Source organism: Geotrypetes seraphini, chromosome 1, assembly GCF_902459505.1.
Source record: "Geotrypetes seraphini chromosome 1, aGeoSer1.1, whole genome shotgun sequence".
Taxonomy (NCBI): Eukaryota; Metazoa; Chordata; class Amphibia; order Gymnophiona; family Dermophiidae; genus Geotrypetes; species Geotrypetes seraphini.
This window is the reverse complement of record NC_047084.1, coordinates 252351948-252496126: the sequence shown is the minus strand read 5'-3', so window position 1 is coordinate 252496126 and position 144179 is coordinate 252351948. Positions and strand designations below refer to the sequence as shown.

At 41.7% G+C, this 144179-nt stretch overlaps 2 protein-coding genes across 4 annotated transcripts; both read left to right on the top strand.

Moving 5' to 3' along the window:
• The first annotated feature begins 7783 nt into the window (after positions 1-7783).
• Positions 7784-51196, top strand: TMEM128 (transmembrane protein 128). Of its 3 annotated transcripts, none has more exons than XM_033949237.1 (5): positions 7784-7936; positions 23588-23729; positions 30794-30955; positions 34257-34373; positions 51067-51196. In XM_033949237.1, exons 1-4 carry the CDS (start codon positions 7831-7833, stop codon positions 34354-34356), a joined length of 510 nt encoding a protein of 169 aa, XP_033805128.1. In that variant the 5' UTR covers positions 7784-7830; the 3' UTR covers positions 34357-34373; positions 51067-51196. The 3 variants fall into 3 exon arrangements, with proteins under 3 accessions (XP_033805128.1, XP_033805138.1, XP_033805118.1); XM_033949247.1 differs by lacking the exon at positions 51067-51196 and adding an exon at positions 48036-48186; XM_033949227.1 differs by lacking the exon at positions 51067-51196 and adding an exon at positions 38394-39008.
• A 21448-nt stretch (positions 51197-72644) lies between these two features.
• On the top strand, positions 72645-132647 carry OTOP1 (otopetrin 1). The gene is made up of 6 exons (XM_033959489.1): positions 72645-73113; positions 80893-81029; positions 94606-94664; positions 104143-104273; positions 119250-120187; positions 132206-132647. The coding sequence occupies exons 1-6, from the start codon at positions 72645-72647 to the stop codon at positions 132374-132376; spliced, it is 1905 nt and encodes a 634-aa protein (XP_033815380.1). The 3' UTR covers positions 132377-132647.
• Positions 132648-144179: the final 11532 nt, after the last annotated feature.

The window sequence follows — 144179 nt, the reverse complement described above, 5'->3', positions numbered from 1 at the left end:
AAAAACCCATAAAAACCAAACATACCCAGTGGGTGGTGCTCAATAAGAGACTCTTCAAAAGACGAGGCTAAAAAATCAAATTAAATCAAATTGAGGGATATAATAGCAAAGGCTGACATAAAAAAGACATCTCTCTAAAAGAATGTAAGTTCAAAAGAAATACCTTAAAGGCTGGAAAATCGGTCATAATGATCATATAGTATGTGGAAACAAGAGACCTGCATATGTTAAAATCCCAAAGAGCTGCAGCTAGAGCTATAAAAACAACATTGGTTGGTTGTTTTAGCCACTCTCCTTTCATCCATTTTTATGTATATCCCCATTTCCATAACGTTTTAGTCTTACAGCATGATGATTGAGCATGCAATCTTAGCGCGGGGACTGGTAGTCTTCATAGCCCCGAATTGGCAATGTCACCTATGCTACATGGCTCTGGTCCACTTGCAACAGGACAGTGGTCTCAGATTACCGCTGCATCACAACATTCTGTCTCAGGGGCTCATAGTATTAGACAATCTGTAACGTTTTAGTCTTAACAGCATGATGATTGAGCATTCAACCTTAGTGCAGAAAGAAAATATGGAGATGGTGATTTCAACTCTCCTCCGTTCTAGAAAGCCAGCAACGACGGTTTATGCTAAAGCGTGGAAAGCGTTTTAGCATTGGTGCAAGGATAAGCAGTTAGATCCTTTCCGGGTCTCAGTTTCCTGAGGTCCTCTCGTTCCTGCAAGGATTGGAGGAGGGTTTGGTAGTTGGATCTCTTAAAGTTCAAGTAGCTAGTCTTTCTTGCTTCCAGGCTACAGTAGATTGAACATCTCTAATTTCTCATCCTGACTGGCTGGGGGTCCCCCAGGACAGGTTTATGAATTACTGGACTAGATAACCCTACATCTCTTAACAGTTTGCTTGCTTTAAGCTGCAGATGTGTCTATAATTTTAATCTGAAAAACGTATAAACTACCAGACAGCTCCGGGTCATATAGGGGCAATGTGAACCAGTTTTGGTTTTACTCCATTGAAGATAAAACCAGGACTGGATCAGCTTGTCTCTGAATGACCTGGATTCATCAGGTAGATTTGTTTTGTATAGCATTAATTCAATCCCAGTTGCACTTCTTGCCAAATGGCACTTCTAGTGATTTTACTTTAGGTGTATATTGGTGCTTCAAGTAATATTCATGTTCTGTATATGTGAACGAGAGGTATTCTGCTGATATTCTCTATAGAACATAAGAATTGCCATCTCCGTATCAGACCCTAGGTCCATCATGTCCGGCGATCCGCACATGCGGAGGCCCCGCCAGGTGTACCCTGGCATAGATTTAGTCCCCATATCACTCTATGCTTCTCATAGGGAGATGTACATCTAGTTTACCCTTAAATCCTAGAACGGTGGATTCTGCAATTACCTCTTCTGGGAGAGCATTCCAGGTGTCCACCACTCGCTGCGTGAAACAGAACCTCCTGATATTTGTCCTGGACCTGTCCCCCCTCAGCTTCAGTCCGTGCCCTCTTGTCCGTGTCACATTGGACATTGTAAATAACTGTTTTTCCTGCTCTATTTTGTCGATTCCTTTCAGTATTTTGAAAGTCTTGATCAGATCTCCTCGCAGTCTCCTCTTCCCAAGGGAGAACAACCTCAGTCTCTTAAGTCGTTCTCCATACCTTTCACTAGCTTTGTTGCTCGTCTCTGCACCCTCTCCAGCAGTTTTATATCCTTCTTTAGGTATGGAGACCAATGTTGAATGCAGTATTCCAAGTGTGGTCTGACCATCGCTCTATAAAGCGGCATTATTACTTTCTCCGATCTACTCGTGATTCCCTTCTTTATCATGCCTAGCATTCTATTTGTGTTCTTCGCTGCCTCCGCGCATTGCACCAACGGTTTCGGGGTCCTATCAATTAGTACACCCAGGTCCTTTTCCTGTTCGTTTTTTCCCAGAGTTGTACCTGACATACTATACTTGTTATTCCTTATTGTTTTTGCCTAAGTGCATCATTTTGCATTTTTCCACATTAAACTTCATCTGCCATTTATCTGCCCATTTCTCCAATCGACTCAAGTCGCTCTGGAGTTCCTCACTGTCCTTCTGCGATTTGATTGCCCGGCATAGCTTTGTGTCATTTGCAAACCTGATGATCTCACTGGATGTTCCATCCTCTAGGTCATTGATGAAAATATTAAATAAGATGGGCCCAAGTTCCAAGCCCTGGGGTACACCATTAGTCACATTCTCCCAGTCTGATAACTTCCCATTTATGCCCACTCTCTGCCTTCTGTTCTCCAGCCATTTGCCTATCCATCTTAGTATATCTCCTTCTATTCCATGGCCTTGCAGTTTCCTGAGAAGTCTTACATGTGGAACCTTGTCGAACGCTTTCTGAAAATCCAAGTATATAATATCCACCGGTTCTCCATTATCAATTTGTCTGTTCACTGTCTCAAAAAATTGAAGTAGGTTCGTCAAACATGACTTCCCTTTCCTGAATCCATGTTGGCTTGCTCTCATCAGATCGTGTGTGATCAGCGCCTCAACCATCTTCACAGGAACTGACGTGAGACTCACAGGTCTACAGTTGCCTAGCACGCCTCGCGATCCTTTTTTAAATATCGGCATGACGTTCGCTATCTTCCAGTCATCCGGTATCTGTCCTGTTTTGATTGACAGGTTGGCAAGTTTTTTGCAATAGTTCTCCGATTTCCACTTTCAGCTCTTTCAAGACTCTCGGATGAATTCCGTCTGGTCCAGGAGATTTGTCACTTTTGAGTTTGTCAATCTGGCGGTTAATCTGGTCCAAGTCCACTTCTACTGTGGGAAGGCTGTCCTCTGTTACTCCTTTGAACACTTTTAGTGCTTCTGGAATTGTTGCGGTGTCCTCCTTCGTAATGACAGACGCAAAGAAGGAATTTAGTCTGTCTGCAATTTGTTTGTCTTCCTTGATGTACCCTTTCCTTCTTTTCTTTTATAGCTTCCTTTACCTCTTTAGTGAGCCACGCCGGCTCTCTTTTGCCTTTAGTTTTCTTTGCTTTGGACATCTGTAGAATGTAGAGGCTTTGTGCTTCCGTGATAGTATTTTTCAGTAGGGACCATGCCTGTTCTACCGTTTTGACTTTGCCCATCTTTTTCTTGATCTGTTGTTTCACCATGGCTCTCATGCTATCGTATCTTCCCCTTTTAAAATTGCTATTCTAAGATTGGTGTAATATTAGCGATATTTTGGATGGCTACTACTACTATTTATCATTTCTATAGTGCTGAAAGGTATATGCAGTGCTGTACATTTAGCATGAAATAGACAGTCCCTGTTCAGAAGAGCTTACAATCTAATTTGGACAGACAGGACATATAGGGGTTGGGGAGTTTCTTGCAAAGAGAATGATAGGATGGACATGGGTAATTTTACGCTAAATGGGAGTTAGGAGTTGAACACAGCCTTGAGAAAGTGGGCTTTTAGCTTGGATTTGAATACTGCTAGAAGAGGAAATGATAACAATGAGGGGTTCGAGGGACTCCCCAAGAACATTAACTTTGCTTTGCAATAGGAATAACAAACAATAGGAACAAAAAACAGTAAACAATCATTGCAAAACTAGATGTGGAACCAACTCACCACCTACCTGTGTGCAAGCAGAACCAACATTTGCATAGCTCTGTGAAAGCAGCATGAAGCGAGCAATGGGACTCAACCCCCTGTCCTACAATAATTTATTTTTCTTCTTCTGACTGTCACGAGTCAAGCCATTGGAAATTCAACCCAGACTATTACACAATGTAAGCTGTATTCATCTCTGACAGAGCTGGGCGTAAGGAATCGTATGCTGTTCTACAGGAAAGATGATTATCGAAAAAGAACCTAATCCTTCGTGTGGAAACAGCATACAATTCCTTACAGATGGGACATACCAGAGCAGTCCCTTGAGTCTAGGGAGAGACAGATGAGTCTACAACAAGCACCGAGGACACAAAAGTCATACCCGCTTTTGTTAACATGTCCATGCTGTAAAACTTCGTAAAGATATGAAGAGTGGACTATGAAGCTGCCCTGCAAATTTCATCAGGCAACACTGCCCTGGACTCTGCCCAAGAAGCCACATTTCTGAAAGAGTGAGCTATCAGGGCGTCTGGCGGTTGTTTACTACAGCCAATGTATGCTGAGGAGATCACCATGCAAATCCATTGGGATATTGAAGCTTTAGAGCAGGGCTGCCCAAGTCCGGTCCTCGAGATCTACTGGCAGGCCAGGTTTTCTGGATATCTGCAATGAATATGCATGAGAGAGATTTGCCTGCACTGCCTTCTTGGTATGCAAATTTTTCTCATGCATGTTCATTGTGGATATCCTGAAAACCTGGACTGCCAGTAGATCTCGAGGACCGGACTTGGGCAGCCCTGCCTTAGAGGCTGGTCTTCCCTGACAATTAGAGCTGGATAAGACAAACAGATGGTTTGAAAGCCTAAAATCATTTGTCACTTCAAGATAGCAGACAAGCACCCTCCGCACAGCCAGCAATCACAAAACCTTGTCCTGTTTCTTTTTGCCCATGAACTGAAACACAAATAGCCTTACTTCTTGATTAACATGGAATGCCAAAACCACCTTCGGTAGAAAGGAAGGTATGGTGTGTACGACACTCTTACTTCCGTGAATCTGAGGAAAGACTCTCTACACCAGGGGTGTCCAACCTGCGACCCAAGGGCCGCATGTGGCCCCATGAAGTATTTTGTGCGGCCCCGGTCAAGGGCGATGCAGTGTTTTCCTCTGCTGCCCCCGGGTGTTTACCGTCTTGCTGGCTCCCTCCTCTGTCTTACTGTAGCGTTTACAAGTCTGTGTGGCCCCAGAAAATTTTTTTTCAGTCAATGCGGCCCAGGGAAGCCAAAAGGTTGGACATCCCTGCTCTATACAATAATGCCTGCAGTTCGGACACCCTCCTAGCTGAAGTAATTGCGTCCAAAAACATCATCTTCATTTATCAGATCCATGAGAGATACGTCCAATAAAGTTTCTTACGGAGCCTTGGTGAGGGCCCATAATACGATACTAAGATTCCATGTTGGAAATGGCTGCCTTACCAGAGGGTGGAGCCTCAGAGTTCCCTTCAGGAACCTGGAAACATTTGGATGAGAGGTTAGAGATGCTTGATCTACTGTAGCCTGGAAGCATGAAAGGCTATCTACTTGAACTTTAAAAGAACTAACTACCAAGCCTTTCTCGAATCCTTCCTGCAGGAACAAGAGGACCTCAGGAAACTGAGGCCCGGAAAGGATCTAACTGCTTATTCTTGCACCAATGCAAAAATGCTTTCCACGCTTTAGCATAAGCCATTATTGTTGCTAGCTTTCTAGAATGGAGGAGAGTTGAAATCACCATCTCTGAATATTCTTTCCGTGCTATGACTGCATGCTCAGTCATCATTCTGTAAAACTAAAATGTTATGGATTGTCTAATACTATGAGCCCCTGAGGCAGAATGTTGTGATGCAGCAGTAATCTGAGACTGTTGTCCCGCTGCAAGTGTACCATAGGCGACATTGCCAATTCGGAGCTAAGAAGACTAGCAGTCCCTGATGGGTCGATATTCTGCGAATGACTCAGCCTATCATCTGCCACAGTGGGAACACATACAGCAGTTCTTTTGCTTGCCACGGCTACACGAGAGTATCCATTTTGACACTTCCTGACTCAAATCTTCAACTGAGAAACCGAGGGGCTTTCTTGCCCACTGACTCTGTGAGGTCGTAAGTTTGTTGTCCCCAGCAGTTGAAAGCTCTTTGGGACAATGACCATTCCCCAGAATCCAGGGTCCACCTGCTAAGGTAGTCAGCTTGGATATTGCCCACTCCAGCTATGTTCAGGACTTAACACAGAGAGCTGGGTTTTCTATCACATTGTACAAACCATAAAATTTACTGTTTTGTCACCCTCTAATCACGCATCTTTCTCTGCTTCTCACTGCTACCTTCTCCATAGGACTCTCATTGGAATGCTTTCTATGTTTCACATATATTACATTACATTACATTAGTGATTTCTATTCCGCCGTTATCTTGCGTTTCAAGGCGGATTACATAAGGATATATCTGGCCATTTCCAGAGGAATTTGAGAATAGTGAGGTTGGTTCAAAGAGATGAGGTGGTTCTTGTGGCGTTAGATTGTTTTTGAGAATAGGTGTTTGGTTGATTTCAAGGAATTGTTGGGTAGGTTTTTTTATTTCTTTTCTGAATGTTCTATAGCCTGGGGTCGTTATCAGCAAAGTGGAGTTGGTGGTCCAATCTCGCTGCTTGCGTGGCCAAGAAGCCATCGTACAGTTTTTTCCCTTTGACTTCTCTGATTGGGGGGAATGTGAATGGAGAGTGGGCTCTCCTTTGTCTGGTTGAGGTGATTTGAATTAGACGGTTGTTCAGGTATGTTGGGCTGTCGCCGTTCATGGTTTTAAATAGTAGACAGTAGACCTTGAATTGTATTCTTGCTTGTATTGGTAACTAGTGTGAGTGAAGGTACGCCTCGGTGATGTGGTAGTGTTTCCTCAGTGAGTAGATGAGCTATGTTTTGGACTGTTTGTAGTTGTTTAATCATGGTTGCGGGGCAGGAGAGATAGAGAATGTTGCAATAGTCTAGAAGACCCAGCACTAGGACTTGGACTATGATCTGGAATTGTGTTTTGTCGAAGAATTTTCGCACTTGTCTTAAGTTTCTCATGATTGCGAAGGATTTCTGTTTTGTTTTATTGATTTGTGGTTGCATGGTACAGCACCTGTCAATCGTCATTCCCAGTAGTTTTAGAGTGGGTTGCATGGGGAATGGGGTTGAGTTAATTACTAGGTTTGTTATGGATGGGGTCTTATCATTTTCGAGGAGAATGAATTTAGTTTTGTCTGGGTTTAGTTTCAGTTTGTGGTCTTTCTGATATAGGTCATTATTTCCTCATTTCTGATCTACTACTATTAATTATTTCTATAGCGCTACCGGTCGTGTGCGGTGCTGTCCAGAGTCAAAAGAGCTTCCAGTCTAAATAGACATGACAGACAAACAGGATGTAATGGATACAATTAAGGGGAATGGTTAATCTGCTGGCTGGGTTGGTGGTTAGAAGGATTATGGATTGAAGGCTATATCAAAAAGATGAGTTTCAGTCTGCTTTTAAACAAGGGAAGGAAAAGAGCTTGGTGGACAAACTTGGGTAATTTATTCTAGGCTTAGGCGGCAGCTAGATGAAAGGAACAAAGGCTGGAATTGGCAGTGGAGAAGGGTGCAGTTAAGGGCAACTTATCTGAGGAATGGATTTCTCTGGGAGGTGTATAAGGAGAGAGAAGAGATATTGAGGAGCAGCAGAATGAACACACTTATAGGTCAACAATAGGAGCTTGAACTGTATGGGAAGGCGGATAGGGAGCCAGTAAAGTGATTTAAGGAGTGGAGTGACATGATCTGAAAAAGGGTTACTGTCCAAAGCTCATCACAAAATGTATTGTTAGTTCAATAAAAAAAAGTTGTCATCTTTCTTTCTTTTATTTCCTAGAACAAACAAAAACTGAGAATTAGTCACTGATGAGATGTCAAAAACTAGTCCATCCAAACTCGCTGCTGTTCCTAATTCATTTAACACAGCTGGCTTACTATACTCCCGCTTTCCTTCCACTCACTTTAGCCAGCCCTCGTTTCTTGAATCGAGGATCCTGGTTCACACTGATAAGAGCGCGCGCATCCCCTTCCCCCTTAAACAGTCAATGGCGGTGGCCGTTTGCGTCATTCACCTGTGATTGGCTGAAAACGGCCCGGAGGGGCGGGAAGAGCAGTTGCATCTTCTGCTTCCGGTTTTCGAGGGCTGCAATGGCTGTTTGGGCGCAGAATGGGGAGTTAGAGCGGGTCCGGCGCCGCTTTCGGCAAGAGGCCGAGGCTCTGTTGAGGGCTACTAGCAGCGCCGATAGCGAGTACGGTGCGTGAGAAAGCGTAGTGCTGTGTAGGCGGGGGCAGAGGGTTTGCTCGCTAGGGCGTCGCTCAGCCACTGGGTTGTGCCACTCTGTACTAGGACATGTGATAAATAGCAAAGTTTGGAGAGTGTGCGTGGAACCTACTTTATTTCCTTTTTACCTGTATCGTAAACAATGGCTTTGTTGGGGGATTGGCGTCTCCCATGATGTTTTCCTTGTTAAATCTTTACGCATAATGATTTAGACAATGTTTTAGGGGATTTTTTTAAAAAAAAGTTTTTGCAGTGTACCTGAAAGCACAAGCTGATTGAATCATTTTTCTTTGACGTTTGCCTTTTATCAAATTTCAAAGGAAGAGAAAACTAGATTCTTAGTTGTCAAAATATTCTGTTAGAGCCACCATACTGGCGTTACCCCGTCCTCAAGTCACTTCATTGACTTCCCATCCATTTCCGTATACAGTTCAAACTGGTATTATTGACTTGCGAACGCATTCACGTTTCAGCCCCTCCCCCATATCACTTCTTATCTATCTCCCCCTATGCTGCCCATCCCCTGAACTGAGTTTTTCGGGTAAGTCCCTCTTATCCGTACCCTGCTGTATTGCCAACTGCAGAATCTGTCACTTCTGTCTTGCTGTGCTGTATGCCTGGAATAGACTGCCTGAGTCAATATGTCAAGCTCTATCTCTATCAGTATTCAAATCCAAGCTAAAAGCCCATATTTTCAAGGCTGTTTTGACCTCCTAATTCCCACTCACCCTATGATATCTATGTCCAAACTATCATTCTCTCTGCAAGAAACTCCACAACCCTGTATGTCATGTCTGTTCAAATTAGATTGTAAGCTCTTCTGAGCAGGGACCATCTGTTGCATGTTAAATATACAGCACTTTGTATGTCTCTCAGCACTATAGAAATGATAGATAGTAGTAGTCATGCATTTTGGGTGTAATCTGAAGAGGTTGCTGAAGCCTCTGTTTGAAAATGCTCAGTTGAGGTTGTTTGACAAGCTTAGGAGGAGTTTTAAAAAGCTATGTACCTAGATAATTTTTGTTCAACTTTACACACAGAGGCTCAATTTTTTATATGCCTAAAAAATTGGCACCAATCAGGATGATGCTTAGCGTGATTCTGTAAAAGGCACCTGCTATTTATAGAATTGAGCTTAGCAGCCATACATGGCATAACATTTTGGCACACTCATTTAGACCAAGGAAACCCGGTCTAATTACTTGAACCTAAGTTCTGCATGGATTGGGTGTATTCTAGAAAAGTGCGCCTAACTTTTAGGAATGTGCATGATCTCTGAATTAGCCTCCCCAACCACACACCCTTTTGATTCACACTTTAGAAGTGATGCACATCACTTTATAGCATGTGCCTATAAAATTGTGTGTGTAACCTAATTAATACCAACTAATTGATGCTAATTGGCACTAATTAGCAGCTATCGGTGCCATTTGGTTTGTTAAATAAGTTGTGTGTGCAAGTCAGCTGTGTGCACTGATTTGCATGTGCAATTTAAGATGCCGTATACAGAATTTGGGCCAGAATGGGAAAACAATAACTAGACTTCAAGAACTGTGGTAGACTTCAGTAGGGGGACTTGTGTGAGGGGTCTCATTGGCTACTAAGTTCAGTCATTGGCTATTAAGTTATGGCTCTCAGAATCTGGAGACTGCAAGTAACTCAGAAGGGATCTTTCTACAGTTGAACTTATAATACCTTCAATTGATCAACATGATAATTAAAATGTTTATTGTATATAATATTACTATGGCACAAGTTTGTTACAAAATGCTAATAGGTACTTTTAATAAATTATTAGAGGAAATGCATATGATTTTGATGCTTTCTGGAAAAAAGGAATCTGTGTAGTACCTAAAGCTTGTTATCTAGTTATTGATTACAATTTTTAACCTGTCTTTCAGGTGTGAAACAATGAAGGAAAATATCAACACAAATTCAGTATTTTAAGACAACTATAACAAGTACTCCAAAATTGCCTTTATCTAGCGGCAGTGATAAAAGGAATAAGATAAAATAAAATTCCACCACATATGATTTACTGCTTTTCTCTTAAATTAATCCATTAAAAGAAAACCACCAACATGAGCAGTTACAAATACGTTATATTAAAAAAAAAAAAAAAAAATCTTAGGTACTCTCTTATGAAACCAATAAGTGCAGGCTGCTGTGGTAAATGTCCCAAAGCCCATAGGGATTTAAAGGGCTTTGGGGCTTTTGCCAAGTGGCACGTGTTAATGCAGTTTCATAAACGAGGCCCTTAATTAAGTACATGAATCATAAATTATATTAGTCAACATCAAAATAATCTGACAAGGCAATGAAATGTTGAAATTATGCAGAATTACAGCTATGAATCAATAGCTTTAGCTGATTATCTAGTCCTCTCTAGATAGTATTGCTGAGTAGCACTCATATTTTTAATTACAATAAATATACTTTAAATAAAATCCTTAAATATTACAAATAAAGCAAAAATATATATATATATTTTAATTGTTACAACCAGGATCAAAACAAGCATAAAAAACATAGCCAGCAGAGAAAACAGCACTGGAAAACTATGACAGCAAATGTGGACAGCAAATAATTAACAATACAGGAACCCAATGGCTGAATGCCCAACTAAAATTTTAGATTGTTCTCTAGCCCAAGGCTTCTCAGTCCTCAGTCTTACTGGAACACATGAATTGGTACAGGGAAATGATGGTGCTGGGACTGCTTGATATTGGTGATCCATAATATGATCAGATTTGATATAATCCCTGGAATAAATTCACACAGGAAATCCAATAGAATTGCATTTAACTTTAAAAAAAGGAGACTTTGATAACATGAGGAGAATGGTAAAAAAGAAACTGAAGAGTAGCTGCAAGGGTCAAAAATTTATATCAGGCGTGGTGGTTATTCAAAAATTATAAATAAATGGGAGAAATGATACAAAAATCCTGATTTTTCCTATAATCAATAAAAATAATAGAAATGCAGCTATAAATACAATATACATATATATATATATATATACATATATATATATATATATATATATATATAAGTAATAACTCCTAAAATGTGTTGATAGTTGCAGTGATGTAAGTCTCTTTCTGTTGGGACGTTTTTCTGTGAGAACAAACATGAGTTCTTCTTGATAACGCTAAGCGAAACACGATTTGTGTTGTGGACGTGAATATTTTCATGCTAAAGAGGAGGATTGGAATACTATTATTTTGAGTTTGTTTGAATTTACTTAAAAATTTTTTTCACTTATTTTGTTGGACACTATACACCACTTGAACACTGGGATTGATTAAGGGGAAAGATATTTGTTTGCTACCGGACAACTGCAGAACGATTAGTGATCTTCTACTAAGACATCAAAGCTACATACCACCTGAGATAAGTAATTTACATAAATCAAGTATTTGAAATTTCTAAACAGGAGATAGGATGGGTGTGATGATGTCTGGTATGCTGCTTATTATATACTGTTGCCAGTATTAAGTAGTGTTTTACTGAGCACTATCAACACATTTTAGAAGTTATTACATATATATATATATATATATATATATATATATATATATATATATATATATATATATATATACATACACACATACACCCCTTGGTTTACGAACATAATTTGTTCCAGAAGCATGCTCGTAAACCAATTTACTCTCGCCCGAACAGCATTCAGTCTTACCCCATCTGACACCGGCACGCAACCTACAGGACATGCCGGTGAAAGAAGTTCCTGCCTCTTGCCTGGACCTCTTTTCACCAGCACGTCCTGTGGGCTGTGTGCCGGTGCCAGATGGGGTAAGACTGAATGCTGTTCGGGCGGGCAGTGCTGGTTTGCAGGGGGTGGGGGGTGTGCTCACAAATTGAGTCAATGCTCGGTTTGCGAGACAAGATTTGCGAGAATGTTTTGCTCGTCTTGCAAAACACTCGCAAGCCGCATTACTTGCAAACCAAGGTTTGACTGTATATATTTTGTATTTATAGCTGCGATTTCTATTATTTTGGGGTTATTCAAAAATACCATCCTGGAAGCCTAGACTAGATATATTTCAGGTATTAAAAAAAGAAGAAGGAAGACCAAACAGCAGCTGGCATGGTTAGCGAGTGAGGTGAAGGAAGCTATTAGAGCTAAAAGAGAATCCTTCAGAAAGTGGAAGGAGAATCCAACTGAAAATATTTGTAAACACAAGGAATACCAATTCAAAAAGAGAAACCTTGAAAAGAAGATTGCAGTGGAAGCAAAAACACAGTAAAAACTTTTTTAGGTATATTAAAAGTAAGAAGCCCAGGAAGAGAATTAGTTGAACCGCTAGACAACCAAGGGATAAAAGGGGCTCTCGGGAAAGACAAGGCCATAGCGAAGAGATTAAATGAATTCTTTGCTTTAGTCTTTGAGGAAGATTTGGGGGAATTACTAGTTCTAGAAATGGTATTCAAGTCTGATGAACCAGAGAAACTCAAATCTTTGTAACACTGGAAGATGTAATGGGTCAATTTGTCAAATTGAACAGTAGCAGAACGCCTGTACTGAATGGTATGAATCCCAGAGTGCTGATAGAATTGAAAAGTGAACTTGCAGGGCTGTTAGTAATATATAATTTTTCTTTAAAATCCAGCATAATACCAAAAGTCTGGAGGGTGGCCAACGTGATGCTGATTTTGAAGAATGGTTCCAGAGGTGATCTGAGAAATTATAGACCTGTGAGTCTGATGTCAGTGCCAGACAAAATGGTAGAGACTATTATAAAGAACAAAATATCAGACATAAGCATGGATTAATGAGAGAAAACCAACATGGATTTCCAAGGGAAATCTTGCCTCGCCAATCTGCATTTCTTTGAAGGGGTGAATGACCATGTGGATAAAAGTGAGCCGGTTGATATTGTGTATTTGGATTTTTAAAAGGCATTTGACAAAGTACCTCATGGAAGGCTTCTGAGGAAATTAGAAAGACTTGGGATAGGAGGTAATGTCCTATTATGGATTAAGAACTGGTTGAAAAAAAAACAGTAGGTTTAAATGATGAATATTCTCAATGGAGCCTATTGATTCTGATCCATAGAGTTTCATGGTGAAAGTTTTATGGGGTAGGTCACCAGGTCTTTCCCCAACTCATAGCACTTAGCCACACTACCACTGCAGTTGGTAAGTCATGAGTTGCCACCCTCCTGGCACTTTGAGATGGCTATGAGGCAGCTGGACTTAGATGATTCAAGTTTTGGGTTGAAAATAGTTGGAAGAACCATCAACAATCTGAGATACGCAGATGATACTACCCTGTTGGCAGAGAATGAAAAGGACCTCAAGAAGTTGATCCTGAAATTGAAAGAAAAAAGTAAGAAGAAGGGACTTTACCTGAACATCAAGAGGACCAAAATCATGACTACTGCCAACAAGAAAGTCCACATAAAGATCAACAGTGAAGAAATATAAGTGGTTGACAACTTAGTTTTCCTTGGGTTCCTCATTGATCACAGTGGCGGCTCTACAGCAGAAATCAAGCATCAATTAGCACTGGGGTGTGTAGCCATGGTGAACATGGACCAAATATGGAAGTGCAAGGACGTGTCGGTCACCATCAAACAAAGAATGATCACTGCCATTGTTCCCAGTCGTGACATATGGCTGCGAGATATGGGTACTCACGAAAGCAGATGGAAGAAAAATTGACATCTTTGAGCTATGATGCTGAAGAAGACTTCTACGAATCTCATGGACAGCTTGGATCACCAACAAAGATGTTCTTGATCATATAAACCCAGAGTTGTCCCTGGAAGGCAAGATTACCAGACATAAACTGACCTATTTTGGACATGTGATGGTAAATTCACTAGAAAAGGAGGTGGTACTCAGAATGGTCAGTGGTAAAATGAAGCAGGGGAGACCAAATGTCCATTGTCTGGATACCATCAAAAATGACACGGGAATGAACAAACAATTGAAAGAAGCTGTGGAAAACAGAAGCATGGGGAGGACTGGCCTACAGATTATCCAAGGATTGGACACGGCTGAATGAATAGTAGTAGTAATATTCTCAATGGAGAAGGGTAATTAGTGGGTTTCCCAATGACTCTGTGCTGGGATCGCTGCTTTTTAACTTACTTATCAATGATCTAGAGATGGGAATAACTAGTGAGGTAATTTAATTTGCTGATGACACAAAGTTGTTAAATTGCAAGAGGACCTTGGGAGACTGGGCATTAAAATGACAGTTGATGTTTAATTGAGCAAGTGCAAAGTGCTTCATGTAGAAGAGAGGAACCCGAACTATAGCTATGTGATGCAGGGTTCCACATTAGGAGTCACTGCCCAGAAAAAGGATCTAGGTGTCATTGTTGAGGATATGTTAAAATTCTAAGCTCAATATGGCATCTAAGAAAGCAAATAGAATGTTAGGAATTTTCAAGAAAGGAATGGAAAACAAAGATGAAAATGTTAGAATGCCCTTGTATCGCTCTATGGTACAGCTGCACCTCGAATACTGTGTGCAATTCTGGTCACTTATCTCATAAAAGATATAGCGAATTAGGAAAGGTATAAAGAAGGGTGCTATAAATGATAAAAGGGATGGGATGATTTCTCTATGAGGAAAAGCTAAAGAGGCTAGGGCTCTTCAGCTTGGAGGAGAGACAGCTCAGGTGATATGCTAGAGGTCAATAAAATACTGAGTGGAGTAGAAAAATTATATGTGAATCGCTTGTTTACTCTTTCCAAAAATACTAGGACCAGGCATGTGATGGAGCTACTAAGTAGTAGATTTAAAATAAACCGGAGAAAATGTTTCTTCACATAACATGTAATTAAACTCTGGGACTTCGTTGCTAGAGAATGTGGTGAAATCAGTTAACAGTGGGTTTTAAAAAAGGTTTGGATAATTTCCTAAAAGAGAAGTCCATAGGCCATTATTGAGATGGCTTGGGGAAATCTACTGCTTATTCTTAGGATAACTAGCATAAAATCTGTTTTACTGCTTGGGATCTTGTTAGGTACTTGGGACCTGGGTTGGCCAATGTTGGAAACAGGATACTGGGCTTGATGGACTTTTGGTCTGTCCCAGTATGGCAATTCTTATTTTTATGTTCTTATGTCCTCTCCTGCCTGCACACATAATAGCCGTACTGGGTCAGACCAATAGTCTTTCAAGCCCAGTATCCTGTTTCCACAGTGCCCAATCTGGGTCACAAGTACCTGGCAGAAATCCAAATAGCATTATTCCATGTCACCAATCTCAGGGCAAGCGATGGCTTCCCCCGTGTCTGTATCAATAGCAGAATATGGATTTTTCCTCTAGGAACTTGTCTAAACCTTTCTTAAACCCACCTAAGCTAATTGCTGTTACCACATCCTCTGACAACAAGTTCCAGAACCTAACTGTTTTGAATGAAAAACTAAATCCTCCTCTTAGCTAGGTAGGTTTTCAAGCTTGCCACAATTAACTTGTGACATACATTTGTACTTAATTGGCCTCCAGTACATATAAATTTATTTTATACATATTCATTATGGTAATCCTAAAAATCTGACTAGGTAGTTGTGTCTCCCCCAAGAGGGTTAAGAAACTTTGCTGAAGTCTCTCTTTAGAGTCAGATCATAGTTAAATTAGGTTAGACCCTAAGTAAACCTATAGGATCAGTTTGGAAGGAAGAGGAAGAGAGGAAGGAATAGCATCGTCCCCCTTGTTCTGTATATGGTGCTTAAATATTGGCACAGAGCCAAGATGTCTTCAACTAAATGAACCATTATGAAATAATTTGTCTTAATCCATTATTGAAAATTGGCACTAATTTGGATTTGGTTGAGCATCCATCTTGTGTGCTATTCTATAACCCTGAGCGTATGAATTCCATAGGGGTGTGACCAGGAGGGGCATGGGTGGGTCAGGGGGCATTCTGAAAATTTTTATACAGTTGAATAGTCATTTATGCAACAAAATGCTGTTAGTTGAGTGCTGGTAAAATTTATTTAGTGAACTTGAGTATAATGACATCATCAGATTGGGCCAACCACACAATTGTAGTCTTGTGCATATGAAGCCACCGCAGATTTATAAACAAGGTATACAACTGAGCTGTTCAAAGTCTTATTGCTCCCTTGAAGATAGCAGATAAATCACAAGTAAATGCAGTTCTTGTGTGAACTAATGGTGTCAATATTTTTAGAGGCCTGTTTACTAAGCTGCATTAGCAATTAATGCATAGGGTGTGTGGGTATGCCTCAGTTGACCACCAACTCATGGCTGCATGTACAGTGAGGAATCCGCCCTGTAATATTTAAAGGCAGAGTACAGGAGTGGTACTTTGCCTTCTGTTGCCCAACATAGGGCCCTGCAGCCTAAAGCATCTGTATTCCGCAGTGGTCCCCCATCCAGGTATTAGACAGGCCTGATCTTGCTTAGCTTCCAGTAGTAAGAGTGGACCTACCCATGGCAGCCAGACGGTAGGCTAATGCAGGGTACCTCCACAAGAGGGTATTGAATGGTTGTGGACCGTATCTTAAGTGAACATGGAGATAGCTTCTTATTGGGAGGTAGTGTGCAGCTGATGCCATGTTAATAAATGTAGCTTACTGCATTAACCAAGATTTTTGGACCCAAAAATGGGGGGGGTCTTGGTTTATATTCGAGTCTACTACCATAGTTTAAAAAAAAAAATCAAAATTTAAGCCTACCGGGCTGTGGGGAATAGAGTCGCTGGTCAGGGGCAGGCCCGACAAGTTCAAATTCAATTTATCTAATATACCGCAAACCAGAAGGCAAATCTAAGCAGCTTACAATTAAATTTAAAAAAACAAAACCCCAAATTAAATAGGGTAAAAACAGAAAGAAGACAAAGGATATAGGAGGCAGGCTGCTGACTTCTCGGCAGCGCCCACAGCGGTCCTCCCTGCTCTTTTCTGGCCGCCGGGAGAAGGGGCGAGTGAAAAGTCAGTGGGAAATCCAAAGTTGTGAGCAGTCCTGCATTTGGTTCCATCCCGGTCCTGGCAATAATGAAGCCAGACGCCGTGGGGGCCTTCTCTCTTCAAATTGCTATAGGCTCTGCCGGTCTCAATCTCGCCCCCCTCTGAGGGGACAAGGCGCTCAGAGTCCAGGCTACTGTTCAGTGCTTGCTGGATATTCAAGCTATAGAGCCAGTGTCGTATGACCTCTTGGGCTCAGGCAGATACTCTATACTTTAGCGTGCCAAAGAACGGCTCCAGTGATTGGAGGCTTATTCTGGATCTTGGCTTTCAAACGTTCCTACTGTCGAATGGAGACTGTGGTCGGTCATTGCAGCAGTGGCTCTGGGGGACTTTCTGGCCTCTGGATCTTACGGAGGTATGCTTACACATTCCCATATTTTCGGCCCACCGCAAATTTCTGCAGTTTCATGTTCTGGAGCAACTTTACCAGTTCTCAGCCCTGCCCTTTGGGCTGGTGACAGCACCTCGGACCATCACCAAGGTGATGGTGATGGTGGCAGCTTACCTGAGGAAGATAGGTGTTCAATTTCACCCTTATCTAGATGACTAGTGGATCAGAGCTCCCTCATTGGCTGAGGGACGTTGCACAGTGGAGCAGGTGCTTCAGGTGCTGGAGGACTTGGGCTGGATTGTCATCCTCAAAATGAGTCCTCTGCAGCCCATGCAGTCATTGGCATGCTTGGGAGTTCTTGTTGGTACGGCTGTGGGCCATGTCTGCAAACAGAAGCTATGTGTACAGATTTCTGCACTTTTGGAGCAGCTGGTTCTTTCAGCGTGGATTATCTTCAAGTTCTAGGTTTCGTGGTTGCCACACTGGATGTAGTTTCTTGAGTGAGGGTGCACATGCATCCTCTTCAGCCTGCCTTACTCTCTTGCTGGGCGCCATGCCGAGATGCCTTGCATATTTGTCTGACATGGCCTCTACAAACTCGAGCAAGCATAGACTGGTGGATTTGCCCACAATCCCTCTGCAGGGGCATTCTGCTCAGATGCCAGCCTTTGGGGCTGGGGAGCTCATTACAGTCGTCCTGTTCAGAGGTTGGACAATCACAGAGAAAGTGGTTCATCTGCCCGGTGGAGCTCAGGGCCATTTGGTTGGATCAGATGAGGTTTCAGACGCAGAGAAAGTGGTCTATCAACTGACTGATGCTCCAGGCCATTCATCTGGCCTTGATAAGATTTCTGAAGACCTTGGAGGGCCTAGCAGTCAGGGTCTTCTCCGACAATGTGATGGCAGTAGCCTATGTCAATTGCCAGGGGGGCATGAAAGCACTCCTCTGGCTCAGGAAACCCACCTTCTTTTTCTCCTAGTGCTGAGTGGATAACTTGCAAGCAGACCTCCTCAGCAGACGGTCTCTGGATCCGGGTGAGTGGATCCTGTTCCCACAGGTATTTCAGATGATTGTGGAGTGCTAGGGGAGCCTTTGTGTCGATCTCATGGCCACTTCATGATTCCATAAGAAGATCTGAGCCCGGAAGTGGAGGGCTTGATGCAGTGCTGGCAGCAGGAGTTTTCTCCTTTCTGTTTTTACTCCTGGGTGGTTGGTCAATCATGTCCAGAGGATCCTGGTTCATCCTGGCCACATTAAGCTGGTGGTTTCAGCTTGATCATGCAGGCATGTGAGTCTTAGCCTTTGGGATGAGCTCTTTGGACCCGTTCAAGCAGGGTCCAGTTGCCATGCCAGTTCTTGGGCCTTTGCCTCTTACGACATGGCTCTTGAGTACGCAACCTATGGGCATATGAGATGTTCTACAGTCAAGTCGTCCAGGGGTCAGCGTACGCTACGGTATGGAAGGCCTTCCAATATTGGTGCATCCAAGTCCAGTTGGATCTGTATTCAGCTCTGATCTTGCTGATTCTTGCCTTTCTTCCCGCTGGAAAGATACTGGCCTTACGGTGGCTTCTATGCGGGTCCTGGTTGCCAGGCTCTCTTACTTAGAGCCCAGGACAGTTGGTCCTCTGTGGCGGCTCATCTTGATGTCACTCCATTCTTGCAGGGGGTCTGTCATGTCAGATGGCTGGCTGTCCATCCTCTCCCTGCCTTGGACCTTAGCCTGGTGCTGTCTAGCTTTATTTAGGCTCCCTTTAGCCTTCGTTCAGATGCTTCGCTGCTTGGTTTGACACTCTAGTCCACTGTTCTTCAACCGCCGGTCCATGGACCGGTGTTGGTCTGCAGGAAATTTCTTCTGGTCTGCGCAGGGCCGGCGAGATTGAGTTATTTTCAGCTGGGCCGGAGAGATCATGGAGCGCCTCCGACAGTAGCTTTCTCCCCTCTCTGCAGCCCCCCTTCTTACCAGCGCAGCGATTCAGGAAGGCAGCCTTGGGGCTTTTGCTGAGTTGCGGCCGCCTCTGATGATGCAACTTCCTCTTTCCTCAGAGGCGGTGCGACCCAACAAAGGACCCAAGGCTGCCTTCCTGAATCGCTGCGCTGGCAAGTAAGGAGAGCTGCTGGGAGGGGAGAAAGCCACTATTGGAGGCTGGGAAGCTGCTGGGCAAGGGGAAAAAAGGACAGCTGCTACTGGACCTGGAGAGGGAGAAGGACAGATGCTGCTGGGAGGAGAGGAGGGAAAGGAGTCTGGGAAGCTGCTGGGCAAGGGGGAAAAAAGGGACAGCTGCTATTAGACCTGGAGGGAAGGATAAGGAGAGATGCTGCTGGGAGGGGAGGAGGGAAAGGAGTCTGGGAATCTGCTGGGCAAGAGAAAAAAAGGGACAGCTGCTACTGGACCTGGAGGGAGAGATGCTGCTGGGAGGGGAGGAAGGGAAGATAGTTACTGCTGGACAGGAAGAGGAGGGAAGGGAAAAGGAAAAAGGGAAGGAAACAGCTGTTAGGGAGATTAGAGGAGGGGAAGGGGGGGAGACAGGCATGAGAAAGTAGAGAAATTGATGGGAAGGGGTCAGCAGAGAAATAAGCAGAGAGGGACAACGATGCTATATCTGGTGTAGGAGAGATAAAAATGAAGAGAGCAGTGAAGCTGGAATGAATCATGTAAAAAGGAGAGGGGGGGGCACAGGCTGGATTGAAAGGGGAGAGGGGCATAGAAAGAAGACCGATACCATATGGAAGGGGGAGAGGGCAGACAGTGGATGGAAGGGGCAGATGCTGGATTGAAAAGACAGAGAGGGCAGACGCTGGAGGGAAGAGAGTGAAAAGAAGATGAAAGCAGAAACCAGAGACGACAAAAGGTAGAAAAAAATAATTTTATTTCTATTTTGTGATTAGAATATATCAGATTTGAAATATATATCCTGCTAGAGCTGGTGTTAGACATAACTGGGAACTGCAAAGCCCAGGCAGTGCTTCTTTAGCTTCCAGCTGGCTTAGGATGCTCTCTGTCCAGGGGGCAGTTGCCCTAGTTGCATTCCCCTAACACTATTCCTGTCATGTGTGACTGCAGTATTCTGTTAGCATGATATTTCTGTGTAGCATTCTGTAATAATTTGGCTTGTTCAGTTTTCTTGATAGTAGAGGGGATGTATGGGGAGGGGAGACAGGGTTTTGTTGATCCTTGCTCTGTATTATTTGTATTTATAAAATGACAATTGTACAGAATATAGTTTCTTTTTATACTTTAATAAAATACATTCAATATAAAATCATAATTGAGGCTTGTGCGGATGGGATCAGATGGTTTGCGGAGACCGAACTCATGGAGATGGGTGGAAACGGGGTTTTTAAATTTTAGTCCTAGTAGTTTGCCGGTCCACAAAATAATTCTTTTATTTCTGCCGGTCCACGGGTGTAAAAAAGTTGAAAAACACTGCTCTAGGCTGTTGTTTCGGCTTTTCATATTCATTGGGCAGTGTGTTTGCCTGTCTTTCTGCCGACAGATTCCTTGTCTCAGGACCGCCTGTTGAAGAAACTGGTCGTATTCAGGGTTCTCCTGTGTTATTTGGAGGTCCCTAATGAATTTCGCCTCTCTGACCATCTGTTTATGCTGACTCATTCGATTATACGGGGTGCTCCCGCTTCTAAGGCTACAGTTTCCAGATGGATCCGTAGGACCATTTTGTCAATCTACATTCTTTCTATCAAAGTGCTTTCTATCAGGCGTGTGGCTTCTTCGTGGTCCAAAGCTAAATCTGTTCCTCCTGAGATTTGTGGGGTTTCATCATGGTCTTCTCTTCCCACATTGGTCATGTTTTACAGAATGGATGTTGCTGCAAGGCAGGTCGGCCTTCTGGTCATTGTTCTTAAGGACCAATGCAGCAAGCCCACCCTAGCTATTTGGGATGACTGCTTTTGTACATACCTATTGTCTAGAATGTCTCCCCTATTGCACTGGAAAAAGAGATTATGTACTTACCCTGGTTAAACTCTTTTCCATTAGTTAGGTGAGCCATTCCAGACTCCCTGCCCTGTCCTTTCTGCGCCTGTTTACAGTTTGTCTGTCTATGCTTCTCCATGCTGCTTCTTGGAGGCCACTCAGCCCTTGAGGACTGGAAAGAATTTGTATATACAGTATATTCCTTTTGTTGGGGAGTTGTGCTGCGCTTCTTTGGAGCCCTTGTTGGCAGTTAATGGTACTGTTTCATTCCTTTCAGTAGAACACTTTGTTTAGCCTGTTATTACAGGTGCCTCTATTTCACATGTGAGTGCCTCTCGGTGTTTGGGCACTGACTGTAGAGGGCGCTAAACTGATCAGTGAAGTACTACAGAGTAGTGCTGCCCGATTTGGGGGAAAAAAATTTTGATTCGATTCAGCCTATTGAATCGATTATTTGATTCGATTTTCCTGCTCTTTTACACTGCACTTTTCAAGGATGTCATGGGTCTTTGATTTCTTCTAGATTTCGTTTTTCTCAGCTTTCATCTTTCCTCTAACTTTCACTGGATGTCTTCCATACTGTTTACTGGATGACCCTCTTTTGGTTTTTTCTCTTAATTAGCAGTATTCAGCTATGTATTTTTATATCCCTTACCTTTTTTTTAGTGTTATTTAGTAATGTGCAGCATGGTTCCTTTTCTGAGCCCATCCCCCACTATCACTTTTCTGTGGCGTCTTCTCACCATTTTTCTTTCAATCACAGTTCACTGGGTATACTAACTTGTATGGCTTTTGACCTGTTAGTTTTTCAATTTAGCCTCTTTTTTGGAAGCTCTCACCCCCTCTTTTTTTACTGCGTGGCCCCCTGTTTCTATCATCTATCATATGTATCTGTTTTTGGGTTTTAAAACATTCTACATGGCTTTGCTAATATGCTCAATCTTAAACTTGGCAGTAGTATAGAGTATTATATATGGTTTTAACTCCTGCAATTTTAAATTCAATATTATTTTATTTCCCACGTACTCACCTTTATAGGACCCCCAGGGTATGTATTCTCTATTCATTTTTTGTCCTATATAGTTCCCTTTGTGTCTTTCTAGCTTGTTTAAACACAAGTATTCACTGATCATTTGTTTAGCATGGTCTTCGCACGTCCACCATTTTTATAATATAATTAAGTTTTTCTGATATCAGAGGAGGGGCGGGACTGAGGCAGAGAAGGCAGCTCAAAGACCCGATGGCAGCTTGCAAAGATCGCTCTAACACTAGCGATCTTATGCAGGCTGATGAACTGAGGTAAACTGATGCCAGGGGGGAAGCCGGACAGAAGCACTGACGCTCCCACTTGTCCTCTAAAGCAGGAGCGGCAGTGGCTGGCCAGCAAGAGACAGCGCTGCCGATCCTGCTTTAGGGGGCGAGAGGGGAGGGTCAGTGCCAAATCAGGAGGCCGATTTTTTTTGTTTGTTTGTCACCTGAAATGAATCGGTAAATCGATTTGAATCATGAATTGGGCAGCACTACTATAGAGGCAGAGTGAAAAATCTGGAGTGATTTCCTTCTGCAGAGCATGTGAGTATGGGGAAATAACTCTATTGTCTAGAACAGGGATCTCAAAGTCTCTCCTTGAGGACCGCAATCCTGTCGGGTTTTCAGGATTTCCCCAATGAATATGCATTGAAAGCAGTGCATGCACATAGATCTCATGCATATTCATTGGGGAAATCCTGAAAACCCGACTGGATTGCGGCCCTCAAGGAGGAACTTTGAGACCCCTGGTCTAGAATGTCTCGCCTATCTACTGGAAAAGAGCTTACCAGGGTAAGTAATCTCTTTTTTCCCCTCTCCAGATTCTGAGGTTCACATGACCTCACAATTTCTAGTCTTCTTAGTGTAGGAGTTTTCCTCCAGACTCCCTTACTCCAAGATATAACCTAACTCAATATAATACTTATGACCTGAACCTAATATTGAGGGAGAGGGCTTGCAGTCTGACAAATAGTTTGAATCACTGCTAAACAAGTATACCTCATGCTGAATATTTTATTACTGAATGATACATGAAAATGTAATAAGAGGAACGATAGATAAGAATCTTAATATAAACTTGAATAAAGAACATTTTCCAGGGAAAAGGAAGCAAATCTTGCAATTTTGTTCTCAAATTCAGATTCTAACCATACATTTTCATTGAGCCTTTGATGTTGCTAGCCATTCTTTTCTTATATGATGAGTGTAAAATCTATGATTAATCTGACTGGCCCATACAGGTGAGTGAAGGGGTAAACTAAATATTATTCTAATTGCATGGTGCTTTGTTGTTGGACATGCTTCAGTCCCATTATAATGTCCCAATCTGGTCTTTTTGTTTTTCCTAAACAGAAGTAACAGAAGACAGAAAGAAGAATGAGAAGCCACTTCCTAGAGTTAATGTTCATTCTGTGTTCTGGATTTTGGCATCAATTGTTCTGACGTATTATGTTGAATTTTTTAAGGCTGTGAAAGAATGCATACAAGAAGGCAGGTGAGAGAGTTTTATCCTTAATTCTAGGGCTTAAAACATTGGCTTTAGCCTAAGGAGAAATTGACAGTAGGATCTTTTTTTGAAAAACAATTTAACCACCACTTTGCCTGTAAGAAGCACTCCTTGATTCTGAGTATTCAGTCACAGGGTGGCCTTAATCCTGTCCAGATACAGTGGCAAGTGAGTGTAAAAGCAGACATTTTAAGAACTTAGCATGAACCTAAATGTGGATATTAAAATTTTGTCTAAAATACTGGCTGATTGACTTGCTTCTCTCCTCCCTAATCTTATTGAGCTGGCATAGGTGGGTTTCGTGAGAGGTCGTAAGGCGATACTAACACTAGCACACACGCAAGCTCAACACGCCTATGTTGTTAGTTTAGATGCTGCACATGCTTTTGACCAAGTAGACTGGACATATTTATTTGAGGTGCTGGCTTTCATGGGATTACACGGTTGGTATGCTCAAGCGCTTCGGACGTTGTACACGCAGCCTATGGCACGTTTCCTGGTTAACGATGTCATCACTGACCCCTTTTTGATAGAGAGGGGTACTAGACAGGGCTGTCCCCTATCCCCTTTGCTTTTACTTTATCTAGAACCTTTTCTTCAAACTGTCTCCCAGGACAGGGATATACTGGGGGTGGAAATCGTGGACCATTTCGTAAAAGCTTTGGCGTTTGCAGACAACTTGTTATTTACTTTAACGAGGCCCGATTATTCTATCCCCCATCTCTTACAAGCATTGGATGAGTTCCGATTTTATTCGGGATTCTCCCTAAATTACCAGAAATCCACTGCTCTGGCTAGCCCGATTGCCCTGCAACAGTCTTGGGTGGGGGACTTTCCTTTTACGTGGGCCCCGGCCTCTATTAAATATTTGGGGGTATGGATTCCTAGAGATCTCAGGACACTTTATAAAAGTAATATTTCCCCCTTAATGCTGGATACTTTACAAAAGCTACAAATTTGGTCCACATTTTCCCTTTCAGTGGCGGGATGTGTGGCATTGTATAACGTGCTTTTTCCCAAATGGTTGTATCGATTCCAGTGCTCCCTTTGTTACTATCTCATGTCCATAATGCTCAACTCACTAAAGGTTTACAACGTTTTCTATTGGGGGGTAAACGCCTTCGCATGACACTTCCACGGATGTGCCTGCCTAGGGAAAAGGGAGGTTATGGCGTGTTGAATGTTCGCTGGTATGCCTTGGCATGCCAGATGAGGCACATCAATGACTGGTTCAGAGGCACCTCTTATTTTACGGCTACTCCAATGGAATTATCTTTGTTGGCTCCTTATCATATCAGTTATATGTTATATGTTACATGTTACGGAGCCGACACTCCGCCAGGTGGTGGCAGGCTACCCTATTTTTGCCCCTGCTCGGCGGACGTGGCGCGGTGGCTTTGTAAAAATGCTAAGCTGTCCTCGGTGGTTTCTATGACCTGCCCATTCAGGGCAATGTTAACTTTTTGCCTGGACTACAAAACGCTACATTTCAACGATGGGCGGTACAAGGATTACAATTTTTATTTTAACTTTTTTCGGAGAATGGCAGGCTGGCGTCCTTCGACACTTTACGCCATACGTTTGACCTTCCAGCTGCAAATATTTTTGCTTACTACCAGATACGGCATTATGTCCATTCTCTACCTGCTGAACACTTAACAGAGGTCAGCCGTGAAGTACTCTCTGAGCTTTTTAGTCTCTCAGCTCAACAGATGGTACTGCTTCGTTTCCATTTAATTGGCCTTCGGGATTGTCAAGCGGGACCTAATCTGGACGTTTTGGCTGCGTCTTGGGCGGAAGATCTACAGTGTTCTTTGACAGCACGATAAGTGCAACAGGTGCTGAAAAATATTAATGCTCTAATGTTCTTCATTGGGAATTACAATTGAAGATGGTGCTGTGGCTTTACATTTCACCTGAACGGGCATCTCGGATGGGAATCACCCCTACCCATAACTGTCCTAAGTGTGCTCAGGCCCATGCTTCTTTGGGACATATGTTTTGGACTTGTCCTCGCATTCTTCAATTCTGGCACAGCTTGGGTAACTATATCACCTCTCTCTGGGATAGGCATTGGTCTCCTACGCCCAGAGCTCTATTTGGATATTATAACATCACAATGCCAAAATTGAAAGGTATGACAGCTTTTGTGACAAGGGCGGTGCTTCTGGGAAAGAAAACCATTTTGACCAACTGGTTGTCCCAGGAACCACCATCCTATAGTCAATGGAGATCTTCAATGATTGTGCATGCTTCTTTGGAATGGAGACAAGTTGGTGATCTCGACCTGGGACCGGGTCGCCGCTTCTGTCGGATCTGAGAACATTGCTGGATGGACCTGACTCCTCAGGCTCGCAGCAGATTATTGAATTTGTGAGGGGAGCCATGGCCACATGGTGGACTGTAGAATTTTGACTTTATTGAGGTGGGGGAAAGGGGAGGGGGGTGGTGGAAGTTTGGTTTGTGCACATGTAGGAGTATTTGATTTGCTTGTTGTGTGATTTTTCTTTGCACTTTGTTGAAACTTTAATAAATATATTTCAACATAAGAACTTAGCATGAACCATATGCAAAATACTGAAATAGAAATGCAAGGCAATCCTTATGAAAATATACTTGGTGTGTATTGAAATTAGCTTCTGGGGAAATCTATACAATTTCCATGGCTTAAAATTGAATGTTCATGTTTATGTACTTAGTGTAATACAAGTTTTGTATTCCATAGAAAATCAGTGTACTCTTCTACACTGAGTCCCTGATTCAATAAAAGATGCCTGCAGTTAGGCACCTAGATTGGCATGCCTAACCTAATTTTTTTATTTGGCTCAATCAGCACTGATGATTGAGAGCATCATTAAAAAAACAATTTCTAAAAGATGTTCTTTAATTTTAATAGCCTCCTTCACGTAGGTCAGAAGAGCGCGGCGTTCAAGAGCAAAGCTCTCCCCGCGAGAACTGATCACAGCCATTCAGAAAATAGCGCGGGCCTGAGCGCGGAAAGCTTTGTTCCTGACCGCCGCGCTCTTTTGACCTCCATGCCACTGGCTGGGAAATAAGCACAGGAGACCGCTAGCAAGTGTGGAAGGGATTTTAAAAGTTACCGGGGGGGGGGGGGATGTTTAAAATAGCAAGACAGCCGTCGAGGGAGGAATTTTAAAAGGTACTGGGGGTGTGGGGGATGTTTAAAATACAAAAAAAAGCTGTCTAGGGAGGGATTTTAAAAGGTACCGGTGGTGGGGTGGAGTGGGGGGGGATGTTTAAAATACCAAGAGAGTCATATAGGGAGGGAGGGATTTTTAAAGGTACAGGGGAGTATGATTAAAAAAAATATTGGGGGGTACGTATGGGGTATGGGGGGATGATTTAAAGTACGGAGGGGTACGTGGGGGGTATGGGGGGATGATTTAGGGTATGTGGGGAGTATGGAGCCGGCCTGCCTGCCTGTCACTAGGCCAGCCTGTCACTAGGCCTGCCTGCCTGCCCTGTGCTCTGTCCGCCCTGTGCCCTGTCCCAGCCTACCTCTAGAGCACCAGAGGGGGGACAGGGTGCAGAGCCTGACAAGGAGTAAGGGGTTGGGTACAGAGCCTGGCAGGGAGAATTTGGTTCAGAATGTTTTGTTTTGTTTTTTTGTCTTCCTCCTCTAAATCTAGGGTGCGCCTTATGGTCAGGTGCGAATTATGGAGCGAAAAATACGGTAAGCATTTCACTGATTTGATAAGGATTTCTTGACATATGATTATATTGGCTCTCTCACCTGTAGCACTCTGCTGGCATAGTGATGGTTGAGAGCTGTGGAATCTGAGGTCTTTTCTTTTTTCTTCACAATTTTTACAGTCAGAGAGTGGGGATAAGTCATAAGTGTGTTCTTTCTGAGTTGAATTTGGTTTTGGTTTTCTAGATTGGTAATTTAAATTATTCATTATGGTGTTACCCAGTTGGTTAGTTTCCCTAATTTCTTAAGTTCAAATATCTTTGAAATGTTTCAAAAGGAACAACAAACAAGCCAAAACAGAAAAAGAATATTGGCATTGAGTCCTATCCTTACAAATTAACAGAAACATAGTCATCCAACTTGGTTCAATGGTTAACACTCGCAAAAATTCATTTTCATGATGACCACCCCTCATACCTGCGATACAAACATTTAGTTTTCCACCACTGCTGCATACTAAAGGTAGAAGTATTTTTCTAATGCAGTCAAACAAGTTGAACAACTACAATCAAGGCAGTAGCCATTCTAGTGCATGGGGGTAGTGGAGCACAGCTGAAGATTAAAAAAGGGTATTAAAGCAATAAACATTGAGGTATAGGAGTAAGAGGAATCATTAGCATGAATATAAATTCTTATATGGCATGTAACAGCCCAGAATTGCTTAAAAGTAATATACTTAGCTACACACCAATGAGATCTCTGCATTCTGAGAGTTTGGCCTTACTGAAGACGTCCGTGAACCCAAGACTTGTTGAGACAGGTAAAAGGACTTTTTGTTGTGCAGGAGTTAAGTTATGGAACTCCTTAGTGGGTCAGATACGAAACTGCTGTGAAAAGGGTAGGTTTAGAAAATTACTAAAGACACAGCTTTTCATAGATGCCTTTTTTTTTTAGTTATCTCAGCTAAAATTGATGAATTTTCCAAGAGCCCTGCTATTCCTTCTATGATATTTTCTTGAGGATAGTATGTAATTTTACTTTTTATAGTATTTTGCTATGTATTTGTTTTTATTTTGTCGTCATTTTAACACTGTGTATGTAAACCATGTAAACCATTTAGTTTTAGACGGTATATAAATTTTTTAAATAAATAAATTAAAATCATCAAAAATGAGGGAAGGAGATGAAGATTCGAGAAAGACGTATTTAGAAGAGCAGATAAAGGGAGGGGCCATAGTGCCACAAGATATATCAGACTAAATGACAGAAATATATCGGCAGTTGTTGGATGTTAACACTTTTCAACTATTGGATTCTGACCCACTGCTCTTTGACTTTAGGGCACGCTGCACATGGTACTACAGGGTATACCGTTTTTATTATTGGTTCCCTCTACTGAATTTCTTCTAACAATAAAAACACTAAACAAAAAAAATTGCTTTATACATATTTTATTTTAAAAGAATAATAAATATAATTTAATGAGTCAGCGACTGTGTGACTGATGCACCTCATCCAGAAAGGCAATCAAAAACAAGGTTTTTGTTATATAAGAATTCTATGAATAAATTTTATTCAGGATTCCCAAAGAGATCAAACATGTATCTGTATGATTATTCCAAAAATTAATTTTTCTTTTGTGAGAATTGCCCCAACATTTTGGCGAGCATGCAGTAGTTCCATTTCAAAGAATTTTTCTTTATCCCAGGACAAGCAGGCAGCATATTCTCACTTATGGGTGATGTCATCAAGGAGCCCTGGTATGGACCACTTTAAAAGTGCATCGCCACTTTAAGAGTTTAGAAAGTTCACGATAGCCTGCAACGCACATGCGTGCGAGTGCCTTCCTGCCCGACGTAGGCAAGCGGTCCCTTCATTTTCTTAGTTTCCGTGGAGCTAAGAAGTCGCTTATCAATGGCCATTGATATTTTTTCGCTGCCTTCCCGCTCATGCGGCTTTTTTTTTTTTCTGACTCTTTTGTCAGCTTTCTTTTTCTTCTTCCTTTTGTGTTAAAGTAAAAAAAAAAAAATTTAACTTTTTCCCTTTCGCGATTGCGGCCCGGCGGGGCCTGTTCCATGCCCTAAGCCTCGACTTTTGATTTTGCCGAGGCCATTTTTCCATCAATAGCCCATCCACAAACGGGTTTCAAAAAGTGTGAATGGTGTGCTCGCCCTATTTCTCTTACTGACCCACATCGCTGGTGCCTCCAGTGTTTGGGGCCAGACCACAGGGCTGATTTGTGCACCCGTTGTTCTTCTCTTCAAAAGAGGACCCTCAAGAACTGACAAATTCAACAATGTCTGCTTTTCGTTTCCGCTATGGAGGGAGATTCGACACCGGTGTCGGAGTCCACACCGAAGTTGACGTCATATCACTCGACGTTGCTGGAATCCACCTCAGTGTCGCATCCAGCTGGCTAAGAAGCCTTCCCCCACCCCTTCGGGTCCTCGGGTCACTTTAGCAGTGAGCCAAGTCCTACAGACCTCAAGGCACCCTAAGAAACGCTCGGCTCTGATTGGGGTGAGTGCCTCATCATCGGCCTCCTCATCTCTGGGGCGCAGAGTGGCACCAAAGGTACCGGCGAAAATGCCAGCGGTACCGGTGCAGACTCTTAAGCAGCAAATTCAAGAAGTGCTGTGAGTGGAGTTACGGGAGCAGTTACAACTCTTACTCCCTGTCATGGTGACACCGGCTCCTCTGGTGCTGGTCCAGTCTGAGCCTTTGTTATCAGCATTGACCCTTACGGCACCGGTGCCTACTATCTCAGCACCAGGTTCAGGTGGCTGCTCTGGCAAGGTGCAAGGTGTCTCATTGGCATTACATAGAGAGATATCTTATTTCCTAAAGGGGGTAACTCATCTGCATCCTCTATGTCCTTCCTTCCCCTCTTGGAACCTTATTCTGGTTCTTCGAACATTGTCGGAGGCTCCTTTTGAGCCCGTTCACTTGGCATTGATCAAGGATCTGACTCGCAAGACACTGTTCCTGGTGACTATCACTTCTGCAAGGAGAGTCTTGGAGTTGTAGAGATCTATATCTTTTCTTCATGGAGGATGACGTGTGCCCATGGCAATATTTAGAAGCACTCCTTTTACTAAATATTAGCGCATGCCAACCATGTGCTAAATGCTAATGCTTGCATATTAGTGTATGGATGCGTTAGTGGTTAGTCTGCACTAAATGCGCACTAAAATGCTTAGCGCACTTAGTAAAACAGGGAGAAAGTTATCGGGTAAGATATAATTTCCTCCATCTGAGAGCAGAGGAATGCTTTATGCCTTTAATATGAAAGTTAGCAGAAATGTAAGTTGCTTGTCTTTCTTTTTTTCATTCTTATGACTGAACATTTTGCTAAGTGAGCAGCATGTATCAAGAGTAATTTTTTTTTTTTCTTTTTCAGTTCATCTTTTCTCCTTGGCAGTGTGTTGTGCATCATGTGTTTGTCAGTTGCATTGTACTGTGTAATTTATCTGGAATGGTACTGTGGAATTGGTGACTATGACACAAAATATCCAGCACTGGTACCTATTACGATTATCACTTTCATAGCTGCAGCCGTCTGGTAAGTTTAATCTGATTTGAAGAAAATTAGTTTTAATCTTGTATTAACTCCACTTGTATACATTTAGGTAATCTGTTTAATTTTCTTATATGATAATACTTTGGCTCAAGACTCAAATTCTGGAACAAGCTAATGAATGTCACTCAAAAGGGTGGAATCTTCTCTCTTACAGAGTGGCAGCTGTGTAACAGTGTATAATAAAAATGCTTTTTAGGAAAATACTTGTATTTCCTCAGGTTCGTTTTTTTAGATTCCGCAGAATGATTATCCAAGGGAAAAATAATGTACACAGTTCTCATAGCGCATAGTTTTGGAAGACAGCTTATCTTTGTTAATCAAGATTCCAGGAGTACTTATGATAAAATAAATGAATCTAGGTTGTTTGTAGATTTGTGGTATATTTCTGGCAGGGAAGACCTTGGTGATTTCTTAAGTACGGTAACTCAGTCTATGTTCTTGTGTAGCTTAGAGACCCTTTTACTGAAACTTAGTGTGTGCTAATTGGACATTAGCATGCACTGTGTCACATGGCCCATAAATATAAAATAGAAAGAGCAGCATTTAGCATGTGCTAAGCTTTAATAAAAGGACCCCTTACATTGGTAAATAAATATATTTAGGTTTGTGTTTCAGGCAGTAGTGAATATTATGAACTTATACAATACATTTTCTCCAAGGACAAAGCAAGACAACTGATTATTATAAATAGGTGCCATCACTGATGGAGCCCCGGGATAGATGCTGACAAGCATTCTAGAATCAGTATTAGTATTAATTTTTCATGTTTAATACCCAGTCTGAACAAGCAGGTAAAAGCAGTTTACAAAATTAGTAGTATGTGTAAACTTGGAAACTTTTGGTGGCCTTTGGAGCTCTCATATTCACTTGAGCCCTTTACATGAAAAAGGTTGGAGACAACTGCTATATGGTTTATCCAGTCTGCCAGATTATGCCATCTACTCTCCCTTCCTTTCATCTAGAGGTCTCATCTGAATCTTTATTGAATTCAGTTAGTTTTTGTCTCCACCACCTCCACTAGGAAGCTGTTCCATGAATTTACCATACTCTCTGTGGAATAGTATTTTTTCAGGCTACTTCTGAATCTGTCCCCTTTCACCTTGATCCTATGCCCCCTCATTCCAGAACTTCATTTCAATTAATATTGTATTGACATGGACTGTGTTTTGGCTGTGAGGCCTGCCTCAGGAGTCATAATACAGGCAGTCCCCAGGTTAAGAATGGGTTCTGTTTTTTTAACCGTTAAGTTGAATTTGTATGTAACTAGGATCCTAGTATTCTTCCCACCTCCTTATGGGCCCCTCTTGCATCCCTTTCCATCCATCCCACTGTTCCCTCTCCACCACCACATCCAATATTAATCCTTGTCATCTCGTTCTTCCCCATGCATCTCTACCTCACTCTTCTCCCACCACCATGTCCAATATCTCCCTCCCTATGCCCAACAATTCTCTTTCTTCATCTCTCTCCCTCTCAAGACACCCAATTCTCCCTTTCTATTCCCTCCCCCCAGCTCAGCATCTCTTTCCCTCACTCCCTCCATTCTTCCATTCTATGGTCCAAGTTCATTCTCCCCTTCCTCCCTCCGTTCTGTGTCCCAAGTTCATGCTTGCTCCTTCCTTCCTTCCATCCTTTGTCCAAAGTTTGTGCTTGTGGCCCTCTCCCCATCCTCCTCCACCCATTCTGTGCCCAAAGAACGTACCTCCCTCCTGCTGGTGTTTACCTTTTCTGACCAGCTCATTTCTCGTGACAAAGCCTCAGGCAGTTGTTCCTACGCGTGTCCCGCAGCTGAGCCAGAAGTCTTCCCTTTGATATCAGAGGAACTTCCTCTGATGTCAGAGGTAAGGCTTCCGGGTCAGCCACTGTCTGTGGTTTTGTGAAGAGAAACAACTGCAGCTGGAAGGAGGAGGGAGCCAGCCAGAAAAAGGTAAACACCCATGAGAGGGAGGCACGTACATAGGCACAGAACGGAGGAGGGAGAGAGAGGGACACATTGGGACGCAGGAGGGAGGAAGGGAGAGGGACGCGTTGGAACGCCAAAGGTAGAATGAGGGTTCCCTGTTTGTAAGCTTGAGTCCGACGTAAGTCGGACATTCGTAAAACGGGGACTACCTGTACATATACAGATACTTCAATATGATTTCTTCACTTAGAAGAAAATCTCCATGGAGATTACTCAATAAAACACGCCTCTATAAAAATCCTAGTACTGTCAAAATGGCACCAAAAGCTTTCACAAGAGGCCAAAGAAGGCAGTGTTGTTTGATAGAGGCTCTGCAGATGAGTTGAGGAGGAAGGAGGGTGGTAGACCCACACGACGCCATGTACCTCTTGGGGTACGTATACTGCGTGTTGGGAACCTCTGGTCTATAGCACATGTTCCAGTGTGTGAGGTAACCTTTTCTTCATCACACAGGCCTCTCAATAAATGAGTAAAAAATTAGTTGAATTAACTGAAGAAGAGTAACAAAATATCTCACTGCCCTCCCTAAGTCAACATCTGCCAAATTTAGATAAGTATATGACCATCAGGCTTCCATTAGAAAGCTCTTTAAAATAAAAAAGAAGGTTTTCATTAACCTTTATGAATAAACTTGGAAACTTAGAGCACTTATTTTGATACACCTATCAAAGATCCAGCTAAGATCTCACATATCCAGTGCATTGTATATTCTGGGACATATTTGTTAATCCTGTTAAGTAGAAATTATAATAAACCTTCATTCTTCCTTAGTGGTTTCTGTATGTGTCTTTAAGATTTTGAGCACCAAATGTGAGATATCTGTTACTTTTCTTACAATAGTTTACAATGATGTATCATGCCATACTAGTGTCACTGTTGTGCTTTTTGAGACAGAAGAGTGAGATGTTCTACGGGAAGACTTCATATAAAGTTGTCAGCCTGGATTGGGTAACTCACAAACAGATCCAGTTTTTAGGACAACCACACTGAAACTTCTGGAAACATTTTAATAGTTAATTTACAATTGTGGTTATGGTAATAATCAGATTTCTTTATGGTTCTCAAGACTTGAGTTTGACACCCATGTATGTAGTTTATTAGTTTTCTCTTTTTTTTTTTTTTTTATTCAGGAAATACTTGATAAATCAGGCCCTAGCTCTTTAGTTTCATGTGCATATACAGTACATTTATGAATTATTTTCAGAACATTTCTTATTGTCTCCATTTCATTCTCTTATTTCATTTTTCAGATTTCAGCCTATTTTATATTACGATATGACAGTGTCATTTATTTCAAATTGCTCAATTTTTTTTTAACAGCTACAATATAACCTTTTGGCCTGTGTGGTCAGTTTTCACACCTTTCCTGCTGTTTACTCAATTTATGGGCATGGTGATGTTTATATCACTCCTAGGATAATACATCTCCAGAAAAAGGTGAGTATACTTGAACATTAGTTGCTGAAGAAAGGGCTAGATTCACTAAGCAAACCGATCATGTACATATCAGTTTGCAACCCATTTGTGACCCAATTTCCCTCCGACCCGATTCACTAACCTCTGTCCTGATCATCCTCCGATCCACGCATGCAAATGATGGGGAACGGCATTGAAATGATGGCAGGCAGTGATTCACAAACAAAAACCCTGCAACACTGACTGGGCTGGCCGATCACAAGCAAGCGACTGCTGGGGACCAGTCATTCACAGCTTTCCGACTGCCATCTCCTGCTCTGCCTGCTGTCTTTCCAGCTCTCTGCCCCCGACTCTTCTGCTCTCTCTGCCCTGACTCTGCTGCGATTTTCTCCTGCCACCCTGCTCTGCCTTGAATCTGCTCCTTGCCCCGACTTCTCAAATCTGCTCTCCTGCTCTTTGCCCCAATTCTCTGTCCTGAATCTGCTCTCCTGCTCCTTGCCCCGACTCCCCAAATCTGCTCTCCTGCTCCTTGCCCCGACTCTCTGCCCCCGAATCTGCTCTCCTGCTCCTTGCCCTGGCGTTCCTCCGCAGGCCCTCACAGATCCAATCCAATCTGTACCCTTAGTGAATCTAGCCCAAAGTCTGTTGAGCATCATGAATGAGAAAGTTCAGTATTATTTTAAACATGCATACAAATATTGGGTAACTATTTTAATACTTTATTTACATGAATCTATACTGAAATTAATAATGATTGAACAGAAAGTACACTCTGTCCTGTTCACAGACTGCATTTTACCAAGGGGTTCTCAACAAATCTTTTTCTGTAGGTAAAAGCAAGCTGTATCATTTTGCCAGCCATATATGAAGCCCATGGTTACATAGGCGTATACTCTTAATTTCTGTAATCAAAAGAAATTGTAAAACAGCATTTGCAAAGAGCAGTGAATCCCTACCAGGTGCCAGTGTTGGCATAAGAAGAAACTGTGCTCTTCTCAAGCCCTCAGGGCAGAAATCTCCCTGGAGTCCAGGAGGGGACCTTCCCTCGGCACGCTTGTCTAGAGTCCAGTTTTCTGAGGCATGCACAGACTTGACCTTCTTTTGAAGAGTATTTTGCTGGGTCTGATACACAGCTCGGGCATCTGAGGACCTCTTGGATTAGTGATTCCTTGATATACCCTCAGACCCCTCCCCATCTCAGAAAAGAAGAAAGTCTCCCTCAGGGAAAGCTCTTCTTTGTCTCTTTTCTGAGAAAAATGGCTAGGTCTTTTCCATTTAATTTGAAGGTCAAGGATGAGCCCAGGGCTGAGATATTGGACATTCTCAAGTATGACACTCTGCCTAAGGAAGCTGTATAGCATCCTTAAGGCAGTGCAGATGAGAAATTGGGAGATCCTTTTTTCTGTGCAGCCCATTTCTCAGAAGGTGGGCTCTATATACAGAGTCCAGAAGACTCCTGCATTTGAGAAGAAGCAGCTTCCTTACCAATACATAACAGTCAAAAGAATACTAGAACCCATACCTCTGCACCCCCCAGGGTGGGGTCCTAGGACGTTGGAATCTTTTGGGAGGAAAGTTTTTTAGGGATCTATACTTATATCCTGCATAGAGTTAACTCCTATCAGCTGTACATGAGCATTGGTACCTGTGGAACTTAGTGGACAGTGTACTCCTGCTTGTCTCATAACTCACAAAAGAGTGTTGAAAATATACTTTTGATCTGACATCCAGAGTCTCCACATTAGGTATTAACATGTGCAGACTCACTTGGTTGTATGTTTCAGACCTAAAACCAGGGATCAGGAGAAGCTGGAGTGGGAGGAATAAGCTAATGGTTAGTGTAGTGGGCTGAGAACCTGGGGAACTGGGTTCGATTCTCACTGCAGCTCCTTGTGACTCTGGGCAAGTCTGTCCTCTATTGCCTCAGGTAAAGGTACTTAGATTGTAAGCCCACTAGGGACAGAAAAAAAGTACTTGCTTATAATACATGTAAACTGCTTTGAAGGGGTTACCTTTGAAAGCTAATTGTAAACTACATAAAGTTAGTCCAATAAAAAGGTATTGTATTTTTTTAACCTTTATGTTTTTGTTTTATTTTTACATATTACTTAAACCCACAGAAAGATGGTATATCAAATCCATGACCCTATCCTTTGTCAAGTGATAATCTTTTTGGGGACAAGGTGAAAAAAGAGGTCACCAATTTCTTCAAAAAGCATACTGATAGCTTGAAGTCCCATTCTCAGCCTACTCCTTCTGTGGCCTCCACTTCTCGGAGGTTTTCGGGCAAGGTGTCAGAGGAGATCCTAGGTATATTCCTTCTGTTCACCCTTCCCAGCAGTCCAAAGAACCCCATTCCCTCCCTCTGCAGCAGCCTTCCAAAAGCAAAGCAAGAAGTGAGCTTTTGACTTGGTATGAAGGAGCTGGAAATTTTTTTTCAAGCAAGATAGCCCCTTGTAACCTCAGACTAATGGGTTCATGATATAGTCTGGTGGAGAGAGGAGGGCTTATGCCTTTCATTGGCAAGAACTACCTCCAAATTGTCGACCATGAGCGTCTCGGACCAAGACATGGTTGCAGAGGAACTCATTTTCTTTCTTCAGGGCCACATGGTTGAGCCTGTGCCACCAAAGGAAGAGGGGAAGGGATTCTATACCAAATAATTCCTTGTGCTCAAGAAAGTGGAGGAATTTCATTCCATCCTAGACCTAAGGGCCCTGAACAAGTATCTGATCAAAGAAAAGTTCAGGATAGTTTTCCTGGTTAATTCTCATGATTCAGGAAAACGGTTGGCTATACTCGCTGGATCCGAAGATGCTTGCACTCACATTCAGATATGTCCCTCTCACCAGAGGTATCTAAGAGTTCAATTAGAGAAACACCATTACCAGTGTTGGCGTTCTGCCTTTTGGTCTTACATCTCCTGCCAAAGTTTTCACAGTGCCTTGTCATAGTTGCAGTGTCACTACACAGACTGGGAGTCCACCTGTTTTTCTACTTGGTGATTGGCTGATCAAGAGCACATCTCAGGAGGGTGCTTAAGAATCTGTGTAGAGAACCATTTGGGAGCTGGAGTTGCTATAGTTTGTTATAAACTACCCAGAGACCCATTTCCTTCTAGATCAACAATTGGAGTTCACTGGAGACTGCTACACACGGTTCAGGCTTGAGCCTACCTTTCATCTCTTAAAAACTAATGCCATCATCACTTAGCAAGTTCAACAAGCCAGCAGATTATAGCTAATCAGATGCTGATGTTGTTAGGCCACATATCCTCTAATGTGCATGTCACATTTTCACTTGAGAGTGAACTTGGGGAATCTAGTGGACATCATTTCTGTCACTCTGGAACTCGCAGAGTGGCTCTTGTGGTGGACAGTTCCAATCTCTTTCCCTCACAGCTTGGATGTTGAGAGCATAGAAATTGCATCCCTTTAACTGCATGAGGTTGTCTCCTGTGTCCTGCTTGCTTCCAGGAAAAATTCCACTAAGAAATCATATAATTTCAAGTGGAAGAGCTTTGCTGTCTGGTGTGAGGGCAGGATCTAGATTACTCACTACTATTTAAATCCAGTGTTAACTACATTGTTTTCCTATATGCATGCACATGTTTTTGTTTTATTTTGTTATTAGCGAAAAAGTTTTAGAAAGTAAATTAAATTCAACCTTTTAAACCTAGTATTAACTGTACGAGGAGGTGCTGAAAAGTTCTCAGCCCAACTAAGAAGAGAATGGCATGGATATGGTTCAATCAGTGATCTGGAAAATTGGCACTTAATAAAATAAAATAACACTCTTTTTGGCTATAGTGACAAAATAGCGCTCTGAATTTAGAAAGTTGGTTAGTTGGGCTGAGAACTTTTTATCACCCCTTCATATTGCTGCTTAGACTATTGAATTTCAGAATAGCCAATTTAATTTTCTTTTTCTTAAGAATACAGGCATTGCCTTTCAACATGACAAAAAGTCCATTTACCAGGGCCTAATATGAAGCTTGAAAAAAATAACTTTGTAATAATCAATTTATTGTCTTTTATCCAGCTATGGAAGAGGAAGATCCAGTACCATCCTAGCTCTAGAGAAGCTAAAGAACAATACACAGTGATTGAAAACTAGCTGCATGCCTGTCTGTGCACGCCTGTCTGTGTTCTAGCTTCATGCAGTGTTGTCTCCTATGGTTATAAGGCACTGATGTAGAACATGGAACATGCATTTCTTGGATTCCATAAATTCCAAAGGTTTAGTAGCATATTGGCTCTGAAACCATATCCTTGTGATTAATCTGGTGTTGTACAGGGAAGGTAGAGGCCACTAAATTACACAAATATTATTTCAGGAGCTGTCACCCTGTTGCCATAGGAAAAATGGCATTTCTGATGTTCAAGATAATAAAACAATTTTTGAGACAAAAATATTACTTCCAAAAGCATAAAACAATATATGTAAATAGTATTTTCTTGGATTTATTTATGTGATTTATTTTTGTGTTGTGTTAGATTGATGTAATAGCTGAGCATGTGAGACCTGTTTTTTTTTTTTTTTTTCCTCAAATGGTCATTTTCTTATATAGCTTTAAAAAATTTGTCAACTGACAGAATAGTTTATCCCAGGACAAGCAGGCAGGTATTCTCACATATGGGTGACGTCATCCGACGGAGCCCAGATGCGGACGCCTCACAAGCAGACTTGCTTGAAGAAACTCAAAGTTTCGAGTCGCCCACACCGCGCATACGCGAGTGCCTTCCCACCCAGCACAGGGCGCGTCTCCTCATTTCTTACTTTTCCGCGGAGCCGAGAAGTTCGTTTTTGACTCTCTGCGTTTAACTTCGTTCACTTTTTTACCTTCTCTCAACCGCGGTTGGTGTTTTTTCCTTCACGAATCGCTGTTTTGTTTTATTTTATTTTAGTTAAAAAAAAAAAAAAAATGTTGTCATCTTCTGTTCGTTTTCTGGGACGGGCCTCTTGGCTGCAGCCCGAGAGCTTCGACTTTGCGGCGGCTATTTTTCTGCCTATGTCCCGGCCTGCTACAGGCTTTAAGAGGTATAGCAAGTATCAGCACATGATCTCTCTCACGGACCCTCACAGACGCTGACTCAAGTGCCTTGGGCCAAAACATCAACCTAGGTCGTGCCTGCCTTTCCAAATACTTCAGCCTCGTGCTTTCAAGCGTCGTTGCATTCTGGTGGACAAGCTTTTCGAGATGGAGTCTCCTACTGATCCCTCAACTTCGAAAGCGTCTTCGGCCTCGACTTCCATCGAGGCTCCTTCTGCACCTACTGCTTCCACCTCGAGCCTCGTCAGACCTTCGTCGTTTGCAGCGGCTCTTGCTTCGACGTCATCTGCTGTATCTTCCCCTGTTTCCTCAGGTCAGATAACTCAGCAGTCGGTTCCACCGGTGTTGATTAAAGTGTTCAAGACTTCTAAATCGAAACACACTCACACTACCTCGAAGGAACCTCCAGCCAAGGCAGGTGGTCCGGTTTCAGACGCGGATCCATCTTTGCCGGCTTCTTTCCAGACCATGTTAGAGAAGCAGTTTATTCAGTTCCTTACTAACATGGGACCTAAACTGCTTCCTCTTATCCAGCCTGGGCATTCAGCAGACTCCCGCGAGGTCGAGCCGCTTCCTATGACCCAGTCTGAGCTTCCACACTCTTTGCAGGGAGCAGAGTCTCTGCGAGTGTCTGGTCTGCCATCCAAACATGAAATGCAAGGAGCAGATTCTTTGCGAGTCCATCGATGAGAATCCTCACACTCTAAGCAAGGAGCAGAGTTTTTTGAGAGTGCATCGAGGTTCCTCCACCAAGCCTCTGGAGCTTCGATCTACAGCCTCTAGTCCTATTCATACATCGGCATCGACTGCTTATGTCTCGGAGGCGAAATCTCCTCGATCCTCGTGATCTGGTTCCAGACACAGTTCTCATCACCATTTGAGGCCTTCATTGAGGCATTCTTCCAGGCATCGTTCTTCTCAGGATAGACCATCTTCCTCGAAGCCTCGATCTACTCCAACCTCGACCAGACCACTGACACCTCATTCGAGGTCTCCGATGCCGGACCTCAAGGATATTCCGGTCTCGATTGCCTTGTCCAAGTCACCAGGTTCCTTTGATGCCTTTTTCCATGCCGAAGCTTCTTCTTCGACACAGGCTGCCTAGACATCCTCGAGTCCTTCTCGAGGCAAAGCATTGGCAGATCAGCTATCTTTCTCGTCTTTCCTGCGACAGATGGCTGTGGACTTGGATGTACAATTGGATACTGGCTCCCAATATTCTAAGGAATATCTAGAAGTCATGCATCTTCCTCAACCTCCGGCAGAGTGTCTTAAGCTTCCACTTCATAAGCTTTTGAATCAGACTTTTGCTCGATGCATGGAGACTCCTTTTTCCATACCAGCAGTTCCAGGAAAATTGGAGTCGAGGTATAAAACTGTGCATCGCAAAGGGTTTGACAACTCACAGTTATCTCATCAATCCCTGCTTGTTGAATCCTCCTTGAAGAGATCCCATCCTTCCAAGGTCTATGCCACAGTTCCTCCTGGAAGGGAGGGGAAAACTATGGACAAATTTGGACGTCGCATCTACCAGAATGCTATGATGTCCTCTAAAGTCTTCAATTATAATTTTTATTTCATCACTTATTTTTAATTTCTTCTTTCTCTTCTACCGAAGTTTTTGGCTTATTTGGATAACCACATGCATTTTGAGTTTCAAGAAGTCATTGCTTCTTTCTCTCAATTATGTCTCCATCTCCTCCAATCATCTTAAGATGCCTTTGAGTTATCTGCTCGAGCGGCTGCTTGCTCTATAGCTATGTGTCGTCTTGCCTGGCTTCGTACCGTTGACATGGACTCTATCCTTCAAGACCGCTTAGCTAACTTTCCTTATCAGGGCAACGACCTCTTTGATGAATCCATCGAGGCAGCCACCAAGAAATTATCTGACCATGAAAAATCATGTGCTTCAATAGTCAGACCTAAACCAAAGCCAGCTCCTGCCAAGCCTGCACTCCCTGCTGTTATCTATCAAAGGCGTTTTGCTCCAAAGCTGGCTCCTTATACTCGCCCTCCTCTGAAAAAACAGCAACCTCAGAAGCAACAGAAATCCCAACCTTCTGCTGCACCTAAAGCTTCTCAGCCTTTTTGACTTTACAACAGAGCATAACCACCATTCTGTCTCTGTCTCTTTTTCCCCCTATAGGAGGTCATCTCCATCATTTTTACAACCGATGGACGTTAATTACATCCGACCTCTGGGTGCTTACAATCATCAGGGAAGGATACTCTCCATTTCACTCAGGTTCCACCAGAGCTTCCTCCAAGAGAGTATCCTTCCAATCCATCCCAGACCGCCCTTCTTCAGGAAGCTCAAGCTCTGCTTCATCTCCATGCCATTGAACCAGTTCCCTTGGAACAGCAGAACAGGGGTTTTTACTCCCGTTACTTCCTTGTTCCGAAGAAGACAAGTGATCTATGACCCATTCTGGATCTCATGGCTCTCAATAAATTTCTAGTCAAAGAAAAGTTTTGAATGTTGTCCCTGGCATCTCTTTATCCCCTTCTCGAGCAGAACGACTGGTTATGCTCTCTGGATCTCAAGGAGGCCTAACTCATATTCCCATTCATCCAGCCTCCCGTCAATACCTCAGATTTCGGGTGGGGAATCTGCATTATCAATACAGAGTTCTACCCTTCGGCCTGACCTCGTCTCCCAGAGTGTTCACCAAGTGTCTGGTAGTGGTAGCAGCAGCTCTAAGAAATCATGGTCTTCAGGTATTTCCTTACCTCGACGACTGGCTCATCAAAGATTCCACATCTCAAGGGGTTATTGTAGCGACCCAATGGACTACCTGGTTCCTACAAAGTTTGGGATTCGAAATCAACTTTCCCAAATCTCAACTTCAGCCCTCACAGAATCTACAATTCATTGGAGCTGTTCTGAACGCTGTCCAACTCAGAGCATTTCTTCCACAACAACGTCTGGAAGCTCTTCTTCAACTCTGTCACACAGTGTCTTCCCACCCTTCCATCTCAGCAAGACACATGATGGTACTTCTGAGTCACATGGCCTCCACAGTACATGTGACTCCTTTTGCCAGACTTCACCTCAGAATTCCTCAGTGGACCCTGGCATCTCAATGGACACAGGTTTCCGACACATCTTTCTCTTTCTCGACACATCACAGTCACTCCTTCTTTGAAGCAGTCTCTCCGTTGGTGGATGCTCTCTTCCAATCTTTCCAGAGGCTTGCTTTTTCAAACGCCCCCTCATCAGAAGGTCCTCACGACAGACTCTTCGACCTATGCTTGGGGCGCTCATCTCGATGGTCTCCGTACTCAAAGCCTCTGGACCAGTACGGATCGTCAGTGTCATATCAATCAGTTGGAACTCAGAGCGATCCTCAAAGCTCTCCATGCTTTTCAACATCTCCTTCACGACACAGTAGTCCTCGTTTGCACGGACAACCAAGTCCCCATGTATTATGTCAACAAACAGGGAGGGACAGGGTCTGCCTCCCTTTGTCAAGAAGCTCTGGAGGTTTGGGACTGGGCAATCCGCCACAACACCTTCCTCAAAGCTGCCTACATTCAAGGGGAAAATAATTGCTTGGCGGACAACTTGAGTCGTCTCCTGCAACCTCACGAATGGGCTCTCCATTCCTCGCCTCTTCATCACATTTTTTTCACAATGGTGAACGCCACAGTTAGACCTCTTTGCAGCTCCCCACAGCTACAAACTGCCTCAGTTCTGCTCCAGGATATACTCTCCACCGCCTCGAGGCAGATGCTTTTCTTCTGGAATGGACGAATCTTTTCCTCTACGCCTTTCCTCCATTTCCTCTCATTCTTGAGACTCTGGTCAAGTTGAAGAACGATCATGCCACCATGATTCTAATCGCTCCTCGGTGGCCAAAGCAACAGAGGTACTCCCTTCTACTTCAACTCAGCAGCAGGGAGCCATACCTTCTACCAGTTTTTCCTTCTCTGCTTACACAGACTCAAGGATCTCTGCTTCATCCCAACCTGCAGTCTCTATACCTGACAGCCTGGTACCTCTCAACATAACTCCTCTTCAGTTTTCTTAATCTGTAAGAGATGTTTTAGAAGCTTCTAGAAAGCTTACCATTAGACAATGCTATCACCAAAAATGGACTAGATTTTCTACATGGTGTATTTCTCATCATAAGGAGCCTCAGCATTCCTCCTTATCTTCTGTTTTGGACTATCTTTTGCACTTATCCAATTCTGGCCTCCAGTCTACATCTATACGAGTCCATCTCAGTGCAATTGCGGTTTTCCATCAGCCTATTGAAGAGAAACCCCTCTCTGCTCATCCGGTGATTTCCAGTTTCATGAAAGGACTTTTCAATGTCAAACCTCCTCTCAAACCACCTCCTGTGGTTTGGGACCTCAATGTTGTCCTTACTCAGCTCATGAAGCCTCCATTTGAACCAATTGATAAGGCTCATCTAAAGTATCTCACTTGGAAAGTGGTGTTTCTCGTTGGCCTCACTTCTGCTCGACGAGTCAGTGAGCTGCAAGCTTTAGTTACTGACCCACCATTCACGGTGTTCTATCATGACAAAATGGTTCTTTGTACTCATCCTAAATTCCTACCTAATGTGGTCTCGGAATTTCATCTCAACCAATCCATCATACTTCCAGTGTTTTTTCCAAAGCCTCATTCTCACCCTGGAGAATCAGCTCTTCATACTCTGGACTGTAAACGTGCTTTGGCTTTCTACTTGGAACGCACCAAACCACACAGATCTGCTCCTCAACTTTTTGTCTCCTTCGATCCAAATAAGTTAGGACATCCTATCTCTAAGCGTACCATCTCCAACTGGATGGCATCTTGTATCTCATTCTGCTATGCCTAGGCTGGATTACCCCTTCACAGTAAAGTCACAGCCCATAAAGTCAGAGCAATGGCAGCTTCAGTAGCTTTCTTCAGATCTACATCTATTGAGGAAATTTGCAAGGCTGCTACTTGGTCTTCGGTTCATACCTTCACTTCTCACTATTGTCTGGATACTTTCTCCAGACGGGATGGACAGTTTGGCCAAACAGTATTACAAAATTTATTCTCCTAAATTGCCAACACTCCCACCATCCCATTCTGGTTAGCTTGGAGGTCACCCATATGTGAGAATACCTGCCTGCTTGTCCTGGGATAAAGCACAGTTACTTACCATAACAGGTATTATCCAGGGACAGCAAGCAGCTATTCTCACAACCCACCCACCTCCCCTGGTTGGCTTCTCTGCTAGCTATCTGAACTGAGGAGATGCGCCCTGTGCTGGGCGGGAAGGCACTCGCGCATGCGCGGTGCGGGCGCCTCGAAACTTCGAGTTTCTTCAAGCAAGTCTACTTGTGAGGCGTCCGCATCCGAGCTCCGTCGGATGATGTCACCCATATGTGAGAATAGCTGCCTGCTGTCCCTGGATAACACCTGTTAGGTAAGTAACTGTGCTTTTTCTCCCTAATCAGTATGGCTACTAGACTTATGCACAAACACAATGGTAGCACAATTTGCAGCATGACTTAGCAGGTCAAAAATCTAAAAAGAAAATAATATCTTATTTTACATGATGAAGGCTCTGGTGCATGTTTTTCAACAAGCTTCTTAGAATCTATCTGAGGGGAAGCTTTGCAGAGCTTTGGCTTTGACACTGCTGTCAATATGAATATTTGAACTATAATATCTAAAGTTTCAGCTATCAATTCTTAAAACAGTTACTATGCAACATAAAGATGCCAAACAGGAAACTTTGGGAGGGGGAGAGAGTGTGGCGCAGTGGTTAAAGCTACAGCCTCAGCATCCTGGAGTTGTGGGTTCAAACCCACACTGCTCCTTGTGACCCTGGGTAAGTCACCCAATCCCCCCATTGCCCCAGGTACTTTAGACAGATTGTGAGCCCGCCAGGACAGACAGGGAAAAATGCTCAAGTACCTGAATAAATTCATATAAGCCATTCTCCTGGGAGAACAGTATAGAAAAATGAATAAATAAATACTAAGCTGCAGTAAAATGTGCAATTAGCACAGCTTAATGTGAGACTTTACTATGCAGTAGCTGCAAATTTTAACACAGCACTTCTTGGGTCATTCTTTTTTTTATTGCAGGTCATTTTCTAACATTGAGATTAAAGTGCAGTACATATTCTTATTTAATATGGAAGAACTTAGGAACCCTTTTATTAAATCTTAGCACACATTAATAGAATTAGCATGTGCTAAATGCTAAAATGCCCATAGGTATAAAATGGGCTTTTTGGTATTTAGTATACACTAAATACAGCGTTCACTAAGCTGTAGTTAATGGACTCTTTAGTGCCTTCTGTTTAGGTGGTAAATAGTCCTGTGTTAACTCTGCGTTAGGTAGTTGGTGTGCAGAAAGTGTAGTACATTAACTGCCAGGTTCCCTCTCTGCTAGTGCAATGTTCCTTGATGCAAAAAACATTTAATGCCAGGTTTATCACACACTAACGGTGAAAATAATGCAAAGCACATTAATACAGCTGTGCTAGTAGTTAACATGGCGTGAACTGGGTGTTAAGGGCCCTTAATGTAGTTCAATAAAAGGAGTCCTTTGTTTTAATTATACCTTAGTAATATGCGTACAATATGAAATCAAATACATTTAAGTGGAAAGGTGCATTGTTGACAGGGAAAGAAAAACCAATCTGAGATAAACTCTTTCTTTATCCTGAATTAAAAGTATGTCTTAAATCTATGTAATATCCTTGGAGGCCCAATAATGGCAATTTGCTAGAGCATAAGGTACACATACACATCCCAGTGGCAAAAGACAAACATGCAGTGAATGGTTAAAGCTTGGCTTGTTGGGTGGGAGGGGGGGCGGAGAGGAGAAGGGATGGGGGTTGAGAGTGTCAGGGAGGCTGAGTGTGTTAGGGAGGCTTACTGGAAGAGGGAGAGGAAGAGAGTATATTGGAGGAGGAGGAATGCATGCTGAAGCCGCTATAAATGTTTTTTCAGTGTGTAGTAGTAATCTAAATTCATAATTTTAAAATTATTGAAGTTTAAAAACCTTGAACCTCCACTAATCTTCCATGTAGTTTCTCCATCATTCCTTTCTGTTTGTGTTATATTGAACTAGTGCATTGTCCATGTCTTCATTGTTTTAATAAATTGTATATTTTTATTATATTTTCTAAATTGTATATGCTTCCTTTTTGGTGAGTGGATTTTCTGCAGAATCAATATTCTATAAATTTGGTCAGTTACTACCTAAAAGCTCTCTTTTTAAAAAATGTATAATGTTTTTAAAAAACAAGAAAACTCTTGCTAAATAGAAAAAGTTCCTCACTTCTGAATGATAATAAACCTCAACAGTTCAAAAGAAAAATAGCATAGAAACACAATGGCAAATAAAGGCCAAATGGCTAATCCAGTCTGCCCATCTGCAGTATCCACTATCTCCACCTCTCCCTAAGAGATCCCACGTGCCTGTCCCACGCTTTCTTGAATTCAGACAGACTTTGTCTGCACAAACTCTACTGGGAGACTATTCCATGCATCTAAAGTATTTCCTTAAATTACTCCTAAGCCCATCACCTCTTAACTTCATCCTATGCCCTCTCACTCTGGAGCTTCCTTTAAACTGAAAGAAACTGGCCTCGTGTCTATTTATGCCACATAGATATTTAAACATCTCTATCATATCTCCTCCCGCCTTTCCTCCAAAGTGTACATATTAAGATTTTTAAGTCTGTCCCCATATGCTTTATGACAAAGATCACTGACCATTTTTGTAGCCTTTTTCTGGACCAACTCAATCAGTTTTTATATCTTTTTGAAGATGTGGTCTCCAGAATTGTATACAATATTCTAAATGAGGTCTCACCAGAGTCTTATACAGGGCATCAATACATCATTTTTCCTACTGCCCATTTCTCTCTGCACCCAACATCCTAGCTTTTGCTGTCGCCTTTCCTAGTGCAATAGGCACATCATTTTTGAACCTGTGGGTAGCATTATATGTTAAGGAGGGCCTTGTATCAAATAGACTAAAAATTCTACAGGAGCAGAAACACACCTTGGAATCCCTATGGGTGGAAATTCCATATGTAAGGGGAAAAAGGATAATGATAGAAGTGGACTACCGTCCGCCTGACCAGTATGAACGGACAGATGCTGAAATGTTATCAGAAATTAGGGAGGCTAACAAACTGGGAAATTAGGGAGGCTAACAAACAGTAATAATGGGAGGTTTTAACTATATTAGCCAAGAAGCATAATATATAACCATAAACAAAAAAGAAAATTATGCTTGACACTTAAAAATAAAAGAATACAAAAGAGATGACCTATGATGCTCAATCTGTTTATTTACTGCTAAGACCCGACATGTATGTGTTTCGGCCGTAAGACCTGCCTCAGGGGTCACGTTTCCAATGAAGTGCAACTTATCGCATATGTCTCTTTATCTAAAAAAAAATCAATCGATAGTAATTAAGACACTGTTAGAAGCCTGATCGCTATACTGGCAATAATCTCATGCATCTGGGGTGTCTTGCAATTTCTATTGCCTCTTTGATTCTTCTTGGCCACTGGTGGTCTTCTTTCTCCAGGATTTTTGTATTTTCAAATCTAATTGTATGACCAGTTTCCCTGAAGAAAGCCACAGCATGATGCCTGAAATGTTTGTTCTTTCTACACAGACACGGCGGGACCCAGAAACCGGCTATAATCTTGCAGAATTATTAGTACCGGTAATTTGTAATTTTTCTTTAAAAAACCAGCATAGTACTGGAAGACTGGAGCGTGACCAATGTGTTTCTGATTTTTAAAAAGGAGTTCCAGAGGTGATCCAGGAAATTATAGACCGGTGAGTCTGACGTCAGTGCCGGGCAAGATGGTAGAGACTATTATAAAGAACAAAATGACAGCACATGGATTAAGCATGGATTAATGAGAGAAAGTCAACATGGTTTTAGTCAAGGGATATCTTGCCTCAATAATATTACTTCTAAAACAGAACCCCATATGGACAACAAACCTCTCCTCTGCAACACTAACAGGCTTTAATTTCACACACACACACACAAGTCAATCACACAACAGGTAGTAACAGGGAAAAAGAAAGGTGGAGAAAAAGCCTCAGTTCAGCTTCATCTGGCAAAAAACTCCACCTTTCAAGGCTAACCCTGTACTCCAAAATATAGAACCAGTAGAAAAAGCTCTATGGTAGCCTGCAGGGAGATGTTACAAAACACACCGGGACACACAGCCCTCAGTTGTGAAAAAATGGGTAAATCAGCACTGTAGCAAAGTAGTCCAGGATTCAGCGTGGAACACAGCAAAAAAAGAGAACAACTTAGCTGCTTCGGCATCCAGGATCTCTCAATCCTTCACCTCCTGGGCCCTGCAACCACTGAACCCGACGGGGAACCCTCCGTTTCGCTCTGGTTGCTGCATCAGGGGTTTCAACTTCACTGCTTCTCATATACTCTATCCAGACCCACCAAGCTCTTCAGGCTCTCACACCACTTCACAGAACAATACCGGTATAGAGCTTTCTTGTAAATGTGTAAATGGGTAAATCAGCACTGTAGCAAAGTAGTCCAGGATTCAGCGTGTAACACAGCAAAAAAAGAGAAAAACTTAGCTGCGGTATTGTTCTGTGAAGTGGTGTGAGAGCCTGAAGAGCTTGGTGGGTCTGGATAGAGCATATGAGAAGCAGTGAAGTTGAAACCCCAGGCACTGGATATATATCTTCTCATGCAGACTAATACTTTCTTCTGAAACCTGTCCAGCACTTAACTGAGGTAGATACTGGACAAAAGAAAATTACTGAGGTAGAAATTAAAGTCTGTTTCGCGTAGAATTCCATGTGCATTATTCTATCACAGTGACCTGGGACTACTTGTCTTACAAAGGACTCTACAACCATCTTTAGATTATGATCAAACGCAAGTACCAGTGTTTATACAGTTCCAAACTGTTGTGGTTTTTTTTTTTTTTGCTTAAGCTTTTTGTTTAAATATAGTATCACCTTTTGGCACTACTTGGATACTCTACATAAAACTTTGGCACTGACATTTCAGTAGATATGAAGCACTTCAACAATCTTCATAAGAGAGAGAAGATAGATCCATCTGGACTAAGCACCAGGGATTTACTCATCAAATAAATTAGTTTTGGCTCAACTAAAGCTGAAGAAGAGCACCATGCTTGAACCACTTCAATGAAAGACTATCAAGTGAAATGCCAAGGTATATTTTGTTAAGTGTAACTGTTGCCCGGGTAATGTTCATCCCATTTTTTGATTTTTCTCAATGACTATATATTGTAAACAAGCTATCCTTACAGGGCACCATTTATAGTAATTCCCTGAGGTGCTGCCTCATCATAACCTGTTGTTTCTAAGAACCTCTTTCTGTCCAAGGACAAGAGATTCAGATGTAGCAAGTGCTAAAATCACCAAGGTGGCAATGCTATAACTGGCCACTTCCAATTAGGAAACTGGAGGGCAAGTTGTAGGAGCCTATTCTATAAAGGAAAGCAGATGCCTATATTCCCTTATAGAATACTAGCATAATTAACTACTAACTCACCTGCAGTTTATGTGCTTGCATTTATGTTAGACATAGAGCTAGTGGAAGTGCATGTGCCTAAGCATGGCAGGGATGCGTGTATGTGGATGCTTTGCATTATGTCTCTCTCATGTTCTGCCCTCGTGAATATGCATCATGGAAGTTACAGTAGGCTGGTATTTGCCATACTAGCATTTATGCACATATGTGACCATCTCTGGGGAAAAAGTGACAAGTCTCCAGAAACAAAAAATGAGTTTTTAATTAATTCTATTATAGCAATTAATTTAATCAATACAAATACTATCCACTTATGTGAAAAAATGAAAACATTACAGCAGTTCAAATGTGTAAATTTTGCAGACTGCTTATAGACCCATGATATGGAAAATTGGCCACTTCCAACATTTTAAATTCACTACTGTCACCTTTTCTCAGAGACGATCACATATGTGCATACATGCTAGAATCCTAAATACTTACATGTGTACATACGTATGAGCACCTAGGTTGTAAAATTGTCCTTTGTCTAATTCTCTTCTTGAAGTTCAGCTTCCAGCAGCCTGGTAGAAGCCTTTATCATTTCACTGTTTCTGTTTTCCTCTTGAGAGCGAAAACTTTAACACTGAGGTAGATAAGCGGATCATATAATAGCAAAGTAGATGATGATAATTAAAGACCAATTGACCCTTTTCAGTACATGCAGTTTTTTGTCCATGTTAAGTATATATCTTGGCTGCAAGCTGTAGAAACATGACCATTTGTAAGCTATTACTCTAACTCATATAAATTTTCATGCTTAATTCAAAACCCAGACCTTCCTACCTTCCATATCTTACCACACAGATCTTTAATAACCTAAACAGCTATTGGAACTAGTGAGACTGCTGTATGCAAGAAACAATTCTTTAAAAAAATTGTGTGTTGGCAGTTTTGGTTAAAAATAAAGAAACCGAGTCTGAAAATGTGAGTTTGAGTGGGCTTATATGATCCAGCAGGCCACCTGTATTTATACAAGGAGCTGCTGAAAAGATCTTAGCCCAACCAACTTCCTAAATTCTGAGCGTTATTTTGTCACTGTAGCTGAAAAGAGTGTTATTTTATTTTGCAAAGTGCCAATTTGCAGAATCATAATGCTGTTTTGACATTGTTTCATATTACTTATTGAACTATGTCAACAAAAAGTTTGAAATTTTCAAGTGTGGAACTCCAAGCCATCATGAAGTTCCTGTTCTGCAGAAGAAAACTCCAAAGGAAATCCATGAATGTATGATGCAACCAATGAGTGACAAATGCCCATCATTTATGGCCTCAAGAAATCAGACCATATAAGCCCATATTACAAAAAAACTACACTGGCTGCCTGTGGAAGCAAGGGTCATTTTTAAATTTGCTTGCCTTTGCTTCAAAACCATGACAGGTTCATCCCCAACCTATCTGTCTCACCAATTCGAATTCTGAGGCATAACTAATACATGCAGTACCTATTTTTTCACTTTTCCATCCCTAAAGGGCTGCACCTACAAAAGATACCTCGATAGAACACTCATTCCAAGCAGGCAAATGGAACAAATGTTTAACCAACTTCATCTCAAACGCACTTTCGTACCAAATGTTTAGAAAGTCAATAAAAGCTTTTCTCTTTGCCAAATTTCTCTGACCCCACTTCAACCTGATGTACTTCCAAAACACTTCCAGATAAACCTGACTAAACTTAACATGTCAATGTAATTTCGAAAGTTCTCTGTAATGTCGCTGTCTGTATATAGTCTCTTCCCTTGTAAATCACTTAGAACTGTTTGTGGTATGGCGGTATAGAAAAATTAAGTTATTATTACTCCACAGTGATGAAGCGGTGTGCAAACTTTCAGCATGGAGATATCGAGACCAATGATTGCAGCAAGGTGTGGGAGGCCTCAAATGGTGTCAGCTCCTGAAATTGTTGACCATGTACATGACATGATTTTGGCAAGTCAGCGAATATTGGCTAAAACAATTTCTGAGACTACAGATATCCAGGGAATGTATTGGGTGTACAATTCATGAGTAAGCTGAATATGCAAAAGCTAACAACCAAGTGAGTCCCCAAATATTTGAATGCTGACAAGAAATGACATCAAGTGGACACTTCCAAGTTGATTTTGCAGCATTTTCAGCAAGCTGGTGCCAACTTTTTAGAACGACTAGTTACAATTGATGAAACATGATTAGACCACTATGATTCTGAGACAAAACAAGGAAATTCAAGACCCAAAAGTCAGCAGGAAAGGTCATGGCCACAGTGTTTTGGGAACAGGAAGGTGTTGTAATAACTGTCTTTCAAGGGGCCCAAACAGTTAATGCAGAATGCTACTGTAACTTGCTGTGCCAATTAAAGGAGGCATTGAAAGAAAAAAGGAGAGGGAAGCTGTAGAAAGAAGTTTTTTTTTGCAAGACAATGCACCTGTTCACAAGGCTGGCAGAACGATGGCTGTTTTGACATAGTTGAGGTTTCTGTGCATAGATCATCCACCCTACTCACCAGATCTTGCTCCATCTATTTTCTGTTTCCAAACCTTAAAAAGAGTTTGAAAGGGTGAGAAATTTTGAGTGATTGCAGCAGGGGAGCAGTATTTCAGTGACCAGATATCAGAGTATTTTTTAGAAGAGTTACTGAAACTGTTGTGCCAAATGTGTTAAACTTAGGGGTGAATATGTGGAATAACTTGTAAATTTCATGGCTCCCTGTCATTTTCTTCTTGGTTGGGCTAAGAACTTTTTAGTACCCTTCTCGTATAACACACAAGCCCAACTGTAACTAAGGGTCCTTTTTACTAAAGGCTGTTAAATCTTTAACATACTGGTGAAGGGCCAGGATGCACCGGGAATCATTTCCTTCCTCTCCTGTCCATAATCTTTATTTCTCAGACCATATGTCTATAGCAAGGCTCCCAAACTGTGAGTCACAAGTGACTTGGGTAGGCAGAAACAACCTCATTGGCCTCCTCCCAACAAGCCTATGCTATAATTAGGCCTAGGTGGGTTCCATTGAAGGTGGGAGATAACAGCAGTATCAGCTGCAGTGCTTTAAGAGGGCTGGAAGCTGCATTAGGTATGTGTGAGGGGGTGTCAACAGGGGTCATTTGGCAGGAGCGAGTGGACATCCCTTCTGCCATTGTGGGAGGTGTTGCTCAGGCAGGAGGGAATGGGCTTTCTTCCTGCCGATGTGATTGGGGGGTGGGGGGGTCGTTCAGGTACTCTAGCATTTTCCCTATCTGTGCTGGTGGGCTCACAATCTAAGTATGGTACCTAGTGCAATGGAGGGTTAAATGACGTGCTCAGAGTCACAAGGAACAACGCTGGGATCAAATCCACAGCCTCATGGTGCTGAGGCAACAGTTCTAGCTACTAGGCCACTCTTCTACTCCATTAGCACTTTTGTGTGTAAATGCACCCTTACCCATGAAAGTATCACCTAAGCCCTATTCTGTAATAATACATAACTTACAAAGTATGGAAATGTAAGGGGCATATATATAGGTGGGGCATGGGTTGGTTTCTCCTTGCACATGTAACTTACAGAACATTGTAAGCTACACATGTTCCTGCCATATTTACACACTTGCAGTTATACCAGGTGTATGGCTGGTGTAACAAGGGACAAATTAAATGTTAGGCACACCATTACTGGGTTATGCTAAAACCCTACAATAGACTCTGGGTGCCCAGATGCCTTTATGGCATAAGCCCCCTGAAAATTCTTGCAATCCTCAGATAAGTTTTTGAAAGTAATTTTTTGTATATGAACTCGTTTTAGGGTTTACAGTATACTTGTGTATATAGTTCTCAACTGTAGCCATTAACATATTGTCATGTGCAGTGAAATTCGAAATTTCATCCTACCTATGAAGAAAAATGAAAAGTTTATTTGAAAGTATGAGAAACTGATGAAATATATCTATGTGTGGAGATTTTTTTCAAGCCCGTGATGATACAGACAGCTTAGGGTACAGAGTAGTCCCGGCTGTCTGTGTATGTGGTTTGTTTTTCTCCACGTTTTTGTGCTCATAATTTTCTGTCATTTTTGTTTTCTTTGAATGGATAATTGAGATTACCTGCAGAGCTTAACAGTGCGTTCCTTTCTTTTTTTTTTTTGCTTAAGTTAATTTATATGACTGTGTTCCCCTCTGTATTTACCGTAGTAGTTTCTTTATAAAATAGGTGCCTTTTTGTCCTTTATTCAAAGAAGCCCAGATACTATAAACAGCGCCTGAAGTTAGGCGCCTAGATTGGTGCACCTAGCCGATCTAGGCACCAAACTTAATTATTCAATTAGGCTTAATTGGTGTCATTAATTGAAAAGCACCATTAAAAAGCAATTATAAAACAATTATTTAGCTTCTAGGCATCTATCTCAGTAGGCGCCTACCATTTCAAGGTAGGCGTCTAATCCGAGGCGCCTACTAGAAAGTAGGCCTGGTTAGGGGTGGATTTTGGGCATGGTTTGACTTAGTAGCCGCTGGGCATCCAATGTAGGTGCCCTCATGTAGGCCAAGAAAATCCTAGTAAAAAAGGTTTCAATGCTTACCGATGCCTAAAACCGTTAGGTGCCACTAGATATGATTCTATAAATGGCAACTAGCAGATGGTTGACAATTGCGCTCACTGGTGCCTAGACCTTAGGTGCTGTTTATAGAATCAGGGCCAGAGTTTTTATGACATTACTTTTTAACCATGTTTGTTCATACCATGAAAAGAAATTTAGAAATTCTTAAGCAAGATTTACCTTTGCTGAACTCATGCTAGTCAATCCTGTTAAGCCATGTCTATCTATATAGTCAGTATTTTTTGCTTTTCTGTATAGCGTCAACCATTTTGTCTGGCACTAGCATCGGGTTCACAAGTCTGTAGTTCCCTAGGTCATCTCTTTAGCCCTTTTTAAAAACTTGCACTTCATTTCTCACATTAGGTGGCCATTTAAAAAAAAAAAAAAAAAATAAGTTACAGATTACTATGAACAGGTTAGCAATTTCATGTTTGAACTCTTTCAGGAATCTGAGATGAATAACATTTAGCCCTTGTGATCTGTTGTTCTTTAGTTTGTCGACTTCTGGATTTAGAGTAGTGTGCATTGTTTGCTCTGAATCATCATCAAAGAATGCTTCCAGTGTAGATATGACCCCCAACATCTTTTTCAATAAAGAATGAGGCAGAAAAATTGTTTAGTTTTTCTGCTATTAACTTATCCTAGCTGAGCACTCTTTTTGCTTCTTGGACATCTCACAGCCTAACGAACTGCTTCAAGAGCTTTTTACGAGTGCACTTAAGTTTTTTTTTATATGATTTGTACTATAGTATTAGTTCTTGCCTCTACAACATACTTCTCAAAGTTTTTCATGGTCTGCCTTATTAATTTTTTATATCTAACTTGCCAGCGCTTGTACTCATCCTTAGTTTCTTCTTGAGGTGTAATTTCCATTTTCTGAAAGATGCCCTTTTTGGCTTTTATCTCATTAAGGGGGAGAGTGTGGTGTAGTGGTTCAAACCTACACTGCTCCTTGTGACTCTGGGCAAGTCACTTAATCCCCCCATTCCTCCAGGTACATTAGATAGATTGTGAGCCCACCAGGACAGACAGGGAAAAGTGCTTTAGTACCTTAATAAATTAATTTAAACCATTCTGAGCTCCCTGGGGAGAACAGTATAGAACATTGAATAAATAAATTAAGAGCTCCTTTTGCTAAACTGCAGAAGAGCTTCTTACCGCAATCAAATTGAATCGAAAAATCAATTCAATGGGCCAAATTGAATTGAAAAAATTTTCCCTGAATCAGACAAAACTACTCAGTACTACCTGTCACATAGAAATCTGCATCTTCTCAGATGCTTCTGAAAAAGCCATAGCAGCAGTGGCCTATTTGAAAGCTACATATGCAGATGGAATATCCCAAGTGGGATTCATCTTTGGCAAAGCCAAATTATCACCTCAACTTAATCATACCATTCCACACTTAGAATTGTGTGGAACAGTACTAGTTGTAGAAATATCAGAAATGATACTCAAAGAACTTGACATTCAAATAAATGCAGTCAACTTCTACAGGGCAGCAAAGTTGTCCTGGGATATATCTACAACCAAGCTAAGAGATTTTACGTGTATGTCAGCAATAGAATTGAACATATAAGAAAGTCAACACAACAGAGCAGTAGCATTACATGCCAGCTAGTCAGAATCCAGCAGATTAAACAACTAGAGCCATGCCAGCATCCTGGCTAATGGAAACTACATCAACATGAGCAGAACTTTTTTGACACAGAGATCAGTCCAGAGGTAGACTGTCTTATCGCCAGCATTGTGTCCTCAACTTATTAACCAGCTGATTAAGGACCAGACACTCATCATTGAAGCAGAACTTCAGATTGAAGCAGAACTCATCACCAGAGAGGCAGAACTTCAGATCACCGAGAACAACTTGGAACCACCTTCAGCTGAGCCATCACTGGGCCAGTGATCTACACGCATCATAAAGAAACATGATGATGAGGACATTATGAATGGTTGTCCACTTTAGAGACTCAGAATCTCTTTTTCTCTCTTTTTATATTTGTTTTTCTGTGCCGTAAGTCTCTTATTTTAGCTCCTGTGAGACTACAAGAGAGAATTCATCTACATGTCTGAGACGTCAAGGCAAACCAGAAGTCATCATGTCTTCAAATTCCAGTTGTTTATGGATTTTGAATGGACCCAGGAATAGGGTCAATAGGGTAAAGTAAAATGGCTGTATATTTAAAGGGGTCAGTTGACTCCAAGGGGTGGGTCAAGAGAGTGGGCAGACTTGATGGGCTATAGCCCTTATCTGCCGTCATCTTTCTATGTTTCTATGTGGGATTATTAAGTTTAGTAGTAATAGAGGTATCTACAGATACTAGGTGGGGAGTGTTCTACCTTCCATAGACATGAGAACAGATTGATTAAGATATGTAAACAGTGTACACTGATGTGGACTCAGTAAACTGGAGTTCCCCTACTCCCAAGGTGCATTGTTGCAGCTTAGCAGGGGCCAAGCTTTTCCCTTTTTTTCTTGTGTGTGAAAAAAAGCAGACTTCATGTTGGACAGCACATGGCTATAGAGGAGGCACTATAGCCCTTCTGATGTTTTACCTTTGAATCTGTTAATCTAAATATAACAGTGAGAGAAGTTGGAGCACAGTATTACTATACACAGAGAGGGGCATAATCGAAAGAAACATCTAAATCCGTTTTCGTCTAAGTCACAAGTCTCCAAAGTCAGACAAAGCTTAGGACACATTTTCGAAAAATACGTCCGAAATATTTGTTATCTTTAAAAATCATCTAACTAAACGTCCAGCCATCTGATCGTCCAAGCTGCTAAATCATCCATCTTTATACCACATTTTCGTCCAAATATTCATCCAAGTCAAAAATGCCTAGAATAAGTCCTGTTGGACGTGGGAGGAGTCAGCAAAATGATAGACTGGACACCCAGACATGGCACCTGAATAGTGGGGTACCTTCCAGGGCACTGCTGTGAAATTCACAAAAAGGGTGCCCCATAAACATATCACTACAGCTCCCTTATAAGTCATGGTGAACCCCCCAAAATGCCCCCAAAACGTACTATACCCACCTGTCTACAACCCCAATAACCCATATGGCTGTAGGAGCCACTTATATGGCAGTACAAAAGGGTTTTGGAGTCTTGGGGAGTGCACATGTTTCACCATGAATGCAGTGATTACAGTGGCATATGGGCCTGGGTCCTCCTCTCCATGAGTCCCTAACCCACCCCCAAGACAACTTAAGCTGCCTCTGTGCAGCTCTACTAGGCTTTCCTATGGCAGGCTGCCAGGTGCTGATGTTCTGGAGGCAGATGTTTAAAATTGCGATTATGATTTTTATGGGGATGGGGGAGGTCAGTAATCACTGGGGTAGTATGTGGGGGTCTGTATTATGTGTTTGCATTGCCTATCTGGTCACTTTGTATAGTTTTTTGTGGCTTAGACCATGTTTTAAATGGTCTAAGTCACAACATTCAAGTTCCGTCTAGGCTGTGTTGTAAAACTTTTGGTTATACATTCAGTACGACTAAGTCTAGCACGGCCCATGTCCCGCCCAAATCCCGCCCTCGACACTCCTCCTGAAATGCCCCGTTTAGCTCTGGTCGATCAGCGGCACTAGGAAGGCCTAGGTCATTTGTAAACACATCCAAAACCCATTTCGATTATCAGCACATGGACGTCTTTCGTTTATGATCGTCCAAGTGCCGACTTAAGCCAGTTTTTGGATGTTTTTCTCTTTTGATTATGAGCCCCAGAGTGTCTGTGTTAAACACTGCTAGCTTTCTCCTATCTTTGGCAAGTGTGAATTCTCTGAGAGAAGAAATCCTTAAGATCAACTGAACTGTACTTTTGTTTATTTCTTTGTTTTATGTTTTATATTAAAGAAAGCTTGTTTAAGGAATTACAGAGTTCCATCTGGTAATATTACTGATTACAGATCCAATGAGTTTATGTTGTTTGGAATCCTTTGGTATAAGCCATATGAACAGTAACCATCAGCCTGAGGCTCTCCCAATACAATCCCCCTATCTATTAAATGTTTTGCTTAGATTATTGGGTATAGCATTGGATAGCTTAGAGTTGAAATTTTTTATCTTTGAAGATGATATTACAGTGCTGCTTTCATTCAAAGAAGATTGAGCTAGATTCACTAAGCAAGCCGATCGTGTACCGATCGGTTTGCAACTCCTTAACGAACAAATTTCCCTCCAGCCTGATTCACTTACCTCTTTTGCAATCCACTTTGAATCTGTGCATGCAAATTAGGAGAAACGCATGCAAATTGGACAGCGACCCGATTCACTACACAAAATTTCACATCTGACAGGGCTGGCCGATCAACGGAAGAAGCGACTGCTGGGGAGCAGTTGGAAACGTCCTTCCGACTCTCCTGTTCTATTGAAGCCCTGCTCTCTGCCCTGTCAGCCCCGATCTCCTGCAGCCCCGAACGCCTTCTGCAGCCCTGATCTGCCTGTTTTGATCTGCCTGCCCCGGCTCTCGCAGTCCTGCACTCCTGGGCTTACCTACCCCAAATGCCTGCCTGACATGTCCTCTCTGCTCCCCCTGGCTCTGCCGCCTTCCCTCCAGTGCGAGCCCGCAGGTTTAAAGCCATGGGCTCGCACTGAAGGGAAAGAGGGAAGAGGCTGCCGCTGCCGCATAGAAGCAGGAGAGTTGGGCCCAAACTGTTAACGCACGGGTGCACGGATACAGTAACAGCACTGCCCCAAACACTGCCCCAGTAACAGCACTGCTCCGAGCATGTCTGCCCCGACTGCCTGTGCAAGCCCATGGGTATAACCCAAAGCGGGTTAAACCCACAGGCTGCAAAAGTTTAAAGTTAAAAAAAAAGTCACGTCTGGGACGGGTCTGCGCATGCGCGACCGAGCCGTGCAGGCAGATGGGGGCATTCCTCCGATCACCCCCATCTGCATATTTTGTTTTCTGAATTGGTCGGACCTGCCTGGATCGGGCTCGATCTGGCAGGTTAGTGAATCCTGGCCATTATCCCTTAACTATGACTAAAATTTAAGAGTGTGTAACACTGATTGAAGATTGGATAATATCATCTCATTGGCTCAAATTAAATTGTGATAAAGCAAAATTTCTGTGGATAGATCTGATAGGTCATCCTTGGTCATCTCAATCATTCACTATAGATTTGGATAACTATATTTGACTATTTCTCAAAGGTTCTGGGAGCAGGAGTGGATAGCTGTTTCATTTTAAAGCCCCAAGCGAAATCTATAGTTTAAAATTTATAGTCTAAAAAAACACTTAGAGCAATTTTTAAATTTTTTTGAGCTAAAAGCCTTTAGGTTATTGGTTCAGGCCCTGATTTTATCTATTCAGCCCATAAGTGGGATGCTGTGACTTCTTTCTATCTAGAATTGCACTATTGAAGCCAGAATCCTGTTCAAAGTCTGCACTATCATTTTTAAAAATCTATATGGTTTGACACCTCTATATATGACTAATTTTTATATTCTTCTTCGCAAATACAATCAACGTAATCAGTTGTATTATGTATTATGTTACAAGTAAAACAAAAAAATAGGTTACTGAACTCTTCTTTCACTTAGCAGGCTGCCCTACTTTGGAATTCCTTACCAACAGCTATAAGATGCTAAAAAGCTATCAATTGTTTCACAAAGCACTTAAAACGTTCCTGTTTAAAGAGTATGTATTTCAGACAGAATACTAGCGATCTTATATAAAGTCCTTTATCTTGTTAGGTTGTAGACTTTGTTAATTTAGCATGCAATGTTATTTACTGTATTTTTCGCTCTATAAGACGCTCCTGACCATATGATGCACCCACCTGTAGAGGAGGAAAAACCAAGAAAAAAAATTATGAACCAAATAGTGTGCCCTGTACCCTGCCCCCCCCCCCCCTCTTGTGGTCTAGTGTAGGCCAGGACAGGGTACAGGGCACATCTTGTGGTGGGCACGTCTAATGGTAAGCACGTGTAGTGGCAGCCAGCCAGCCAACCCCAAGCCAACCAGCCCCCTTCTACCTTTTTTTTTTTTTTTTGCATCCTGGTTCCTAGTGCGCTTTCCACACTCCTGCCTCAGTTACCCTGCTCTCTTGCGGCAGCGGCATATCGGTACATGAAGCAGGCACGTGCTTTATGCATGCCTGCCTGATCCCATGCTGCAATTTGAATGGCTGCCGTGAGTTCTTGCGGGGCTCGCGAGAACTCACGGCAACCATTTGGAGTGCAACGCAGGACCAGGCAGGCACACAAAAAGTATGCGCCTGCCTTGTGCACCGCTGTGCCGCTCCTGGAAGAGAGCAGAGGAACCGAGGCAGGAGTATGAAAAATGCGCTGGGAGCCGGGATGCAAAAAAAAAAAAAAATATTCGCTCCTTAAGACGTACCCTTATTTCCACCCCCTACGGTATATTTGATTCTGTAGCTCCTGGTCATTTATTTATTTTCTGAAAGATCCCCTTTTGGCTTTTATCTCATTAAGGGAGAGAGTGTGGTACAGTGGTTAAACTGCTTAAAATCAAAGCGATGTACAAAATAACATAAAGACAAACCAAATGTACATCGAACAAAATTAACATTAACATATCAAACTTTATCAAGTTGGAGTTCTTACTTCATCTTGTCTAACCAGCCAGATTATTTTGTAGTCCGCGCAGGAATAATTGTTGGTAATCTGGCTGGTTAGACAAGATGAAGTAACACAACATCTCCAAATCCCCATTTTATTATTAGATCTGTTCTCTTCTCCCTTTACATAATCCCAACACTTTGCTCTCTCTGATCATCACCTTAGTTTTTCAAACCATTTTTTTCTGAGGGAGGGGACGGGAGGGAGGAAGTTATTTGCCACCTCTACTCTTCTAATACTGACAACATTGTACCAGGCTTATTCCTTCTCTTTCTCCTTTCAATCCCTGTTTCTTTTCACCAGTACCCCTTTTTGAAACTCATGGTCTCTGCCCAGGGCTGGATTAAGACCTTCTGGTGCCTTGAACAGTGAAAATGTTGGCCCCAAAAAATTTGGGGAGTTAAAGGTAATTAATTAATCATAAAATAAGTATTGTTACAAATAAATATAATTTATTTTCTGAGAAAACTATCATCTCTAGAATTATAAGAGTACATGTTATAATTAATAAAAACTTTCATCCTCTTCTTTGCTCTTACAAATTCTTCAAATTGCCAAACAATATCTATTTCCACGTACAGCAGTGATAATGCATCGAGTCTGTAGTGGATTATTGTTGTACATAAGTGGAGGATTTTTGAATTTCATTGGGGACAAAAATGAACATCCTGTTGTGCACTTTGTAACGATTAAAGTTTAGAATATACCCGTATGCAAAGCTATTTCAAAATTGGGAAATACATATAAATCTATACTCTAAAAAATGAGCACTTATTGGAGAGTAGTTACACTAGGGATATTAGTACACTTCATCTGCAGAGAACTGCCTTCACAATTGCAACTGAAAGTCTAAACTCCAGCTCTGACTTTTGGCAATGCATTAAAAACGATGCAATATAATACATCTCTATGAGGGGCATTTTGATATGACATCCAAATCCGAGTTTCGATGTTTTATGGAATATACACAAAAATCCAATAGCAAACATGACCATTTTCAAAAGTGCAAAATGTATCTTGTTTTTTCAAAAATGGCCATTTTTCAGATGTGCATCTATCTTTTTGAACTATTTATGAAAAATAAAAGTCCAAAAGAAAAACGCACAAAACAAGCTATCGTGATGTAGGAGGGGGGCCAGCATTTTTAGTAGACTGGCCACACAGACATCCCAGCAGAGCAGTGGAGCACTGCAATGAACTTCACATAAAAAGGCCCAGGTATACATCTCACCATAACCCCCTTATAGTGTATGGGAAGCACTCCAAAATCCACCCAAAACCTACTGTATATAACTGTATACCACCCCAATAGCAGGTGTCACCTACATGTAGGTACAGTAGGATTTGGCTGGGTTGTGGATCACATATTCTGCCATAAGTGTAGCAGTTAGAGTGAGGTACAAGGCCTGAGTTCCCATCTCTATGGTTGACTACACCACCCACTAGGCTACTCCAGGAACCTATTTGCTACTCTACTAGGACTTGCCATAACATCTGAAGCTATCATACAGGCAGATATATACTGTTTTGTTCCTATCTTTGTGGGTGGGTGGGAGGGAGTCAGTGACCACTGGGGTAGTTTGGGGTCACGTTTACTCCCTTCCAGTGGTCATTTAGGGCACTTATTTGTTATTAAAAGAGGTCTAGCCCCAGATGTCTAAATTGTGCCCATGTTCAATTATGACAGAAAAACATCCAAGTCATAAGCCTGCCCTAGTCCCACCCATACCACATCTCTAACATGTCCCCTTGAGATTTAGACAAACTGCAGATGAATAACGTAGAAATCCATCTAGAAAGTAGGTTTCAAAAATAACAAATTGGGACGGTTTAACAAGAAAGAGTCCATCTGCCCTTTTATGCCACTTTTTGGGGCATCTTTCTTATTTGAAAATGAGCCCCTATGAGTCTCCAACATTCAATATACTTCCATCATCTTTCGAGTTCTGGAAAAAGGAGCTCTTCGCTCCAAGTTCTAAGAAAGAAAAAGTACTTCTGAGAGAGCTGCTAAGATAATGAGGCATTTCAATTACAAGCTGAGGGGACTGTCGGAGTCAAGGTCGTACATTTCAATGACTTGGTTGAAGTGGTTGGAGTCTCTTAGCTTAAACAATCTTGTGTGAAGTGCCCTCATGACCTATTGTGCACTTCTATTTCTGGCACACATTCTCACACACTGGAGTTGATGATGCTCTTCTGTTGCCCTTGCTGCATATTTCGTGTGCATTATCTCACCCCTTTTTTGCTGAAGCCTTAAGCATGTGCTTACCTTGAGGCTAGAGTAGCAGACTTGGAGGAGCTGAGGAACACATAGAGGTGCATAGAGGAGACCTAAAGGGATGTTGTAGAAAAATTCTACCTTCAGTCTGGCAGTCTCTGTGATGCCTCATAGAAGGGAGGTTCTCTTTAAGGAGAGCATCACTCTGGTAAAGTAGGAGGCAATCCTGTAGCCAGAACCTGCGCATCAGGGGATGCAATGTCCTCTCGCACCGAGGATGTGTCTCCAGGGGCTTCTGCCCAGGACAGAAGGGTTAGAAGATGGCCATTATAGTGAGAGATTCAATCATAATGCATGTAGACAGCTGAGTGGCTGGTGGATGTGAGGATCGCTCAGTCACTTGCTTGCCTGGTGTGGAGGTGGTAGACCTCACACATCACCTAGATAAGATTTTAGACAGTACTTAAGAGGAACCTGCTGTCCTTTTATATGTGAATACCAATGACATTGGGAAATGCAGTAGAGAGGTTTTGGAAGCTGAATTTAGACTTTTAGGTAAGAAGTTAAAATCCAGAACCTCCAGGGTAGCATTTTCAGAAATGCTCCCTGTTCCACACACAGGACCCAAGAGACATGCAGAGCTCCGGAGTCTCAATGCATGGATGAAACTATGGTGCAGGAAGGAGGGTCTTAGAATTGTTAATAACTGGGCAACATACTTGGGAAGGGGGAGTCTATTCCTCAAAGATGGGCTCCATCTTAACCATAGTGGAACCAAGGAGATAAGAGTAGCTTTTAAACTATAAACTGGGAGAAGGCTAACAGTTGCTCAAAAGAGCATGGTTCGGGACACGGTATCTTTAAAAGATGTCATCAAAAAAGGGAAAATACTACACTGTGTTAATTTTCAAACACAACATAAATAACTCCCAGATATTCAATTAAACGTTTTTAATTACTTTCTTCAGATCCCTAGTAAATTCTTTCAAGGCTTGTGATGAAACAAATCACCACTAAAGTTCCATTCATCGTTGGATCTATATTTTTTTATTTTTTTATTCCTTCTTCATATTTTAATTTATTTAAATTATTATTTTATTTCAAACTGTATAATATATAATAGAAGCCACTGTATAATATATAATAGAAGCCACTTATCACGATCATGTTTCAAAATACTTTCTTCAGGGTCGAGACTCCTCCAGCTCTGTTGCATATACTTTACGAGTTTAGGATTTTAACAATTTCTAGGTATTCATACCCCCATTACAACAAACTGAGGTATGAATACCGGCGCTTCTCCTCGTTGCTGGCATTTCGTGGCACACCTGGAATCTGCCATGGCACACAGTTCACAATACACTGCACTAAATGAAAAGATAGATATAATAGGCATCTCTGAGACCTGATGGAAAGAAGATAACCAATGTGACACTGTCATACTGGGATACAAGTGTGGATTGAATCAGTGGACACATAGCATTATATATTAAGGAAGGCCTTGAATTGAATGGACTGGAAATTCTACAGAAGCAGAAACACACCTTGGAATCCCTATTGGTAGAAATTCCATGTGCAAAGAGGAAAAGGATAGTGATAGGAGTGTACTACCATCCTCCTGACCAAGACGAGTAGACAGATACTCAAATGTTTTCAGAAATTAGGGAAGCTAACAAATTGGATAAAACATAATAATGGGTGATTTCAATTACCCTGATATCGACTAGGTGAATGCAACATCAGGATATGCTAAAGAGATAAAATTTCTTAATTTCATCAAGGACTGTTTTGTGGAGCAGCTAGTTCAGGAACCGACAAGAGGTGAAGCAATTCTAGATCTAGTTCTTAGTAGAGTATAAATTGGTGCAGGAAGTAATGGTGCTATGGCCGCTTGATAACAGTGACCACAACATGATCAGATTTGATATAAGCCCTAGAATAAGTTTGCACAGGAAATCCAATACAACAGCACTTCACTTTAAAAAAAAGGTGACTATGATAACATGAGGAGAATGGTAAAAATGAAACTTAGAGGTGCAGTTGCAAAGGTCAAAAATATATATTAAGAGTGGATGTTGTTCAAAAATACCATCTAGAAAGCTTAGACTAAATATGTTCCATGTTTTAAAAAAGGAGGAAGGAAGACCAAATGGCAGCCGGTGTGGTTAACGAGCAATGTGAAGGAAGCTATTAGAGCTAAAAGAAAGTAGAAGAAGGATCGACTGAAAATAATTGTAAACAGCACAAGGAATGTCAAGTCAAATGCAAAGCGTTAATAAGGAAGGTGAAGAGAGACTGCTGCTTTTTAACATATTTAGCAATGATCAAGAGATGGGAATAGCTAATGAGATAATTAAATTTGTTTATGACACAAAGTTGTCGCAAGAGGATTGTGAAAAATTGCAAGAGGACCTTGTGAGACTGGAAGACTGGGCATCAAAATGGCAGTTGATGTTTATGTTTAATGTGAACAAGTGCAAAGTGATGCATGTGGGAAAGAGGAACCCGAACTATAGCTGCATGATGCTGGGTTCTATGTTAGGAGTCACTGCCCAGGAAAAGGATCTAGGTGTCATTGTTGAGGATACGTTGAAACCCTCAGCTCAATGTGCAGCGGCAGCCAAGAAAGCACATAGAATGTTAGGAATTATCAGGAAAGGAATGGAAAACAAAGATGAAAAATGTTATAATGCTCTTGTATCGCTCTATGGTACGGCCACACATCGAATACTGTGCAGATCTGGTTGCCATATCTCATAAAAGATAGTAGAAAAGGTACAGAAAAGGGCAATGAAAAATGATAAAAGCGATGGGATGACTTCCCTATGAGGAAAGGCTAAAGAGGCTAGGTCTCTTCAGCTTGGAGAAGAGATGGCTCAGGAGGGATATGATAGAGGTCTATAAAATAATGAGTGGAGTGGAAAGTGTAGATGTGAATCACTTGTTCACTCTTTCCAAAAATGCTAGGACTAGGGGGACATGCGTTGAAGCTACTAAGTGGTAGATTTAGTACAAAGTGGAGAAAATATCTCTTCACACAATGTGTAATTAAACTCTGGAATTCGTTGCAAGAGAATGTGGTGAAATCAGTTAGCTTTGCAAGATTTAAAAAAGGTTTGGATAATTTCCTGAAAGAGAAGCCCATAGGGGAGGGAGTGGTAGAACGTGGAGACAAGACTTTTTTTAAAGATATATTAGTGATAGGAAAAAGTGCAAAAGTGGCATTGTGAGACTCTAAGGTGAAGGGGAGGAATATGTACAACCTGATAAAGAAAAGGCCGAATTGCTTAACATATTTTGGTTCTGTGTTCACAGCTGAAGTGCCGGAAGCGGGAATGCAGAAGACAAACGTGAATAGGGATGGAGGAGTAATAGACCCTGATTGATTTTCAGAGGGTTGTGTTGGTGAGGAGCTAGCTAAAATAAAGGTAGACAGAGCAATGGGGCTGAATGGTGTACATCCTAGGGTGCTGAAGGAACTTTTCAATGAGTCTCTAGAGTCAGGAGTGGTACCGGAGGACTGGCGAAGGGTGGATGTGGTCCCTCTCCACAAAAGTGGAAGTAAGGAAGAAGTAGAGAATTACAGGCCGGTAAGTCTGACTTTTGTGGTAAGCAAATTAATAGAAACGCTTTTAAAACAGAGAATGGTCAAGTTTCTGGAATCCTGTGGATTACAGGACCAGAGGCAACATGGATTCACTAGAGGTAGGTCTTGTCAGCCAAATCTCCTCAATTTTTTTGACTGGGTGACCAGAGAATTGGATAGAGGATGTGCACTAGATGTGGTGTATTTAGATTTTAGCAAAGCCTTTGACTGTTCCACACAGATATCTAATAAATAAACTGAGTGCCCTCGTGATGGGTCCCAAAGTGACGGGCTGGGTCAAGAACTGGTTAAGTGGAAGGTGACAGAGGGTAGTGATCTATGGAGATCGCTCTGAGGAAAGGGATGTTAACAGTTGTGTGCCTCAAAGTTCTGTTCTTAGGCTTTTTTTATAAACAATATTGCTGAAGGGTTGTCGGGTAAGATTTGCCTCTTTGCGGATGATACGAAAATCTGCAATAGAGTAGACATGCCAGATGATGTCAATAACATGAAGAAAGACCTGGCGAAGCTTGAAGAATGGTCTGGAAATTTGGCAGCTAAAATTTAATGCTAAGAAATGCAAGGTCATGCATTTGAGCTGCAAAAACCCGAGGGAACGATACACATTAGGGAGTGAAGAGCTTATGTGCACGACAGAAGAGCAGGACTTGGGTGTGATTGTATGTGATGATCTTAAGGTGGCCAAACAGGTTGAAAAAGTGACAGTGAAAGCTAGAAGGATGCTAGGTTGCATAGGGAGAGGTATGGCTAGCAGGAAAAAGGAGGTATTGTTGCCCCTGTATAAGACTGGTGAGACCTCATTTAGAATATTGTGTACAATTCTGGAGGCTACACCTTCAAAAAGATATAAAAAGGATGGAGTCGATCCAGAGGAAGGCTTCTAAAATGGTATAGGGTCTTCATCATAAGGCGTATAGGGTCTTCATCATAAGGCGTATAGGGACAGACTTAAAGATCTCAATCTGTATACTTTGGAGGAAATGTGGGAGAGGAGAGATATAATAGAGACGTTTAAATACCTACGTAATGTAAATGTGCATGAGTCGAGTCTCTTTCATTTGAAAAGAAACTGCAATGAGAGGGCATAGGATGAAGTTAAGAGGTGATAGGCTCCGGAGTAATCTAAGAAAATACTTTTTTTCAGAAAGGGTGGTAAATGCATGGAACAGTCTCCCAGAAGAGGTGGTGGAGACAGAGACTGTGTCTGAATTCAAAAGGGCCTGGGATAGGCACGGGGGATCTCTTGGAGAGAGAACAAGATAATGCCTACTGCGGATGGGCAGACTAGATGGGCCATTTGGCCTTTATCTGCCATCATGTTTCTATGTTTCTATGACCTAACAGACCTTGCGGATCTTAACCCATGTCCTTAAAAAATCTATTTCCTTCAGTTTTTGACAGCTGCGGTTTCCGATTTCATGTTGGCGAGGTCCACGTTTTACTCCTTCTTTCCACCACTGCAGTCACTGCGGTTTCTGACCCCACAGATCTGTGCTGATAGTCTTAATAATTAATTTGAGGAAACACCAGCAAAAGGAGATCTTCTCAATGTACATGGGGGAGGAGAGCAACAGCACCCATGGATCTCATTCAAATGTATACAGGGAGGACAACAAAAGAACCCAAGGACCTTGTTGGAATGTACACAGGGGAGCAGAGCAACAGCACCCTCAGACCTTGGTGAAATGTATATGGGAAGGAGAGCAACAGCTCCCACTGACCTCATGAATTAGGTCTGTGTTTTACCCAGATCTGGGGCAAGAAAATTTGTTTTTGGGGGGTGGGGTTCAACCTAGCTTGAACCTAGATCCCCAGTCTCTCAGACACCTACATTAACCTCTAAGCTACTTCTGTAGCTTATGAATTAGTAAACTTTTGGCACTTTTAATCTCAGCATAGGTTATTGCTCTTTCACTTCTACTGCCTGTCAGGATCCGTCTATTAAATGGTCCAAGGAAAATCCCTAAATAGCATCACACTCATTTCAAATGTTTTTACCTTTTCTGAAGAAAAGTGCAGGATGGGTTTTGACAGCTGCTGTTTCTTTAACTGTGACTGACCTCAATTACACTTTAGCTCTGATGGACCTCAATGCTCCTCTCCCCCCTCCCCCTGCCTGCTTACCCCCCGCAAATCTGCTTCTTCCATTTTTTACAGCTATGGTTTCTCATCTCAATTTAACTCTGACCACCTCAGTAGCTCCCCTCTGCAAGCCCTACGGACCTACTTTCATGGACCACAATATGCTCCCCTACAGGAATTCTCTGGAATGGAAACCACTTTCGCAGGTTATCTGTTGGATAAAACAACCATTAAGCTACAGCTCTGACCAATCAAGCTTCAAAATTTTGGCACTTATTCTCAGTAGAGGTCCAGAATGCTTCACTTTTAAAACTTAACCAAAGGTAAGGTCTACAGTGCTGGGGTGAAAAAATTTACTTTTGTTGGTTCAACCTGGTCTTGAACCTAGATCCCTAGTCTCTAACCCTAACCCTAACCCTAACCTCAAAACTACTTCTATAGCTTGCTGGCTATAAAACATTTAATTGACAAATCCTCATATTTCTTTACAGCAGAAGTGAAGGAGTCATAACCTATGCTGAGACTAAAAGTGCCAAAACTTTACAATTTCATAAGCTAAGAAAGTAGCCTAGAGGTTAGTGTAGATATCTGAAAGCATGGGGATCTGGATTTAAGACCAGGTTGACTCCCCCACTCAATTTTTTTTTTCCTGCCCCAGAACTGGGTAGAACACAGATCTCATTGCAGCAAGGTCCATGGGCGTGTTGCTCTCCTCCCTGTATACATTTGACTGAGGTCTGTGGGTGCTGATGTTGTCCTCCCCCATGTACATTGAGCAGACGTGTTATCTTAAATTAATTATTAAGAATATCAGCACAGATCTGCGGGGTCAGAAACCACAGCAACTGCAGTGGTGGAAAGAGGGGGTAAAACACAGATCTCGCCAACATGAAATTGGAAACTGCAGCTGCCGAAAAATGATGGAGGCAAGATTTTTAAGGATGTCCTCGTTTTACCCCTTCACGTCCATAAGCCATTATTGAGATGGCTTGGAGAAATCCACTGCTTATTCCTAGGATAAGTAGCATAAAATCTGTTTTACTACTTGAAATCTAGCTAGGTACTTGGGACCTGGGTTGGCCACTGTTGGAAAGAGGATACTGAGCTTGATGCACCTTCAATCTGTCCCAGAATCGCATTTCTTATGTTCTTATGCTTATTGGGTAATTCATCAAAACTAGCAGGAAGGCAAGCAGTGTCTAAGGTCATTGTCTCCTTCCATGCTGCCAGTAATGGCAGTAATCATAGCTTCAGGCTACAGATCAGAACCCACATTTCCATGTCAGGAGTAGAGGCAGTGATGCTGGCAATGGAGGGAGTGGGGCAGGATGCATTAAATAGTTCAAGCTCCGACTGGGGTGATCATTGTGGTATTTCCCATTGTTCTCAGTAAATAGCCTTCCTTGGGGTTATAAACTGTAAAAACAACAGTCCAAACTGAAATGAGAGTTATAATGTCCGTGTAAGATAACACAAAGAACCAATGGAGTTCAATGCAAACCAAGCACTCAAGCGTTTTTCTGTTTACACCAGATGAAACAGGGACCCTATCCAGTCCACATTTATACTTTTCTGCTTAGCAGCTATGTGGACTGCATTATATATGGAATAACAGCAATATGTCTGGAATAATTTCATTTATTGTACATTGGCTACATAGTTTGCTTTGCTTTTAACTTTGATCAAAACAGACCGGGGATTTTAAATTACAGTCCACTTGAGGGGGCAATACTTTCAAAATAGAACAAAACACAAAAAAAACCCTCTCATCAATACTGGGCAAGTTTCTCAAATAATATCTTCATATAACATTTAAAGGTTTTTAAATATTTAAATGTGCTCAGAAGCTCTTCAGCAAGGCGCCACAGCAGTGGTACAATGTCGCTGGAAAGGCGTCTTTTTTCAACATCAAGTGTGTAGACCAAAGGACTTAGGCACTGCACACTGCAAATAAAATTAATATAAAAAGCTCATCCTTCCGGCTTCCTGATGTAGCGTAGCGAAACACAGTCTGTGTTGGAGCCATGAACTGACCTTTTCAGATAAGTGGTCTACTGTTAAACAACTTTTGTAGAGCCATAACATTTGTCACTCCAGTAGAAGCCAGAATCCTTGCTCCATGCAATGTTTTATGATTAAAATTCAAGCACCTTTCCAGCGACATTGTACCGCTGCTGTGGCGCCTTGCTGAAGAGCTTATGAGCACATTTAAATATTTAAAAACCTTTCAATGTTATATGAAGGTATTATTTGAGAAACTTGCCCAGAATTGATGAGAGGGTTTTTTTTGTGTTTTGTTCTATTTTGCTTTTAACTTTGGCATAAATAAACTTTTTTCATCCAGAACATAGGTTCCACTATTCTTTTTGGTTTTCCTTTTTTCTGTGGAATCCTAAGGTGTTTTTTTTTCTCGCAGTTACATAATGCTTGCTGTAATCACTTGTGATATATCTTTGTACATTTTTCTTAGGAAGCATTTCTGATAATACAGTTGATGAGTCAGTCTCTTCCTCTCCCTTCCGTCAGTGCAGTATACCCTTTACAGAGGCTCAGCGTTCCCTAGCCAGAATCTGGAGTGACCCTGATCTCAGGTTTGACTTTCAACCATGATTGATCGGTATGGAGCCTTTAGATTATAATTTACATGTAGACAAGCATAGGAAGAGAAAATAGCAGGGTTGCACTTAGAATTAAAGGGCTCTATATTTTCTAAGCTGTGTTAATATGCATTAATGGGTGTTAATTAAAGCACTTAGTTGATAAATAGACCCCACTCAGAATAATGCAGCTTGGGTATATTACATGAGTTAAATCACATCAATATACCATACATAATGTTCATTAATGCGTAAATTGAAGACATGGACTAGTAGAAAACTAATTAAAGGGTAAAAAAGTAGTTCATCTATTCTTTCTTTTTCCCTCATGTCATGTTGAAGCTGCAGTTGGAAGCCAGCCTAAAAAAGCATCCTGCCAGTAAGTTAGAGCTGGTGTCTGCATGGTTAATCTTTGCAACCTGTCTCTTTGCCGGGAAGCTGGGGGTTCTGACTTTTTCATTCTCGGGAATGCACTGTAGGTGTTACCGCTGAAATCCTACCCACCGGCAAGTGGGATTCTGCTGACGTCTGCTTGCAAATCATCTGTATAAAAAGGATCGAAATCTTTAATTACTGAGGGAAATGCAAAAATACATAGGTACCCGGGAGGAAAATTGAAAGAAAAACACTGCTTTGTGCTGAGGCAGCAGGTTCCAGTGATTCTTAAAGCACCTACTTCCTGGGTAAGGCAAAGACCGTTTATCATAGAATGAGAACATCTCGTTTGCATATATTCGTTTACATTGAGGGATTACATTTTACATTTACAGAGATTATCATGCATGTGAACTTTGCTATTAAAAACTAATCTCTTCACTTCAGTGCGAAAAGTTTGGAATTGAAAGTGTTTTGGCAGTCTCCAATTCCACAATTTTTAATTCCTATACTGGTACAGCTTTTTACACTTTCATAAAGAGTTTGGCTTGATTTTTTTTTTTTTTTCATTTTGGACATGTACATTTTTTTCTCATTTGGTAACATTGTCCTAAAATCAGATTTTTTTTCCTTATTTTCATGTAATGTGTTTTAGGTATTAAACATTTAACCAGTATGGCTGCAGGAAATAAGTTAAACAGCTTGTCACAAGAATTGGATTCTACAAATTCATCTGTTCCCTCTTCAGCAATGAGTCCCACCCATACATCAGCTCTGGGTCTCATACAGGCTCCAACTGCAGGTCCAATACTGGCTCCAGCTCTGGGTCCTGTTCCAACTCTTGAGCAGGAGAAAAAACCTCTGGAGGAAAAAATAAACTTCAATATAATCCATAACCGCCCACAGAAAAATGCTGAAATTCTCAGCAGCCAGTATGGCATCAATGTTTTCTTGGCTGGACTCTTAATGATATTTGCTTGTGCTATACATGCTGTTGGATTAACTGAGGGAGACCTACTGTCCTACTTGATCACATTAATGTTGATTCAGCTCATCTGGATGCTGTGGTATGTTTTCAGAAGTTATTCCCAGAGAAGATTAAACAAGGAGAAAGATACTCATGCAGGAGCACGATGGTTAAGGTGTAAGTAAACACATTTCTAAACTGACTAATCTTACTGGAATTGGAGATCATGTTTCTCCTGTATTCAAATAACTTTCCTAGAATCCCTTCTGTGTCTGGACATAGCAAGAAATTATCCTAATGGTCTAATGTGGGACATTTGCTCTTTAACCAGGCTTTCGCTGGCTATTATCCTTCTTGCCCCTACTACACTGTGCTTCAGTCCAGGGCTTTGCTGTTCTACACTGAAAAATCTCTCTTAGGCTGCCTCTCTGCGTTCAAAATCATTTTTATTCCCTGTTGAAATTCATGTTCAAAATCATCTTTATTCCTTTCCCTTTGATCTTCAGGAATTCTATTATCATTTCGATTCAAGTTATGGCAGGGTCTGGTATTAATCTTGCCCTTCCATTTCAGTACATATCACCTGTCTTTTTTTTCTCTCTCTCCCTGTCTCTTAATTGTAATATAATTTTTTGACGACATTGAAATATTTTAGGACACATGAAAGATGCTATAAAAACCTATATCACTGTATTTGAGACAAGTGAACCATTTTGTGCTTACAAATGTTTGTATATAATTATTTACTGCATAAAGCTTATTAGGGATGCATATTCATTAGCATGCATTTGATTTGTTAACATGCATTAAAATATCTAGTGAGTGCCCAATAGATTTAACATAGACAAATTAACAGGTATACAGTTAATTTTCATATGTTAGAAAATTCTAATAGCTACAATTTTAAAACACCCTCCCCCCACTTACGTTTTGCGAAGCCTCATTAGGCTTTTTTTATCACTGGCTATTAGCTCCGATGCTCATAGAATTCCTATGTGTGTCGGAGCTAATACTGCCACGGCTGGCGATAAAAATACCTAATATGGCTTCATAAAAGGGGAGGGGGTAAAAAATTGTAGCCATTAGAATGCTTCGTAAAGGGGGGGGAAGTAACATAATTAAACACATGTTTAAACAAGCTGGAAAAAGTCCAAAAACTGATAAATGTCTGAAAAATCAGAACATGAACTAAAAATGTTTTGCTTGCCACTCCCTATTCTTCACTGTAACTCGGAATTTAATTGCGGGCAGAGTGTAGAGCAGTACTGTACAATCAAAATGCACATAGGAATGCAAGTCACAGAGAAGCAGCTTAGGTAAGGGTAGTTACGTAATAACCCCCCCCCCACACACACACACACAGTACTTGCTTTCCCATGCTCTGATTTAAAACAGACTAAGCAGTCCTGGTTTCAGAAAAGTGCTAAAACACAAAAAAAGAGGCAAACGTACTGCAAAATGTGAGAAGCAAAATACAGGAACTAGCAGCATTGATATTTTTTCCCTCAGGACCTGCTTGTTGGGTGCTGCGCCTGTATTTTGCTTTAGAAAACTCCTGCCAGTCTGGACAACAGCTAAACGACTCTGTACTGGAATATAATTTAAGTGATAAGTGTCATATAAATAATCAATCGCAGAGTAAATATTCAGTCAATGGTGATCAGCAGTTTTAAAGCCACTTAAAACCATGAGCTGAATTAACCCCCTGATGTTACTATGTAACATGATTTTTGTTCCTGGACAGTAACGCCCGGATTCTCTAACTGACGCCAAAGTTGGCAGCCACCTGAAAAGGAAAGGGATAGTAAATATGACCAAGAATATTATAATGCCTCTATATCGCTCCATGGTGCAACCTCACTTTGAATATTGCAGTCAATTCTGGATGCTGTATCTCAAAAAAGATATATCAGAATTAGAAAAGGTTCAAAGAAGAGCAACCAAAATAATAAAGGGTATGGAACTCCTCTTGAATGAAGAAAGGCTAAAGAGGTTAGGGATCTTCATCTTGGAAAAGTAAATCAATTTTTTTTTCCTCGTTAAAAATTATGAAGATTAGGGGTCACTCAATGAAGTTACATGGAAATATCTTTAAAACAAAGAGGAGGAAATGTTTTTTTCACTGAACGTATAGTTAAGCTCTGGAACTTGTTGCCAGAAGATGTAACAGTGATTAGTATAGATTTGGACAAGTTCTTGGAGGAAAAATTCATAGTCTCCTATTGAGACAGACATGGGGGAAGCCACTGCATGTCCTGGGATTGGTAGCATGGAATGTTGTTACTACGTGGGTGTGATGGGGTGTATATCCCGTCCCTGGGCAGCAGAGGGAAGTCTCGGCAACAGAAGGAGCTCATTTGTGTATAAATGCTGCAAAACACCTGGGAGCTCTCTACTCATGTTGAGTGGAAAAGAGAGCTGAAAAAGCGAAGTTACTTACCTGTAACGTAAGTTCTCCATGGATAGCAGGATAAGTCAGCCACACTTTTGGTGGCGTCATCTATGTTCCCAAATCGGAATTGCTCTTCCAGAGCTCAGGTGAGGCTTTTGGGAGCCTCATCTGAGCATGTGCAGGTAGCCCTATATATACCTGTGCTGGCCCTCACTAATCCAGTGATTCCCCTATCTTGAGTCTTATTGCCCCGTCACCCATAGGGGAGGAGGAGGGTCAGTGTGGCTGACGTATCCTGCTGTCCACGGAGAACTCCCATTACAGGTAAGTAACGTTGCTTTCTCCATGGACAAGCAGTCTAAGTCAGCCCCTTTTTTGGTGACTCTCCAGGTGTGGGGTGCAGAGGGTCCCCTGTGTCCCCGCTACCTTGCTGGGTAGGTTGAGGCTGCATGAATGTCAGGTGAGGGACAGAGACAAAAACCCTAATTACTAAGACCAGTCAGAGGTTATGTGTTGTAAACAATAGGAACTTTGTTTTGGTCCTTAGAACTGGACCAATACTTTTTTTTAAAAATCTACCAACGTGGTAGAGTATGTATCTCAATAACATACTTGTATCAGTTAGAGAAATGGGCAGAGCAATGGCAGATGAAGTTCAACGTGGAGAAATGCAAAGTAATGCATTTAGGTAGTAAGAATAAGGAATACGAGTATAGAATGTCAGGCGCAACTCTGGGTAAGAGCGAACAAGAAAAGGACCTGGGTGTACTGATAGATAGGACCCTGAAGCCATCGGCACAATGCGCGGCAGCGGCAAAGAAAGCAAACAGAATGTTAGGCATGATAAAGAAAGGAATCACGAGTAGATCGGAGAAAGTCATAATGCCGCTTTATAGAGCAATGGTCAGACCACACTTGGAATACTGTGTCCAACATTGGTCTCCCAACCTAAAGAAGGATATAAAACTGTTGGAGAGGGTGCAGAGACGAGCAACGAAGTTAATAAGAGGTATGGAGAACTTGGAATATGAGGAACGACTCAAGAAACTGGGACTGTTCTCCCTTGAGAAGAGGAGGCTGCGAGGGGACATGATCGAGACGTTCAAAATGCTGAAAGGCATCGATAAAATAGAGCAGGAAAATAAATTATTTACATTGTCCAACGCGACACGGACAAGAGGACATGGTTTGAAGCTAAGGGGGGACTAGTCCAGGACAAATGTCAGGAAGTACTGTTTTACGCAGCGAGTGGTAGACGCCTGGAATGCTCTCCCAAAGGAGGTTATTAAGGAATCCACTGTGCTGGGATTCAAAGGCAAATTAGATACACATCTCCTTATGAGAGGCATAGAGGGATATGGGTGACTAAAACTACATCAGGTGTATACCTGACTGGGCCTCCGCGTGTGCGGATCGCCGGACTCGATGGACCATGGGTCTGATCCGGAGATGGCAGTTCTTATGTTCTTATGTTCTTAACAGATAGCAATTGTAGCAAATATATCACCAACGTGGTGTTTCAGTAACACTTTTTTTTTTTGGATCACTGTGCAAAAACGAACTGTGCAAACTGCAAATTGTGCCAACATGGCAAAATATAAGCTGTCTAACAATCTCTTCTATCTGATTCAGATTAATAGTCCTGTTCAGCTAGTCCAGGTACTGGTGCCATTTGTTGTGTCTGTTTTGGCCACCATTCGTAGTACTTTGAGACCAAAGTCATTGGAGGTCTGCAGCGGGCGATCCAGGCAATAGTGTCTGGTGAAGGTGTGTGGGGTAGACCATGTGGCTGCTCTGCAAATGTCCTGAAGTGGTGTGTTGCTGAGGTTTGCCAATGTTGCAGCCATGGCTCTTAGTTGGTGTGCTATGGTCTTTCCCTCAAGGGACACTCCCTCTTGCTCGTAGCAGGAGGCAATGCAGTTTGCAATCCAGTTGGACATAGTGCGTTTCCCCACTGGTGTTCCTGGCTTTTTGGGGGTCGAAGGAGACGAAGAGTTGTATTGCCTTTCACCAGGGTTGCGTTCGTTGAATGTATAGGCGAAGGGCATGGGTGCAATTCAAGGTGTGTAGGAGTTGTTCTGTGCTGTTGATATGTGGTCCCGGACAGAAGGAGGGGAGCACTATCGATTGGTTTATGTGAAAAGGTGAGACTACCTTTGGTAGGAACTTTGGGTGAGTTCTCAGTATTATGTGATCATGAAGGATCTATGTGTATGGTGGGTATGTCACCAGGGCCTATAGCTTGCTGATGCGTCTTGCTGATGTGATGGCAATGAGAAAGACTGCTTTCCAGGTGAGGAATTTGATTGGCGCGTCCTCCAATGGCTCGAAGGGGTGCGCTGTTAACCTGTGGAGTATGATGCCCAGATCCTTTATTACTAATCTTCTGAGACTTAACTAGTATACACAGTTGTGTAAAGCTTAGAGAATCTAAAACTATTTTTGAAAGCTAAGGGGCTCATAATCGAAACTCCCTCCCCCAACAAAAACATCTAAAAAGTGGCCTAAATGGGTACTTGGACGCTCAAAAAGCCTGATCGTCCAAGTACCCATAATCAAAGCTGGTTTAAAACCAGCTTAGGCCTTTCCCCTGCCTCTAAAAGTATAGAGTGAAAAGAGGCGTTTTTAGAGGAGGGGAAAGGGCGGGAGTTGGGCCGACCTAGACATAGGCGTACAGCAGGTATAACCAAAAGTTTAGGCAGATTGCCTAGTCGGCACGTATACGTTTTAACTTAGACCAAGTCAAAACAGGTATAAGTGCTGAAAAAGGGGCCGCTAAGCTGATGGCGCGATCAGCTCAGCAGCCTGGAAACCTACCCACCCCTAACCGCTACCATCAGGGCAGGAGAGATGCCTCATCTCCCCTGCCGCAATAGCGATACCACCAAGTGCCGCCAAACGCGGCACTTGGGATTGCTAAAGCAGCAGGAGAGATGACCCATCTTTTCTGCTGCGATCCACCCATCCCCCCGATCCAATCGGGCCAGGAGAGAGCCCAAGCCCTCCTGGCCCCACTGACAATGATTGGGCCAGGAGAGAGCCCAAGCCCTCCTGGCTCTGCCAACAATGATCGGGACGAGAGAGCCCAAGCCCTCCTGGCCCTGCCGACAATGATCAGGCCAGGAGAGAGCCCAAGCCCTCCTGGCCCTGCCGATCCGCGATCCCCCGCTCCCTGCTGACTACGATCGGGGCAAGAGGGAGCCCAAGCCCTCTTGCCCCGGTGATCCGTGACCTCCCTGCCGATTACAATCGGGATTATGATCGAGCCAGGAGGGAGCCCAAGCCCTCCTGCACAGGTGATCACCCTATCCCCCACCCCCACTAAGATCTGGACAGGAGGGATCCCAGGCCCTCCTGCCTCGATGTAACCCCCCATGACCGCCCCTCTGAACCCCTGATTGGCCCGCCGAAAAACTCCCCCCACCCGCCGACCCGTGAGAACCCCCCCCACAGACCCAGCGATCCCACCCCAGACACTCCCTCGTACCTGAAAAATGTTGGCTGGACGGATCCATCCGGCAGACCAGCCATCCCTCGAATGGCTGGTCTTGGGGCCTGATTGGCCCAGGCTGCTCAAACCCCACCTACAGGTGGGGCCTGAGGCACCTGGGCCAACCGGAATTGGCCCAGTAGCCTTAGTTCCCTCCTGTGGGTGGGGTTTGAGCCGCCTGGGCCAATCAGGCCCTAAGGCCAGCCATTCGAGGGATGGCTGGCGTGCCGGATGGATGGGCTTGGGACCCATCTGTCTGGCCAACATTTTTCAGGTACGGGGAAGGGGGGTGTCTAGGGTGTTGCTTTTGACAGACACCGGTTACAGAATCCAGCTTTTAGGCATAGGATTGGCTCTTCCTTCGCCTAAAAGCTCTAGTGTTGGGCATTTGGGATTTAGGCTGTTTTTGGTTGATTATATGTTGTTAATGTAGATGTAGTGGTGGTCTGGGCGTTTAAACAGCTGAACGTAGAGGCAGGCCAGTATCAAAAAAACTTTCTTTTTGGATGTTTGTGTAGGGTTTTTTTTTGATAATGGACATTTTCCTGCTTCTACTTTCAACGTTTAAGGCCTTAGGCCAAAAGGGGACTTAGACGTTTTTTTTATTATGCCCCTCCACATATTCTTTTGAAAACTGAAGGTCTAAAACTTACAGTTCAGTGTGTCGGGTGGCAGGGGGCAGGCAGGGAGGAAGGAAGAAAAAGTTGGACTCATGGAGGGACAGAGAGAGATGTTGGTTGGGGGAAGAAATGAGATCTGGAGGAGAGGAAGCATATAGTAGGCTGAAAGAAGTGAAGAAATATTGGATGCACAGTCAGAAGAAGAAAGTGCAACCAGAGGCTCATGAAATCACCAGACAACAAAGGTAGGAAAAATGATTTTATTTTCAATTTAGTGATCAAAATGTGTCTGTTTTGAGAATTTATATCTGCTGTCTATATTTTGAACTAAACTGCAATAGTGTTTTTTAGCGCAGGGAGCTTATGAGCGTCGAGAACAGCGCGGGGCATTTAGTGCAGATCCCTGCGCTAAAAACCACTTTTGCGGTTTAGTAAAAAGGGAGGGGGTTTATTTGTCTATTTTTGTATAGTTGTTACTGAGATGACATTGCATAAAGTCATCTGCCTTGACCTCTTTGAAAAAGCCCTGGAATATAAATGATAATTAACATTTTCTCTGCGTACAGTGTGCTTTGTGTTTTTTAAAATTTTATTGTTGGTAGATCATTTTGACTTGGTCATTTTAAAATTAGCTCACAAGCCCAAAAAGTGTGGGCATCCCTGGAGTAGTTATCGCAAACTGTGTGCCGCGGCACACCAGGTGTGTGCCTCCTGAGATTTAAGGTGTGCCACGACACACTGGTGAGGAGGAGAGTATTTCACGCTGGCTGACTACCTACAGGACGTGTCTCTCGTAGCGAGAGGCACATCCTGTAGGAAATCAGCTGGCGCAGATGACTCTCCTCCTGGTCGGCTTCTCTCCTCCTCTCCCTGCACCTCCCGGATCTCTCCACTGAAATGGATCGCAGCCAGATGGGCTTCAGCACACTTCCAGGTGCCTTCTGGCTGGGGCACTGGATTTAGTGTGCCGCCGGCTGGAAAGTTTGCGAGACACTGGTTTAGAGAATAGTACTTGCGCCCAGCAACCATGCCTAACTTTAGGCGTGGTCATTTGCACCAACAAAAATGTGGTGCAAATACCCATGCCTACATTTAGGCACGGATGCCCACATTCTGTAACTGTCCACATAACTTAAAGGCATGCCCCCGCCCTGTTCATTTCTGCACCTCCTTTTTTGACTCATGCATAAATTTAGGCACACCACCTGTAATTGATTCTAATTAGCACCAATAAGTGCTTGTTAAAACCTCAGTTATTAGCACTAATTATCTTGTTATTTAATTAATTGTAAATCAGATACACACCCAAATTTTTACATGCAATTTTAAGAGTTTTTTTAAAAAATAGAATGGGGGGGGGGGAGTCTCTGTTTTAAATGAAGGACATGCAATGGATATAAAGGTTTATTTGAAAATTTTCATAATATTAACATGTCGATTAATTTTATTATTAGGTGGTATAACTTTATTTGCGGTGATTACTTTACTTCTGGACTCCTTCAAAATTGGATACTTTGTTGGCTATTCAGAGTGTGTATCAGTTACTGAAAGTGTGTTCCCAGTCACCCATACAGTGCATACGCTTTTACAGGTAGGGCCGTGGTTTTTTTTCTATTTTTACGGAATGTGAATAACCTTTCCACTTCTGCATTATGAGGGAAGTTCTATAACGGTATCAGATAGGAGTCTGTTCTATAAAGGAAAGTAGGTATCTACTTAACATAACCCAATCATACACGGCTCTTTAATTAAAAAAAAAAATTTTCAGCAGTAGAATTATATATTCAATCTCAACAGCAATCTACTACTATAAAAATTTCAATTTTATATATACTGTATATCTTACAACTCTCATAGCGCCTCAGCGATATAATCCTTATCTGCTCAAAAGCTCATTGCCGATAGGGATTTAAACATCCGTTCGTCACCAGCCCTCATTCATTCATCTTCTTATAATGATTTTTTCTTTCTTGATATAAATTCAATGCAAATTCAAATCATATCTTCAACTTTAACTTCTCTTCACAATCTTATGAATCTGGTCCCATGTGTATGTGCCATTATTTTCATGTGCAGATTCTTTTCAATATGACCTCCTTAATGTGCTGGCTACTTAGCATAACCAACACATGTGCACATTTATGCTTAGACATGATCTCTTATACCAGCCATAGAGCTGGTGCACATGATCACGCCTAAGTGATGAAGACACACATGCCTTGTAGCAGTGCTTCTCAACCCATTCTCAGGGCATACCCTGTCAGTCAGGTTTTCAGGATATCCACAGTCAATACGTTTGAGATAGATATGCCTGCACTGCCTCCCTGATATGCAACTGTAACTCATGCATATTGATTGTGGATATCCTGATAACTTGGCTGGCTGGGTGTGCCCCGAGGACAGGGTTGAGAGCCATTGCCTTATAGTATTAGATAAAGTATGTGTGTACCTGTGAGTTTCTCTCACAGTCCTCTCACTGATACACTTATCTGTCAAATACATACTATACAAAATAATAGACCAAATTCTATAAATGGTGCTGAAAAATTGGCAACCACAAGACAAAAAGAAGGAGATCTGTTTTCCATGATAACAATAGTCCCTGGATTTTGGGGGGGAGGGGGGTGTCCGGCAGGAGGGATTGGGCACCCTCCTGCCAGTTTAGTTTCAGGGGTAGGGGAGTGGGGTATTCTGGCAGGAGGGATTGGGCACCTTCCTGCCGGTTTTGTTCGGGGTGGGGGGGTATTCCGGGCAGGAGGGGCTGGGCATCCCTCCTGCCGTGTTTGTTCGGAGGGGTGGGGGGACTGGCGGCCGCTAAACTTAGTGCAGCAGGAGATTCCTTGCTGCGATAAGCTTAGCGGCCGCATCTACAACAACTCAATTCTCTAACCGGCATCTGTAACATGGACGTTTGTTAGAGAATCGGGTTTACTTTTGGCAGCCTTAGACCCGATTCTATATAGGACACCTGTTGGCTTCTGAGACCTGGGCCTAAATGTCTTTATGATAGGCTCTGCATGTAAAGCGCCAGAAAAAAATGAGTACTAAGCGCTATTATATAGAGCACTCTAAGGCCCTCTTTTACTAAATTTTGGTAGAGGTTTCTACTGCGGCCCAGGGCACTAAATGCTCTGACGCTGCTCCGATGCTCATAGGAATTAGGTGTCATTTATAGAAAAGTATTAACATCTGGATCTGGAAAGGCTTGATTGACCATTCACCTCCGCCCCCACCCCCACATCCCATTCTTGAACTGGTAACATTTATTAACACTCAACAAAAAAAACCCAACACTTTAGATGGTGAAACTAGGCCACAACTCTGTTTATTGGAACCATAAAGATAACCATACAGCAAAACATCAGACCCAAGCTACCATAAAAACATACTTTTAAACTTAACTTCCCATTTTACCCCACCATCTTCAGCTAGGGCCTCGGGGTGGCATGAGCCTCCATGCCCCTTTACCAGTGACCAGAGCTAATGGCGCTCATTCTCCAAGCTTGTACCCTCTAACCACTCATCACTGGATGAGCCTCCCAACACTCAGGACGCCACTACGGCGACATCCCAAAAGCCCTTGAAGTCCAAAGAACCACCCTCAGAAGGGAGGGAGAGAAAGCCGCCTCTGAGGATCAGGAACACCCTGAGTCTTGGAGGTCCCGACTTAAATACCCCCTCCCCAGAACCTTCTAGATCTCATCGAATCAATCAATTTGACCAGCCGAGGCTGGAAGAAGAGCTCTACCCCACTGACTGACCCATCTATCCCTACTATTCCTCTTCTCCTCCCTCTTTTCTAGAGCTAATCCCAGCGGACATTCAATGTGGACCTTCCAGTCCTGTATTAATTCTGCCCATCGAGACTAGTTCTCAGGCTTCCTTTTACAAAGCCATGCTAGTTGCTGCCGCGCAGCAACAGCCCCGAAGCCCTTTAAAACTCTATGGGCTTCAGGGCCATTAGCGCAGCGCAGCCGCTAGCGCGGCTTTGTAAAAGAGGCCATTAGTGTCAGGATCTATTACTTCCTTTAGCCAACCATGGTATAAATCCTTAAATTTAAATTAGGCATAGAAACCCCTTTTTCTGTAACACCATAGAAACGCCCCAATCCTTTTCAAGTAAAAAGTACAAATGGACCATGGTGCCTCAATATGCACATGTAAATTTAAATTAATACCACTTAGCACTGATGATTGAATTATTAGGGCCCAATTATTGGTGTTAATTGGCTGGTTATTCAATGAAATTGTGCACGCAAACTGTGCATGAAATTCTAAGCACCATATATAGAATTGGGGAGGAGGGGGAATGTGTATATTTACAGAATAGTACTGAGGTGGGATTTTGACATGTACATGCATATGTGAACACATACAGTACCTGTATATATGTCACTAGCCTAAACATTCTATATATGCCACTGGAAAAACTATACTAGAAATGCGTGATGTAATCAGCATTTATTATGCTCCTTATTACTGTATCAACCTTTCAGAGCCTCAGCGGGGCCACCACACACTCAAATCATTATCATAGTGTGTGGCTTTATGCTCCAAATCGTCACTGGATCAATTATAATACTACTTTTTATTTTTAGCTTATTTATCAATTAATAATTATGTACTAAAAGAGTACTTAGCTGAATGGTCTCGCCTTGTACAGGGATAGATACACCAACATGTTTCACCCATTGGACTTTAATAGGTTTTTTCAAGGCTACTATTCCCTATCATGCTTTAAGCCATTCCAACAGACCACAGCTTAGCACGATTTTATAAACCATGCTTAAAGTTAGATGTGGTTAATAGAACATACAGTACATGGTCAGCCCCATGACTAAAATTTAGGTGCAACCAATTAAAACCTGATCTAAATGGCCACGCCTAAATTCTGTGCGGATTGGGTGTAATTTATAGGAATACCTATGGTCCGTCCTTGCCCTCCCATGGCCATGTCCCCTTTTAAGATCTATGCATTAGAATACACTTAGAAAGTTGTTGTGCATATAAATTCTAATTAGTGCCGATAATTGCTTATTAGTAGCCAGTTATCTCTGCTGGTTGGCTTGTTAAACAAGTTGCATGTGCAGTTTGGCCAAGTGGCCAAATCTGAGTGTGCAACTGTAGTCACCATATATAGAATCTGGGGGAAGGTATGATAAATATTAGCATCTATATTGTAGAATTGGCCCATGTTTCTCTACCTAGCTGGATTTTTAAGCATTAAATTGAATTCATGTACTTGAACTGCTTTCCTCTGGCTTCATAGTATCTGCACAGACAGGCCTAAAAAAACAAAGGAACTAAAGGGGTTGATTAGTTCTGGTACTTTTGGCACATGGAACCTTTTCTGATTAATGAATACCATTTATGGGCAAATTCTATAAGAAGCACCTAAATAAATAAGGACATAAGTGGAACGAGGTTGAAGAAATGAATGAGTAGAACAAATATGACAAACATTGCACTGGCTGAGCTGGGGTTTGAACTGGCTCCAGCCTGTGACCCTTGGGACTACAGGGTGGGCGCTCTGACTGCTGAACCACAACAGGGGTCCCCGTAGATGTAGTGCATTCAACAGACTTTATCATTGCCGAGGCTCGGAGGCAATTGTTATTTTTACCTTTCCCTCATAATAAAACCTTGCCCCCGAGTTCACAGAAGATGTACAATGAGGTTTGTAATCCATGAACAATGGTGAGTGCCTTTACACCCTCCAATGCCATTCTGTAAATTAAATTGGCTCTAAGCAAACAAGTCAGGTTATTCTTTGAAGTGGGTGGGAGCAAAACTACGCACATATTTGACTGTTTGTAAGAACCATCTCCCATTATGCCTTTTTAATCCCCTAATACAACCACTCCCTGTAATATGGTATGCTATAAAGAAGTCAAAAGGAGACATAGCAAATGTTATAAGTAATTCTCAGAAAGAAACTAAGATGTGACATCATTCAGCACATTAACCTCGGCCAAAGGTATATTTTGCTCTAATGTTAAGCACATGAGTGTCCAATCTTGGCCTCAAGAGCCTCAATCAAGTTGGGTTTTTCAGGATTTCTCCAATGAATTTGCATGAGATTATTTGCATGCACTGCCTCCACTGTAAACATATAGATCTCATGCATATTCATTGTGGAGATCCTGAAAATTTGACTTAGCGAGGGACAAGGTTGATCACCCTCTAGTTTAGCTTATCTACTGAATCCCCTGCTATGTATAAATGTCACCACATGCCATTGGCCAGCATTGATTAAATTAGCCAGCTCAGATCTAAGTTCCTAATTAGAATGAATACATTACATTACATTTCTAGACTGCAAAATTTTGTGGATCGATGCGGTTCACAAAAATAGAAACGATTGGACATTCCCAGTGAACTACATAGTAAACATCAATCCAATTCTCTAAAAATTGAACAAAACAAGAATGATTTTAGTAACTTTCTGTAATGTATATAAGAGCAAGACCTTCTAAATAGAGTGTAACTTCTTATCCCAGCTAGCTGCCTGAAAAGCCAAAAGGCGTTGCTGGAACTTCTTATAAACGCAACCTCGAACTGGGGGGGGAGAAACAAATAAAGCAGTATTATGTAGTGGACGGTTTGATGTAAAGTAAATAATTCTAACAAGTACTTGACCGTGCTTGACCGTTTAAGGTTTTATAACTGAATGTTCCCAGTTTAAACATCACATGGGCCTCAAATGGAAGCCAATGGAGCTCTCTGTAATAAAACGTGATATGATCTGATGGTTTTAAGTCAAAGATCAAAAGTACTGCAACATTCTGCATTCTTCGTAGTCTAAGTACATTTGTACAATATCCAGCAATGTGAACTGAATTGCAGTAATCCAAAGTACTGAGTATCAAAGACTGAACAAGCAATCTAAATGCAGTGAAGAGAAGGAGAGGGCACTTGCTAAAGTTAGAAGGGAAAAGATTCCGTACTAACATAAGGAAGTTCTTCTTCACTCAGAGTGATAGAAACCTGGAACTTTCTTCCGGAGGTTGTTATAGGTGAGAGCACCCTTCAGGGATTCAATACAAGGTTGGATAAATTCCTACTAGAACAGAATATACGCAAGTAAGGCTAGACTCAAATAGGGCACTGGTCTTTGACCTAAGGGCCGCTGCGTGAGCGGATTTCTGGGCATGGTGGACCACTGGTCTGACCCAGCAGCAGCAAATCTTATATTCTTATGTTCAATTTTAAATCACAGTACAGTAGAGTCTTGCTTCTCTGACCTTCACTTATCTGATTGTCTGGTATACCCAGTATACCTTTGTTGACATCACAGCGTCATCACTGAGATGTGCACAACTTTCTCTTTCTCTTTTCTGGCACTGCATTGAGTCAAAAGACAGCAGTGCTAAGTAAGATTCTTGGGCACATTGAGCTTTTAAACTCATTACGGTTTCTTCTTTTGCATTTATTTTTTATTATTCTTAGATTACTTTTCACTTAAAACTGAGCCAACCACACTTATGTACTTGCTTTCTGTATAATAGTAAGTCAAAAGAGAAATAGGTTGTACTGTCTGTAGAGCAAGAAACTTGAAGCTTTAAAAAGAATAGACAAAAATGCGACAAATTGCATCCGAATTTGGAGTGGGGAGAATAACTGTTAATATGTTATCAACTGCAAAAGGCAACAACTGTGCCTCTAATTAAGAATTAAACACTAGAGGGCCTTTTTACTAAACTGAATCAAAAGTGGCCTTAGTGCATCCTTACCGCAGGTCTTTCCTATGCTCCAAGGCCATATATGCTGTGAGCAGAAATAGACTAATTTTCCTATTTCTGGAGTTAATGTGGCCATGCACTAATTACACAATTATTGTTTGGCCATTAAAAATATTACTGTATGAGTCTTTACCATCACCCATTTTGTAGGTAGTATGGGGGAAATTCTGTAAATGGTGTCTAAAAAGATAGGTGCCTATATCTCTTGTCAATCACACTTAGGCATCTATTAAGAATCACACTTAACTTAAAATCTAGGCACCTGTAATGTAGGCCAGGGTTTTAAAGGCCTATATTATAGATGTCTAAGTCCTTTAGAGAATTGCACCTAGCAACCTCTATGTCCTTCTTTGCCTCTAAACATTTGGAGTTAGGCACCACTAGACACCATGCGATAAGTGCCTGTCTTTTGTAGAATCACGCCTAAGAAGATAGGTGCCTATTATCCAATTAATTTTATTTTTATCAATAATGAGCTTGTTAAAGCTCATAATTGAAGCTAATTTACTAATTAAGTTAGGGCCTGCTCCTTCTTCCTCTATAATACTAGCAAAATCTGACCTCTCCTCTCTGAGAACACTACCAAAACCCTTATCCATGCACTCATTACCTCACACTTTGATTACTGCAACTCACTACTTTGGGGTCTTCTGCTCAGCCATCTTTTCTTCAATTTGTTCAAAATTCAGCTGCACCACTCACATTCCATGAGAGCTGTTTTACTCATGTTACCCTTCTTCTAAAGTCACTTCATTGGCTCCCCATCCATTTCTGAATACAATTCAAACTCCTCTTACTGACTTACAAATGCATTTACTCGACAGCCCCTCATTATCTCTCTTCACTTATCTCCCCCTATGTTCCTCCACTCAGCCAGTAGGTCACTCCTATCCAGTGGTGTACCAAGGGGGGGCAGTCCGCCCCGGGTGCAGCCTTAGGGGGATGCACAGCCGGCCAGATCCCAAAAATTCTACCGGGCCGATCAGTCTGCCTCTCCCTGACGTCAATTCTGCCATCGTAGAGGAAGTTCAGGCCAGCCAATCACTGCCTAGCTGGGAGGAACTTCGTCTCCGATGGCAGAATTGACGTCGGGGAGAGGAATTCTGGTTGGCCCGACGCAGGGAATACGCGGGGTAGGAAAGCTTGGGGCGGCAGCGGCTTTGGGGCATGTTACCCGATGGCAGTGACTTGAGAGGGCTGTTCACCGAGCTCCCTGCGCTAAAAACTGCTATTGTGCTTTAGTAAAAAGGGAGGGGGGGCTATTTGTCAATTTTTGTATGGTTGTTACTGAGGTGACAACAGTGCATAGAATCATCTGCCTTGACCTCTTTGAAAAAACCCCAGAATAGGAATGATAATTAACATTTTCTCAGCGTACAGTGTGCTTTGTGTTTTAAAAATTTTTTTATTGTTGATAGATCATTTTGACTTGATCATTTTAAAAGTAGCTCGCAAGCCCAAAAAGTGTGGGCACCCCTGAGCCAGAGCGTTGAAGCTGCATGTTTCTGCCGTAAAGGTCATCTCTGACGCAACCAGAAGTTGCATCAGAGACGACCTTTACGGCATCCATATGCAACTACAACGCTCCGGCTGCTGTAAGAAGGCAGTTAAGACATCGCCGGCCACAGGGCAGGGAGGTTTGTCGGACCGGGCCTGTTGTCCGGGCTGGGGGGGGGGAGAAAGCGCCACGAAGGTAAGGGGCAGAGAGGGAGAAAGGAAGAAAAGGTGGGGTGGAGAGGAAAACAAGTTAAAACAGAGGGTGGAGAAGGACGCTGAAAGCACATGGGGAAGACAGAGTGAGAAGAAGATGCTGAATGGAAATGGGGAACAGAGAGTGGGGAGAAGATGCTGACGGGAAATGAGGAACAGAGAGTGGGGAGAAGATGCTGCAGGAAAATGGGGAAGAGAGAGTGGGGAGAAGACGCTGAAGGGAAGAAGTCAGAGATGCCAGACTATGAGAGGAGCGGAGGGAAGAAAATGGGTGCCAGACCAATTTGGAAGGAGGGAGAAAATGAGAAGCTTAGTAACAGAGCAAATGGAAGATGCAGAGAGAAGAGAGACAGTGGATGGAAGGAAGAGAGTAACAAAAAGATGAGGAAAGCAGAAACCAGAGAAGACAAAGGTAGAACAAAAATTTTCTATTTATTTATTGCTTTAGGAGACATGTGTCACTGTTTCTGTGGTGTTGCATTGTATGCAGAGTCCAGCTTCTTGCTGAACCTGGGACCGGCGTTTGTCAGTACGCCTCGCACTTAACCCCTACCACCTAATATTGGGGGGGCCACTAACAAAACTGACAGGGACCATCTATTAAATGTCAAAATGTACAGCATCCCCATTCTTTTATGTCATGTCTGACTGTTCAAGTTAGACTGTAAGCTCTTCTGAACGGGGACAGTCTATTAAATGTCAAAATGTACAGCGCTGTGTACGCCTTTCAGCACTATAGAAGTGATAAATAGTAGTAGTAGTGGCCTATTTATTTAGGCACATCTTATTGAATTTCTCCCTCAGAGCTCCCACACTAACCCCAGGCTAATCAGTTGTTGTACAGCAGTGCCCCATGCTGATTTGTGTTGCCATGCCAACTCTCCACTCACAAACACACCCCCTTCCCAGAAAATAAAAATGTTTTTAGTATGCGATGTGAGTGCACAAATTGCCAAATTTACCACAGGATGTCTCAGCATGTCCCATGGTAACCCTTTTTAAGCAGCAGTGAGCATGCGTTAGTACTTACCACAGCTTAGTAAAAGGATCTCTAGGAAAACAGTGAGAAAATTTGAATATGAGAAAGTGATGAAGGTTTACACAGCAAAGAAGCAAAGGCATGCCAATATCAGGCCCTATATTAAACTAAACTAAACTAAACCTTAAGTTTATATACCGCATCATCTCCACGGATGTTGTTGAGCTCGGCACGGTTTACAAGAACTTAAAATATAGGAAGAGAAGGAAAAAAAGGTTTACATGAACTTATATATAGAAGAGAAGAGTAAGAGGGGATAGAATTACATTTTAGTGAAAAGCCAGGTTTTCAGTTGCTTGCAGAATAATTGGAGGGAGCCCAGGTTCCGCAGCGTGGTAGTAAGGTCGTTCCAAAGACCTGTGATTCTGAAGAGAAGGGATTTTCCCAGTTTGCCTACATAGCGAATACCGTGTAGAGAGGGGAAGGATAATTTATACCTTTGGGCGAGTCTGGTAGAGTCAGGACTCGAGGAGTTATAAAATAGTGGGATTAAGGGAGGAAGGATGCCGTGAATGATCTTAAAAGCCAGGCAGGAGATTTAAAATGGATTCTGCAAATCACTGGGAGCCAGTGAAGTTTGGCTAGGAGTGGGGAGACATGGTCAGACTTGCGTTTTGCAAAGATCAACTTGACTGCAGTATTCTGGATTAGCTGGAGTCTTTGAAGACTTTTTTTTTGATAGGCTTAAGTAGATGGCATTGCAGAAGTCTAATTTGGAGAGGATAATGGATTGGACAAGAATGGCGATATGTTGTTGGCGAAAATAGGATCTTACTTTCCTCAGCATGTGGAGGCTGAAAAAGCATGATTTAGCCAAGGAGTTGAGGTAGTCATTGAAGGAGAGAGAAGAATCGATAATGATGCCAAGGACCTTGCTTGAGAACTGAAGCTGCAGTGCAGCGCCTGAGGGTAGTGCGAAGAGGGTGGGCAGGTGTTCTAATTTTGGGCCGAGCCAGAGTAATTTTGTTTTTGATTCATTCAATTTCATCTGTACCGAGAAGGACCAGGAATGGAGTATCATTATGCAAGCTGTAATGTTCTCGTGGAGGTTGGTGAGGTTCTGGTCTGTCTCAAGGAGGACAAGGATGTCATCAGCGTTTGTGTAGATTGTTTCAAGGAGGGATAATTGGAGGAGTTTCAGGGAGGACGTATTAAAGAGAATAGGGGATAGGGGTGATTCCTGAGGGACACCGCAAGATATTGTCCAAGGAATGGACATGGTGCCATTTGTGTTGACAGTGTAGGAGCGAGAGTGTAGGAAGTTTGAGAACCACTTTAGGACGGTGGATTCAATTCCTATCTCGGAAAGTTGATAAAGTAGTATGTCGTGGTGGACAACATCAAAAGCTGCAGAGAGATCGAATTGTAATAGGACAGCAAATTTGTTACAAGAATGTAGTTGTTGCACCTTAGAAATTAAGGAAACTAGGAGGGATTCGATGCTGAAGCTGGGTCTGAAGCCATATTGGTAGGGATGGAGGATGGAGAATCTCTCTAGGTAAGAAGAGAGCTGGGTGGCGACTATGGCCTCTAGCAGTTTAGTTAGAAGAGGGATATTTGCTATGGGACTGTATTGCAAGAGAAAGCATTTAAAATCAGAATTTAGATGTTTATGCAATACGAACCTTTAAATTTTGAGTTCTGGATGTCTAAAATATGAATAGTGCTTCTTATGTGATTAAATTATGGAGAAGAATTATAAACATTTTTGAAGTCAATCCAGACCATAAAAAGATTTGGGTTTTATGCAGCCTGCCAGATCCTTATGATGGGTTTTGGCACTATAAATATCAAATTATTCTCCAGGAACCTAGGCTATTCAGAGGTATTTAGGCAGGATGTGGGTATTTCCAAGCAAAGCAGCCTTCAATAGTTGACAATTGGAGATTCTGTCAATGCTCGGAATGTTCAGATGTTGTTCCAAGTCTTTTGATATTGCAGTTGTGATCCCTGTTATAATTGGAGCAAGTTTTTCCCAGTCATTCAATTTCAATATTCAAGTCTTGATATTTTGTGATCCTCCCAATTGTAGTTATAATGTACTTTTTATCTTTTTATCCATACTTATTTTAGTTTATATTGTGTTTTCCTTATTCATTAGTTTTAATGCTTGTATTAGTTACTTAGAATTTTATTACGTATGATATTATTATATTGTATGCCAAGTACCTATTGTGTAAACCGCTATGAACTGCTGGTTAGGCGGTATATAAAAATAAATTATAAATTATTATTATTATTAATTTTTCTTCAGAATGATTGTCTATGATCCATACTAGCTTCTTTTCAGCCATAATAATATTGGCTTGGGTAGATTTTTGGACTTGTAGGAGGTATATAAGAAATTAAAATAAACAAATATTGACTGAATCCTGAAAACCCAGAAAATTTGGCTTGTTCATTTTCCATCACATTTTTAATGTGTAGTGCTATTAGATGTTTTCTTTGATCCTAGTCAACTGACAACCTTCTTGTCAGCTGCTCGCCTGAAAAAAGGAGTGGATACATGAAGCACTCGTAGATTTTGATTTCCTGTCTCAGCCAATAACCGAAAATCTTTATCCTTATCTCTTTGTTATTATCTCGCTGATTCTACATCTTGGTTCTTATTGAGGACTTGAGTTATAGTTAAGCTATATTAAGTTATACCGAATTAGTGGATTAGTAGGATATAATTTATACTGTTCTTTATTTGTTGCTTAACTTTATCTTTATCTTGATTGTAATTGAAAATTGATAAATAAATAAAAAATAAAATAAAATAATGCTGCTTGTGAGGAAGCTGTGACGAATCCTCCCTACACAAGTAGCATTATTCCTATAAGGTAGGATTTGGCAACCTGTGGTATAAGAATCTGCTGATCGTTGAATCTCACAGGCAATCACGGTGTGGAAAAAGGTGAACTTTTACCACACTTTGATGACCCCCCCTTTAACTCCACTCATAAATATTTACAAAGGAATAACAAAATTGTAGTGCCATTGTCTGTGGAAATGATGAAAGTATTGACGTCCTCCCCATGTATATGACACCCTTTGTTTGATACACCGGAGAGAATTAGGAGAAAAATGGAAAAAGATGTTGGGGAAGGTGAGGGAGAGAGATAGAAAGCATATCATGGCACAATACTAAAATGCTTTAATTCAGAGACTGCTTTAGTTTAGAGACTGGACATAGCATGCCGAGTACAGGCTTTTCTGTTACCAGTGAAGCAAAGAGAAGTATCTGATACTGGTCAAGATTTAATGTCTGGAAAACAAGACACTGAGGATGTGGCACTCATAACATAACAGTAGGCTTTAGCTAAGGGCTCATTTTACGAAGCTGCATTAGCAGCTTTATAGCACACAGCTTTATAGTGTACGTTAACCCCTGCGCTAGCCGAAAAACTACCGCCTGCTCAAGAGGAGGCGGTAGCGGCTAGTGCGGCTGGCAAATTAGCGCGCGCTATTACTCGCGTTAAACCGCTAACGCAGCTTCGTAAAAGGAGCCCTAAAAGTCATAAACATAGAAACAGAACATGATGGCAAATAAAGGCCAAATGGCCCATCTAGTCTGCCCATCCCACTTGCCTATCCCAGGCACTTTTGAATCCAGGCTAGTGGTCAAAATGACCTGATAATATCAAACTGTTCCCTTTACAATGCTTGGGAAGCAAAACATATCTGTTTATAAGAACTAACATATTTTTCACTTATAAAGTTAGGGGAAAATATTGCTGAGCTTATAGTTATGAGAAACCATGTGATTGTAACTGACAGAAGTACTTTGCTGAAGTATACAATTTGTAATTGGATGGCATTTTTTGAGCTTGTAATTTGATTGGAGATTGTGTTAACCATGTTTACTGATCACAACCCCAGACTACAAAACCTTCAGAAAAGAAATAAAAAACCCGGCTAGTCAAGAAATCCTTAAAGACAAACTAACACAGCAAGAATCATCTCAATTCCCAATAACAACCCACTCCACTCCATAATATCACGGGAAATATCCAGATAACTCCTTATGTATTCCTAAATGTCCAAATAACTCCTTATGTAATCCGCCTTGAACTGCAAGGTAATGGCGGAATAGAAATCACTAATAATAATAATAATAACAGCTTATATACCGCAATACTGTGAAGTTCTATGCGGTTTACAAAGATTAAGCAAAGGTACAAATTGATTGACTTTAAGAGGGGAGGAAGAAAGAGGGTTAATAGGACAGGAAATCCATTTTTGAGGAGAGAGTGATCAATAGAACAAGTTAATCGCTATAGAGGGGAGAGAGAAGAGAGGATCAGTTGTCTAGATACTTTAGGAACAGGTAATGAATGAGATTATGTCAGGATATCAATAAAAGAGGTAATCCCAAGGGTCTGGGGTGACTTTTAGTTAGAACACTGCTATTTAGGAGTTTCCTAAGAGCTCCTAATAAGGCCTTATTTGACTTGAACATATCTGTGTGTGGCTGTTATTCCTTGGTGTTTCTTGGAACTTGGAAGAAAAGTGCCGAGAGTTATCCAGAGAGTCTCCTGTTCCAAACAGAAGTATGTTGCAGCTTTTTAATGCACTGTATATTACAGCATTTCCCTAAAATTTCAGGAATATTTCTTTATTTCTGATATATATATGATGCATTTTATCTAACTGAATAATGAAAATTTTGTCCACATTTATATCTATTTCAGGTTTATTTCCTTTGGTTTCATGCGAAGGATATCATCCAGTCTTTCAAAACGCTTGAAAGGTAAATGATTTTCATATTTTAAAATGAAAGGAAAAATACAACTTAGTTTGCAACAGTGTTTAACTATTAGCGAAGTACATTTCTGTTATTTTCCACAATAACCCCCTTTTACTAAGCCGCAGTAGAGGTTTCTATTACGGCCCGGTCTGCTAAAGGCTCCAATGCTGCTCTGATGAGGTTGAGAAGGCTGAGAAGAATAGGTAAGCCACAAAACAAAGCCACAAACTTTCACACACAAACTTACTCACACCAACACCTCTACTTTTCCACTCTTAAGTCCACATAGCTTCACACACCAGCCCCACAGCCTCCCATCACATAAAATAACAAAAACCTTAACCTTTCTTTCTCAGAATCATATTTTTCACCTCCCCAGGCCAATTATAAGAACATAAGAATAGCCTTACTGGATCAGACCAGTGGTCCATCTATCCCATTAGCCTGTCCTCACGGTACCCAATCCAGGTCACTAGGACTTGGCAAAACCCACAAAAGTAGCAACATTCCATGCTATAATCCTTCTCCCAACACTTACTCCCCATCCCCCTTTCTCCCCATCAACTACCACACAAATCACAGAATCCATACCTCTTTATCCAGACTCACTACCCTGGGGCTCTGTCTTAGGACCTCTTATTTTCTCTCTCTACACCTTTTCCTTGGTGACCTGATCTCCTCCCATGGCTTCTAGTATCACCTATATGCTGATGACTCCTAGATCTACCTCTCTACACCTGAAATTTCACTTAAAGTCCAAGAAAAAGTCTCTGCCTGTTTGGCTGACATTGCTGCCTGGGTGTCCTGCCGTCATCTGAAAGTAAACATGTCTAAGACTGAGCTGCCCCTCTTTCCTCCTAAATCCTCTGCTCTTCTCCCTCTGTTCTCTATCTCTGTAGATAATACTGTCATCATTCCAGTCTCCTCTGTTTGCAACCTTGGAGTCGTCTTCGATTCCGACGTCTCATTTTCTACCAACATCCAACAAACTGCTAAGGCCTATCTCTTCTATCTCTACAACATCTCCAAAATTTGCCCTTTCTTCTCTGAGCACACTACCTGGACCCTTGTCCTCACTCTTGTAACCTAACATTTAGATTACTGCAATCTACTTCTAACTGGTCTCCCACAGTATCACCTCTCCCACCTGCAATCTGTTCAAATCTCTGCTGCATGACTCTACCAACCTCGCTACACTCATGTCACCCCTCTCCTTAAATCACTTCACTGGCTCCCTATCCACCTTCAGATATAGTTCAAGCTCCTATTGCTGACTTACAAGTGTGTTCATTCTGCTGCCCTTCAATATATCTTCTCTATTCTCTCTCCTTTTATATCTCCCAGGGAGGAAGAGATGCAGCTTGGTATTGTAGAAGTTGATAGAAGGAGAAATATTGGGCATGGGGCTGGTGGGGAGGGACAAAAGATGCTGTACAGGGGCCAGGGAATGAGAGGGAGAAATGTTGAACTTGGCAGTAAAGGGGATGAGAGAGATGTGCTCTGGATCCCCCCTCTCTCTCTCTTTTCCCACTCCCTTTGCAGCAAGGGAGGGAATATATACAAGCAAAAAAGAAAGTTGCACATGGGGGTAGAGGAGAGAGAGGAAGAAATGAAGAAGACAGGAAAGCAGAAAAAAAGAGAAACTGGAACTGACTTGATGGAAAAATAAATTCCCATATAACAATGGTATAAAAAACACATTTTATTTTGAATTTATTGATAATACAATACGTTTGCTTTGGGAAATGTGTATAGCTAAGTCTCTGTATTGTGTTGAACAGTAAAGAAATGCATTTTTGGATTTCTCCTGTGTTCTGCATTTGTGAAAGAGACACGGTTTCTTAATATTGTGCAGGATCGATTTATACTGCTCTAGTTTGTTTAGTTTTCCTTTATGTGTATTGATGTTTTAGTGCCTGCCAAAATGCTTATGGTGATGCCTTTTCCTAGGTAGGCTCTTGATGTGTGACTCATAGAAATTACTGTTATGATTGTAGACCTGCACTGTTGGTCCTGCTATGCCAGGTACTAGATTTTGATCACATCTTTCTTAATAGCTCAAGGCAAGTTACTTTCAGATACAGTAGGTATTTTTCTGACCATGGAGGGCTTATAATCTAAGTTGTCCAAGAACTCAAGGAGCAGCAGTGACATTTGAATCCTAGCTTTCTTGGTTCTCAGGGAGGAGAGGCTGGAGAGCATGGGGGAGCTATAGATGGTTGGGTTATGTACTTTTACCAGCAGATGGAGACTGAGAAGAATTGACTTCTAAAAAAAACCCTGCAAACCTTTACTTGGGCTCCAAAACACCTTAAATCAGATTTCTGATGTGTAAAAATCTTATTTTTAATAAACTGACATGTTCCAGCATTTTGCATATAAATTGATCTCAGCTAAGGCCATCACACTTATCAGCAACCTCTCAGAACCCCTATACAGTATGTGGAGAGCCATAATTGAAAGAAATGCCTATGTCTGATTTGAACAATTCAAAACAATGTAAAGGCACTAATGTTTCACAGTCCAGTAATTATGAATAATCCACAACTGTAGAAATGTTCAAATCACACAATGTTCCTCAGAATGCCACACGATGAAATTGTGTGGTAGCCATCCTCAGTGGAACTTTTTATAGTGTGATATTATGAACGAATGTGCAACAATTTGCATTGCATAGAATAATAATTTATAAAGTGTCTGTGCTTATTTATAAAACTTAATAAATAATAAGAAATCTTATCAATGCATAATGATAACTTAGCTTTTAAACCGGATATGCCTGTTCCCCACCAATGCGTTTCAAAAATTTCATCAGGGTCGGGGATAGAGTAGGCTGCAAAAAAATAAATAAAAGTATCAGCAAACCAGTAAACAAATCATAAACCAGTAAAGAATAATAAATGAGTCAAGCATACAGTATATTTACCAAAGCTTTATCCGGATTTTTAGTAAAACGCTAATCTTCAGTATTACTCGCCAGGTCTGCAATATGGCCGCGGCGTTCAGAGTGGAGCAGATATAGACATTCCCCCTTACATGTGACCCAGCATGACCAATGAACTAACAAGTAATCAAAACTCAAAAAACTGAATAAACTCTAAATGGGAACGCTAACACAGTGCAAGCTATCACTGCTAAATTTGATGCAATAATCTGAACGTTCCTGGATGTGTTGTCTGAGTACCTGACCAGAAATGTTCTGTTTCCTCAATTAATGCAAGGATCCTTTTGTGAGACCCTGAAATCCTCTCTACTGGAATCCAGATTCCATATCTCCGTTCATATAGGAATGAACATGGTTTCTGTGCTGTATATTGAACTTACTGTAGTTGCATCCAAGTAACATGAAATGCCTGGGAAAGGAGAAAAACATGGTTTCACTAGAGGCAGGTCTTGCCAGACAAATTTGATCAATTTCTTTGACTGGGTGACCAGAGAGCAGGATAGAGGGAGAGTGCAAGATGTGATGTATTTAGATTTTAGCTCCACACAGACGTCTAATAAATAAACTGAGTGCACTTGGTAGGAGCTAGAAGGATGCTTGGACAGTAGGGAAAAGGAGGTATTGATGCCCCTGTATATGACTCTGGTGAGACCTCATTTATAATATTTTATGCTAATCTGGAGACTGCACCTTCTTTTTTTTAATAAATATTTTATTAATTTTCCAAAAAACATGACAATGCAATATACGTTTAACAATCAAAGAGGGATTGGACGAGTTCCTAAAGGGTAAGGGAATCCAGGGGTACAATTAGAGGGTTACTATACAAGACAAAATGCTTGAGTAATAGATCACTACAGGTCATTGACCTGGGGGGCCGCCGCGGGAGCGGAGTGCTGGGCATGATGGACCTATGGTCTGACTCGGCAGAGGCAATGCTTATGTGCTTATGTGCTTATAATATAGCTCAAAACACATTTTCATCTTATAAATATATTCATACAGTGTCTTCACCCCACCCACCCTTCCATTAAGTAATCAATAAATCAATTGAGAATTATGAATATAAATTTTACTTTCAAAATCTTTATCTTATAAAACTAAAGTATTCCCTCCCTCCCCCCACCCACCCTGGATGTGCATAGAAGTATGCCAAACTAAATAATTCACTCCAATTATACTGCATTAATAAAAGATGTCAATGGTTCCCAAACCAACTTAAATATATGACCATGACCTAATAAATCTGCATTCAGTTTCTCATTCTTATATGTGGAGTAGAGAATGACACGGTGACAAAATTCATCACCGTCCCCGTCCCCGCGGATAACTGCGGGAAACCATCTTCATGTCATTCTTTAAGGAGAAAGGGAAGAATCAGAGTATGAATGGCCACAACCACTGACCCACAAGCTTTGCTTTGAAGAATGCTGGTGTAGAAGGACTGAGGTTGAAATAGACACTAGAAAATGACATGGGATTATTTTCTATGGGAGGTTTAACATGCAACAATGTTCCGCATATGACTAGCTCATATGTTAATGGGAGTGAACATTCAAGTATTGCATTAATCTGTCCCCATATTGACTTCCAAAAACTGAGAATCAATGGACAAAAGAACAACATATAATCCAACGTCCCTATGTCTAGATGACAGTGGCAGCATCTATTTGATTTTGAATTGTCTAACTTTTGTAAATTAACAGGGGTCCAGAAAGATCTGTGTAACAGGAAAAACCAAGTTTGTCTTATTGATGCTGATGCTGTACATCTCATTCTCCAAGTCCAAATTCGTGGCCATCGAGTCACAGAAATATACAGTTTTATCTTGATGCTCCAAATGTCTCTAAGACTGTTTTTTGGTTTCTTATTCATAAATTCAGATATTAATTTATACCATCTGGCGGCCTGATGCCCTAAAAATCTGTCTGGAAGCATAAGATCTGCAAGCTATAATGAGTTTTTAAGTTTCGCCATTCAGGGAACCCACTCTGAATGGCCTGCTTCAACTGCAACCACCTATAATTTTGAGATTTTGAAATACCAAATGATTGTTGCAGTTGTAAAAAAATCAAGCAGTTTCCCATTAGATATAACATCATCTAATGTACGAATGCCTGCCTGCCTGCATCCAATGTTTCCAGTAGATCCCAGAACCGCCTATTTAAATCTTGGAGTTTACCCATAAAGATTGACAAGTGGAATTCTCTACTGGAACATCTGTTAATTTATTAATAAATTTCAAAGTTTTCCAAGTATCAAGTAACATTCTATTGTCCTTAGCATATCTAGGTAGTTTGATACTCAGTACATGAAACAGTCGCAATAGGGACATAATTTGCCATTCCAAATATAACCAATCTGGGAGATTTTCTATGAGCTCAGGGAGGATCCAATACATACCCTGATGCATTATATAGGCTTGATGGCACCTATAGAAATTTGGGAAATTTATCCCACCCGCCAAATTGATTTTTGTAGAGATACTAAAGCAATTCTTGCAGTTTTACCCAGCCAAATAAATTTAGTCAGAATACTATTTAATTTCTTATAAAAGGACCCCTGAAAGTACACAGGCAACATACCCATTTGGTAACAAACCACAGGCAAATCATCATCTTAACTGTTTGCACTCTCCCCCACCAAGACAGATGTAAGGGGTTCCATTGCTCACACATTTCTGTAACCTTCAGCAATAAGGATTTTTCATTTACTTTCATCGATTCTTCTAACGGTTTTTGTATCCAAACACCCAAATATTTTATACCCTCTTCCTTCTAAAGAAAAGGGAACCCATCAAATAAACCTTTTTGGCAATGTACATTTAATGGAAGTACTTCCGACTTACTCCAATTTATTTTATACCCCCAAAATATGCCAAATTGATCAATTAAATCCAGTAAATGCGGGATAGAAGTTTCAGGATTCCTCAAATGAAGCAAAATATCATCTGCATACGCAGAGACTTTATATTTACGACCTGCATAAGAAATACCCTGTATCTCCTTTGCCTGTTGAATAGCCAATAACAAAGATTCCAGTACAATGTCAAAAAGCAAAGGAGATAACGGACACCCTTGTCTAACTCCCCTCTCCAGACTAAAACTTTCTGAAAAAGTGTTATTAATATATAATCTGGCAGAAAGGGAGCTATAATGGTTTGAATCATTTGTATAAATCCCGAACCAATACCAAACCAATCCATTGCTTGATACATAAAGGTCCATTCCACCCGATCAAAAGCCTTCTCTGCATCCAAGGATACAGATAAGGCTGGATCTTCCATAGCTTTTGTTAAATTTAACATATGAAAAGCCAATCTGGTGTTGTTCGAAGAATGTCTTTGAGCAATGAACCCCGTTTGGTGCATACCGATTATATAAGGGAGAGCCTTGGCCAAGTGTAAAGCCATCTACTTTAATTAAAGAAATAGGCCTGTAATTTGAAACCAACATGGGATCTTTATTTGGCTTTGGCAAAACAATAGTTAAAGATTCCGCCATAGTACCTGTAATGCAACTTTTAATCAGTTGAACCTGATATAAATTTAATAGATGAGGTAATAGGGTAATTTGAAATGATTTGTAAAACTCTACAGCGAACCCATCACCACTCTAAGGGACTTCAACGCTGCTTGTAGTTCTTTCATTGATAGAGTTCCTTTTATATGCTCGGGAATTTTAGGCCTCCTAATCAATATTTATACTATGGAGGAAAGGCAAAGAAGGGAGATATGATAGAGATATTTAAATATATCTAAGTGGCATGAATGTGCCTGAGGCGAAACTCTTCCAGTTGAAAGAAAGCTCAGGAATGAGGGGTCATTGGATGAAAATAAAAGAGGATAAGAAACCTCAGAAAATACTTTTTCACAGAAAGGGTAATGGATACATGGAACAGCCTCCTGGTGGAGGTGGTGGAGATGAAAACTGTATCTGAATTCAAGAAAGCTAGATACAAGTACATTGGATCTCCAAGGGAGAGGAAGGGATAGTCTTTATTTGCCTTAATTTTTCTCTGTTTCCCTATGTATTGAATATTCTGGAGTATAAAAACGAACCTGTCTGAACTTCTGGATGGAGTTTATAGCAAAGTAGGTATTTGCCAAATCAAGTACAGAAAAATACTTATTATCTGGGGTGATGGAGCTTAAATGTCCAGAGCAGAGGCAATTATAGAAGCCACAGCTCTGATACCCTTGCTAAATTCATCAGCAATTCGTAATTAAGCATCAATATATGCCACCATCTGTTTTAGTTGGCCAGAGAAGTGAGCTAAAAAGTTATTGAACACATCCATGAAATCAAGAGATAATACTCTGCACAGGTGACACAAACTTTAATTAACCACTACAACCAGTGGTATTTGCCTACTTCCTACCATATCCTATTTACGATCCTCCTCATAGCCCATCAGGTTTACTATTCAGGACTATTGATTTTTCTTTTTAGTTTCTTATTAATGTACAAGTCCTTCTACTTCCTAAGATCATCACAACAAAACCTTCTGGTAGTTCGATCTTACAAGTTCATTTACTTCAGGGGTGTCCAATGTCGGTCCTCGAGGGCCGCAATCCAGTCGGGTTTTCAGGATTTCCCCAATGAATATGCATGAGATCTATTTGCATTCACTGCTTTCAATGCATATTCATTGGGGAAATCCTGAAAACCCGACTGGATTGCGGCCCTCGAGGACCGACATTGGACACCCCTGATTTACTTGTACTATACATATGAATTCTGTTTTAGCACTGAAGCTCCCCAACAATCTACCAATGTATATTCACACTTAAACAGCATTCAATAAAAGAACTGAAAACTAAACACTCTTATCTAATGTCCAAGGTACATTAGCTAGAGTGTGAGCCTACCAGGACAGATAGGGAAAAGTGCTTGAATAACTAAATGTAACTGCTTAGTATGCAAATGGTATATAAAGATTAAAATAAATAATACTACCCATCTTCACATAGCTTGTCAGTGTACTAGTAAAACATACACATAACAATGCAAAACTTAACAATAGTAATACTCACAAATAATCAATAGTACAATGAAAACTAATATGGAACACAATTTCCAAAGGTTTTCTCAAATAAGAAAGTGTTCAGCCTTCTGTGAAAGCTCAGGAATGAGATTTCCTACTGAATGCTGTGGAAGTCATGTTACTCTACTTTTGAAGGTAATTGTATAGAAATAGTAAATGAGTGTAAATAAAACAAAACATAAATGAAATAAGGAGATACCTTTTAATTGGACTAACAATGCAGTTTTTTATTAGCTTTTGAAGATAAGTTGCCTTCTTCAGATCAGAAATAAGCAAATGACAAATATTGGAATATTTAAGTGAAACTTAAAAGCATTCCAATGGCAATTTCACAGGAGGAAGGAAGGGGTGGGTAAAGTGAGAGAGCTGGGTGAGTGAGAGACAGAGAGAGCTGAATGGGCGATAAGAAAGTGAAAAAGCAGTATAATTTTATGGTTTGTAATGTGATAGAAAACCATGATCTTTGTTAAGTCTTGTCTGGTGGGTGTCAAAATATTTTATAGTTTTAATTTCAAAGGTCTTACATTCCTGGATTGTCTTAAAATTTCCTTTTAATGCACAAACCCCCACCCCCCCCCGCACAAGAAAAGTTTAATAAATTTTTTGCACTAAGAAATGAAAGTACCATATTTTGTCTAATGGAGCGAATCCATCCCCCGTAACTGTTTTTAATCACAGCAGGGCCCCTCCCATACCTGGTCCCGCGCTCCTGCCTGAATGGCTGCCGTCAGTTCTCGATTATTATTTAGGTATTGTATTATTTAGCACTTTTTGCATTATCACATTAATGATGGTTAGGGCCCAGGATGTATCACACGTTACCCTTCTTTGGGTTTTCCGGTAACAACTTTGTGATAGATTATTGATTTATCCCCATGTGTGAGTTGTGATTACTGAGGGCCCTCCGTCTAACACTAAATTATTTAACAGTTGAAGTTTTAACATATCTCACTGTTATCAGTGCACACACTGTAAGGAGAGATCTTTTTTATTGTCTCTTTTCCAACCTAGACAGGGGGATGGGAATTGTAAATTGTTTTTTTCTGTGTGGTAATAATCAAGGCAGTTTACATATTTTAGACAGGTACTTATTTTGTCCCTGGGGCAATGAAGTCTTAAGTGATTTGCCCAGAGTCACAAGGAGCTGCAGTGGGAATTGAACTCAGGGTGCTAAGGCACCTGCTCTAACTGCTAGGCCACTCCTCGTGTCAACTTTGAAAAGCATCTGCAGAGTGGGTCAGATGTTACCCGCTCACTCACTGATCTTTTCTACAGACCTGACACTTAGAGGGATGTCATCAATGTGTGCTACTGTTAAGATGGGTTATCTTAGCAGAAGGTCCCTGTGATAAAATAATCCGTTTTAACAATAGCACACAGTGATAAATTCCCCCCTTAATGGACTCCTTGAATTCAGGTACCAAGTAGTTATGTTATTTTCTCGTGGACAGTTGTAATAATCATCTCTGTTAAATATCTCTGTTTCATTAGGTTTGGACTGATTCATGCTGTGTTTACGAACTTACTCCTCTGGGCTAATGGAATACTGACAGAGTCAAAGCATCAGCTAAATGAACATAAGGAGAGATTATTCACTCTTGGTTATGCAAACATAACAATTGGTAAGCTACTGTATGCAACTAACAGCATATATTCTCTCAGGGTTTCCACAGCTGGCATCGTGCTTGTTGCAGGTTTCTGGTTCTCACTACATCTTGTCAGGTAGAAACCGATGTTTCAGCCAATATGCTGTGGCTTTCTTCAGGGTATGCAGTGGGAATGGACAATGAGCAATTCACAAGAGCCAGCGTTATGAGTCAAAGCCTTGTTTATTTTAATCTAGGATGTACAGTAACATGGACCCGACCCATGTTACTGTACGTCCTGGATCAAAATAAACAAGGCTTTGACTCATACCGCTGGCTCTTGTGGATTGCTCATTGTCCATTCCCACTGCTTTCTCTGCTGTTTGGTGTTTGTGGGATCTTGTCCTGTTGGACTCTTCTTGTGGTGCTTTCTTCAGGGTATGCTACAGCATGATGGCTGAAACGTTGGTTTCTACCTGACAAGACACAGTGAGACCCGGAAACCTGCAACAAATAATAGCATATAAGCAGTGGCATAGTGAGGGTGAGTGGTGCCTGGGGCGGTAGCGCCCCTTGCCCACCCTCTTCTTCGCCCCCCCCCCGCTCCTTCCTGACTCCCATTGCTGTGCGCTTGCACTCCCTTCCCCCATACCTCTTTCATTTTCCCATCATGAGCAGCATCACAAACTTGCTGCCCATGCTGTTTCGGCTCTCCCTCTGAAGTCACTTCCTAGGCGAGGGATCCAGCAGTGATGTCAAAGAGAGCTCATGCTGGGAAAAAGAGGAATGAGGGGCAGTGGAGGGGGATGTCAGGAAAAAGCAGGGGGAGGAGAGGAGAGCGGGAGCTGGCGCCACACCAAGATGGTACCCGGGGCGGACCACCCCTTTACTATGCCACTGCATAGAGGATCTTCTTCTATATCAGCAATCTAGGCTATGAGGGAATAACTCTATATGCAGCTGCTTAGCTTTATGTGGCAGATACTCATGTCAATTGCCACATAACCATATAAATGGCCTCGTCTAGAATGCCAGCTATTGGGAACATATGTATCATGTTCTTATGGCACTTACTTTGTTGATGAGCAAGTTCACGCGCAATATGTTGGCAGAGCATACAAACACATGCAGAACATTTAATATTCTATCACTTATGAGTGTTCTAGCTCAGTGTTTCCCAGGTCAGTTCCGGAATACCCCCTTGCCAGTCAGGTTTTCAGGATACCCACAATGAATGTGCATGAACTTGCCTCCATATGCATGAATATGCATGAACATTGCCTCCATGACTTGGGAAACAATGTACTAGCTAACATCTGGGCATTGGTATTTATACCAGCTGTTGCACTGGTGTAAGTGATTGCTCCATAAATGTCAGTGCATTTTCTGCTACTTGTGCTAGTATTCTATTAACCAGGTCCTCTGAACACACGCAGCCAGTCAGCATTTCAGGATGCCTTGATGAGTATACGTGAGATAAATTTGCATACAGTTGAGACAGTGGATGTGAATTTATGGTGCAAATTTATCTCATTCATATTTATCATATCTTGGAAAGCAGACTGACTTGGTGTGTTTCAGGGACAGGGTTGAGACCTCCTACTCTAAAGAAAAGTAGGCACCAACATCTCTGTATAGAATAGCCTTGAAATAGGCACCTGTATACCTTCTTATTCTAGGCTCAATGTTGTAGAACTACCCAATACCCCCAGATTCTATATACTACCCAAAGTTGGGCACCCAAATTTGGGTGCAGATCTGAGATCCACATGCAAACTGATAATTAGTTACCATAATAAGCCTTTAATAATAAATTATTGACATAATTTGGCTCTAATTTGAGCTTACATTTGGATCTCCTACAAACTATTAATTTTTTTATTTTAAAAATTTATATACCGTTTAAACTAAATGGTTTACAGGGTATTTATAATACTGTATGCCCAAAGGCCTTAATTATATAAATGGCGCCAGCCATTAGGCACCTAGATCAGCCTGCCTACCGAGTTTGGTGCCCAACTTAATTAATTTTAATTGGCTTAATTAGTGTGGTAATTAAAAGTGCCATTAAAAACTGATTAAAAAGAATTTTAGAAAATGTAATTTTCAGATAGGCGCTTAACCTGGTAGGTACCATATAGGCATCTACACCGAGGCTCCTACCCAAAAAGTGAGCTTGGTTATGGGGCGGAGTTTGCTTGAGGATTGCCTTAGGTGCTGGTAAATAAGGCCAAGAAAACTCTGGCCTAATATACTTGCGCCTAACATTGTGATGCCTACCAGTGCCTAAGTTGATTTAGGCTCTGCTAGGTGCAATTCTACAAACGGAGCCTAAATTTGATTGACATGTGGTAGGCACCATTTTTCTAGGCATCTACCAATTTAGGCACTGTTCATAGAATCAGATCCAAAGTGTCTTGCACACTTCCTAAAAAGGGGGTGTGGCTATGGGAGGGGCATCGAAGGGTCGGGGGTGTTCTAAAATTTGGGCACCGTGTTATAGAATTCTAAGGTTATGCATCCAACTTGCATGCCAGGATTTATGCCAGGTTTCAGTAGGCACAAGTCCTCATTCCCAATGCTGGCCGTGGCAATCAGTCCTAACTGTGTTGCAGTGGTTAAAGCTACAATTTCAGTACCCTGGGGTTTGGGGTTCAAACCCATGCTGCTCCTTGTGACCTTGGGCAAGTCACTTAATTGCCCCATTCCCCCAGGTACATTAGATAGATTGTGAGCCCGCCGGGACAGACAGGGAAAAATGCTTAACTACCTGAATAAATTCATGTAAACTGTTCTTAGCTCCCTGGGGAAAACAGTATAGAAAATTGAACAAATAAATAAATAAGTGGTATTCTATTCAGAGTGCTTGACAGGGAGTGCCTTTTATAGAATACGAGTTTAATGCAGATCTTTCCAATGCCTAACTTTGGGCACCATTTACTGAATTCGGCCCATAATGTGTTCAGTTTAATGCAAGAGCAATCAAGGCAACTTTTAAATTTTTGTTAATGCCCTTCCTGGAACATTTCCCTCCCCTCCCCCTTTTATAAAACCGTAGCATGGTTTTTAATGCTGGCCACGACGGTAACAGCTCCGACGCTCGTAGGAATTCTATGAGTGCTGAAGCTGTTACCACCATGGCTAGTGCTAAAAACCGTGCTACGGTTTTGTAAAAAAAAAAAAAAGGGGGGGGGGGTGTTGTGTCTTCTAATTCTTTTTTTTTCTTTAACATTTATTTATTTTTAAAATTTATATACCGTCTATTACTAGACGGTTTACATATAAACACACATAAAATTCAATACAAACATAAACTGCAACATTATAACATTTTCTCTTAAACTTAAACCTACTAACTTACTAATATAACAGTTACTAAGGACGAAGGAAGTTATCATGCCGCTGTATCGTGCAATGGTACGGCCGCATCTGGAGTACTGTGTCCAGTACTGGTCGCCGTACCTCAAGAAAGACATGGCGGTACTTGAGGGAGTACAAAGAAGAGCAACCAAACTGATAAAGGGAATGGAAAATCTCCCATATACCGACAGATTGAAGCAGTTGGGACTTTTCTCCCTGGAGAAGCGAAGACTTAGAGGAGACATGATAGAAACCTTCAAGATCCTGAAGGGCATAGAAAAAGTAGACAGGGACAGATTTTTCAAATTAAGGGGCACCACAAGCACAAGGGGGCATTGGGGGAAATTGAAAGGGGACAGGTTTAGAACAAACGCTAGGAAGTACTTTTTCACTCAGAGGGTGGTAGATACATGGAACGCGCTTCCAGAGGCTGTTGTAGACAAGAAAACACTAAATGGTTTCAAAGAAGGTTTGGATAGATTCCTAGAAGAAAAAGGGATTGGGGGGTATAGATAGGTATAGACCATTGCTCAGGCAATGGGCCTGATGGGCCGCCGCGGGAGCGGACCGCTGAGCAGGATGGACCTAGGGTCTGCCTCAGCGGAGGCAACTTCTTATGTTCTTATGTTCTTAAATAAAAATGCTGAAACAGTTGTGTTTTTAATAATTTTTAAAAATTTTATCCTGTCTGCACATAGCTGCAACTGACCTAACAATGAATCCATAATTTAATGCAAGCAATGCAAAAGGCAGTTGCCCTAGTGTCACCATATCTCCCCTTTACCATCAAATCCAGTAACTTCTGATTTTCTGATCTCAAGGATCTATTTGGATGATAAGGCATCACAACTTTTTAAAAATACCATGGTGTCTGATGATAGTTTGGTGAACAATGGAAATCACTTTATATTGGACTTAAAATGTAACCAATGTAATTTTTATAACACTGGCGATATATGTGTCGTTCTTTCTGTACCCGTAACCAAACAAGCTGCTGCATTCTGCACGAGCTTCAATGCGCTACACCTCATTTTAGCGATTCTGAGGTAAAGGGTGTTGCGATAATCTGACCTTGATGAAACCATCCCTTGTACAACAGTCCTAACATCAAAATAGGAAATCATTGGCTTCAGTTGATACAACATATGAGGTTGGCTATAATTAAAGCCAACTCTCTGTAAGCAAATAATTATGTGATGTTAATAACCCTTTCTGGGCGGGACACAAATGGTCAGTGAACATCTTTGTCATTGAGTGGGCAATTCTGTAAAAGAGGTTCTAATGAGGCATGCAGTTCTAGAAGGCTCTTTTGTGTGTACAAGGGGGTGCTGAAAAGTTCTCAGCCCAACCAATGATATTGATGTGGTTCAATCAATGATCTGAAACAAATGTCAAAACATAGAATTTTGTTTCTGCAAATTGGCACTTGACGAAATAAGATAACAACACTCTTATCAGCTGTAGTGGCAAAATAATGCTCAGAACTTAGGAAGCTGGTTGGTTGGGCTGAGATCCTTTCAGCACCCCCTCGTATATAACATATTAACATAGTAGTAGATGATGGCAGATAAAGACCCGAATAGTCCATCCAGTCTGCCCAACCTGATTCAATTTAAATTTTTTTAATTTTTTCTTCTTAGCTATTTCTGGGCAAGAATCCAAAGCTCTACCTGGTACTGTGCTTGGGTTCCTACTGCCGAAATCTCCATTAAAATCTACTCCAGCCCATCTACACCCTCCCAGCCATTGAAGCCCTCCCCAGCCCATCCTCCACCATATGGACAAATACAGACACAGACCATGCAAGTCTGCTCAGTACTGGCCTTAGTTCAATTTTTAATATTATTTTCTGATTCTAAATCCTCTATGTTCATCCCACGCTTCTTTGAACTCAGTCACAGTTTTACTCTCCACCACCTCTCTCGGGAGCGCATTCCAGGCATCTACCACCCTCTCTGTAAAGTAGAATTTCCTAACATTGACTTTGAATCTACCACCCCTCAACTTCAAATTATGTCCTCTGGTTTTACCATTTTCCTTTCTCTGGAAAAGTTTATGTTCTACGTTAATATCTTTCAAGTATTTGAAGGTCTGAATCATATCTCCCCTGTCTCTCCTTTCCTCTAGGGTATACATATTCAGGGCTTCCAGTCTCTCCTCATACGTATTCTGGCGCCAGCCTCCTATCATTTTTGTCGCCCTCCTCTGGACCGCTTCAAGTCTTCTTACGTCCTTCGCCAGATACGGTCTCCAAAACTGAACACAATACTCCAAGTGGGGCCTTACCAATGACCTGTACAGGGGCGTCAACACCTTCTTCCTTCTACTGGCTACGCCTCTCTTTATACAGCCCAGCATCCTACTGGCAGCAGCCACTGCCTTGTCACACTGTTTTTTCACCTTTAGAGCTTCGGACACTACCACCCCAAGGTCCCTCTCCCCGTCTGTGCATATCAGCTTCTCTCCTCCTAGCATATACGGTTCCTTCCGATTATTAATCCCCAAATATATTACTCTGCATTTCTTTGCATTGAATTTTAGTTGCCAGGTATTAGACCATTCTTCTAACTTTTGCAGATCCTTTTTCATATTTTCCACTCCCTCTTTGGTGTCTACTAAACAGAGTTTAGAAGACAAGAAGCAGGCCATTTGAAGAAAAGTGGTTTTTACTGTGGCAATCTTCTTGGATCAGAGTGTGGCAAGAAGACTGCCACAGTAATATAAGCCTGGAGGAGATCTGGAAGAGGCAGTGTGGAAAAGCTGCAGGAGAAACAAGTTGTGCACCTGACAGGTAGTGATTTTAATTGGTGGTGTCAGGGAGGGATACTACTCCAAAATCAGGTCTAGAGAATGACAAGGTGACAGAATTCATCACCGTTCCCGTTCCCACGAATAGCTGTGGGAAACCATCCCCATGTCATTCTTTAAGGAGAGAGGGAAGAATGCTGGTGTAGAAGGACTGAGGTTGAGATCGACAGATGCTAAAGAATGACATGAGATGGTTTCCCATGGTTATCTGCGGGGACAGGAACGGTAATTAATTCTGTCGGATCTCTGGAAACTATACCCTCTGTTTTGGAACTTGGTCGTATTAGAAGGCAAACATAAACTGTATGCCTCTGATGTAGACTAGTTGGCGAAATGTGGCCTCATCAGGCACCATTTCCTGGGAGCATTGATTAAAAACCATTTTTCTTCATATGGTCTGCTTCTTGTCTTCTTTCCACGTTGGATCTAGTAGACCAGCTGCCTTGTTACCTTATCATAGTGTTTATGCACACAACACACAAAAAAAATTGCTTATAAAATTACCCCCATAATGGAGGCACTGAATGCAAGCCTATCAAGTGCATATTCATTATGGATGTCCTGAACATTTTATTATTAATATGCAGGGACTGATTAAGAGACCTCTGCACTAGTGCTGCATGAGTTGCGATTCAAATCGATTCACTGATTCACTTCGGGTGATCGATTTGAATTGGCAAAAAAGTGAACTCTCCGATTCCAGTCAGCCCCAAGAACCATTCATGCTTTCCCTCTGCCACCGCCGCCCGCTGGAGTCACTCCCATCTAATGTAACTTCTGGTTTTGCAAAACCGGAAGTTATATCAGAAGGACTTGGGATCGCCGAGCGGACCTCATGCTGGCTCTCTCCTTCGCACTATAAAAGCATTTCTCCTCTCCTCCCCATGATTCCACAGTATAAGTTTAAGAATCGGGTAGGGGGCTGGGGGTAGCTGAGAATCGGGCAGGGGAGCTGGGCAAGCTGAGAATCAGGCAGGGGGGCTGGGGAAGCTTTGGGGATGATTTTCTTTGGGAAGCTATGAATCTATGTTTCTAACTAATTTTACAGCTATGGTATAGTTTGGATTTTCCTATTTTTGACATGATATTGCCTTGGTTAAATAAAATGTTTAAACTTAAACAGCTGTGTCATTGAAAGTGAATCGAATCAAAAAATTGGTTCAACAGGGTGAATCGAATCGAAATTTTTTTTCCTGAATCGGGCAGCACTACTCTGCACATAGTCAATGAGTATTGGACTCAACACAGTTTTCTGCTTCAAGATAATTAGCATTTGCCACTATATGAATCAGTTTGCCACATGATCAGCCAGAGCAAGTGTTGCAGGTAATCAGTGCCAAGGGGTATGTCTAAAAGTAAGACTTGCAGCACGAGAGCATGAGGACTGACACGTACTGTAGCTTGGAAGGCAAGAGTAGACGCATGACATAGAAGCTTCTTTCTTGTACTTCCAATCTTTGAGGTGTCTTAATTGTGCAATCCTTTCTATTTTCTTGTGGCCTAGCTTCAAGTGACATATCCTTCTCTTTACCATTAGAATGAAGTCTCTGGCTACAATTTACAGTGCAGTTCTCTTCTTTGATTGTCTTGAAGAGAAAGTCCTACACCTGTCCTGTTATTCCCCCAGCTCTTATGCACTAATTAATTACACACACACTAGCACTATAGGATGCCAGCCTGCATTATGTAACACAGACTAGGGGTGTGCTGCCCCAAATTTTTCATTTTATATAGTTTGCTCAAGTTGTTCATGTTTTCATTTTTCATTTTGTAAGGCAGGAAGAGTATGCATTCTTCTTAAAGAGCACTAGGAGGCTGATTCTATAAATGGGCTATCTCACAGCCAATCGGAATGCATGTTAAAAAAAAAAAATTCAGGTGGGGAAGGATGCATACATTGTAGGCGTATATTGCATGCCGATGGAGATGCGTAGAGATGCTTACGGATGGCCAAGGCATGGCTTGGTCATAGTCTCCACCGAAAGTGGCCTTGGGGCATCTGTAAGGATCCTTACACAACTCCATAGGCATGAGACAGATGCCTCAAATGTAGGCCTATAAAATGCTGGCCTACATTTAAGGCATCTGTTAGTAAAAGTAGATGCGATTCTCTACATAACACTGATGCGAGATTGACATGCGATCAGCGGCCTTTTCTTAGGCAGCCGCTGAGATTGGCATTTTTTAGAGAATCAGACCCACACTGTTTTCCTGGTAGCACACGTATGCTTGCACTCAGGGCAGGATTAATTCATCGAGGGCCCCTAGGCACACAAGTATACTGGGCTCCCTAGCCCTGCCCCGCCCTGCTCCACCCCCTGCCTTGCCCCCTTTTATTTACCTGTTTTCTTTACTTCTTTATTTCCACTTGTATTTCTTTTGTCCTTTTATTATAAAATTCAAAACAAACAACAAAGATTACCATACCAGTGCACAGTTTTAGTTATATGCAAGCCTCAAACATCTCTGAACAAAACCCCCCTTCCTTCCCTTCCCACCTATTTGCCCAGGACTTTAACTCTGAACCCTTTCCATACGTATATAAAAGTGTTCAAATACATAAGTCTATATTAATAACCAAGTTTGCAACTCCTCTCAACTGCCTCACTCCATGTCGTCCAACTTTAACCCATATGTATGTATAAACAACCAAATCTGTATCTCCTCTGGTGTGTTCCACATGTATGTTAATTTGTAACAAAACAACAAGGCAAGTGGTCCACCAAAGAATCCAATGTGGAACAAAAGAAGATCGGCAGACAATAAGGAGATTCAAATCAGGTTTATTCAAGGTGCTCCCAGGAACCATGCCTGATGCATTTCGCCAAACAAGGCTGGTCAATGCTAACAGAAAACCATGTCTTTCATATACACAGAACCACCCTCACACAGTATGGAATAAGTAATCACAAACTACCCTCATTTTTTTTACAAAAGCACGGAAGAGGTTCTGCGCTGTTCAAAGCATTCAGCTTGTGTTACAAACTGAAGGAACGGTATAGTTTAGGGGGGGGTGAAGAAACAGCGGTGCATATTAGAGAATGACACGGTGGTTGTTACCCGTGGCTAGCTGCTAGTAGCCACGGGTAACCCGCCGAAACGGGGAAAGAAAAAATAGTTGTCTCTGCGGGGACAAGGCCATTCACCACCCCGTGAAGCGGTGAATGGGCTTCTCTCCGCAGTGAGGCAATCAAGGATCGCGCGGTCCAGCAGCCCCCACCCGCCCGATCGCAGCGTTCCGCCATCTCCCTCCCTCCACCTCACCTTAGATGTAGAGTTTGTCAGTTTTCTTTTTCGCCCAGCCACACGCATTTAAAAAGCCGCACACGCACGGCTGCTCAAGTTGATCAATCTTCTTCTCTCCTGCAACTTCCTGTTTCCGGTTGCGTCAGAGGAGAATATTGAACAAATAAGCAGCTACGCGTGCGCGGCTTTTTGAACGCGTGCAGCTGGGCAAAAAAGAAAGCCGGCAAACTCTACATCTAAGGTGAGGTGAAGGGAGGGAGTTGGCAGAATGCAGCAATCGGCCGGGTGTCTGCTGTTTTTGTATCACTGCCTGCCTGCGCTCACGTTCCAGATCCTCCTGTTGCCCATTGTACTGCAGCATCTGCATGACTATGTGCTCAGGTGGGCATTTTTAGTGTGCACAATTGACCTGATTTGAGCTATAGGTAAACATGGGGGACACGTCATTGCAAGGGAGGACAAGTCAATTGATTTATTTATTTTATGTTCTGTTTTTACTACAGGGCAGAGGCACTGTCAAAGATTCTCAGTGCAGTAGTAGTAGTGGCAGGACTCTCTTCTGTCTTCATGATGTTTCGCACCTTCAGCCCTCTGTCATATGGCCAACCTACCCTCTCAGCAGCAGAGCTTCACGAGCTGCGTTGGAAAGACAGCTGGGATATCCTAGTGCAGAAGCAGTAGCATTGATAATTTGCAGACATCTGTGTCTGCTGGACCGCGCGCGGCTCACACTAGGAAGGAGGGAGTGAAAGGGAAAGAGATTCTGGGCCAAGGGGATGAAGAGGGAGAGAAAGAAACCCACAGCAGGAAAGAAAGGGGAGGACAGGCAGGTGAATCAGATGCTGGAAGCAGGGGGGGGGTGAAAGAAAGAGGGAAAGGAACTAGATGGGGTTGAAGAGAAGAGACACATTGGTGTGGAAGAGAGGGGAAATCTGCACACAGGAAGGTAACAGAAACAGAGGGGAAATTATGTGCATGGGGGCATAGGGACAGAGACATAAAGGGGACATACATGCCATGGGGATGATATATGGACACAGGGGGGAAATGCCAGATACATAGGGGAGATATTAGAAATGGGGAAAATAGGAACACAGAAGCGAGATTGTTTGGGGACCGAGCTCGCAGGCTCCAGCGGCTTGCACAAATTACATTGATTGTAACATGACATGGAAGTAAGAGGGAGGGAGGTAGATAGGCCGCGCAAGAGGAGCTGAAGGGTGGTAGAAAGGAACAGATGGTAAAGGAGGGAGGGAAGGGTGGTGGTTGAAAGGAGTAGAACAAACATGGTGGTGACGGGGCGGTGAAGGGTACGGTGAGCCGGGGACGGGGCAGTGACGGGGACTGATTTTTTCCCCATGTCATTCTCTAGTGCATATCCCCCAATACTGAATAAAATATAAAGATAGCAGATGTAAATTTGAAAAAAAGAGAAATACCAAATCACTTTACAAATTAACAACTAAAAATGAAACAAAAAATGGAAAATAAGATATTACCATTTTATTGGACTAATACATTTTTTAAATTAGCTTTCAGAGGTCAAACCCTCTTTCCTTAGGTCAGTAAAGTATACTACTGTTACAGTATCCTGTCCTGATTTGAGGAAGGAGAATTTGGTCTCTGAAAGTTAGTCAAAAATGTATTAAAATTAGTCCAATAAAATGATCACCGTATTTCTATTTTCTATTTCTAAACATTTATCAACACAGCTATAATACTACTTTATCCTAAAGCAAAAAAATAGAATTTTTTTCTACCTTTGTTATGTGGTTTCTGCTTTCCTCATCTTCTTGTCATTCTCTTTCTTCCATCCACTGTGTGCCCCTTCTAGAAACTGTCTGTCTCTCCCTGTCTCTTGACCCCCCCTTCCCTTTGGTCTGGCATCCATCATCTTCCCTCTGTTCCCTCAAGGTCTGGCATCTCTCTCCTTTCATATCTCTTTCCCTCCCCCCTGTGGTTGTTAGCATCTCTCTCTTCTCATTTCCTCCGCTGAGATCTGATATCTCTGTCTCCTTCCCCGTTCTCTGACATCCTTCTCTCCTCTTTCTTCCCTTTCCTTTTCTTCTCTGGTCTTCTTTCTTTATTTTCTGCTTCCGTCTAAATTAAATTCTTTCTTATTATGCAGTCCTCTGTTTCCCTCTTTCCACTGTGTCTACCCACAGCATGCCTTCACCCCTTCACTATCTTACTAACTCTATCTTCTTCCCCCATCCAGCATATGTCCTTTTTCTCTATCCCTCCTTCCATCCAGTATGTGTTCTCATTCTCCACTTCCATTCATCATTTGCTCTCCCTTCTCCCCATTTCCATCATCTGTCCTCTTCTCTCTCCCCCTTCTCCCCACTTCCATCATCTGCCCTCTTCTCTATCTCCCTTTTCCCCACTTCCATCATCTGCCCTCTTTTCTCCATCCACCACAAGCTCATCTCTCTCCCTTCCTCTCATCTTTCTTCCGATTTTGGCAACAAAATCGGCAATGCCCCCCCCTGCAATGACGTTCAAGATCAGCAACAGGCCCCTGCCAGCATCAACAGCACTTCAAATCAGCAACGCAATGCTCAGTCCAAAGCTTCCCTCTGACTCGAACTGCCTGGGTGGAAAAGGAAGCTGTGTCAGAGGGAGTTTTGGGCTAAGCACCGTATTGCTGATATGAAATGCTGTTGATGCCAGGGGGAGAAGGAGGCCCATTGCCAATCTTGAGTGCTGGAGGAGGAGCCCGTTGCTGATCTTGAGTGCCGGGGAGGGGGGGGCTGTTGCCGATCTTGAGTGCTCGGGAGGGGCCCGTTGCTGATAATCGCTGTTTGGAAAAAAAAAAGGGGGGGGCTCTCTCACAGTTTCGGGCCCTAGGCATGTGACTCTTGGGCCTATTGATTAATCCGACCTTGCTTGCACTGCTAGATTAGAGGAAGAATTCTATAAATGGTGCCTAGCATTAGGTGCTAGATCTGTACTAAACTACCATTCTGTAAAGTGTCCTTTATAGAATATAAGTTTTTTAGCCTGTTACATTAACGGGTGCTAGAATAGATGTGTAGACTTAGGCATTTCTTTCTATACATCTTTCTTTCTTTCTGTATATCGGTCTTTCTCTCTCCCTCCTTGCCCCCTTTCTTTGTCTGTCTTTCTTTCTGTCTCTCTCCCTGGCCCACTGTCTATCTTTCTTTCTGTCTTTCCCCCCTGTCCAGCAGTACCCCTTCCCTGCTCCCCCTGTCCAGCAGTAGCCCTTCTCCCTTTCTTTTACCTCCCCCTATCCAGCAGCACCCCTTCCCTGCTCCCCCTGTACAGCAGTAGCCCTTCTCCCTTACTTTTACCTCCCCCCCTGTTTAGCAGTACCCCTTCCCTGCTCCCCTGTCCAACAGTAGCCCTTCTCCCTTCCTTTTACCTCCCCCTGTCCAGCAGCACTCCACACAACGCCGAAGAGAAACAGTCATGTTCCCACACACTGTAGGTGCGCCTGATAGAGAAACTGCTGCTTTTTACCTTTTGTCGCCTCATCTTCCATGTCAGAAAATAAAAAAACAAGAGGGCATTCGGAAAAGTTGAAAGGGGGCAAATTCAAAACAAATGCTAGGAAGTTCTTCTTTACACAACGTGTAGTGGACACCTGGAATACAATTCCAGAGGACGTTATAGGGCAGAGTACGGTACTGGGGTTCAAGAAAGGATTAGACAAATTCCTGCTGGAAAAGGGGATAGAGGGGTATAGATAGAAATTTACTGCACAGGTCCTGGACCTGTTGGGCCGCCGCGTGAGTGGACTGCTGGGCGCGATGGACCTCAGGTCTGACCCAGCAGAAGCATTTCTTATGTTCTTATGTTCTTATGACACCACTCCCGCTATAACGCAGCAGCCAGACCGGAAGAGCAGAAACCCCCTCTCCCTTCCCCCTACTCGCTCTGCACGCACGCTCCCTACAGCCCATAGCACATCAACCACAGCAGCCAACTGCCAGCGCTCGGTGGTATACTGCGTATGCGCAGGCACGGCGCCATGGATCATGGACCCACAGAGTTTGAAGTGCGCATGCGCACTAAGGGTTTTATTATAGCGGATTAGTTTAGCGAGGATCTTGCACCTAACTTTCAGCACAGAACTTATGCCTGCTGAAACCTGGTGTAAATTTTGGCAGGCAACTAATGGCAGTTGGGTATCTAAATGACCCTATTCTGCGCCGACTAGAACATCACTTAGTGCAATTATGTATAAGGCATGCGCCATGTATAGAATCAGACTTAGTAGCTGTATGCATCACTAACATTTAAGTGCACCCATTTAGGCCAAGGAAAACCAGGCCTAAGTACCTGCATCTAAGCTGTGTGTGGATTGGGTGTATTCTATATCAGTGAACTTAACTTTTAGGAACATCCACGATCCACCCATGCTCCTCCCATGGCCATGCCCCTTTTGAGATTCTCACACAAGAACTAGCATGCACCACTTTATAGAATGCACCTACCAAGTTGTGTATATAACTTCTAATTAGTGCCAATTTTTGTCAATTATTAGGTGTTAATTGCCAATTATCAGTGCTGATTAGCTTGTTAAACAATTGAATTGCACATGCAACTTGGGTCATGCTAAATAGAATCCGGGCCTTAGTGTGCACTAATGCAAATATGCTAGCTGGAAAAAGCTTTCATGCCTATTTCCCACCCATGACATGCCCCCTTCCCAAAAAATAACAAATAGTACAGTGGTACCTTGGTTTACGAGCATAATTCGTTCCAGAAGCATGCTCGTAAACCAAAATACTCGTATATCAAAGCGATTTTCCCCATAGGAACTAAGGGAAACTCGCTTGATTTGTTCCCACCCACCCCTATCCCCCGAGGCCAGCGGCGTTGCTCTATCCCCCCTCCACGAGAACTGGCATTACTGCCTCTGAAGGTTTAGCACATGCTCAAGACCTGCAAATTCACGCTCTCTTCGAGATTCTCGGAGATCTCAGAGAGATCGTAAACTCGCAGGCCTTGAGCATGCGCAGATGCTCAAGGCCCAGCAAAGAAGAGGAGGCCGATCTTCGGGCACCGGCACCAATGCACAGGACATGCCGGTGCCGGTGCCGAGGCCGAGATGGAAGTAAGAAGCCTGTTTGGGTGGGTCTGGGGGACTTCAGATCACGGCGGGGGGGGTGTGCCGGATGGTGGGGGGGGTGCCGAATCGCAGCGGGGGGGGAGTGCTGGATCGCGGGGGGGGGGGCTGGGGTTTGCCGGATCGCGGGGGGGGGGCCACTCGTAAATCGAGGCACGCTCGGTTTCCGAGGTGCCGATTTTGCGAATGTTTTGCTCGTCTTGCAAAACACTCGCAAACCGGTGTACTCGTAAACCGAGGTACCACTGTACATGATTAGTGTGTGCTGACAGCAAATTATCACAAAATGCTCTTTTTTAATGCATGAAGTGTGTGCTAGTACTTAACATGATTTAATAAAACAGCACTTAATTGGATAATGATTTCTAATTTGGTAGTCCAAATTATTCTAATGATCATTTAAAAAAAATTATATACTATATTGGTATTTCATCTTTTAACATGCCACTTTATGTTTTCATGAAAGGATGGATGTAATGTAGTCTTTTTCTTTTTCATTTTAGACCACCATGCACCTGAATGCAATTGTACAACAAATGTCTGCTTCATATTTTCACAAGGCATCTACTACCTTTATCCTTTCACAATAGAGTATCACATTTTAGCATCTACGATGCTCTATGTCTTATGGAAGAATATCGGGCGTACAGTCCAACAACAGTACCATAATAAGATGCAGTTTCGTTTTCGTGGTGCAATAGTTGGCACAATTTTAGGACTGTTCGTACTGACCATCACGATTGCAATTGTTGTTGTGTACCTCATTCAAATTGGACGTTCCAAAAGCAAGAGTGAATCAGCACTTACTATGTTTTATTTGTATGGTATCACCGTATTGACTCTAATGTGCACTGCTGGAACTGCTAGCCTGTTGATATCAAGAACTGGTGAGAGATCACTGGATGACTCAGAGAGCCCTTCCAGAAAGTTAGATGTAAATTTATTAGTTGGCTCTGCGTGTGGCTCTTGGTTTATTTCTTGGGGATCAATCTTGGCCATTATCTGTGCACACACCCACCCAAAATACACATGGTATAATCTACCATATTCTATATTGGTGATCATTGAGAAATATGTTCAGAATTTATTTATTGTAGAATGTGTACATCACAAAGAAGAGAATTTGAATGATGACGTTAAAACTATTGAAAGAATAATCACGGTAACCAATGAGAGCACTCTGTCCCTCGCACCTTCCTATGAAACAGTTTACAGTGAAACCAACCTGATTTTCAACAAACTCTTGGCTCAGGGGTCCAATACAAATGCTTCCCCCACTGAAAGCTGTGGTGAAGAGAGAAAAAGAAGTCAAGGAAATAACAGCTGTATTAGACTCCCGGTTCTTCACTTCCCAACTCCCGACACCACGAGCTCAAAGCTCAGTAAGAAGAGATGGATTCTGAAGAACACTGCGGCATTCTTGTTCCTCTGCAATATATCGGTAAGACATTTCATTAGGCTACTTGATAAGTAGTTTAAGAAAAGTACCACTATGTCTTTTCTAGGAAGCAATGTGAAGATACCTCATCAAGCAAAGGGAATGTTTGGACTGATATATAGAGTAGTGGACTTTGCTTTGAGGGAGGAGCTCATCTGGGGGATTGGATTAGGGGGTTGGGGGAATTAGGGGGATCTGCAAAGAGAGTTTGGGTGCAATCATGGGGTGGTGGGTAAGAGGATTAGATTTGGGAATTTGGGAAAACAGGATGTCATGAAGATTCAATCACGGGTGGTGGTAGGGAGAGGGGCAATGATCAGCATTATTTAGGCTGTGACTTGCCCAGGGTCACAGAGTGCTGAGATTGTAGCTTTAACCACTGGTTACCCCTCACTATATGAATTGAATTTAAACTATTATGTCTAATTGTTAAGACTATCTATGGATTATGTATCCCTCATATCTTTTTGGGTTTATACTGTCTAGACCACAGTCACCATGCAACGGCAAATCAGACTGGAAGGAGCTTGGTGTATAGCCCCAGACTATTGTACAAAATGTGCTCAGTAAGAACAAGGTCCATCAAGCCCAGTATGATGTCTGTGACTCTTTTTGTGAATTACTTGTTTCATTTTACAATAAATTTTATTGTATGCTGCTGCGATAAAAGCTCAGATGCTCATAGAATTCCTATGCTCAATATGTAAATAAATGGTTTCTAAGGTACTCAGTAAACGTCTTATGTCACCTTAATAAATGTTTTCAATAATTTTATAGTCTGTTTAATAGACCTCAGAACCACCACTCCTCCGTCTCACCGAAGTGTTATCACGGGGAGATGCAAGTGGTGCACTCCTCACCGGTCTATTTAATTGAAATTTTATATCATTCCTCCAATTCTTATGCTTAAATTTACTTATCATAGTAATGGCGAACTATCAGTTCTCACGGTAGACTGGCGGTAAGACCCGACATGTTTCACAATTGTTTCTTCAGGGGTCTGTCAAATGCCGCCGCCATCCAACTCTAATCAATCTTGATTCTGAGGTCTATTAAACAGACTATAAAATTATTGAAAACATTTATTAAGGTGACATAAGACGTTTACTGAGTACCTTAGAAGCCATTTATTTACATATTGAGCATTGATTGGTCTAAGGTAATATTCAAGCCAGTTTCAGTTGGCATAGAATTCCTATGAGCATTGGAGCTTTTACCACATCGATTCACGATATAAAACACCCTAACATAACATGATAAAGGGGAGCCTTTATTATGATTGCACAATTCATTATTGCTGCAGTGTTGAGATTTGTCCCTTTAGGTACCATGATGTAGGCTCCAACTCCCAGGAAATTAAATTTCACTGAGCCTTAGCCCATGACACAGGAGACCAGCCTTTTGCTCGTGATATTTTTACATGAAATTGTTGGGTTTTTTTTGGCGACGTCATTCTATATTGACATAGACACTAAAATTCACTAGAGGTTGGCATTACTCATTTCTTTAGACTGATGCATTTCCGTTGCTTGTTTTGATTTATCTCACCTGTCCATGTCATCCTCTCTGCTCCTGAACTAATCTGTTTAATTCCTCAGCTGCCAATATGCTGATTCAGACTTGTACTCTTTCATTTTGAATTCTCATATCAATTATGATTTGTGGTTTTCTCCTTGGACAGGCAGCATTTTTGAAAACATTCACCAGAAATAACCTTTGACGACTCAGGCCCATTTTTTAGCTGGAGCTGGAGGCCAAGTGGAGCAGCCCAGCATTGAGGAAATATCTCTTTGGGCTCTATGAAATGTTGGCTTGAGTGATCCTAATTGGTTATATTTATTTTTAAACCCATAGATTTAATTTCATTGCCTACATTTAATATAGGTAGGTATAACACTTGCACAGTTACAGAACTGTCCTTTGCGTTTTCAGCTGAAATTCTTCTTAATTTAGCAGCTTAAAAATTATATGCCATTCATTTGCTAGATTTATGAGCCTAGATCTAGTGCTGAAAATCAGTGCACAGCTCATATCTTTTCTCCCTCTCCTACATCTACTCCTTTTGCCACTCCCTTTTTACACTTCTAAATTTAGGAGTTTGGTGAAATTTTGTGTATACATTTAGGCACTTGGCCTTATAAAATTTTTAAAGAGGCCACTTTAAGAGGCCAGTTAAATAACATTTTAGCATCTAACCACAAATTTATTTATTTACTTAGTCGATTTTCTAGCCCATCCTCCCAGAGGAGCCCAGAACGGGTTACACACATAGCAGATATACACAACAACAGACTGAAAGGATGAACGGCAACAGTGAGATAACTCCTATGTACTGCGTGTAGGACAGAATACATGTTTAGGGAGTTGAACACAGTAGCAAGGCAAACGATAAGGCAATATAAGTATAGCAGCTAGAAATACAATACATTCGTTGCATAGGGCAAATACATTTGATGCAAAGGACAATTTTAAGGCACTCTTGGTGTAGGTAAATGTAATAGGGAGACATGATCTTGTGTAGTTTGGAATCGGGTGCGTGCATGGAGACTTAGTTACAGCTAGAAGTCAAGTGGGAGGGCACATACAGTGAGACAGTATAACTTTGCTGGCATGGAAATAGAGGTTAGGGTGTCTTTAAAAGAGTCAGATAAAAAGGTGAGTCTTTACCGCCTTCCTGAAGTTTAGTAGACCTGTCAGTGATCTGATGGGTGGTGGGATTGTGTTCCATAATTTGTGTAGGAAGTATGAGTAGGTGTGTTTGCGGGCATTTTCCAGAAGGAGGGTGCATGCCGATGGGGTGGACAATCTTCTCTTGGCTTGTGATCGCAGGGGTTGGTTGGGGATATAGCTTGCTATTTTTTTTATCATTCTGTCAAAGAATTAGAAAGCTAGTGTAAGAGCTTTAAAGGCGTAGCATTTCTGGACGGGTAGCCAGTGTACAGCAGACAGAGCTGGAGCGACGGGGTCATGAATGGTTAAGTTCTTCAGTGGGCGAACTGCTGCATTTTGCATGTGTTGCAATCTTTGTAGGTTAGTTGCAGATAGTCCAACTAGTTGCGCATTGTAATAGTCAGAGGAGATAGCTGGCTTTCTCCCACTGAATATTCATGGTCTGCAGCTAAGGCCTGGATTCTATAAACGGCATCGTTGTCAGCGGCCGCCTTAAAAATGGTCACCGATCGTGTGCCAATCACTCAACAGCACTCAACATCGTCGGAGACGCGATGGTGGAAGCATAATAGTTGAGAACGGGAGAGGGTGCCTTGACAAAGCCCTTAAATAATATGGGCGAAACATGTTGGTGACGGATGTTTCTACCCTCCCGGCTAGCGTCAAAACTCTAAGCTAAGTACCTTTAGCATTCACATAATTAAAACGTAATTTATATAAAAACTGAAAACAAATAGTGGTCCAATGACGAATATGAGCATAAAGCCTCACACTATGAAAATACTTGAGTGTGTGGTGGCCCGCTGAGGACCTAAAAATTGTTAAAAATTGAATAAGTAATCACTTGGAATGGTGTATGGTAAGACAGTGGAATAATCTTTCACTGTTGTGGGATTGAATCACTCAACAGCGCCATTTATAGAATTGTGGCTTCATAAAAGGTAGGCATTGGAAATATAGGCCAAGGTTTTTAAGGCCTACCTTTCTGGCGCCTATTTTTTGTGTCAATCATGTCTATGGAGGCGCTTTACAATGCCTAATGACACTTCCAGCATTATATACATAGATGTAGTGGGTTGCTAAGAAAGCATTTATATCACCAAGAGAACGTAGCAACGGGAGTTCAGATATTGACCTTAGAGTATAGAGTGCTCATTCGGTCTGTCATTCGTCATTAATCCCTGCTAATGTTCTCATATTCTTATATATTTTTTTAGAATCTTTTTATAATCTTTTTATTGTATATTATATCATTTAAATTATCAATAAACTACTGTTTATCTATAATATGTTTTGATCACTTAGCTTTTTTTGCGTATCTGCATTCTGTGATCTACTGGTTCACCAGTGCTGTCCCAGCATTAGATGGGGGAATATTTAATCTAATGCTGGGACAGCACTGGTGAACCAGTAGATCACAGAATGCAGATACGCAAAAAAAGCTAAGTGATCAAAACATATTATAGATAAACAGTAGTTTATTGATAATTTAAATGATATAATATACAATAAAAAGATTATAAAAAGATTCTAAAAAAATATATAAGAATATGAGAACATTAGCAGGGATTAATGACGAATGACAGACCGAATGAGCACTCTATACTCTAAGGTCAATATCTGAACTCCCGTTGCTACGTTCTCTTGGTGATATAAATGCTTTCTTAGCAACCCACTACATCTATGTATATATTGATGTTTAAAACTGAATGAAGATATTCTATACTCGAACTACTTCCAGCATTAGCCATGCTTTCAGTGATGTTACGTGTCTTAAAGCACCTCCGTAGACACAATGCAGGTACTGGTAGGTGTTTACAGTTTGCCTTTTAAAATGTTTTTTTTTTAACAGTATTTTCAACTTAAGTTAGGCGCTAGTAGGGTGCCTAGTGGCATCTAACTTAAGGCACCCTATATTATAGAATATGGGCCTATCTGGCTAGATCGTACAACTGGCATTGAATATCTGGGTTGAATGCCAATGTCAGGCAGTCAAAGCATAAACCTTATAAAACACAAGACTTGTAAATTCCATAACCTATAATGTGAATTGGACCATATTTATTTTTCTGTTTGTCTTTATATCATGTGTCACATCTTAAAATCACTTGCTTAGCATCTATTTAGATAATCCTTATGTTGGCCTGTTAATAGGCATCACAGTCTACAAAGAATCTAGTTTGAATAGAAATATTTATTTAACCTAAGGGAAATTCTAACATGGCAAACAGGTTTGGCTGTATTTAAAAAGAACCAAACTTTTTTAGCATGACTCAAGACCTAAAGAGGTTTCACATTATTTGTAGAGTTACTATTTGGTCACACACCTCACCTCTTTTAAAATTAGAAAATGGCCACATAGTGCATATAAATAAAGCCTGAATTAAAGCCATCATATTGAGAGGATCTCACAGATTTTTGCATAGGGTTGGGTCATTGATAAGCTTCTAAGCCAAGCTATTATATTTTAATGCATGCATTTACCAAAAGGTAAGACTTAATTTCTGGGTGAATAACTTAGAATACAGTTCTTCCATGTTTTAGACTTCAGAGACAGAGTGGTAGGCCTTGTTCTACCCAAGCAACTTCCTTCCAGGCAAAGGGGGGATGAGTTTTTAGCAGAGCAGAGAACAACTACTCTGTTTCCTAATCTAATAATAATAACATTAGCATTCGCATTCCCGTCACCGGCAACTGAAAGCTAATCACCATCAATCAATAATCACACAACTCAGTTTTATTGGAATAAATATCTGGCCGCAGCTTTATTATCTATCTGAATATTATCTCGACTTACAATACAATCTGTGTCAAAAACCAACAAACCCCCAATGCATATTTCATACACCCCCAGGGAGCTATTCGGTGTCAAAACTAGCTCCCGTTATGTCTTTAAATTTATAACATTCCCCCCAAAATGACCCACAGTGACGCAAGGCCATGCTTCCCCTCCTCTCCCCTCCCCTCAAACATGACCCATGGTGACGCAAGGCCATGCTTCCCCTCCCTCTAAACATGATCCACGGTGACGCAAGGCCATGCTTCCGCTCGCAGCGGTCTCGCATACAAGTTTTACATTTATTTATTTATTAACTGCTCATCTCCCAGATCCAACTGAGCCAAACCCCATTTTCTGCCCCACTCAAAGTTGCGACCACCTCCCCCCAGCCCCATAAGCTCCACCAAACCCACCCAAGTTGACATATAACATGTACACCCCCCCACCACACCCCACAACACTGACACAAAACATAACACCAGCACAAATGGGAGGGAGGGAGGGAGGGATAATATTTTCATGAAGAGACTACTCTACTGTTCCCCTTTCCTCACATAATTCACTCCAGCCTGCCACAACATCCAACCAATCATGTGACTGTTCCACCCCATCACCTTAGAAACCTCCCTAATCATTTCTCTTTCTTACAAGCTCTGTCTATTAACCCTTTCTTACCTCCTCTTATAAACTTGTCAATCCTTATTCTACAGACCCTTGACAACACCTCATATATTCCCCTCACCCTCTGCCCCCCTCTCATTTTACCCACACCATCATTCAATAAATATTACCAGTCGGTGACATCAGCTCAGCTAATGTTATATCACACCAGATGAATCTGGTGTTTTTCTTAATAATAATAACTTTATTTTGTATACCGCAATACCACAGCAGTTCAGAGCGGTTTACAGAGGAAGAGACTGTACACAGACAGCGATGTTACAGAAGAAGACTTTCAAATTACATTAGTAAGTTAAGAGTAGTCTAGTACAATGTTCCTTCTAATTTTTCATAGGCTGTGTGCGCAAAAAATTTCATCTGTGCACATTTTAAAGAAAAACTAAATTTGTGTGCGCTATAAAAATGATTGCCAAAGGGCCCGGAGTTCAGTTATGGGCATTTATGGGCAGGTCTTTGAGTTTAGTCTGAATTAACAAAAACACAATGTAATTTTAGTTACACTTTATGTTAGTTACACTTTATGTAACATAAAGTCTCATTTCAATAAACATAAATTATGTTTCATTGAGCGTTACCTATAAATAAGGTATCATTGTACTTTATACTTAAAATTTAGAAAATAACAGCAATTTAGTTTTCAAAGTTTTTCCCTGCGATCTTTCATATTTATCCAGTCTGAATAAATTCTGTCAAGATCTGTTGAGCCTCCATCTTGAAGGTGACTCTTAACACGCATCAGCATTTCCAAATGCTCTAAATGTAAACGATTCCTTTGTTTAGTCTTCAAATTGTTCATTAGACTAAAACCACGCTCACAATCTGAACTAGATGCTAAGAATGTGGCAACAATGTCCATCAATTTTGCTAAATCTGCAAATTGATCATTCTGAAATACAAATTTGGTCATATCTGGAAAGCTGTTTATCAGATTGCTTTTGATTTTTTCTGCAACAAGGAATTTAAAGTCATTGTATTGCTGAATAATAACACTTTCCTCCGGAAGAAATTGTTTATACTTTAAACAAAGAGATCTGATATGTCCATTTCTGAAGTAAAAGTCGCATTGTGATATTGCTGTACAGTCAAAAGCAGACCATTCCTCAACTTCATTTTCAGGAAATCTTTCACCCAGATGCAAATATAGGATGTTGATGAAGGTTAATATGGAATTAGTATCCACTGAAACTTTTTCTCCAGACCTCATCCTGTTGTCAAGAAGACTGTTGACTTTATCACTCCACTTAACCTTGTCACCTAAGTATTGCATTCGAAGTTTGTTCAATTTATCCTGTGCAATGATAAGCTTCCAATGGTGACAAACCACGTTTTTGAAATGCCATGGTTAAGGAAGCCAGTTCTGATAAGACATCATTCAAAACTTCAAGTGTAATATGAAATTGTTCACTGTTCAGCTTCTTATAGCAGTACTTTGCAATAGGATCATTATCTTTGTCTTATTATATTATGCCTTGAATATATTATATATATACAGTGGTACCTCGGTTTACGAGTGCACCAGTTTGTGAATGTTTTGCAAGACAAGCAAAACATTCACAAAATTGGCGCCTCAGAAACCGAGCGTGGCTTGATTTACGAGTGCCCCCCCCCCGCGATCCAGCACCCTCCCCAACGCGATCCGGTACCCTCCCCCCATGATTTGGCACCCCCCCATGACACGATCCGGCACCCTCCCGACACGATTGGGCACCTCCCCGCCGCAATTGGGCACCCCCCGCCGCTTCTTACCATCATCTGAGCACCGGCACTGGCATGTCCTGTGTGTTGGTGCCGGAGCCCGAAGATCGGCCTCCTCTTCTGCTGGGCCTTAAGCATCTGCGCATGCTCAAGGCCTGCAAGTTCACGTTCTATCTTGGAGATAATGTGAACTCGCAGGCCTTGAGCATGCGCAGATGCTCAAGGCCCAGCAGAAGAGGAGGCCGATCTTCGGGCACCAGTACCAACGCACAGGACATACCATTGCCCAGATGACAATAAGAAGCGGCGGGGGTGCCCAATCACGGCAGGGGGTGCCCAATTGCGGCGGGGGGGGGGTGTGCCGAATCACGGGGGGTGGGGTGCTGGATCGCGGGGGGGGGAGGGTGCCGGATCGCAGGGGGGCCTTTGGGGGGAGCAATGCTGGTTCTCGTGGGGGGGGGGAACGTATCAAAGCAAGTTTCCATTATTTCCTATGGGGAAACTCGCTTTGATAAATGAGCATTTTGGATTACGAGCATGCTCCTGGAATGGATTATGCTCGTAATCCAAGGTACCACTGTATTTATATATATATTATATTATATATATATATAATATAATAATATATTCAAGGCATAATATAATATGCCTTGAATATATTATATTATATATTCACACACACACATATATATATATATATAAAATATATAATATAATAATATATTCAAGGCATAATATAATAATATATATATATATATATTATGCCTTGAATATATTATTATATTATGCCTAGAATATTCATTAATTATACAATGCCTTGAATATTATTAGAAACAATTCCTTTTCTTTTTAACACTTTATAGGGAATAAAAATCAGACAGCTTTAAGTACCAGAAATCTTCATGTACCAAAGTTCATTTTTGTTCAGGACAATGAAAATAAGAAATTTTCTATGTGAGAAACATAGAGGGCTATCTATACAATATCTAAATAGAATTGTAACTTTCCCCCCCCCTTCCTCCCAACTCAAGTTTGTCTTGTCTTTAAGAATTTTGTCATTTGGTTTGTCCTTTTTGTAATTCTCACTTTTCTTTTAATAATTTTGTACATCGCTTAGCAAACCGATTAAGCGATCCATCAAATTCTAATAAACTTGTAACTTGTAAGACAGTGGGAACGGACAATGAGCAATCCACCAGAGCCAACAGGATAAAATCAAGCCTTCTTTATTTCAATCCAGGACGTACCACATGTACTTAGGGGGAAACTGCATGAGGGTGAATCAAAAATTAAAGGCAATTGTTAAATTATGTGATAACCAGAATGGAGCTAGTGAAATGCAACATATATACTTGCACATTGCTTGCTGGATAATTCGACCATGCATAGTGCAGTGCTCGGCCTTTAGTCATGTGGCAGTCAGGAGGTCAGAAACATGGAAGCTCCATTTCAAGACTGCACCATCTAAAATAATAAAACGCTAGCAGCGCATGCGCACTCAACTGCGTGCTTCTGTAATCCCTGTTCCGTGAGATGTAGGTCCGTGGCTTTGCAGGAGTGCGCATGCGCGAGTCCCCAGCCTTACTTAAGTTTCCAGCACCTAACACTCGCCGCTAGCGCTGGACTTCCTGCTCTCCGTGTTGGCTCCTCTCACCCTACCTCGGACTTAAACTCGACAGAGGAGCCGCGGCACCTTTTCAAACCCTCCCCAGCACTGCCGCCATCGCTAAGTTTTTAAAGTCCGGAAAAGCCGTCGGCCGTGAAGTATGCAGGTGGCATACTTCACGGCCGATGGCTTTTCAAACTGCCCCCCCTCCACCACCGCCGCCATCGTTGGTAAGTTTTTTATTTATTTATTTTTTTTTAAACATGGTAGTCCAGCGGTATCCCTACCTGGCTCTCGCGGCTGCCAGAGGGAGCTGTGTTGTTAAGGCCTGCTTCTTCTGGCAGCAGCAGCATTTAAAATTTGCTACTGTTGCCGACTTCAGGCCTTACTCTCTGGCGGGTCCTGCCTACTTCCTGTTTTCATGAAGACAGGACCGGCCAGAGAGGAAGACCTGAAGCCTGGCAACAGCAATGAATTATGAATGTTGCTGCTGCCCGATGAAGTTCAAGGAGGAAAGGGAGCAGAGGGGGAGAGAATGGCTTAGAGGGAAGAAGACATGGCAGGGCATGCAGGGAAGGAGGAAGGTATGCCACACCAAGTGAAAAGGAAGGGGGAAGGGGGAAAGGAAGGAGGAGATGCTATATGGAACAGAGAGAGACAGAAGGCGGACACTGGATGGAAAGAGAACAGAGGGCAGTGAATGGAAGGGGAAAAACAAGAGGGTGAACAGTAGATAAAAGGGGTGAGAGAGGGAGACAGACACTGAATGGAAGTGTGGGGGAGAGGAGGGACAGCCGCTGAATGGAAGTCTGAGGGACAGGGGGAGCAGACGTTGGAAAGAAGTGGGGAGAGAAAGAAAGACAGATAGTGGAGGGAGGGAGACAGAAAGGAAAGAAAAAAGAGACAGGGGCAGGGGGAGTGACAGAAAGAAAGAAAGACAGCGGCAGAGAGAGACAGAAATAAAGAAAGACAGACAAACATATATTCTAGCACCCATTAATGTAACGGGCTTAAAGACTAGTCATAGAATAATGTTGAATAGTGCACTTTCTTTGGGCAGGGAGAGTGAAATCTGTGGAAATTCACCATCAGATATTGACTCAGTATGGACATTGCGCGGGCAAACAGTGAACAGTGAAAATTACTGTGCATTGCTGTGAAATGAACTTAATCCTGCAATTTGCAGCAAAAGAAGGAGAATGTTGTCCATTATAGTCTTGTTGCACCATGACAATACATGTCCTCATACAATAGCAATGACAGATGTTCAAATGTCTTCCACATCCTCCTTACAGACAGGATCTGGTGCAGATTCACTTTGGATGATGAAGTAAAGGAAGCGATGCTCACCTGGCTTCAGGAGCAGATGAAAAACTACTTCTCTGCAGGAGTGTAGAAGCTAGTTGAACAATACATCAAATGCGTCATCTTGCATGGGGGACTATGTAGAATAGTGATATGTTCAGTTGCTTCTATTAAAGCCATTAAATGCATTTTGCCTTTACTTTTTGATTTACCTTCATATAACCAGGCACTTGCCTGAAGGCATGCAATAGGAGCTTATTCTAAAAGAACCTAGGCACACAAGTTATATTATAGAATAGTAGGATAACCTAGTATTGGTATCTCTAATATTTATGCCAACCTTAAAGCTGACATAAGATTGCATGTGTAGGAGTGACAGAAATGTGGATAATTTACAGTTTTCTGCCAGCTACATATCTAAGTGGGAGACCTACCTATATGCTGCCCTTATGCCACTTTGCAAATCAAGCTATGTAAGTTAAACAAGTATTTGCAGAATAGGATTTAGGTAGAAGTTTTGCATTTATACAGGTATGTATGCACATATATGCCATTATTGTTTACATTTATGTACATAACACACAATATAACTGTGAGCAGCTAGGTTCAGTGGCATAGTAAGGGGGGCTGTCTGCCCCGGGCACCATCTTGGGGGGGACACTGGCACCTGTGCTCCTCTCCACCAACCCTCCGCTCCTTCCCGGCCGCCCCGAGAACATGTGTGCGCCCCTTCCCTTGCCCCGTACTTCTGTAAAGTTCCTGGCACAAGCAGCAACCCCAACCTGCTGCTTGCACCAGCATCGGCTCTTCCGCTGACATCACTTCCTGGACCTTCGCCTAGGAAGTGATGTCAGAGGAAAAACCGACACTGGTGGGAGCAGTAGGTTGGGGTTGTTGCTCGTGCCGGGAACATTAAAGAAGTACGGGGCAAGGGAAGGGGCTTACGTGGCAGGAGGGGGCAGGGAATGATGGGGTGGGAGCGGAAAAGGGGGGCGGGGAGAGGTGCCACCACCCCGGGCGCCTCTCACTCTCGCTACGCCACTGGCTGGGTTACAGAATTGCCCTTTTAATCGGAGAAAACCCTTAACAGAAAAACTCCAATGTGTTTTTTTTTAAAAAATTTCTTATGTAGAATATAGATTGAATCATACAGCTAATTTGAAGGTCATGGTTGTAGAGGAAAGCTTGCATCACTTGATATTTATTTATTGTTGAGGATGACTTTGTGATTTCTATTTTTTTTTTTCTCACATTTTTTGCTAACGATTCTTTTGGTTTTCTACAGCTTTGGATTCCACTTGCATTTGGATGTCGTCCCCAGTATGACAATGGGCTAGAAGAAGTTGTTTTTGGCTTTGAACCCTGGATTATCGTAGTCAATCTTGCTATGCCATTTTCCATTTTTTATCGAATGCATTCAGCATCCTCTCTTTTTGAGATTTACAGTAAATCATAACTGTCAAGCATGATCTGAAAAAATGTTTTCAATGGACCAATGAGAATCTTTTGGCATAGTCCATATCCCACAATGAGTCTACAAGGTATATAAGTCTCCTCTATGAGCAAGACATACCTTTGGAAAACAAACTGTTGGAATTGGATTCTCAGCACTCTATAACCATTAATTTTTAGATTTTTAATATAAATCATCATGCGTGCTCCTTAAATATTGGAACTTAAGAATTTAAGGGCCCCCTTTTATCAAACCACATTAGGGTTTTTTTTATCGCCGGCCGCAGCAGTAAAAGCTTCGACGCTCATAGAATTCCTATGAGCATCAGAGCTTTTAACACTGCGACTGGCGATTACCCTCCCCCCCTAAAATGACTTGGTAAAAGGGGGCCTAGGTTTTACTTTTAAAAATCTTTTCAAGGCAAAATATTGCAGTTGTGCTTTCTAAATCACCAAACAACAAAATATATTTAATATTACACTAGAATCAAAATCTGTTGATGGATATATCTTTGAATATTATTAGAACATGCCCCAAACTGTGTATATTGAGCTAGACCTTTACCCACACACCCCTACGTGCATACATGCACATAAATATATATGTACTGTACATATAAACTTCTAATAAAATAATATGATGCATGTACAATAGCTCTTATGCCTGCAGGTGTCATCTTTATGTAGATATAGTAGGTTTTGGAGGGTTCACCATACAATATAAACAGATTATAGTGACGTGACTTTTTATGTGGCATTTATTGCAGTACCCTTTAGAGTGCCCATATGGTCTGTTGTGCTAAGCTATCTGTGTGGCTATCTGAAGCTGTAATACAGGCTGGAATGTACTATTTGTTTCACATCTTTGGGTGGTAGGAGGAGATAGGTGACCACTAGGGAAGCAAGGGAGATCATGCCTTAATCCCTCCAATGGTCGTCTGGTCATTTTGGATTTCTTTTTGACCGTAATTCATTTTTATAAAATTTTCCTGCATCCTGTAGCCAACATCTTTCCACCCTTCCTCCATTCCAGCCCAGCTCGTTATGACATCTTTCCTTTCGCTTTCCTCCCTTAGCTCTCTCTTTCTCCCACCTCACCCATGAGTTCTGCATCTGACCCTCTCCCTTCCACCCGCACCCCCTTCGGTGACTCGGCAGTGGCAGTGATCAAGATAGGCTGCGGCGTCGGAGCCTTCCCTCTGCAAGACCCACCTATGTGGAAACAGGAGGTTGAAACAAAGAGGCGGTACTCACAGAGGGAAGGTCCTGATGCCGGAAGTCTGTCTTGATCGCCGCTGCTGCTGAGTCACCAAAGAGTGCCACTGGAAAGGGTGTACAGGTGCAGGTGGAAGGGAGAGGAAAGAGCTCTGGAGCACGAAGCTGACCTGGGCTGGCATGATTTCTTTTTCAGTGCTGCTGTCACCGCCCCCTGAAAAGGCAAAAACCAGAATAAAAAGGTAAATTAAAAAAGCTGCCCAGACGCCCGAGGGAGTCCTCAAAAAGAGGACATGTCCAGGGAAACCCAGACAGCTGGCAATTCTAGATTAATGTAACTGGGGTTTGTTTTGTAATTCTTTATTAATTTTCCAGACTTTAGCAGTGCATTATAAATAATATGACATTAAAAGATTACATAGAATGCACCATAATACACAGATAGAAAAGAAAACAACCATTTCCTCCACCCACCTCTCAATTATGAATACCTTAAATCATATTATTTATATAACATTATACTCAAATATTTAACTCCTTAAAATACTCCTTCCTCCCCTCACCCTGGATGAGTAAGGCAATCTAAGCACCTTATCATTACTGTGTATTAACAAATGTAGTCAATGAGCTCCATATTTTATTAAATGCATTACTAAAACCCGAACATTCCGCATTCATTCTTTTGTATTTATATGTGTTACATACACTTGTCCACCAGAATGTGTAATTAAGTCTGTCATGAGATTTCCAATTTCTCGTGATCATTTGGACAGCTATTGCTGTCAGGATCAATAAAAGATGGCTTTTGTATTTATCCAACAGAGGCTTTACCTGTAACAACGTACCACAAATTATGGCTTCATATGATAAAGGAATAGATGATTCTAATATAAGATTAATTTGTCCCCAAATTGATCTCCAAAAATTAAGTATCATTGGACAGAAATATAACATATGATCCAACGTCCCTATATTAATATGACAATGCCAGCAGCTATTAGATTTTTAATTATGAAGTTTTTGTAATCGAACTGGGGTCCAAAAAATCCTATGCAACAAAAATAACCACGTTTGTCTCATAGATGCTAACGCTGTACATCGTAACCTCCAAGACCAGATTCGTGGCCATCAAGATGCAGAAATATACTGTTTTATCTCGATGCTCCAAATGTCTATAAGACTATTTTTTGGCTTCTTATTCAAAAATTCCGAAATTAATTTGTACCATTGAGCGGCCTGATGTCCTACTAGATCTGTCTGATAGCAAAGGATTTGCAAGCTATAATAAGTTTTTGAATTTTTCCATTCAGGGAACCCACTCTGAATAGCTGGTTTTAAAAAAGGTTTGGACAAGTTCCTGGAAGAAAAATCCATAGTCTGCTATTGAGACAGACATAGGGGAAGCCACTGCTTGCCCTGGATTGGTAGCATGGAATGTTGCTACTATTTAGGTTTTTGCCAGGTACCTGTGACCTGTATTGGTCACCTTGAAGACAAGATACTGGGTTAGATGGACCATTGGTCTGACCTAGTAAGGCTATTATTATGTTCTTTTGACTTCTACAGTGTATGTCACAAAAATGATGAGAGGTAGATGAAGTTTCAACAACTCCAGCATGTGAAACCATTTTATTGTCACATACTACCAGTGGGGGTAGCTTAGGGAGGAGGAGAAGACATCTCGACTGGTAAGTTAAATATTGCCAGCATGGAAGGGTCAACGGAAGGGGGCGAGGAGGGGGGAGGGGGAAAGGGGAGTGCTGCTGCTGGCGACTAGGGCTTATTTTCGGGAGTAGGGCTTATATGAGAGGTCAAGCTAGAAATTGAAGATCAATTTCTGGTTACTGAGGGTTAAACAGGAACAAACAAACCAAAACTGCAGATATGTACAACGGTGTAGGCAAAATCTATTGTGACAACCAAATTGTATCTAAAAACCTTTTTACCAAACAGGGGACCCAACACGGTCCGTGTTTCGGACAACCTTCATCAGGGGTCCATGGTAGAAAAGGGAAGAAAAATATGTCACAAAAAAAATATATAGTAGAAAAAATGGATTATATAAATCGCCAAGGGTCACTGGATATTGTAAAATCTTGCTATAGTAACTGGGTATATTATATTTAGTTTATTTATGATATAGAGTCCCTTTTTAATTTCCTGGATTTTGCTTTTCTTCAGGAGGTCTGTTTAGACATTGATATTTTAGGAATATTTGTTCTCAGTTTCTTTGTGCTTTTTCTGATTGATTTGATTGATTGATTGATTTAGAAAATTTATATACTGCCTGGAGTTTCAGCAGTTTCCAAGATAACATACATAAAAATAACACATACGTAACATTGTACAGTAATTCAAAACAACTTAAGTGAAACCTAAAAGCTCCTTGGTATCATCCTTCACTATCATTACAGTTACGTGCTGAACAAAATCCTAGGGAGCAATTCACAGATATGCGATCGACAAAAAGCTTTGTTTTAAGCAATCTCTTAAAGCTAAGATGATCTGGGTATAGTCTTAATTGAAACCATAGTTTATTCCATAGAGAAACACCCATACATAAGAACACTTTTAGTTCTATGGCTATGTACCTTATGTTCGCAGCTGGTCCATCTAGCCCAGTATCCTGTATCCTAATTTTTTTACTTTCTTACATTTGTTGTAATAAAAATATTAACTGACAATTGACCTAATGCACATTAATGCACATTAATTCACAGGTTAAGTTTTATTAAATCATTTGGAGGTTTTTTTTAAACTAATACTTAGAGCACACTAACAGAGTTAATGTGTATTAAATGCTGCACATCCTATTTTATACCTATGAGCCATGTGGCACTTAGAGGCATGTTAATCCCCATTAGGATATGTTAAGCTTTAGTAAAAGGGCCTCTTTGTGTGCACCAACTAACAAAATATTAATGAACTTGCATCCCTGTACTGTTCATATATATGCAAGAGAAATTGCTACAATTGTGATACCTGAATGTAAAAGTCTGTATTTAGATCAGTGATTCCCAACCCTGTCCTGGAGGAACACCAGGCCAATTGGGTTTTCAGGCTAGCCCTAATGAATATGCATGAAGCAAATTTGCATGCCTATCACTTCCATCATATGCAAATCTCTCTCATGCATATTCATTAGGGCTAGCCTGAAAACCCGATTGGCCTGGTGTTCCTCCAGGACAGGGTTGGGAATCACTGATTTAGATGACCCAAATCCTTGTTCTTTAAAATCAAGGCTTCATAACCTTCATATCCAATGAGGTTTGTATAATTTTGCACAGCAGCTGTACATGTACGTTGGAATTAAAGAGAATGAACAACATGCAAATAGTACTTTACCTAAGAGCATAAGAGTTGCCATTACTGAGACAGGTTCATCAAGCCCAGTCTCCTGTTTCCAACAGTGGCCAACCAGGTTACAAATACCTGGCAAGATCCAAAATAGCGCACATTCTCAAGATTAGCCACACTATAGTGACAATTTTAGAAGCCGTACACAAGGTACAGAAGACTTAGGGTAATATTATATAGTTGCACATAGTTAATGTACATTATCACTTACCTATTTGATGCCTTTCTTTATAAAGTGAACCAAATCTTTAGTTGACTTTGGGGCCCTTTTACTAAGCTGTAGCAAAAAGTGACCTTAATTGACATCATTATTTTTACATTAATTGGCACGTATCCATGGAAACACAAACCCTTTGATAATCAGCCTCATCACTCATAAATGTTTTCTATCTTCTATTTTTGGAAATACTCCTGAAACTGATTAATATAATCCATGAATTCTTCATGATGTAAATCAAATTGCTCTACAGGCAATTCAGACCTCAGTTTAATCAGCTCATCTAAACATTGTTTTTCATTATTTACAGTGCTCATACTCTATTCAATAAAAGCATGAAATCTAAAGAACATTTATTCAATATTGAATTTCACCATTCCACACACATGGTATCTTCTTTATTTAAATATAAACCTCTGGGAGTTATTTCAACCTTACAATGCTCCACTGAAATTGTTCAATGGAGCTCTAATGTAGTCAGAGATTTTAATAGCATTTAGCAGTTCAGTCCAATCAACATTAAGAGCATAAGAATAGCCAAACTGGGTCATACCAATGGTCCATCCAGCCCAGTATCCTGTTTCCAAAATTAGCCAATCCAGGTTACAAGTACCTGGTAGAAACCCAAATAGTAGCAACATTTTATGCTACAGATCCCAGGGCAAACAATGGCTTCTCCCAAGTCTGTCTAACTAATAAACTATGGACTTTATCTCCAGGAACTTGTTCAAACCTTTTTTAAACCCAGACACACTAACTGCTGCTTCCACCTCATCTGGCAATGAGTTCTAGAGCTTAAAGGGCTCATAATCGAAACATAAATATGTCTAAAATCCCACCTAAATCGGCACTTGGACGATCAAAAAGACAGGTTGTCCAAGTACTGATAATCGAAACGGGTTTTAGATGTATCTAAAAACAGCTTAGGCCTTTTCAGTGCCGCTGTACGCCCAGAGCTGAAAGGGGCATTTTAGGAAAAGTGGTGATGGCAGGATTTGGGTGGGACATGAGCTGACCTAGACTTAGTCATACTGCAAGTATAACCAAAAGTTTAACGAGACTGCCTAGACAGAACGTGTATGTAGTGACTTAGGCAATCTAAAAACAGGTCTAAGTGCCCAGAAGGTATCCAAAGTGACCAGATAACCACTGCAGACACAAAGTACAGACCTCCACACACTACCCCAGTGATTACTGACCCTCCCTACCATAAAAATCAGAATAAAAACATACATACCTGCCTCCAGAACATAAGCACCTGACATAGGAAAGCCTAGTAGAGCTGCACAAAGGTGGCTTAAGTAGTCTTGGAGGTAGGCTAGTGAACCATAGAGAAGAGGACCCAGGCCCATAACCACTGTATTCATGTCGAAACATGTGTACCCCCATAACCCCCCGAAAAAACAACCCCTATGTGCTAGGTTTGCCATTAGTGTATGGCCTTTTTTTTTTTTTTTTAAATTACTACATGAAAACTTACCACCACCCATTTTGTAGATGGTAAGGGTTCTTGCTGTATTCCTGCGCTAATCAGTGTGCAGGGATGTAGCTGCACTAAGTGCAGGAACACCTACTATCCACCCCCAGACACAGCCCTCCCCCACAAATATTTTTTAACATTTGCTGATTTGGCATTTACTGAAGGATGCCTGAGTACATCACGTGATATGCCATCATAAGCTGTGTGAAGCACACATTAGCCAAATGGCACAACTGCTTTCAATGTAGTATATCCAGATTTTCAGAAAGCTTTCGCCAGAGTTCCTCATGAAAAATTCCTGAGAAAAAAAAAAAGTCAAGGGATAGGAGGCAATGTTGTGTTTTGGATTAGGAATTGATTATTGGTAGTGTTAAATGGCAATTTATCTCAATGGAGGAGGGTGAATAGTGGAGTGCCATAGAGATGTGTACTGGGCTCAGTGCTATTTAATATATTTATAAATGATCTGGAAATCAGAATGACAGATGAGGTGATTAAATTTGTAGGCGACACAAAACTATTCAAAGTTGTTAAAACACAAGTAAACTGTGAAAAATTGCAGGAAGACTTTAGGAAATTGGAAGGCAGGGCATCTAAATGGCAGATGAAATTTAATGTGAACAAATGCAAAGAATAATCCAAATCATTGTTATCAAATGCTACGGTCCACTTTAGGGGGTCTGTGCCTGATAAAAAGATCTAAGTGTCTTTGTAGATAATACATGAGGAATGTTGCATGAGGAATGTTCTATAAACAGACTCTGGAAAATCTTCTGGATTGATAACATCATTCTGTAAATAAAACAACAACAAAAAAAATGAGGCAGCATATCAGCCTTTATTCTGGATAAGCTAACTCCACTGAATAATGATACACTCACTAAGGGCTGTAGCCCTGAATATGACAGCACAGAGTGCAAGGGAGGTAGAGTAGGTAAAACTGTATCCACCTCCATGTGTGCACCCTGCAGTACAGAATGCTTCCATGTCTCCCTCCTATATCCCCCAAGTACATGACACAGAATCTCCACATCACATCTCCCTCGCACCCACTACCCACCCACTGTACCCAATCTGTTGCAGACCGTAAGGCTGAAGCACAATTGTGTTGAGTATTCTACAATTTAATAAATATACAACAACTAAGGTAATCTCTGCTGTTTTTGTTTCATTGTGCCCCAGAATTGCACACAGTATTTAAGGTGCAGTCGCTCTATAGAGCAATGCAAAAGCATTATACAGCAGACCCACAATATTTGCGGGGGTTAGGGGCAGAGCTGGCTCGCAAATAGGGAAAATCATGAATAATTTTTGGGGCCAGCTCTGATCCACCCCTGCCTCCCTCCTGCCTCCCTCCTGTGTCCCCAACCTTACCTGGTGGTCTATCTGGTGGATTAGACTACAACGGGAACTCACGGCAGCCATTTTGATGATAGATCCGCAAGGGGCAGGAGCGTAGGAAGATCGCTCCTGCCTCGCAACACCGCTAAACCACCAGGTAAGGTCTGGGGGATGTCAGGGGTAGCATTTCTGAATTAAAAATGAAGGAGCAAAAAAAAAAAAAAAATCGCGAATAACCAAATTCGTGATTGGGGAAACCACGAATCGGGAGAGGGAGCTGTAACATTTTCATTTTTGTTCTCCATTCCTTTCCTAATAATTTCTAACTTTCCATTTGCTTTCTTAGCTGCTGCTGCACACTGAGCAGAGGATTTCAAAGTATCATCAGTGATGACACCTAGTTCTTTTCCTGAGATGGAACCTTGCATCACATAGCTATAATTTGAGTTCCTCTTTCCTACATGCATTACTTTTGTACTTACATTAAATGCCATCTTCCATTTGGGATGCCCAGTCTCCCAGTCTTGTAAGGTACTCTTGCAATTTTTCATAATCTTCTTGTGATATAACAACTTTGAATAACTTTGTGTCATCAGCAAATTTAGGCCCCCTTTTACTAAGCTGCAGTAGAGATTTCTGCTGTGGCCCAGAGCGCTAAATGCTCCTATGCAACTCCAACATTCATAGGAATTCTATTAGTGTCGGAGCAGTGTCGGAGCAGTGTCAGAGCATTAAGCGCTCTGGGCCTTGATTTAAACTTCTACCCCAGTTGAAAGAGCAGCAGTCCCAACACAGATCCTTGGGGAACCCCATTATCTACCTTTCATCATTGAGAATTCTGACCATTAAACTCTATTCTCTGTTTTCTATCTATTAACCAGAATAGAACCTTACTTCAAACCCATGACTTTCTATTTCCTCAGGAGTCATTCATGAGGTACTTTGTCAAATGCCTTTTGAAAATCTAGATACACAATATCAAATGGCTCACCTTTATCCACATGTTTATTCATCCCTTCAAAGAAATGTATTAGATTGGGGTAGCCTGATTTACACTGGCTAAATCCAAATTGGCTTTGTTTCATTAATCCATGCCATTGTACAGAACCGTGCAAAAGTTTTGCATCACCTTCGAGTAATACATTGTTCCGTCTTTCTTGCTGGATCACAGCAATATTTCTGATGCCTACTGCTGCATATTATACACTGACCAGAATTTTATGCTCTATCATCCTGCACATTTTAAATTGATTTAGGACTTCAGATTTAAGATTTGTAATGCATAAACTGTAGATTGTTTAAAAATGTTGATATTTCGTAAATGGATTACATTAGCTATTTCAATACGTACTAAGTTTTTTTCTATTTTAACTGTTACCCCCTTCAAGAGGAAGTAGCCCTGAAAAGGACTGGATGTTTTCTGCTATTCTAATAACGTATAGGCCAGCCTTTGTTCTTGATAACAAGCTTGCAGCATTGAGGCATGTAGTGAACCAATTTTCGAAGTTCATCTGGCTGTACAACATGGTGCCAAGCATTAATCAGTGCTTCAATCAACTCGACCTTTGTTTTTGGGTGTTTTCTGAAAACCTTGACAGCAAGATTATTCCACAAATTCTCAATTGGATTGCGATCTGGTTACTGTCCTGGCCATTCCAATCGCTGAATATGGCTCAATGTCATCCACTTTGTCACCATCTTTACCCGATGACAGGGTGCATTGTCATCCTGGAAGTGGAAGTCACCCTAGAAGAAACTCCTTGCAGATGGAACCATTACATTTTGCAAAATGGAGAGATACTTGGCACCATTCATCATGCCATCAATCACCTGAAAGCGTCCAATGCCATTGGCTGACATACAGCCCAAGAGCATGATTTTTGTTGGATGCTTTACCGTCAAGTCCAGGCACTGTGATTTGAAAACCTCATTCTTAAATTGTCTTACAAACGTGTTGCTCTGGCCTCCTAACACACAGAAAGTACTCTCATCGCTGAAGAAAATGTTTTCCCACACCTTCCACATGCTGTACTTTCTGGCCCACTCAACCCGTGGCTTTCTTTGCTCTACAGCCAGGCACCGCCGACGTACTGTTGAGGCAGATACTTTCACTGAACACATTTCCTGCCACTTGGCTGACAATTCTGGTAATGTGAGTTTGCAATCTCCCACTGAGATCCGGCGAACAACCCTGTCCTCTCGCAAAGTGGATTTGCCCTGTCAGTCACATTTACTGTCTCTTTTTTCTTACTGAGCAAGCGTATGACTGTACTTTGATTGTACTTTACCCTGGCTGCAATTTGCCTGCTTGAATACCTTTCTTCATTAAGTACAACCACCGTCGCACGTTCTTCTTTTGAAAGATTTCTAACTTTTCCCATGTTGCGATTATGCTGTCACTGGAGAAGAAGACAGTTATGAAAACTTATTTTCCCGCTTCGCCATATATGTGCGTGAATGCTGCACTGTGATTGGTTCCTCAAAACAAACGCCATTGGTTGAAAACTGAGTGAACTGATTGGACTGTTTCGATCTGATTTTGACGCAAAATATCAACATTTTTGACATTCTGCAGTTTATGCGTTTCAAGTCTTAAATCTGAAGTCCTACATCAATTTTAAAATGCACAGGGTGATAGAGCATAAAATTCTGAACCTGCCAGTATATAATATGCAGCAGTAGGCATCAGAAATATTGCTGTGATCCAGCAAGAAAGACAGAACAATGTATTACTCGAAAGTGATGCAAAACTTTTGCACGGCTCTGTATATGCTTTGCAATTTTGTTCTTTAATCTACATTAAAACTACATTAATCTACAGTACATTAAAACTATATACTAGTACATAGTATATAGTTTTAATGTAGATTAAAAGTTTTAGTAATACAAAAGTGAGAAATGAACAAAAAAAATCATATAAAAATAAGGAAAAAGTCCAAAAAAACCAGAAAAAGAACTCAAATGTTTTGCTCTGTGCACATCTTTAATGTGTACAGAGCACATTAAAATCTATCTATGTATAGGTATATACTTGTATTTAATTGCAGGTGTGTCTTACTGTGGACTGAATAGAGATGATTTTGTTATCTTTTTTTCTGACTGCTTCTACTTCTACTGGCTGATTTTGTTTTGCAAATTTTTAGCTCTGTTTTTTATGTCTCATCAACAGTTAATGCCACGAGGATGTCTAATCTACTTTTATTTTCCATTGCCTTTTCTGTTTACACTGTATTGCATAGAGATCCTGACATCATATTCAACTTAAATGTACACAGGCCTTTATTTGATCACAAACGTGCAATGCTTGGCTCTTTACAGCTTCCTGTAACATCATGGGAATATACAGTACGTTAATATGTTTTATTATTGATTCCTCAGTGCAGAAGAGGGTTTTGTCCCCAATAAGTGGACCTTTTCAGTTAAAAAATTTGAGACGGAAAAGTTGAAATCCAGCGCTGATTCATCAGTTATTTTCTTGGTGTCATGATGTCAAATGCTTTTGGTAATCACTGTGGGATTTATAATTTTACATTTGTACTGTGAAATAACAGACCAACAGATCTCAGAATGCTTACTGTAGACATGTGCGAATCCAAAATTCAGAAGCAGTGCAAATGTTCTTGGTGAACTGCAGCAGCTAATTGACAGGTTTGTACTTGTAGTCAGACAATGGAGTCATTAAGTTAGCCTTTCCTTTTTAATGACAGATACTTCTCCTGGTGGTTAAATGAAAGTCTACCTAATGATTAGTGGAATTAAAAGGCATTTCTTCTGAGGTCACAGCAATACCTCTCCTGTTTAATCTAGTCTCAGAGCCTCGCTCACTACTTTGAATTCTTCTCTGTTACTGCAACCCAGCCCCATTTATCCTTTCAGCACAAGCAATCTTCTATAAGGCCAGCAGCTGAAAAGTATACATTGACAGGTAAAATGACCATAATTCTTTTCATATGAGTGGGGCACGTTTGAAAGTTGGATAAAAAGATTTCAAAATACGTACCTATCCCTACCCTGTACAGCTTAGTGTTCCCCATCCATAAAATTTCAAACTCCTAAAGACCTCTCCATGATATTTTGCTAATTAAAACCGACAATCATTATTATTAGTTCAACAGACCCCACCCCCCTAAAACAATCCTGTATAAATACTTGATTGCACATCATACTTCTAAATAATAATAATAATAATAATAATAA

What these genes read in the sequence shown, in the direction of transcription:
- TMEM128 (XM_033949237.1), top strand. Translation starts at nt 7,831, where the DNA reads ATGGCTGTTTGGGCGCAGAATGGGGAGTTAGAGCGGGTCCGGCGCCGC. An exon ending in CAGCGCCGATAGCGAGTACG is followed by an intron (nt 7,937 to 23,587) that starts GTGCGTGAGAAA and finishes TTTCCTAAACAG; the next exon opens with AAGTAACAGAAGACAGAAAG. An exon ending in TTCATAGCTGCAGCCGTCTG is followed by an intron (nt 30,956 to 34,256) that starts GTAAGTTTAATC and finishes TTTTTTTAACAG; the next exon opens with CTACAATATAACCTTTTGGC.
- OTOP1 (XM_033959489.1), top strand. Translation starts at nt 72,645, where the DNA reads ATGGCTGCAGGAAATAAGTTAAACAGCTTGTCACAAGAATTGGATTCT. An exon ending in TTATGCAAACATAACAATTG is followed by an intron (nt 104,274 to 119,249) that starts GTAAGCTACTGT and finishes TTTTCATTTTAG; the next exon opens with ACCACCATGCACCTGAATGC. An exon ending in TGTTCCTCTGCAATATATCG is followed by an intron (nt 120,188 to 132,205) that starts GTAAGACATTTC and finishes GGTTTTCTACAG; the next exon opens with CTTTGGATTCCACTTGCATT.